The 107,181-nt window shown below is 40.4% G+C and overlaps 1 long non-coding RNA gene across 1 annotated transcript; it reads left to right on the top strand.

Moving 5' to 3' along the window:
• Positions 1 to 4,034: 4,034 nt before the first annotated feature.
• LOC122684500 lies at positions 4,035 to 85,203 on the top strand. Its single transcript, XR_006338064.1, has 3 exons — positions 4,035 to 5,149; positions 5,918 to 5,985; positions 82,253 to 85,203. It is a non-coding gene; the product is annotated as an uncharacterized LOC122684500 (long non-coding RNA).
• Positions 85,204 to 107,181: the final 21,978 nt, after the last annotated feature.

Raw genomic sequence — 107,181 nt, 5'->3', positions numbered from 1 at the left:
ATTACACCATCTAATTGGCTATAACTTGGACCCTGTTCTTCTATTTCACATCTGTAGATACCCACAATTATTAAACAGTGAATATTTTGTGTGCATTTATATAATATGCTGAAAGTATGAACAATAAAGAATGTGGCTAGAATTTATTCATATTTTTGTACTGACAGATGAAACATTTCAGTTTCAGCTGAATGAAAGGGATTTTGACAGATTAAGTCTAGCACTGGAAATTCACAAAAAGAAGTGAGCTATTGAAATATAGCATTAGCATTAATAATGAACTTTGGATTTGAACACACAGTCAAAAAAACCTGAAAACAAGCTTTGGCTTTTCTACATTACTTTTGGGTTTGTTCTCATTTTTAATCATGTAAACTCTTCCATCCTTGAACAAGTATAAGATGAACAGCTAAGGCAGAGGAAAAATGAAAGAGCTTATGATTTCCCTCTTTTGATATAAAAATATTAAAATGTGTCTCAAAATAATCTTACTGGAAAACACTTCCAACCTGGGTTTTCAGAAAGAACTGAATGAGAATCTTCAAGCAAAAGGCTAAAGAACAGTAAAAAACAAGAGGAACTCTACCAAAGCATTTAGACATTTTGAATATGCTCCATGGAACGAATTCTCAGCATACACAATATTGCATTTCCAAATTCAGTCTCAAGAAGGAAGAAGAGGGAAAAAAAGTAACTCAGGCCATGCACAATAGGTGATGTAAATTTTGAATAACTAACATTTCTAGAAAGGCTTGTGCTTTTTTATGTTAACCTTTAGTCTTAGGTTCGGGTTCCTTCTCAAATTACATAAAATGTACTTTAAGAAGCACTCACTACCTGCTACAGATGTCCAGGAAAAACTGAATTATGGAAGTCGGAAACATATGGCAGTTGCCTATTGCAAAAGGAAGGTACATATGAAAGTTATAAATTTCTTTCTTTAAGTCAGCATTGTAAACGCATTTTATAGGGTTCACAGTATGTATTACATCTGTAGATTTTTTTAAAAATATACGTTTTTAGGAGATATTTGTGGTTTGAGATTCTAAGAGAAAGAACTCATCTTGATGTGTTAGAAATAAAGAAAAAACAACAAATAAAAATAAATGTGTGGAGAGGCAAATTTTTATTTTATTTCCCCAACTCGTTACACTGAAAAGGACATCACACCATGTATTGGCAAAGGAATACTCACAACACAGGAGATGCCTGTCAGCAGAGCACGCTGAGCTTACTGAGTTCCCAATCTGAAGAAGCAGAGATGTCAACTTGAGCAAAACCAGTTTGGGGTTGATATAAAAACCACCAGGTTAAGAACTGGATCATGCAAATGTCAAAACCACACAAATTAAATTTGTTTTTGGGAAAAATTTCCAACTACTAGCTGATCTTTTCCCCCATAAAAATATTAAATTTAATTTTATTTCATTTAACACCTTTGAAACCACGTTTTTATTGCAATCACAATTTAATATTACATATTCAGAAGAGATACCAAGGACTATCAACTATAGAAGTATCTTAAACTTTCAAAGTTATTTGAAAATAATCCTGCCAAGTTTCTACCTGAAGCCCTCTTTGGTATCTTGAAATTTAATTTTAATTTGTGGATTTTAAGAGTCACAGCTCTCCTGTTACAGTTTATTTGGAGAAATGTTAGAAGCGAGTTACGTGAACGGTCTTGGTTAAAAAGAAGTTTAAAAAAATATATACTTGTTTAATACCCTATGACAGGGGCAGGTGTCTACATTTAAGGTCGCCGTGGCTTCATGTCAAGAAAACGGTCTTCAGATTTCCCGTGTAGAAGCTTGAGAAATGCGGGAGGCTGATCTCCGCTTTGCTGTGCAGAAATGAAATCTACTTGCTGGAGTTCGGGCTGTGTGAAATAATACAAAAATAACAGCAGATGCTCCCCCACCCTGGCAGAATTTTTATTTGGTTGCGTTTTGAGTTCCTCTAATTGATCAATTGTTGAGTGGTCGCTCGGGTGGGTTTTCCCTTTCAGTTCCTGCCTTACTGAAAGCCAGTCCTGGCCAAGGTTTAGACTACTCGGTCTTCGTGCGGCGGTAAGAAATTGAGCTTTCCTTATTGGGGGCTTCCAGACAGGTGTTGGGGGTAGGGGAGGAATGCCGGAGAAGCCGAAAAGGTTATCAGATTCTTTTCTACCTATTCACAAGAAATTTGGCACAAGGAAAGTGCCAGGAAATTTCTGACCTCTTTCTCCAAGTTTTAGGTGGTTCCCAGAGTTCCTACCCCGTCCTACCCAGATCATTGTCCTTAACATTTACAATTGGAACTCTTCAAGGGGACCCCACCCCAAAAATAGCATATATTATTTAATAACAAAAACAGCAGTAGCAGTAAAAAGAAAGAAAGAAATCAGTCCAGTTTCCAGGGCACCCTAGAATCCCCAAGGCGGATCCGACTGGTAAAACATTTACTAATTCACATTCTCGACGAGGTTCCACGCCTAAAATTAAAATCCAGTCTGGGTTTCTGAAGCTCGTTTTGCTTTGGTCAATATCTGAGTTTTCTTTCATTTTGTTTCCATTCCCTTCTGGGTTTGGTGCTTCCCGCCCCCCCCCGCCCCCCCCCCCCCCCCCCCCGCCATGGCTGAAGACAATTTGATTTACAGTTTGACTGAGAGTTGCATTTCTGTTTAGAAGGTGAAACGTCCAAGTCAGTTAGCCAAATTATTCCCCGACGGCTCCAATATTGCGCCAGAGCCCCAGAGTCAGTTATTTTTATGTCTGACTGTATTTCAAATGTGCAGGGTGATAAATAAAACCCGCCTCAAGCTGCAAACTATCTCAGTGTGATGAGGAATAATTGACAAAAATTAACCCAGCCAAAGCGTTGGGGTTCTCGAGAGCGGCTGGAGCATAAATCTGCATCGCGGCGGCTTCAGGGAGCAGCGCGCTCGAAGCCGCGCACCCGCGGCAGCCACGATGTTCCAGCAGCCGCTGGGCTCGCCTGGTTGGTGTGAGCGAGGCTCGGCTCCGGGGATCTGAGCGGGAATCGGATTCCACTGCGAGTTCAGAGTCATCCGCGGAAGGGGCATGTAGGGTAGAAAGGCATGGCCACGCTTAAGCGACTCCCCCTAATTTATCACTGAGCGTAGTCCAGTGGGTTGTCTGTGAATGGTCAGGAGGACTAGGGAGGCAAACTCAGTGGTGGGGGACGGAGCAAGGAATAACAATTCCTCGACTCTCTCTGAATCCCAGAGGAGTTTCTCTGATTGCTCAAGTCACTTGAAATCGAGATTCTCCTCAGCCATTAAGTAAATCTATTTTACGGAAAATCAAAGGAGCCTGGAAAGCTCTCTGCGTCGGCGTTGGAACTGCTTGGAGCCCGTGGCCCGCCAGTATTTTCACTCCCCAGGACACAAGAGTCCTCGGCCTCTTCTTCGGGGCGAAGTGGCCGGCCACGACACCCAGGAGATGTGGGTCAGGCAGAGGGGAAGGTGTCCCGGTCGGTCGCCGCCAGCCCTCGCCACCTGTTGCAGAGACCAAGTCTGTGATTCCGCGACCCCAGGCGGACACGCGTTCAGCGGCCACAGGGAGTCAAGGCTGCGGAGCCGAGGGTTTCTTTCTGTTGCTAAGAGCAAAGAACAGCCCTCTTGGTGCTAAGTGCACAGTAAGTGCGAAGAATAAATACATCATCTCCCCGGCCGGCTCTCTCGGAAAGGCCTCTCAGCCCCCTGCCGTTCGGAGCTAAGCCGAGGGTTATTGATTAGTGTGGGCGCCCGCGACGCGCTTGCGCCTCCGGTCATAGGCTGAAAGGGCGTGCGGCCCCGGCCGCCGCGCGCCCCTTGCCTAGCGCGGCGCTGGCTCCTCCGAGGGAAACTGATATTAAGGATCCTCAAAACCCTCAGAAACACCCACAACCGCACCACCGCCGATTTTCCGGGCTTCAGCCCAACCAGCGGGAGCTGCTAGAGCGGCGCCGCAGAGCCCAGACCTGACGTGCGCGGCGTGTGCGCATGTGTGCGTGCGTGTGCGTACGTGTGCGTGCGGTGACGGCGCGGGCCGTTAGGCCGGGTGGTCTGGAGTGGGGAGTGGAGGCTGTGTTCGTCCCTTGTAGCTGCCAATGAAGCCTCTCCTTTTAAAAATGGCTTGAAGAGCGAAGTGAGCGGAAACCTAAGCCCTCTCCTCCTCCACGCCCCGCGGAGAGCTCTGGTTCCCGGGTAGCGCGTGGGAGTTGGGCGCCCGCCGCTGAGGTCGGGCGGCCGCGTCCTAGGGAGCCTGGGCCTCTTTGTGGCTCCTGGGCTCCGCGGCGCAGACCTCCTCTTCGCCCTCGGCTTGGCGGTTCCGGGCCCCTGACCTCGCCAGCCGCGCCGCCCACCGCTTCCTTCCCCGAGGGCGTAAACCCTAATTCACTCGGGCCTCGGCCAGCTCCCTGGCCTGCAGCCCGCCCGGCTCCGAAGTTTCGGGGCGGGGGCAGGCAGACTGAGCTCCTCTCCTGAAGTGATTCCGCACGCATTTGTTTCGGGACCCCGGCCTCGTCCCGGCCTTAACCTCCTCAGCTTTACAACGGGGAATAGTTTTTGCCGGCTCGCCCACCATGTGGTGGCTGGATAATATATATTCCGGCTGAGAGAGACTTGTCAACTATCCCGCCGGGTGGCAGTTCACAGCCCTCCCAGATTGGAGGGTGGTGGAGTGAGGGGGTTTCAGGTCCCGGCCTGCGACCTCCCAGTAGGAGGGGCTGGTGGTCGTTTAGGTTCCGCGAAGCCCGCCACGCTTCAGGCCAGGACACGTGATGCCCTTGGGGACCGCACTGTCCCTGAGTCCTGCCTAGAGCAGAGCAGCCTTCCTGGAGCCCTCTACTAGGCTCTTGGTCGACCTCACCATCTCGCCGTGGGCAGCTGCCCCAGCGAGAGACTCAGAAACTCCTGCCTGGAGCAGGAGCTGAGCGTCACCCAAAACCCAGGTTGAAAGGGGACCCTCTAGGTTGTCCTTAGCTGTGGACACGGTGGAGGCGACCCTGGGTCTCATCGGAAAATCAAACCCAGAGAAGAAATTGGTCTCTGATGATCAAACCTCCTGGGAGAGTCACAATTGAAGACATCCCCAAACTTTTTACAAAGCTATAAATCTGGAAGAAAAAGAAGCTACATGGATGGAGGGAGACAGTTAAGAATTACAAGGTAAATAGAAGGAAGAACTTAAAAGCAATATTAATATATTATTTGCATCTGAGTTTAGGTTAACCCCATAGTTTTAATGGTATAAACCATCAGTACCCCAGATACAGATAGTCGAGGAATGAGCTGCTCGTTGTCATTTACGTTTAAAACTGCAGGGCACTCCACTGATGAACTTTCTTGACTTCTCTCATTAGTGAGGTTTTCTTGGGTTTTGTTGTTGTTGTTCTGTTGTTTAAAAAGGCACGTTTCACTAGTTTAAAAGTAAGTTAGATTGTTTCAAACTGTCCCGTCTTGAATCACACAACACACCAATAAATGAATACAAAATAACCTGTATATGGGGTAGTAAGCTAAGATGACTATGGGCTCTCAGTTGCATAGTTATTTCTAACAAGACTTCATTTGAAAAAAGAAAAACATTTTGGGGCAGTTACAGTTACATTAGAACATGTTGTGGAAATAAGCTTGCAGTTAGAGAAAAAATTATTAGAAACAGCTGTGATGTTAATGTTTCAAAACCCAGAGTACTCAATATGCTCAGTATCTACTTTTCATCATCATTTTTTCTGGTGCATCCACATAACGCACTACTCTGTGTGTAATACAAGACACTTGTTTAATAAAGCAAATGATTGTCTGTGTCAGGGAGATTTGGTCCTATTTCCCTCTCCCAGTCCATGTGCAGAGCAGATCAAAGACCTGATTACCTCTGTCTTTCCAAAGCCTCCAGATGGTGTCTTGATTTTCTTTTTTTTTTTTTTGCTTCAGATATTTTAGCAATAGAATTCAAAGGACTAAAGAATCTGTGTGATGCTACAGATGAAAGCTGCACCCAGGTAAATTATTTTTTAAATTAATGTCATGCATACCTTAACCTTATTCCACTAAAGTTTTGAGGTTTTTCATGAGAATATATATTATGAATAAATATATAAGTGGTGAGTAAAGGTTAGAACCAAGTAAAATAGAAATCAAAATCCAGGATCAAGATGAGAAGAAAATACTGATATGCATGTGGCTTACTGCACAGTTACTAAACAGGAACTTTGGGTTTGTCTCTGAGCTTCCTAGAAGCAAGAGTAAAAAGCAAAACAAGATGCTTATAATGCACAAGGAGAAATCTAATCAGTTTTTTATACTAAGCAACTGTTCCCATCACTTTAGTGATGATGATGATAGTAATGATATTAGTAGCAGCGGCTGTTCCATTTGGGAGATCAACTTCCTTTCCCCTTCCTGGCTCCCAAATTCCAACACACTCAGGTACTCTTCTTGGGTTGTTTTTACTTTATTAGGCTTAAGCTGCTTCTCTACACAGAAGTAGTTCAGTGTCTGGAAGAAACTGTGAAATCAGAGGGATCTGAGTACATTACTGGCTTTTGCACTTAGGGGTCTGCTGTAACCCTTGGCAAGGCCTCTCTGAAACCCAGTTTTCTTTATAAAGCGGAGACAAACTATCCCATAGGCCAGAAGGAGAGGGTATTCTGGTTGTTCAGTCATTCAGTCCTGTCTGACTCTGAGACGCCATGGTTTCCCTGTCCTTCACCATCTCCCAGAGCTTGCTCAAACTCACGTCCATCGAGTCAGTGATACCATCCAACCATCTTGTCCTCTATCGTCCCTTCCTCCTCCTACCTTCAATCTTTCTTAGCATCAAGGTCTTTTCTAATGAGTCAGCTCTTTGCATCAGGTTGCTGAAGTATTGGAGCTTTAGCATCAGTCCTTCCAATGAATATTCAGGATTGATTTTCTTTAGGATTGACTGGTTTGATCTCCTTGCTGTCCAAGGGACTCTCAAGAGTCTTTCCCAGCATCACAGTGTGAAAGCACACAGTCTTTGTGTGCACAGTCTTCTTTATGGTCCAGCTCACATCTGTACATGACTACTGGAAAAACCATAGCTTTGACTAGACAGACCTTTGTCAGCAAAGTGAAGTCTCTGCTTTTAAATACACTGTCTAGGTTTATCATAGCTTTCCTTCCAAGGAGTAAGCATCTTTTAATTTCATGGCTGCAGTCACCATCTGCAGTGATTTTGGAGCCCAAAATAAAGTCTGTCTCTGTTTCTATTGTTTCCCCATCTATTTGCCATGAAGGGATGGGACCAGATGCCATCATCTTTTGATTGTTGAGTTTTAAGCCAGCTTTTTCACTGTCCTTTTTCAAAAGGAGGTTTTTTAATTCCTCTTCACTTTCTGCCATAAGGTGCCATCTGCATATCTGAGGTTATTGATATTTCTTCTGGCAATCTTGATTCCAGCTTGTGCTTCATCCAGCCTGGCATTTCTCATGATGTGCTCTGCATATGAGTTACGTAAGCAGGGTGACAGTATACAACCTTGATGTATTCCTTTCCCAGTTTTGAGCCTGACACTAAGAAACTTTTTGTGTGAGGCCGTAACTGCTGTCTTTATTGTCCTTAACAATAACACAACCATTAGTTTCCTTTCTCCTTTCCCACAGCCACAAAGCATTCAATGGCACTTCTCCGTTTGGGCCTCAGAGCAAGTAAGAATGCCAAGCTTTTAAGACTGAAAGACCTGCCAGTACAGGCATATGAGCAAGGTCTCTGAGCTCCTTTACTCTCCCTGCTTACCTGTAATAGTTATTTTTCTGGAGAGAGAAGGAGGTATTGGTAAGATAGACCTTGTCTTAACCCAGTAAGTATAAGAAATGTCAGTCCTTGAGGCTGCAGGTCCCCAGGTGGATGCTGTGCAGTAGCCCCACTCCTAGGTACCAGTGGAAGTGGCAACTGTCTGGGTCACCTTGGTAATGAGGTGAGTCAAGGCATGAATGAATTCCAAGAGAAGGTAGTTAGCTCTATTCAGTATTTTTTTGAAGGGGACAGGAGCTACAGCTTTGCCGTCACTATAGAAAGTCAGTGATCTTAGAAGTATTGAGGATTTGGGGCAGGAACTAAATACAAGATAACCCTCCCCTTTCCCCCTACCTCCCTCACTCTGCCTCTTACTGTGTAGAATTTCTAAACTGAGTACTTGTGAAGAATCCAGTAGTGGTTCTAGGTTTTACAGAGACAGGTTCTCTGTGGCGGGTCTACCACCTAAGGATATCCAGGCATTTGCCCCCCAAGAGGTCCTCTCTTTTTATCCCTCTTCCTTCTTTGTTCTCTTTCACCTGCTCAGTACCCACTAAACTCTCAACATTTCTCCTGCTAAAGTTTGAAGGTTGATAATGGGTCAAATATCAATCTAGCGTATCCAAGTCTTTGTATTTTCCAACATTAGTTGTATCTTAGAAAAGAATGGTGATGTATATGTGCATGTGTGACCTGTTCTACATGATTGTAAGCATCCGAAGGCCATAAACATCTTGGTGTTTATGCATTGATTGACTGCATTTAGAGTGGCAGGTAATTTGTTTCAGGTTGGCGTGGCCCCATGATTAAGATGCCAAGAAGCACACTTGTCCTTGTTGTTTGTGAATTACAGGCCAAGTGATCCAGAATAAATATACAGCTCCTTTCCTTGGAAAATGCACAGAATATGGTAGAAAGGAAGCAAGCTTTATGATGTTTTCTTGTGATGGGACTTTTCCCACCTAATAATGCAGTTATTAGGTACAGAGTATGGCTTGCAGCCTGCAACAGGGTCCACCTGGCCATGTGAAGGAGTTTAGAGAGGCTGGACTATTCATGTGGTATGGTTTTTGTGTCCATGTTTGCCAACTGCCTGAAACTCTCTCAGAGGAAGGGAAAGAAGTGAGAAGACTACTGTACTCTGTTAAAGTATGTGAATCTGAGTTCTTCTACTGGTTTTAATGGATTCCAGAATTAAGGCTGCAGGCAGAACCAGTAGATTATTTTCTAGAAGAATACTGGTAGGAAGAGGTTATAGTAAATTCTCACAGTAAGGCATTTTCTTGCTTCTACTGTCAGTTGGGTCATGAGACCTGTAACCCAGCCCCTGCCTCAGTCCTCTCTGCTCACCTGTCACTGGAGCTCCTCTGAGCAACCCTTCGTGCTGGTGGTCCACCCAGAGCTTCAGCCTGGCCAACTGCTGCAGCACTCCTGCACTTCCTCCCTGGAAAACTGGTGCTTCTGGAGCTTCTGCTGCTAATGCTTGCTGCCATTAAGTTGGTAAACTTACCTGTTGCCCTGGTTACTGATACTATCTCTATGTTTACCCCAACTTCCCATTACTGGGCCTGCATACATGTTAAGGTCTTACGTGTTGGAGGCCCTGTCAAAGTTCTTCCTTCTTGCCTGCAGGGGGTTGGGCTGCGGTAGTCCAGATTACTTGTCTTTTCCTCCTGCTGTACATTCTCCTGCATTTTCTGTGCCTGGCTTCACCCACACACAGCATAAGAATGAGCTAATGCACGGTAGCCATTCCTTCTAAAGGTCCTTTCTTTGACTGGCGGCCCGAAGGTGTGGCATATGACTTCCTGTGCACCTTTCCTTGTTGCTGCAGAAAGTCCTCATGTACCCACATATGAAGGTTGGTTGCTGTTCGCCTTCAGGCCAGTTAGGTTTGGATGCATATTTATCCCCATCCATTTATGGTGCATCTATCATATAAGTCTCAGGCTTATTTGTTTTCATAAATTTCAATATTGTAGAAGTTACGTATTAGTCATGGAAAGTAATGCTAACTGATGTATCAAGCAATTCTTGAGAACTCCCCCGGTGGCGCTAGTGGTTAAGAACCTGCCTGCCAATACAGGAGATGCAAGAGATGTGAGTTCAATCCCTGGGTTGGGAAGATCGCCTGGAGGAGGGCATGGCACCTCAGTTGGCATGGTGTCAATACTCATGGCACCAGTATTCTTTCCTGGAAAATCCCACGGACAGAGGAGTCTGGAGGGCTACAGTCCATGGGGTTGCAAAGAGTTGGACATGATTGAAGTAACTTGCACAACACAGCAGTAGATTTTTCTCTGTCCTAAGTTTTGAAAGGAAACCCCACTCTTTTCTGTACAAGAGATACCAGACTGGTATGCCCCAGACTCAAAAGGACAGAGAAAAGAAGAGTGCACTGTTTAATCAGGTATAAAAACTAAGATGAAGTACTATAGGCCAGTGTTTGGTTTTTGTTCTTACAAAGCTGGTTCAAGGACAAAGGTCTCTTTGAGGTCAGGGAGAATTACATTCCACGGAATTGAAACAAGGTGTCTGGAGGAAGATGAGGATATGAAGAGCCAAAGGATCTCCACTTATTGTGAAAACAGCTGTATCAGTGTTAAAAGCCCTAAATCCATCTATTACAGATCTCCATAGTGTTTTTATTGCCAGAGTAGTTTCCAGTGACTTGGAACTTGGGAAGGTTTAGCCAACAAGTTATAGAGATATTCCAAATCCAGAAATTAATCATGTCTTTTCTGGCCTTTTACTTTTAGCCCTAATACATGCTATCAGCACTCTCCCTTCCTTCTCTGTCTTGGTTAACATTTTATTTGTCCCTTTAATGATTTAACAGATGTCAGACTTTGTTAAGGGTTTGACAAGGGTTGATGTTGCTCAAACGTCCTTGCCCAGGTCTGGTTCATTTATGAGGGGATAACAGACCACTGATGTCATTTTCATGTGCTTTGATGGAAGTTTTAGTGTCCCAACTCCCCTGTGGATGGAGTTTTACACTTCTAAAGTGGTTGCAGCCTTCTTGTTAAGTTCTTTTCCCAACATATTCTTGCATTTTACTTTTTCACCAAACAGTATATTGTAATACCATTTAGAATAGTTGATTCAACACCAATACACTCAAATTTTCCAGATGAGAAATAGAGTTAAGAGAAGAAAGTGCAAAACCTCCTCTTTTTAAGAGAGATGATGGTTGTTGCACATTGATCTGTAGTTCTAGTCTTCAAAGAGACTAGAAAAACCTTTGTGCTGTCTGTTCTTAGAATAGTTGTATTTATTGTTTAAAATAGCCTGACTTATTATTCTCGTTCCTGAACTTTTGTGTGAGAGAAGGTCTTAGAAGTCCTGCCAGAACCGTAGAAGCTGTTTGATTGGTTAATGCTCACTGGCCAGATTCAAAGCACCCAAGGAAGGTTCTGGCCAAAGAAAGAAACTAAATGGGGATCCCTTGAGTGCCAGGAGACACATATGTCATGAACAGTATTGACCATGGAGAAGAACTGGCCTTCACCTTCAAGAGTTTACAGCTAAATGAACTGTATGAAAACATCAAAAATAAGTTAACTATATTAATAGGGCTAGGAAAGCATAGTCAGAGGCAAACTAATGGTAGTACCTAAATACTATAAAGACAGTGAAAATACTTCACTGATATTCTTTTATGCAGAAATATTAAAAAATGCCCGAATAGGAATCAGGGCCAGGTGAAGAAGTAAAGAGTTGAGAGGTTGTTTCTGGTGCAGAAACCACAGTCAATGCGGCTCAGATGGTAAAGCATCTGCCTGCAATGCGGGCGACCCGGGTTTAATCCCTGGGTTGGGACGATCCCCTGGAGAAGGAAATGGCAACCCATTCCAGTATTCTTGTCTGGAAAATCCTATGGACAGAGGAGCCTGGTCAGTTACAGTCCATGGAGTCGCAAAAAGTTGGACACGACTGAGCAACTTCACTTTGTTTCTGGTGCAGATCCTTTAACTTGCTGCCTATATGACTGAGGGAAGTTTTTTAACTTCGATGAGCCTCTGTTTCCGCAACTTAAAAAAAAAAAAAAAACAACTGAGTAATGTGGACCCTGGCAAACGCATTAACTGATTATGTGGATCAGATGAGACAGTATATTTGAAAGCACTTTAAAGTAAAATACTGCATATAGGTAGCTTACCACCCCCCAATCCCCACACAAACTGTTGTGGCTCTTCTTTGAAGCAGAAGGAGAGAATCCACAAGAAACAACTCTTTGGGTTGGAGGTGATGTGGAGGTAATTGTTTTGGTGTGCTTTTGACACCAAAAGTACATGTAAAATCAGTGATGTTAGTAGAGGAAATTTTTTCTCCCAAAGTTCACTTTCAGCTGCTGAAGTCATTTGCTACGTGAATGGAAACATAATTCAAGTGTGGTAGGATGTGGCACTTGGTGATGGCTGCAGATCAATTCTTTGACAATTTGCCAAATTACTAATTGCAGGAAACTGTCAGGTATATATCTTTTACCAGGTAGAGAAGGTCCATAAAGAGCCTTTTCACCAGCAGAAGCAGAGACATGGCCAGGACAGACACCTGAAGAAATATAAAATGATGTAAAGTGTGTTTAAAGGATAACTCCTCCATCCACATCTTAAATGCTAAGTCCCGGAGAATTGCTTCAGTATCTGAAATGTAAATCATGTAGGAAACTGATAACTGAGCTGTCCTATCCAAACATTTGTGAAAACTACTGCTGTGCACAGTCACCAAACTAATCTTTTAAAAAATTCAACAATAACTCAGTGAATTGGTCATTCAACAACTTCATCAGACCAGTAAACGGTGACCACTGATTCAGATGAGTTTGGGTTGAATCTAAAGTGCTTTCCCCATCTCTCTCTCTCTCTTTTGAAGAAGTGTGAGCACTGCTGTAGTGGCTTTTAGGCAATGGAGATTTTCAGAACTGGATGAGAGAAAGACTCATAGTTTAGTTTATTCAGTTTGAAGCAGGATCGAATAGTGTTAAGGGGACGGTAGGAGTAGAGGCCAATGCTGGGGTGAAACAGTCTTTGGAACCCAGGTATATGAGGTCCACCCCATGAAAACTGATGTTCAGACACAGAGAAGCCAATCAGATATCAGAGGCATTCAGTAGGCTTAGAGCTGCATTTAGACAATGACTCTGAAGCCCCTCAGGTGGTGAGATGTGGGTTGGTGACATCAGTGTTAGCACCTGAGAGCAGCAAAGGGCCAAGGCAGCCAATGCTGAGCCAGAAGTCAGGAACCCCAAGTTCTGACCCCAGATATAGACCAGTGTTTTGTACTCTCTGTGAAGTTTTTTTTAAATGTCAACCTATTTTCAATTAACACATGGTCTTGGTGTATATGACATGCACTCGGTCGTGCCACGTGTGACTTAACAAGTGAATTAATTAGAAGGCATCCAAACTGGTTTGCACTCTCTTCAGTGAAACAAGTACACTCCTTGTCATGGGCTTGCCTATCACAGAAATTTCAAAAGTGCTGTAACTTTTTTAAGTGTTTATTTTTCATTTTTTTGTCTTTGTGAACAGATAAGGGTTTATGGACTTACAGTGGGGTGCATGGTTTCAAAGTTGTCTTCTACTTTGATGCTTTATATATGCAGATGTGGGAGGGGAACTCATTCTTTCAAATATAATGATACTTCCTTTATGGGTCATTATTGGCTAATGAGAATGTGAAACTTTATATAGGTGAATGCTTCAGAAGATAGAAAAAAATTTAAAGGAATATCGTCCTACCTTGTAGATGCAGGCACACTGAAAGTAAGAAGTGGTAGAGCTGACAAGGAAACACAGTCCTCGCAAGAGGGAATTGTGGTCTCCTGGACGGTGTCACATATCATCATAGCTCTGTGATGCTTGTTAATCATAAAAAGATTAAATCACATTTTAAGCTCTCTGTTTAAAAGGGAAATAAACTGTGTTTTGTTAAATATTTTAATATAAATATCAGTGTTTTAAAACTGTATCACTAAAAATTGTGTTCAGCAAATAAATAAAACACAGTTTAAAACTGTGGACTCTAACTTCCTTGTCTCATATCCATCTGATAATGCAGCTGGATCTGATGTGGCACGCTGAGTCCACGGGGAGAGGGCTGAGGCTCCATCGTCCTGCTGCTGTGCTTTACAAGGCCTGCACTCCCAAAGTAGCCACACATGTCAAGGTTGGAGGGCCAGCAATTATGTCCACATTCCAGGGCTTTCCCTTTCAGCCTTCCCAGAAGTATGCCATGCCACCTCTGTTACCATCCAGAATTTTAAAAATGACCACACCTTGCTGCAAGGAAGCTGAGAAATGTAGTTTCTATTCCAAGAGCCAAGAGTCCAGCCAAAAATTGTGAGTTCTAATACTACGTAAGAAGGAGAAATGGAGGTCGCAACAAAACCGGCATCCTTTTAATCAGTATTTTAAACTTCTGCTTCCAGATGGCTGCGACTTGAAAACCAAAATATTAAAATTGGGTTAGATCAATTCTACCTCTATTTATTAAACACCTACTAATATGCCAAGCACTGAGCTGGATGCCAGGCATCCACAGATGAACTAATATAATCCTTTATCTCAAGTTGTTTAAAATCCAGTGGGGCATTGTAAGTGCCATCAACAAAATATATTAGGAGTGTTAAAGAGGGAGCTATTAATTTTGTCTGGTTTGGGAACAAGGTTGTTAAGAGAGTCAGGAAATGTTTACAGAAAAGATAACATTGAAGCAGATTCCTGATGTGAGATGCTGCCAGAGGAAGAGGTATTGATAAAGTCACCCCACACAGGGACATAGCTCAGGAGAGCCATAGCAGAGTGACAGTGGATGGCATGTTGGTGAAAGAGCCCAGGGAGGTGGAGGCATGTAGCTGGAGAGGGAAGTTGAAGTCACATTTAGAAGGATTTTAAATGTTTTATTTAAGAGTTTGGTTTTTGTGGGCAATTGTGAGCTATTGAACTGTGCTGTTTGTTATTTGTGTGTTTTCAAGCAGGACAAAGATATAACAAAATCTCAAAATCTCTAGTCTTAGGTAAATAAGTTGGACAGCACTGTAAAAGAAAATGCAATGGGAAAAGGGATACGAAAAAGGTAGCAATCTATTGTGGTATAGTATATACTATGTCTGCTATAGTATGGTCAGAGCAGGACCCAAAACATTGGCCATAGGGAGGGAGATGCTTATGAGACACATTTTCAAAGAAGACTTGGTTGGAGAAGGTTGGTGTATATATGGAGTGAAGGAAAGGGAGTTACAGTTTCAGTGTGACTGACAGTATTTTTTTAACTGCTGTCAGACTCAAAAGGAAAATTTAGGGACAAAGGTGATTTTCATAAATCAGATCATGTTGAGATAAGACCTATAGAACATCAAGGTTTAATGTCCTATGGGCATTTACAGATTTTAATTATCTGCTCCTTAGGGCTGTTGTTTATCTCTTTTCCTTTAGTATCTCCAAACAAATGCTGCTTGACTGTGACTGCTGCACAGTATCAAATAGATATTGAGTTAATGACTAAGTAATTCAACTAATACAAAAATCTAAGGAGGAGATAGGAATTTGGAAGTCAGAAGTATGTGTGTGATACTTGCTGTTGTTTTTCAGCTGCTCAGTCGTGTCCAACTCTTTGCGAACACATGGACTGCAGCACGTCAGGCTTCCCTGTCATTTAACATCTCCCAGAGCTTGCTCAAACTCACGGCCATTGAGTCGGCGATGCCGTCCAACCATCTTATCCTCTCTTATTACCTTCTCCTGCCTTCAGGCTTTCCCAGCATCAAGGTCTTTCCTGATGAGTCAGCTCTTTGCATCAGATGGCCAGAGTATTGGAGCTTCAGCATCAGTCTTTCCAATGAATATTCAGAATTGATTTCCTTTAGGATTGACTGGTTTGATCTCCTTGCTGTCCAAGGGACTCTCAAGAGTCTTCTCCAACACTATAGTTCAGATTCTTTGAAGTACAATACAACTGTAGTACAGTACAATTCTTTGAAGTACAGTACAATTCTTTGAAGGTCAGCCTTCTTTACGGCCCAACTCTCACATCCATACATGATTACTGGAAAAACCATGGCTTTGACTAGACAGAACTTTGTCAGCAAAGTAATATCTTTGCTTTTTAATATGCTGTCTAAGTTTGTCCTAGCTTTTCTCCCAAGGAGCAAGTGTCTTAATTTCATGGCTACAGTCACCATCTGTAGTGATTTTGGAGCCCAAGAAAATAAAGTCTGTCACTATTTCCATTATTTCCCCATCTGTTTGCCATGAAGTGATGGGACCAGAAGCTTGGGTCCTGGGAATTTATTAAATGAATAATTAGAATAAAAAAGAAACATAAAAAGAAAATTTAGGAACCTTAGGTGATCAGATAAAAACATGTTCTAGAAAATAACATAGTTTTAAGATTGAGATAGAGATGAATTCCGTTAAATGCCACCACAGAGGAAAGTTTCATGAGTACTCAGCTCACTGGTATTTGGAATTAAGAATGACAGAGACTGTTTAGAGAGAAATTTCTGTAGAGGGATGAGTCTCAAACTTCAGTGTGCGTCAGAATCAGCAGGGCTTGTCTGGTAGATCTGAGACGTTTGCATTTGTAACAAGTTGCCAGGTAATTCTATACTGTGGCTGGGTGGGCCAAGATCATGCTTGAAGAACTACTGCTGTAGTACTTCAGAGAGAAAACAATCAGGTTATTTTGGGATGAAAGAGACTTTGCTAAAGGAAGAACTGCAGGAAAGATGGGGGGAAAAGCCCATTCTGCTCACTAATTTAAGACTTCATAACCTCCTGGTGGAAAAGCAATAGAATACATCTTCCTTAACTGTTTGAAAATAAAGAACTTTTGTTAAGATATGCAATGTCTTGAAACTTCTGTTTCCTATTCTGTATAAATAAGAGTAATAATAAAACCTACCTCTGTGCATTGTTCTTAGTAATAAATGAAGTATCGGTGATGTTATAGTATTCACCTCTATGTTAAGTGCTCAAATAAATAATGTTGAATCTGAGCATATACACTGTTTATCAAAGGTCAGAAAAGCCTGTACATAAATGTATCTGTTAACAATAAAAGCTGCCTCTACAAACTTTCAGCAACCCTCCAAAATATGTTTTTATAATTGGCACTGGAGTGCCATCTATAAGTTATAAATTGAGCAAATATAAAAGGCTTGATGACTGTTTTCAGGGACAGTGGAATTTAATACCACATATCACAAAATTTTTTGCTTCTTCATCTTTAAATATGTGCTGTTCCAAAATTTCCATCTTCTAAAATATTTTCTTCTGGTCGCTTTTTAAAATAAACATTTAAATTAATCATTCAACATTTCTTTCATTAATGTGATGAGTGAATATAAATCACTAAAACATGTTTGAGGAAAGAGTACAAAAATCCATTCAAATAAAATTTGTGAATGTTTACTAAAGAATTTAATAAGCCAAAACAAACTGTCAATATTCTTTATTAAACAAATATTCCTTTAAGTCACACTATGTTTAAATAATGAATCCATAAGACTAGGTAAACAAACCAAGATTTTGAGAAATAAAATGTAAATATGTCTTACAAATATTCTAATCTAGTAATTATATTTAGTTAGGCAATAGTTATTGAGTGTGGTGTTTTATGACTATATAATAATAATATTTAAGATAGTGTATACATATTAAGAAAAGGAAAATATTTATTATAATATCAACTTCATATAATTGTTCTGAGAATTAAATCATCTACATAGAATCATTAGATTACTTGGAACAGAGTAAACACAACAGTAACAACAATAATATACATAATAGCTATCACTATTTTTGTCTTAAATTATGGTCAAGTTGTTACTACATTAGCCTAGTTTCATCAGTAATCCATCATTATATAGTGTATGTTATTAGCCTCATTTTACAGATGAGGAAACTAAACCTTAGTGAGGTGAAGTAACATCCTAAGTACCATAGCTAGTACATGGTGGAGACAGTGTTAGAACCCAGACTCTTTACCTCTAGAGCTCTCCCTTCCCCTCGCAGAACTGCTCCAATACAGTCCCTCCATATGTTGGTGTACATAGTATTATGAATCTAATAGAAATATTGATGAAGTAGTCATACTGAATGTGTATCCAGCACATTTAATTTGAAGGATTTAACTACAAAGCATACATGAAGTTAAACTGAATGTAGGAAATGTGTCTAAAAGAAGACTGTGATCATGTAGAGAATTACCAAAACATGCCAAATAAGATACTATACACATTAGCAAATCATATATCTGACAGAGGCTTGTATCTAGAATAGATTAAAAAACTCTTACAATTCAGAAGTAAAAAGACAAATAACCCAATTAAAAACTGAGCAAAGAATCTGAATAGACACCTCTCCAAAGAAGAAATATAAATGGCCATTAAGCATAGGAAAAGGTGCTGGATATCATTAACCAGCTGGGAAATGTACATCAAAGACACAATGAAATACCATTTCATACCTACTATCATGACTAGAATGAAGAAGCCAGGTAATAACAAGTGATGGTGAGGATGTGGCAAAATTGGAACACTCATATGCTGCTGCTGGTAGAAATGCAAAATAGTATGCAGCCATTTTGGAAAACAGTCTGGCAGTTCCTTAAAAAAGTAAGCACAGAGTTACCACATGACCCAGAAACTCCACTCCTGGATATATATACCCAAGAGAAATGAAAATACATGCCCACTCAGAACGCTGTTTATGAATGTTTGTACCAGCATTACTGATAATAGCCAAAAGGTGGAAACCACCCAAATATTCATCAACTGATGAATAGTAAATAAGTAGTAAATAAAATGTGGCATATCCATACAATGGAATGTATGTAAAAGGAATGTATGTAAATGTATGTAAAAAGGAATGAAATATCAATACATGCCACAATAAGAATGAGCCTTAAAACCTAATGCCAAATGAAAGAAGCCATACAAAAATCAACTGCCTTTCTGTACAGTAACAACAAACTGAAAAGGAAATAATGAAAACTATCCCAATTGCATAGCATCAAAAACAAGAAAATACTTAGGAATAAATTTTACAAAGGTGGTGAAAGATCTGCATGCTGAAAACTATAAGGCAGTGATGAAAAAAATTGAAGAAGACACAAATGGAAAGATATCCCGTGTTTATGGATTGGAAGAATTAATATTGCTAAAATGATCACACCACCCAAAATCATTTATAGATTCAATGCAATCTCCATCAAAATTCTAATGACATTTTTCACAGAAATATAAAACAAAATCCTAAAATTTGTATGGAATCATAAAAGACAAACAATCTTGAGAAAGAAGAAATGAAATTGGATCCCTATCTTACACTGCTCACAAAAAAAAAAAAAAAAAAAAAGAACTAACATTGAATCAAAGACTTAAAACTACTAGAAGAAAATATTGGAAAAATCCCTTGATATTGGTCTTGGCCATGGTTTTTTGGATATGACACAAAAAGGGTTTTGTTGTTGTTGTTGCAGAAGTAACAAAAGCAAAAATTAATAAGTGGGATGACAACAAACTAAAAAGTTTCCACATAGCAAAAGAAACAACAAATGGAAAGGCAACCTATGTGATGACAGAAAATATTTACAAACCAAATATATGATAAGGGGTTTAATATACAAACTATATATGGAACTTATACAGTTCACCAGAAAATCCAAATAATGGTCAAAGGACCTAAACAGACATTTTCCCAAAGAATACAAATGTCTAATAAGTAACTGAAGAGGTGCTCAACACCACTAATCATCAGGTAAATGTAAATCAAAATCACAATGAGATATCGCCTCACATCTATTAGAATGGCTTTTATCAGGAAGACAAGAGATAAGCATTGGAGGCGATGTGGAAAAAAGGGAACTCTTGTGTACCGTTTTTGGGAGTGTAAATTAATGGAGCTACTGTGGAAAACATTATGGAGGGTCCTCAAAAAAATTAAAAATAGAACTACCATATAATACAACAATATCACCTCTGAGTGTATATCCAGAGGAAATGAAATCAATACCTTAAAGAGATATTTGCACTTCCATGTTCATTGTAGGGTATCCATCATAGCCAAGACATGGAAACAGTGTGTCGGCAGAGGAATGGATAAACAGGATGTGATGTGATGTATGCACACACACACACACTCACACACAGGAATATTATTCAGCCTATAAAAGAAGGAAATTCTGTCATTTGTGACAATGTGCATATATACCTTGATGGCTTATGCTGGGTGAAATAAGTCAGAGAAGGACATATATGGTATGATCTCACTTGTACATGGAATCTAAGTGAGCCAGATTCATAAAAGCAAGGAGTAGATTGGTGGTTGCAAGAGCAATGTTTATTACTGAAATTTCTGGGAACAAACCTTAAATATTTAACAATGGGGCATGTAATTAAATTAGGGTACACAAATATCACTGAATAGTATTCAGCTATTAAATGAAAAGTATAATGAATATTTAGCAACATGAATGGATTATTATAATGGAATATTAAGGAAAACAGATAGGCAGACTTCAGAAACAAAATCCCTACCAGAATACAAATTTAAATCAACTACTTAAAATTATTATATGTACATGAACATTGGTTAGGTGAAGACATAGAAAAATTGAAATTTTGATTTGTTGACAGAAACTGTAGGTAAATATTTTTATTTTCTTTCAATTTTAATATAATGGGCAGGAAATAAGAGCTGTATGGTACCATGAAGAAAAAATGCTATCAGTTTCACTCACCAAAACTGGTTTCTATGGCAATGGATGAAGTAAAATAGGAGTTGAGAAAATATTAGATAAATTATTATGGTTGTCTGATACAGTTTATCAAATGTTTATTTAAATTAAAATTTTTCCAAAAAAATGTTCAAGGCATTTTAGAAAAATTTTACTTTACTGTTGACCTCTTTACCCCATTTGGGAAAGGAATTGCTGTAGGAGTTGCCATTCTGCCTCTGTGTCCCCAGAGGTGGATACATAAGAACTGCATGCTGAAATGAGGCTTTCTCACATAAGATCAGAGGAAGATAGTACATAAAAACCGAGGAAGTGGATAAACTCATGCATGAATGCTGAGCCCATCAGATCAGGACCAAAGGGCTGTAAAATCAAAGGTGCCAACGTTGGATATGGGACCAGAAGTAAGAATAAGTACAAGAAAGCCAGAAACAGACATTCTACTGTTTCATAGTAATCTGAGATGATTTTTAAAATTTCATGCTACTTAATGTGTAGAAAGCTGGAAAGAATATCACCCTCAGACTTACAAAAGAAACAATGACAATAGCAAACAGCCAGATAATCTGAAAAATCATGATTTTTCATGAAACCATCAGAAAGCTGAGATCACAGCTCAACCAACTAATCCAAAATCTAAAGTAACACAGGAACCTCCAAGGAGAGACAAAACAGGAGCAATTAGGGTGTACGTGGGGCTGATGCTACCAGCCATTGCAAAGCTAGTAGGAAAAATTCTACTAAAAACCGTTCACAAATTGCATAAAGCCAAATAGGGACCAGAATGAGAATACAGAATTCTGGAAAGCAGAAGACAAAGGGGAAACAGCACCATTTTCAGGCTCTTCTCCATAGATCTCAGAGAGTAGTCACCAAAAACAGTAGGGGTAGGGTGAGAGTACCATCCTAGGATCTGGGAGAGGGGAAAAGCATCCATGGTAAGAAGGTCATGAAAACCAGCCCAAGTCCTTCTCTCCTATTTTTTCCCATAAGGAATGAAATTCCTAAGCTGCTGGGGAAAGGCCAGTGACCCCTGTGGGCACTTAGGATTTTGGTGAAGATGTGGCAGTTGGTGGAGAAGGACCTGAGAAATATTGTTTACCTCTGAGGGAAGAACAAGAACACTCCTGATCCTAGATCATTAGAGGTCTCCTATAGCTGAGGATAGGGCAGGATCACAAGAGGACCCCACCAGTACAACCTAGGGAAACAATTCCTGCCTAAAACTAAAGCTTAATAAGAGCAGCAGAAAAGCATTCTCCCTCTTCTTCCCAGGACAGAGACTAAGAATCTTTAAGCAATAGCTATTAGCAGTCAACTATTGGGAGATGGCCTGGAATGTGCTGAGAGACCTATCTGATGCACAAGAACAAAGGAAGACCTAAAGGAGAGGGTGCAGGAGATACTGAGGAAAACCCTCTGACATACCAACCACCACAATAAAATCAAAGTAATTCTATGGGAATTTGAAAATATGATGCACTGAAAATAACCTTAGCATCAGCATTCCACAGACCCATTTAAATTTCTGACTAGATTGACTCAAACTCCCTTCCCCCATACTAGAGACCTAGCAGAAGAAATGGTATGAATAATTCCATACATAAAATCTATTTACCTCAGTCTCTACTGTACAAGATACTCGACTTTCAACAAAAAATTATGAGGCTTACAAGGAAGCAAGAAAAGATATAACACAACTTCAAGAGACAAAGCAACTAATAGATTAGACTCACATATAGCACAAGTATTGGAACTTTCAGACAAGAAATTTGAAATATCTATTATTAATATGTCAAAGGATCTCATGGAAAAGGTAGACAATATGCACAATTAGATGAGTAAAACCAGACGAGACATAGAAACTGTAGGAAAGAATCAAATGCAAGGAAAAGTCACTTTAAAGAGATGAAAAATGCCTACCATGCCTATTGAGTCATCAGTAGAATCAGTATATCCAAGGGAGGAATAACGATAAGTTGATAAAAATTACCCAAATTGAAAAAATAGGAGAAAGAAGAGAGGAAGGGGGAGCAGAACAGAAATTCAAGATCTGTGGAACAGTATAAAAAATCTAACGTGTAATTGGGATACAGGAAGAAGAGGAAGACAATGAGGCAGAAGAAATATTTATAGAAATAATGGCCAAGAATTTTCGAAAATCACCATTTTTCAATCAACAGGTCGAAGAAGCTCGCATATATCAGTAGGATAAAAACAAACATACAGTTTCCTTTGTTGTGCAAAAGCTTTTAAGTTTAAGTAGGTCCCATTTGTTTATTTTTGCTTTTATTTCCAGTATTCTGGGGGGTGGGTCATAGAGGATCCTGCTGTGATTTATGTTGGAGAGTGTTTTGCCTATGTTCTCCTCTAGGAGTTTTATAGTTTCTGGTCTTACATTTAGATCTTTAATCCATTTTGAGTTTATTTTTGTGTATGGTGTTAGAAAGTGTTCTAGTTTCATTCTTTTCCAAGTGGTTGACCAGTTTTCCCAGCACCACTTGTTAAAGAGGTTGTCTTTTTTCCATTGTATATCCTTGCCTCCTTTGTCGAAGATAAGGTGTCCATAGGTATGTGGATTTATCTCTGGGTTTTCTGTTTTGTTCCATTGATCTATATTTCTGTCTTTGTGCCAGTGTCATAGTGTCTTGATGACTGTGGCTTTGTAGTAGAGCCTGAAGTCAGGCAGGTTGATTCCTCCAGTTCCATTCTTCTTTCTCAAGATTGCTTTGGCTATTCGAGGTTTTTTGTATTTCCATACAAATTGTGAAATTATTTGTTCTAGTTCTGTGAAAAATACCGTTGGTAGCTTGATAGGGATTGCATTGAATGTATAGATTGCTTTGGGTAGTATAGTCATTTTGACAATATTGATTCTTCCAATCCATGGACATGGTATATTTCTCCATTTGTTTGTGTCCTCTTTGATTTCTTTCATCAGTGTTTTACAGTTTTCAATGTATAGGTATTTTGTTTCTTTAGGTAGATATACTCCCAAGTATTAGCAAGGTGAAAAGACAGCCCTCAGATTGGGAGAAAATAATAGCAAACGAAGCAACAGACAAAGGATTAATCTCAAAAATATACAAGCAGCTCCTGCAGCTCAATTCCAGAAAAATAAATGACCCAATCAAAAAATGGGCCAAAGAACTAAACAGACGTTTCTCCAAAGAAGACATACAGATGGCTAACAAACACATGAAAAGATGCTCAACATCACTCATTATCAGAGAAATGCAAATCAAAACCACAATGAGATACCATTACACGCTAGTCAGGATGGCTGCTATCCAAAAATCTACAAGCAATAAATGCTGGAGAGGGTGTGGAGAAAAGGGAACCCTCTTACACTGTTGGTGGAAATGCAAGCTAGTACAGCCACTATGGAGAACAGTGTGGAGATTTCTTTTAAAACTGGAAATAGAACTGCCATATGACCCAGCAATCCCACTTCTGGGCATATACACCGAGGAAACCAGATCTGAAAGAGACACATGCACCCCATTGTTCATCGCAGCACTGTTTATAATAGCCAGGACATGGAAGCAACCTAGATGCCCATCAGCAGACGAATGGATAAGGAAGCTGTGGTACATATACACCATGGAATATTACTCAGCCATTAAAAAGAGTTCATTTGAATCAGTTCTAATGAGATGGATGAAACTGAAGCCCATTATACAGAGTGAAGTAAGCCAGAAAGATAAAGACCAATATAGTATACTAACACATATATATGGAATTTAGAAAGATGGTAAGGATAACCCTATATGCAAAACAGAAAAAGAGAGACAGATGTACAGAACTGACTTTTGGACTCTGTGGGAGAAGGCGAGGGTGGGATGTCTTGAGAGAACAGCATCAAAACATGTATATTATCTATGGTGAAACAGATCACCAGCCCAGGTTGGATGCATGAGACAAGTGCTCGGGCCTGGTGCACTGGGAAGACCCAGAGGGATCGGGTAGAGAATGAGGTGGGAGGGGGGATCGGGATGGGGAATACATGTAAATCCATGGCTGATTCATGTCAGTGTATGACAAAAATCACTACAATATTGTAAAGTAATTAGCCTCCAACTAATAAAAATAAATGGGACAAACAAACATACAAAACACCCAGATATAAACAGTTTATATTCAAATGACAGGAAACCAAGGACAAAAAGAAAATCTTGTAGGCAGCCAGAGAAATCAAAAACAAATGAGGAACAAATATAAGAATAATAGATTTATGATGAGAAACTATAAAAAACAAGACAAAAGAGCCACATCTTTAAAATTCTTGAATGTTCCACACAGATATGGTCCACTAGAACCCATAGAAGGTCTGGCTTCCCAGATAGCGGAAAGGAGGGGCCTGGTAATATATCAGGAAGTGCTAGGAAGTTAACATATTTTGGGGCAGTATTTGACCAACAGACAGCAAAAAAATAGAAATGAACCAGCAAATAAATTGCTCACTTTTCTCCTGCCAAGCTCCCAACAACAGATTGTTGCAAGTTGTTAGGGTTCCATGTGAACTCTCTGGAGAAATACTATGTGACCAATTTCCAACCTGTGGTTTTTTTTAGAGGTTGTTATGAATTGGATTTGCTTTCCTTTTTCTGTGCCTGTTTCCTTCTTCCCTTTCTCTTGTTTCATTGGGATTATACCTTCCAAAAAGCCAGTAGCGTATTCACTTTGCTTCAGGATCTGTTTCAGTGTAGAGAAAGTGCCTTTCATATTGATGTTTGTAAGAGTTACCTGGGGAATTCAATAAAATGCAGATTCTGATTCAATACTCTTGGGTTGGGCCTCAGATTCTGCATTTTTAACCAGCTCCCAAGTGATGCCAGTGCTGCTGGTCCATGGATCACATTTTGAGTCACAAAGCTGTAGAATATATAGAATAAAGTAACTGGTATGAGAAGGGTTGTGTTAATACCCCCTGGTATGCCATGGCATTGCAATTATTAAAGCTTTTGCTCTTGTTAATTGAGTTGAAGTACAGGTGAATGACATAGTATAAGAACATTGTGTCTTCTGTGCTTGAACATTATGGGGATGATGATAATTATAAGGATTATGTTGTTGGGTGGCTGCTTTTGACATCATCAGAAGCCTTGCAAAAAAAAATTATAGGCTGTAGACAATTGTTAACCTGTGTCATGCTGTAAGAGTCCAAGGACCTTATGGCATCTTAGTAAAACTTTCATCTCCTGTGAGAATGACTAGGCTAAAATTCAAGCCTTTCATCTAAGGGTGGTAAGTCTGCAAAGAAAACTAAACGTGCAGCCTCAGCAGTTCTACATCTAATTCATGAGTCTGCTAGGGAAAGAGTGGGGATCCCGAAAATTAGGAGGAGGATATTTGTGTGCATGAGTTTGAGAACGATTACCCCCAATTTATCTTGAATTCTCTGTCCATGAGAAGCAAGTCCTTGCTTCTTGCAGAGGCCACTTGCAGGAGCTTCCACTTAGCTAGAAAGTACTCAGTCACTTCACTTTAATTAGGTGCCTCAGAACATGATGCTGGTTTTCCTCAGGGTCTGCTCCACCCCTTATTTTATTGTGTCCAGATAATAACTGGGGTCAGATTTTAGCACAGCCTTGAGCAGGGAAGTACAAGGCTGCTTCAGGAAAAGGCATTTACATACAAAATAGTAGTACCAGCATACGCATATACACATATATCAGTAGAAACATAGGAATACATTGGGGTATTGAGGGGGCTGACTAGGGGAAGGTGTAATATATGAGTGGGTAAGAGATAGTCCATCGTCATGGGGATCTCACACATGACTCAGGATTCAGTGTTCTGGAAGTATGTCTGTTTCTGATCTTAATAATTTGCTGAGAAGAGTCCTTGAAGCTTGAATGTAGCCATGGCCTATAGAAGTGGAGGGCTTCCCTGGTGGCTTAGCGGTAAAAAACCCACCTGCCAGTGCAGGAGACATGGGTTGACTTCCTAAGTCAGGAAGATCACCTGGAGAAGGAAATGACAACCCACTCCAGTATTCTTGCCTGGGAAATCCCATGGACAGAGGAGCCTGGAGGGCTACAGTTCCTGACCCAGGGATTGAACCCAGGTCATCTGCATTGGGGTGAATTCTGTACCATCTAAGCCACCAGGGAAGCCCTGATACTGAGAGGAGACCTGAAATACCATGCTGGTCCTCTGGGTAGAGCGGGAGTTTATGGAGATCATATACTCCGTGGACTTTTAGCCCAAGTTTTTCTCACCATGAGTCCAGTAGCTTAATAGATCCACCCTCTGGTTATACTTCAGATATATACATAACAGCTGATAGAATTCTTTCATAGAAGGATCAGTTGAAAGCTCCTGAAATTAACCCCCAACTCTTCCTGGCCAGGAGAAGCATAGTAGAAGTGATATAACATCTGATATAACAAGTGATGTAAGAGGTATTGAAAAAATTAGCACCACTGTCACACAATTAAAAGATGCAAAATGGTCTTCATCAGGTTCCCATTAATTTACCTACTAGACTTCCAGAAAACCCAGATGGATCACAGCTGATGAATAAGGACTGCAGTAAACTTAGTGGCAGTGGTAGGGGGCCATTGGTAGCTTCACCCTCAGCTGCCATGGCATCAATAAGACTCTGATGCCTTGTGTGCAACTATTAATTTAGGGGAATTCTTTCCTTATCTTTGGCCACAAAAAGGATGAAAAGAGTGTTTTCATTCATATGACAGGGATAGCATCATGCCTCCCCTGTCTCCTTTCACAGATATCAGACTGCATGGTACCCTGTCATTGCCTGTTCCTGTTCCTTCCCCTTTGTCAGTCACAGAAATTTTCCCCAATGAGTAATGTATACAAACAAGTCCATTTTGGAGGGAGATATTTCTTGGATAATCCAAACTAACATAAGGTGGAAGTAAGGTTTATCTTATTGCCATCATTCGCAGTTATCCATTTATGGAATTTCAGATGCTTTCTGCTTCCTGCAATGTTAGGCTCTGTCAAATTGTATTCCTCAGTCATTTAATGGTGGGGTACTTCTTCCAGGAGACAAAGTAAGATCCGCTGAACTGGAAGTTGTGATTACCAGTTGGCCATTTTGTATTAAGCATCAACCAACGACCCCACCCTTATGGCAGAAAGTGAAGAGGAACTAAAAAGCCTCTTGATGAAAGTGAAGGAGGAGAGTGAAAAAGTTGGCTTAAAGCTCAACATTCAGAAAACTAAGATCATGGCATCTGGTCCCATCAATTCATGGGAAATAGATGGGGAAACAGTGTCAGACTTTATTTTTTGGGCTCCAAAATCACTGCAGATGGTGACTGCAGCCATGAAATTAAAAGACGCTTACTCCTTGGAAGGAAAGTTATGACCAACCTAGATAGCATATTTAAAAGCAGAGACATTACTTTGCCAACAAAGGTCCGTCTAGTCAAGGCTATGGTTTTTCCAGTAGTCATGTGTGGATGTGAGAGTTGGACAGTGAAGAAAGCTGAGCACCGAAGAATTGATGCTTTTGAACTGTGGTGTTGGAGAAGACTCTTGAGAGTCCCTTGGACTGCAAGAAGATCAAACCAGTCCATTCTAAAGATCAGTCTTGGGTGTTCATTGGAAGGACTGATGTTGAAGCTGAAACTCCAATACTTTGGCCACCTCATGCGAAGAGTTGACTCACTAGAAAAGACCCTGATCCTGGGAGGGATGGGGGGCAGGAAGAGGAGGGGATGATGAGGATGAGATGGTTGGATGGCATCACCGATTTGATGGACATGAGTTTGGGTAGACTCCAGGAGTTGGTGATGGACAGGGAGGCCTGGCATGCTGTGATTCATGGGGTCTCAAAGAGTCGGACACGACTGAGTGACTGAACTGAACTGAACTGAACAAACTAAACCAACAAAGTCTGAGATGATTAACCCTAATTACCGTTATAAGCGTGTATGGAGACTACAAAATTGAGGGTCTAGAAAAATTATATCTGATACCCAAGGAAATCACTGGATTATCTATTGGTATTTCTATGGCCAGGGATAAGTGTGAATGGGCAATTCCATCTATCCTGGCAAGACAACTTAGGGTGTAGACTCCTTGGGAATGATTATCAGCGTAATTCCACTGAGTTAGTACAATGCTTCCCAGGTAGTTCAGGGGTAAAGAATCCAGCTGCCAACGCAGGAGACTCAGAAGATGTGGGTTCAATCCCTGGGTCAGGACGATCCCCTGGAGAAGAAAGTAGCAACTCACTTCAGGATTCTTGCCTCAAAAATCTCATGGGTAGAGGAGTCTGGAGGGCTACAGTCCTTCGGGTGGCAGGGTCGGACATGACTTGGGTGACTGAGCAAGCAAGAATAATGCTGGCCAAGGGAGAGGGAAGTCTGGAATGAGGAAGAGAAGGGAGATGATCAGTATTAACTCTAGCTCCAAGAGCAACTGCTGCAGCATCAATTATTATAGTTTAGGTTGATAATCCTGTTGAAGTCTACCTAGGAGATTATAACTGGGTGTTAGTTTCAAGAATGAGATGTAACAACTTTTCTCTCAGGGAGGAGGTGAGGGCATCCTGTTTGTGTATGAGATTTGGTTATAGTGAAGAATGAGAACAGATGTGAGAGGTGCATGGGGTGAATTATACTAGATCAATTTTGTGTTGGTCCCTATTTCCTCAACATTTTCTATCCCCTGGATCTCAGGTGTCACCTGGCTTCCCAGCCTGAGTAGCCACAGTGATAGCTCCCACAGATTCTGCAGTTCACTTTATATTCTAATACCACTGATGGTCTCAGCTTCCCCTGAAGGGTGAGGACTGTTCTGAGATTGTTCCAAACAGCCTCTTTAGAAAAATCCCACATGACTGACAACCAGCTTTGCTTTCTTCAGAAACTGGCCAATCTGGGTAATGCACAATTTAGTGTGGGCTTCCTCTTTTTCCCTACCTTATTTCCCAGTTCTTCCCTGGCATGGCACTAGGTAATAGAATATTAGCACATAACCTGTCTCAGACTTTGTCTTCCTGGGAACCAAGCAAGGGTAGCCATATGTAATAGGAAGGCTTTTAAGTTGTATCTTAATTGTTTTCCTGTTTTTCTTCCATTTTTTATTTCTCTTCCATTTCCTTGAGCAAATATATCTTAAATCAAGATTCAAGAAACATTTTGTGAAAGAGCTAGATGTTAAATATTTTTGGCTTTGTAGTCCATATGGTCTCTGTTGCAACTGCTCAACTCTGCTCCTGTAGAGAGAAAGCAATCACAGTAAAACATAAGTGAAGGAGCATGGCTGTATTCCAATAAAACTTTATTTACAGAAACAAGCTGTAGGCTGGGTTTTGAACACAGGCTTTAGTTTGCTCACACCTGTATTAAATTAAAAGTACCATGATGTGATAGAAAGAGCTTGAGTTTTGTAGGAAAGTAGATCTGGATTTGATTTCCAGTCCTACTGTTAATTCTTACCGGGCTTCCCTGGAGGCTCAGTGGTAAAGAATCTGCTTGCCAGTCCAGGAGATGCAGGTTCGATCCCAGAGTCAGGAAGATCCCCTGGAGAAGAAAATGGCAACCCACTCCAATATTCTTACCTGGAAAATCCCATGGACAGAGGAGCCTGACGAGTTACAGTGTATGAAGTCACAGAAGAGTCGGACACAAGTTAGTGACTAAAACAAGAACCTACTACTTACTACTCTGTAATTGTGCAAGTTTATTTCTCTGAGCCTCAATTTTCTCATTTGTTCAAGTGGGCTTTGTAACATTTCGCATTTTTGTAGTAATTATATGAGACAATGAGATCATTTTTGCAAACTTTTTGACACAGTGTAAATGCTCCATAAATCAAAGCAGTTGTCTTATTTTTTCTGAACAGCACTTTGCATGTAACCCAGAACATTTTAAGTATTCAATAAATGCTGGTTAAAGAAGTAAAAGATACAAAATCAACAAACTGCATTCTTCTCATGACAGGTTTCTTGTGTAGCTTTTCTAACATCTTTTCTGTCCTTCATATAAATGCACAGATTATCTGTGTGTAAGCTGTGTATGATATTTCTAATAGGAAATCATTAAATTGGAATTTTGGCCATTAATCAGTCTCATGACTTTTAGTTATGTGAGTTTTCTACAAGTCTAATCAGTAGAGAAGGTCACTGATATTGCCGCTTGAAGCTCTACAGATCAAATACATTAGAATATAGGGGATTTCCCTGATGGTTCAGTGGCTAAGACTTTGCCTTCCAGTGTAAGGGTTGCAGGTTTAGGCCCTAGTCAGGGAACTAAGATCCCATATGCCTCACAGCCAGAAAACAATATTATAACAAGTTAAATAAAGACTTTTAAAATGATCCAAAAAAAAAAGAATATAAAGGCTACCTGAAGATATTTCGTCTTCTCTAAGTTTGAGAGAGCCTGGGCTATTTTCGAGGCATGCAGTAAAGAAGTGCAAAATGGAGCTAAAATTGTGTGGTATATTTTAAATGTTTACATGAAGTAAAATAGAGCTTTTAATCCTCAAAATGGAAGGTATTATATTCCCTTTTGATTGTAGACTGTCAGAGGTCTGAACAGAAGGCCCATCACGACTGTGGGACTGGGGCAAATGGACCTTGGGGTTCAACTTCTCTGAGCCTGACCCTGCTCAACTCATAAGACTTCTAACTTGTTGGCACTTCAGAGCATTTTTCAACAACTGTTTTATGCTTCTGAGAAGTAGTTCTACACTTCCATAAAGCACACCTGGAAATATTGGTGCATTTTGGATAATAGCTTTCATATTTCAAAATTAGATCTGATAACTTACTCAGTGTGGAATGAGAAAAACAGATGCTCAGCCAGAAGAAATTCTATAAAATGCAGTTTAGATTGATACACCTAAAGCCGTGCATAGGTAATAAGTAGTATCATCCAACTTGGGGGAATATGTTTTGGAACTAAATGCTATTTTTTATTAAGTTTAGAGAAATGATATGTATATATATATATAGGATGCATTAAAAGTATGTATCAGTGGGAGCTTTTTATTATGGGTTGGTATAAATTATCCTTGGAGTCCTCTAGAACTAAAATGCTTTGCAATAATCTTTATGAGAGTGCCCATGGCCACAAAATTGTGTAATAAAGATCATAGTGGGACCATACGCACAGCATTTTGTTGCAGACATGGGGTTCAGAATGTGTCTCCCATGTGGTTTTATACAGTTGACATCCTTCTGGCTGTCAGAATTCTATTTCTATGAACTGCTATTTATAGAACAACATATTGTGGCAGGCCTCTGCTATGAGCATTCACTTCAGATTCCATAAGAATGATTACAAATGAACAAGAATGTTTCTTATTAATCACTGCCACCTTAGTGGTGAGGAAGCAAAGAAGAACTTAATAATTATTTGTGGAATGTTTTTGAATGGATATGCTATCATATTTTATTCTCACTCTGATCTGGTGATATATATATTATAAACTCAATTGTGTAGATGAGACTCTACAGTCAAGTAGCTAGTAAATAGTCAAGATTTATTTTGGTATCAACTATGCTGAGATGTCTGGAGGGCCAACCATATTCATTGTACTATGATCATTTTATAGAAGGGACTTGAGCATCTGCAGATTTTGGTATCTGTAGGGACTCCCAGAAGGGTGACTAAGTGGGCAGCTTTGATCCAGCTAAACTTAAGTGGTCATGATATTGTTATTCTGTAGCATCTGTTCCATGGAGTAAAATATCAGAGACTGGGGTAGACATTGGTTTATGTCTTTCCTAATTTCTATACCCATGATATTTTCCTGAAAACCCAGGTCAAACCTTCCATGAGTAACTGGGAGGTGTTTAGGTTGTCCTTTAATTATTTTTCAGTCTTTTCCCCTTTTAGCTATCCAAGGGCAAAAATCATGTCTTATAATGAGAAGAAGAATGAGATGATCAAAGGGACTCAAGCTTTGCAGTTAAGCAGATTGTCCCACTTTACGGGCAGTGAAACTGAGGAATAATAAGATGACTTGTCTGCGGTCACACTGCTGTAAAGTGGGAGAGACTAGATGAGAATACAAGTTAATTTAATTCAAAAGCTGTACCCCCACTTCTTTTCCTCCGCCTCTCTCGCCAAACAATGTTGTGAAGAACGGACCCATGATGGGGATGTTATTTGGTCCTAATGTGCAGTTGGATCCTTTCTGCACTGGTCAAGACATACATCTGGATTTACTAATGTCTCACATTTACTAATGTCTCATATTGTTACACTTCAAACCTGGGAAGACTAAATCAGACAGTCGACGCAGGCACAAGAGAGTTACCACCATATTATTTGCTCTGTAGAGATGGTTGAAGGTTCAATCACTTATGTTAATTGTGCTGTAATGCATGGATTTCTGTACGTGGGACCCTTGCATCCTGGTTGTAGCTTTGACTACAGCAGCAGATGGCGAGATCAGGGTTGTGTGGCTTGAAAAGTAGTACAAGATCTGACCTGAGTTACCTTCTGGTCAGGCTGAGCTACGTCTGACCCTACTGCCATGTTTGAGATGTCTTCTCTCTGGCACATGGCAGACTGTGGAACCTGGTAAGTTAAGCGCTCAGTCATGTCCGACTCTTTGTAACCCCATGGACTGCAAGCACACTAGGCTTCCCTGTCCATCACAAAATCCTGGAGCTTGGTCAAACTCTTGTCTGTTGTGTCAGTGATGCCATCCAACCATCTAATCCTCTGTCATCCTCTTCTCCTCCTGCCTTCAGTCATTCCCAGCATCAGGGTCTGTTTCTTCACATCAGGTGGTCAAAGTGTTGGAGCTTCAGCTCCAGTGAATATTTAGAACTGATTTCCTTTATGATTGACTGGTTGGATCTCCAGGCAGTGCAAGAGACTCTCAAGAGTCTTCTCCAACACCACAGTTCAAAAACATCAATTCTTTGGGGCTCAGCTTTCTTTATAGTCCAACTCTCACATCCATACAAGACTACTGGAAAAACCATAGCTTTGAGTAAATGGACCTTTGTCGGCAAAGTAATGTCTCTGCTTTTTAATATGTTGTCTAGGCTGGTCATAGCTTTTCTTCCAAGGAGCAAGCATCTTTTAATTTCACGACTGCAGTCACCAACTGCAGTGATTTTGGAGCCCAAGAAAATAAAGTCTGTAACTGTTCCCATTGTTGCCCCATCTACTTGCCATGAAGTGATGGGACCAGATGCCCTGATCTTAGTTTTTTTGAATGTTGAGTTTCAAGCCAGCTTTTTCACTCTCCTCTTTAACTTTCATCAAGAGACTCTTTAGTTCTTCTTTGCTTTCTGCCATAAAGATTGCGTATCTCAGATCTGCATATCTGAGGTTATTGATGTTTCTCCTGGCAATCTTGATTCCAGCTTGTGCTTCATCCAGCCTGGCATTTCGCATGATGTACTCTGCATATAAGTTAAATAAGAAGGGTGACAGTATACAACCTTGACGTACTCCTTTCCCAATTTGGAACCAGTCTGTTGTTCCATGTCAGATTCTAACGGTTGCTTCCTGACCTGCATACAGATTTCTCAGGAGACAGGTCAGGTGGTCTGGTATTCCCATCTCTCTAAGAATTTTTCACAGTTTGTTGTGATCCACAGTCAAAGGCTTTGGCCTAGTCAGTAAAGAAGAAGTAGATGTTTTTCTGGACTCTTGCTTTTTCTGTGATCCAATGGATGTTAGCACATCTGTTGAATTCTCTCTGGCACATGCAGATGTAATTCTGTGGAACCTGGTAAAGTGATGCTTTAAGCTGAGAGTGAAGAACCACATTATCTAAAGGGACTTTTGGCAGACTCATCACCTCTGTGGCAGGTGACCCAGGTGCGGGGATTCAGCCATACCCATAGTCAGTAATTCTGCTGTTGATATCTCACCTGACCTTCCATGGAGATAATTGTGCCATCAATTTCATCCAGAATAGACTGAAAACTAATGATTAAATCTGGTCACAGAGCACTGACCACAGAGACTGGTTCTTACTGGGTGGTCCGGAGCAGGGTATTGTTCCAGTTCAAAAGGATAAATTGGAAATGTGCCTGCATACACATTCGTGAAATAGTCTAATGTGTTCTGGAAGAAATCACTCAGAGAGAACTGCTTTCTGAGGAACTGGTACACAATCCAAACATCAACACAGAATATTTAAATTTATTAAGTCACTTATTCTTTCATTCAACAAATGTATATGGGCTGCCAACTGTGAGCCAGTCACTAGTCTAAACCACTGAGGCTCGAAGATGAATGAGATGCAATCCCTGCCTTCAGGGATCTCACAGCCCAGTGGGGAGACAGATATATTAATGGACAAGTATAAAGTAAGGTGAGAGATTATTGCAAATAAAAAAACTGCAGGGGATATTACTGGAGCAGTAAGAAAGGACCTCTCAATTAGCCTGGTGTGTGGATAGGGGTTTAAGGGAGACTTCTTGGAAAAGGTAGCTCTTGTGTTGAGTTTTAAAATAGATGCTACAGTATATTTGACAAAATACAGGGTGAATAATAGTCCATGAAGAGGAGCTTGGAGCAGTAAAGTACCATGCAGCCATGTGCCTTTTTGGAGAATGTCATGAAGTATATTGTTGATGGAACACATTTAGTATGATTATAATATATCAGAAGGTCATCTTCTTTGTCCAAAATCAGAGCCATATTGCTCTGTCAAATTGTTCTAATTTGGTATGATCTATAGTTATCAATAACTTGAGTGATAAATCAGAGTTCAAATGATGAAATTTGAGTGTCAGTCATCATTACAACAAAATAACAATATGTGCTCTCTTTCTACATAAAGATGCCTAAGGCTTAGTGGGATACATTTGGTTTCTGCAAGTACCAGACTACCAAACTCAACAGAAATTTAACTGGGAACACCATCCTTGCATCTCTTAGGTTTTAACAGTGGCACTAATCTTCACCATCCCTCCTGAGATGATATTGTTTTTGATTTACTTTCTTGGTTCTTTGAGACCAGAGCCATTTCAAAGGTTTCTATTTGGTCTTCCCCACTAAAATAGGTCTTAGTCCATAAGTTGAGGACCCAATGTGGGTGTTACTTTAACTGTTTAACATGTCAATACCAATTATAAGGTGGGGAACTGAGGAAATAACCCCTGGGAGTGTCTTTGTAGGCCAGACTTTAACCATAACTGGATCTATCACCTGTCGTCTGTAAGCCCTGCTCTGACATGGGGACCGTGATGATGATTTAGGCTCCTGTGCGTGCTGTGCTCAGTTACTCAGTCAGCTCCGACTCTGTGCGACCCCAGGGACTGCAGCCCACCAGGCTCCTCTGTCCATGGGGATTCTCCAGACAGGAATACTGGAGTGGGTTGCCTTGCCCTCCTCCAGGGCCTTTGAACCCCTGGGATCTGTCAGTTCAGACACTGAATAAACTAGCCTTGATCTGTCTGGGGAGTTCCCCTTCCTTAGCGTGTCTAGTCAGCTGAGTATATGACTATACATCCCACTGGGGAAGAACAAGGGAAGTCACTACAGTATGTCCTTATAGCAGAGTTGCTGTGTTCTTTTTAGAGAGCCTTTTAAGTCAGATGACCCTGGATCTGAAAACTGAGCAAGGAATTGGTACCCTTTTTTTTTCTGATTGTAGAAGTAAAGGAGAATGCTTATTGCACAGTGCTCTGTCTGGCCCCTACAGGTACCATGTTATTATGTTAACCATCTCCACAGTTCCCTGTTCTTCAAGACCTCTTGGCTACCCTCTGCTCTTGCATGTAATTATGATAACTGGTGTCTGGTAGGAAAGTACCCCCATCTAGGCTCTAATACTTTGGAGCTGAGTGTTACTGAGCTCAGTTCTGTGACTGCCTCCCCTACAGTCAACCAAGCCTACAGAGAGGGTCCACATGAATATCTACTGATGCTCATGCCCCTCCTACCATTGCCATTTTCATGGCCTTGGTGAATGATGCACTCTGTTCTCTGGGCTTCATTGTAGAACATAATCTGGCCTGTTAATACGTTCATTCCAGCATGCCTACTTCTGTTAGCCTCTTTATTTCTTCCTCTACCATCAGCCAAGGCAACCCATGCACTTCCATTTTTCTCAGCATTGGCCATAAGCTTTTTTTGAAGCATCTAAGAGCCACACTAGCAGTGAGTTTGTTGCATCAATTGAGGTCCTTACCAAGATATTAAATATACTGGCTTGGACAGTAAATGTTTGCTCATTTAATCTTATATTCTGGATTTTTTGATATACATTCTAGATACTCATATCAATCAGAGTCTAGTCAGGAAACAGAACTATATTGTAATATGAATGAGATTTTTAGCATAAATAATGGTTAAACCATACTATAGGGGAGTAACTCTAAGGGTGTAGAAAGAACTCTAAAGTATCCCTTGGGTTGAGGAAGCATATCCATGGAAGGAACAGCTTGGAAGGGAGACTCCCCACTGCAAGGCTTCAGACCTTACTGGGGTAGGTGTGGTTGCAGTTGATGGTTGAGATGTTTGCTGGGTTTTTTGGGTCAGATTTGGTCTGCTGTTGTCAGGCAGCAGAACATAACTCTTTGGAGTATAGGTAAGCTGAAGCTGATAGGTAGGCATGAAAAAGAGCTGGGGTGCCATTTCCAGTGCAAGTTCCAGAGTTCACTAGAATTAACAATAGGAAGACTCCAGAGAGATGGTCATCAGGTCCAGGCAAGGGCTGTGGGGTCACCAATGGAAGCTGTTAGCTCCATGTACACTCTTGTACACCCATTAGAACTCCCATGCAACAGCAGTACCACTCCCTATTTCTTCCTAACAAGACAGAGCTCTCTTCCTCACATGTGAAGACATTCTCCCCCTCCCCCATCTAAGAAGATACACCATTTCAACAGTCTGATGGGGCTCTGTAGAACCAGCATCTTGAGAGACACCCATCCAGATGATGTCATGCCATATTTCAGGGGCTTAAGTTTTTCCCAGTCATGGTCCTTAGCATAACAAACTTGCCTTAAGTGAGCATTTGGCCATCTGTGGAGCGCTGACACATACCTATCAAATCTCTAGGATGTTGCTCTGCTGTATCTGATTACAAGGAACTCTCAGTGAGCTCCCAAAGATATGCTCTAGCTCTCACACTCAGCTTTCTTTTTTTTTTTTAACTTTTTATTTTGTATTGGGGTTTAGCCAATTAACAGTGCTGTGATAGTTTCAGGTGAACAATGAAGGGACTCAGTCATACATATACATGTATCCATTCTCTCTCAAACTGCCCTCCCATCCAAGCTGCCACATAACATTGAGCAGAGTTCCCTGTGCTATACAGTAGGTCCTTGTTGTTTACCAGTTTTAAATATAACAGTGTGTACATGTCCGTCCCACACTCCCTAACTATCCCACCCCACCCCCATGCTTCTCCCTGGCAACCATAAGTTCTTTCTCTAAGTCTGTTTCACATTCAGCTTTTATCTGCCTGTTAATGGTTAAAAGTTTCTCATCTTCTGTGTAGGGCATCAAAACAATGTAGAAATAAGTAGTCATGTCCACTATCCCTGTATTGATGGCTATTTTTACTTCACATCTTTCAAATGGATTCACCTTGATGTATGGCAGAGACTACCACAGCGTGGTAAAGCAGTTCTCCTCCAATTAAAAAAAGTGTCTGGATTGTTTAATCTGCAAAGATATCTCCTTCCACTCAGACATTTTCCCAGGTAACCACCTGTGAAATCTCCAGCAACTGAGATGCCAACTTGTATCAGAAACTATCTGTGCTCCACTTACCATTTAGGAGGGCATCGCTCTTGCCTTTCTGTGATGATGCCCTATTCTTATCTTTCCACTGTTTCTCAGACCATCTCCTGTGCACTTGCATCAGTTCATGCTTACTAACAAGCAGATACCAAGATGGAATTAGACATATAAGAGATTTATTGGGAGAAGGAACTGGAGAAGGTGGGGAGAGGCTTCAAGCCACATGTAGGTCTGACATCTGTGAAACGTGAGAGAGAAAGTGGATGACCAAGAGCAGTCAAGTTTTGGATGGATATGCAATTTCAAAAAAGGTGTATCCAGGCTAATGAGGAGTCCTCAGACAGCACCACATATTGGAGAATCCCCACATCTTGCCAGATTGGGCCTGCCTGAGAGCCTCTGCCATGCTCAGGCATTGCCTGGGAGTGGCCTCAATGTGAAAATGGTCCAGAGAGGCTGCAGGGGAAGGAGAGGCACTAATCAATTATTCTCCTGATAGCAGTAAAGTTGAACAGTCATGTTCATTGCTTCCTTGGGGAGTCTGCACTGCAAAGCAAACTGTAGCGCTCATCAAGGAGGTAGTTGATGGGTCAGGAAACAGAGCTTGAGGAGACAGCAGCTTTTTGAAGTCATGTATGTAGAAGACATAATAGAGAAGGGGCTGAGGCTTGGCAGGGTCGAGGACTGGTGGTATCCTGGCTTACCCCAGCAGAGTTGGGGGCAGGCCATGAGCTGCATCAGGTTTGAGTTGTAGTTCATGAGCCATCAAAGGTGCTGTGAGGGCCTCGTACCATCAAAGTCTCGGTGTCACCAGTGGAGTTGTTACTTTTAAACACTGACAGGGAAACAGAATCAGAAAGGCAGAATGGGAGAAGTAGTTTAAAGTTCACTGGTTGGAATAACATGTACCCGAATCTGCATTGCAGTGTCCTTACCAGTAAAATAATAGTGTTGATCTCAGAGGAATGTGATGATGAGGATCAAGTAAGAAAATCTACATAAAGCTCTTCGCACCAAACAAGACACATCGCACTCATTAGATTTCCACTGCAAAAAATATTCAACAGCTAATCAAAGACCAGAATCACAAAAGTTAAAGAAACAGGGAAGTGATAAGGATAAGCAGAGTGGATAGAATAATTCATTGATCATATTCTGTTGCTAGCAGGTTTTTTCCTGAAGATGGACTGTTCAGTATCTTTTGGTTCAAAAGAGTTCTTCAAACCCAGTAACTTAATTTATAGGGACATAGCAGTGAACAAGCTGATTAAAATCTCTGTGCTAATGAGCTTACATTCCAGTGGGAGCAGGCTGTGTGTTCCCATGTTTCTACTGAAATCCTCTCTGTCTGCATTAAAGGAGCTCTCCCAGAAAACTAAGAGCTCAGCTGGGGAAGGGGGGCTGTAGATGGGTTTCAAGAAGGGTTACTGTCTTTCAGTTGCCAAGTCATGTCCTGACTATTTCAGACCCCATGAACTGAAGCATACCAAGCTTCCCTATCCTCCATTATCCCCCAAAGCTTGCTCAAACTCCTCTCCATTGAGTCAATGATGCCATCCAACCATCTCATCCTCTGTCACCCCCTTCTTCTCCTTTCCTCAGTCTTTTCCAGCATCAGAGTCCTTTCCAATGAGTTGGCTCTTCGAATCGGTGGCTAAAGTATTGGAGCTTCAGTTTTTGCATCAGTCCTTCCAATGAGTATTCAGGTTGATTTCCTTTAGGATTGACTGGTTTGATCTCCTTGCTGTCCAAGGGACTCTGAAGAGTCTTCTCCATCACTCTAATTAGGAAGCATCAATTCTTTGGCACTCAGCCTTCTTTCTGGTCCAACTTTCACATCCCTACATGACTACTGGAAAAACCATAGCATTGGCTCTATGAGTCTTTGTCCCTAATGGCTCAGATGGCAAAAAAAAAAAAAAAATGTCTGCAATGCAGGAAACCCAGGTTTGCTCCCTGAGTCAGAACCCCTGGAGAAGGGAATGGCAGCCCACTCCAGTATTCTTGCTTGGAGAATTCCATGGACAGAGGATCCTGGTGGGTTACAGTCCATGGGGTCAAAAAGAGTCAGACTTCAAGAGTAGGGGAGAAAAGAATTCTCTTTCGACCCCCACTGGTTTCTTTATGAGAATTTTCTTCCTTCTCAGTACATAGTATAGTGGTTAAGTGCAGGAACACGACCCATGCTTACATTCTGCCTTCACTCAACATTGAGTAGTTGAATGTCCTGGGTATGTTACTGTGCTGCCTAAATGTCATTTGCCTCTCCAAATCTGTTCTCCAGTCTTCTCCACCCGGCTCTGTATTTATGAGGCCAGCCTTTAGAGACTGCATCACTAAGTTCCCTTATCCTGTGGTTTCTAGTTGAGGCCGCCAATGTGATATAGTTCAGGAGATCAAAAAGAGGTAAGACAGGTCAGGGTATTGATTATCCCAGCCACCTACCCATCAGGTCACAGCTTGGCAGTGGCTGTGTCCTTCTATCAAAAGCTGTTGGCTGTTCTTCCAGTGTTCCAGTCTGAGATAGTAAGAACTTTCTGATGGGATTAGCCTTTCACCATTGCTTGTTGGTTCCCCCTAATCTTACCAACAACTTTGTAAATAGTCACTTCATTAAACCCTCTTTATTTACCTCTTTTTGAGGTGGTGTCTGTTCCCTGCTAGGGTGGATCTCAACAGGTATAATTGTTTTTCATTTCTAAATCTTTTCCCTCACTTATAAAACAGAGATAATTAGAGCATTTATGTCATAGAGTCTTAGTGATGGTTAAATGAGGTAATGTAGATAAAATTCTTAGCATGGTGCCTACAGCATAGTAAATGTTCAATGAATGTTAGCTGTCACTCTTGGTACTGTTATCATTGACTATAATTTGTATTCGGGTCCTGGACATTGGGACTGAGATAAGAATTCTGAGAACTGGGCTTTCATCCAAAACCTGCACTCAAGTCAGGATACTTGGCAACATGTAAGTGCAACCAAAGATTGGGTCCCTTTAGACCATTGCATGATAAATCCAATTTGCCAGCATACAACTCGCAGCAGGATAGTTCTGATCATCATTATTTCTGAGTGCATTTAAAGGCCAAATATTAGTGCCATTACAATTTACATTTCCCTTGATGCAAATTAAACTAATTTAGAGAAGGAATTCTTAATCAGTAGCATGAGGTAGAGGAAAAAACCTCTAAGCACCTCTAGGCATTACTACAACTTAGAAAAGCAAGGCTTATCTCATCCTAAATGCTTTATAATTCCTGAATATATATTACAATGAAAAGAAAACAATACCTAAAAGAAATGCTGTAATTTATCCATGTTATCTGTGTAATCATTCTAATGGCCTCATTATAGCTTGGATCAGTTAGCGTATTTTGTCATAGAGGAGATAATAGTCCTAACGAGTTTGGGTTGTAGATTTATCTCCATGTAGTCCTTATAGTCTGATATCCCAATTTGTAACTGTATGGTCGTGATCACAAGAAGGATGGAGAGGCAGTGGGGGAGGGTTTGGTACCTATTTAATTTTCACAAGTGGAAGAAAACTCCAAATCTGTGTTTTTCTGGTGAAAAGTGAAAGTGAAAGTGAAGTCGCTCAGTCCTGTCCAGCTCTTTGCGACCCCATGGATTGTAGTCTACCAGGCTCTTTCATACATGGGATTTTCCAGGCAAGAATACTGGAGTGCATTGCCATTTCCTTCTCCAGGAGATCGTCCCAACCCAGGGATTGAACCCGGGTCTTCTGCATTGTAGTCAGACGCTTTACCGTCTGAGCCACCAGGGAAGTTTTTCTGGTATTGAGTAAATGATATTATTTTTCTGTGCAACAGACTAATTTTTGGCATGTGAATAGAATAAATTGCCATGTAAGGAAAGAGCTGATATACAAGTATTAGTAATGCACCATTAGTGTCTGTGTTAGTTTCCTTGAGCTGCCATAAGTAATTACCACAAACTGATTGGCTTGAAATGGAAATTTATTCTCTCACAGTTTTGGAGGCTAGAAATCCAAACCAGCAGGGCTATGCTCTCCCTGAAGGCTCTAGGGGAGGATCTTTCCTTGCCTCTTCCTAGTTTTAGACAGTTGCTGACAATCTTGGGCTTTCCTTGGCTTGTGTGAGCGTTAACTCCAATCTCTCTCTCCATCTTGACGTGGCCATCTCTCTGTTCCTGTGTCCAGATTTCATTCTTTTTGTAAGAATACCAGTCATATTGGATGTAGGGCCCACTCTAACCCAGTATGACCTCACTTCGCATGATTATATCTGCAAAGACCCTATTTCCAAATAAGGTCACATTCACAGGTTTTCAGGGGGATATGAGTTTTGGAGGGACATTATTCAATCTATTGTAACTACTCAAGGATTTAGTTCATCTCTTTGTGGCTCTTTTGTGTTCTTCTGTATTTTTTTTCTTCTTAGATATTTGCTTCACATCTTTTTAGCCATTTTTCTTTCTTTTTAAAAATAGTTGATTAGATCATCAAGGGGAGAAAGATATGAGTTACATCATTTTGGTGATTACAAAGCAGACAGACTGTGGGGTAAGTGGTTTGTCTTACCCCTCTTTACTCCCCTCCGTAGGATATATACTCATATTTTCACTATCCCTTTGCTACATGAAAGATTATGGGTTGATGAGGGAAGATTTTGGTGAATAACAAGACATCAACGGGCTTCTCTATATGCTGTTTTATAGTTCATAGACCCTAATAAGATGTTCTGCCAGGTAACTCCCAGTCTCTGTTGCCCACTCCACAAATTCTTCCTTCCCTGTGTTCTTTTTCCTGAAGCTACCTGCCTCCAACCAGGGACACTCCTGGTAAAAAGATTTCCTTTTGGCCCCTCTTAATATACCACTTAAAAGAATCCCACAGTTCTCTTCCATTTCCCAGCAAATGTGAGTTCACAGTAACTAAACCTGTAGAACTGGTGGATTATTTGAGCAGAAAGGAAGTATAGAAACAGAGACCCTTCTGCCTTCCCAAGTCCTCTCTGCTCAGGCGCCTCCTCACCCTTCCTCAAGTAGGAAGAGTTGCTAAACCGGTTGTTCAGAGTCTTGAAATACTGATGGGCAGTCTGATGATCAGGGTTACTGTGTTCATGCTCATGCACTCATGGGCTTTCTGCTGCAACCCTCCATCATGCTGCTGGTGTGGTGGGAACCCGAATTTGCCTTGTTTATCCCCACAAAGTATGCCTGCACTTGTTGGTCATTGCTTTGGTTTCTGGCCCATGACTGGCCAGAAATGGTAAGAGTCTAATGTAGGTTAGGAGTAGGGGTAAGAGGTGACTCCACTTTGTAGTTCAGAGTATGGGCACACACAGCCCACCCTAGTTTTTTACCTTCATTGTGCACTGGCGGTAATTGGGCAGGACTAAGCCAGTAAAATCAAAGAAACAACCCCAGCACTTCGCACTTTGCTTCCCTTTATGTGTTGGGGGATTAGGGGAAGGGCATAGCAGGATATTTGAGTAGGGGTGGTTGTCAGAGCAGAACATGTATATTTTGGATCCCTTAGCCAAATATGTCAACATCCCAGCGACACTTCTAACAAGTATGTCACAAGCAGTGTCTGCAATAAGAGAACTGGTTTTATTGGCTGGTTTAACTTATTCAGGCCATTGATTAGTTCAAGTAATTGGGAATTGGTCCCACTGTGGCAGCCCATGGTATGTTGTAGATAGCCCATTTCATAGATGAAGCTATGTTACATTGTTGTAAGAAGTATGAAGCATGTTCACACTGTTCATGGGGTTCTCAAGGTAAGAATACTGAAGTGGTTTGCCATTCTCTTCTCCAGTGGACCACATTTTGTCAGAACTCTTCACCATGTCCTGTCTGTCTTGGGTGGCCCTAGGTGGCATGGCTCATAGTTTCATTGAGTTAGACAAGGCTGTGGTCCATCTGATCGGATTGGTTAGTTTTCTGTGATTGTGGTTTTCATTCTGTCTGCCCTCTGATGGAGAAGGATAAGAGGCTTATGGAAGTTTCTTGATGGGAGAGGAGGCCTTACAAAGAGCTGAGAAAAGAAAAGACACAAAAGGCAATGGAGAAATGGAAAGATATACCCACTTGAATGCAGAATTCCAAAGAATAGCAAGGAGAGTTAAGAAAGCCTTCCTCAGTGATCAGTGCAAAGAAATAGAGGAAAACAATAGAATGGGAGAGACTAGAGATCTCTTCAAGAAAATTAGAGATACCAAGGGAACATTTCATGCAAAGATGGGCACAATAAAGGACAGAAATGGTATGAACCTAACCGAAGCACAAGATATTAAGAAGAGGTGGCAAGAATACACAGAAGAACTATACAAAAAAGATCTTCATGCCCAGATAACCATGATGGTGTGATCACTCATCTAGAGCCACACATCCTGGAATGAAAAGACAAGTGGACCTTAGGAAGCATCACTATGAACAAAGCTAGTGGAGGTGATGGAATTCCAGTTGAGCTATTTCAAATCCTGAAAGATGATGCTGTGAAAGTGCTGCACTAAATATGCCAGCAAATTTGGAAAACTCTGCAATGGCCACAGGACTGGAAAAGGTCAGTTTTCATCCTGATCCCAAAGAAAGGCAATGCCAAAGAATGTTCAAACTGCCACACAACTGCACTCATCTCACACACTAGCAAAGTAATGCTCAGAATTCTCCAAGCCAGGCTTCAACAGTATGCAAATCATGAACTTCCAGATGTTCAAGCTGAATTTAGAAAAGGCAGAGGAACCAGAGATCAAATGACCACCATCTGTTGGATCATCAAAAAAGCAAGAGAGTTCCAGAAAAAACATCTGCTTTATGGACTATGCCAAAGCCTTTGACTGTGTGGATCACAACAAACTGTGGAAAATTCTGAAAGAGATGGGAATACCAGACCACCTGACCTGCCTCCTGAGAAATCTGTATGCAGGTCAAGAAGCAAGAGTTAGAACTGGACATGGAACAACAGACTGGTTCCATTCGGTAAAGGAGTACATCAAGGCTGTATATTGTCACCCTGCTTATTTAACTTATATGTAGAGTACATCATGAGAAATACTAGGCTGGATGAAGCACAAGGTGAAATCAAGATTGCCAGGAGAAATGTCAATAACCTCAGATATGCAGATGACACCACCCTTATGGCACAAAGCAAAGAACTAAAGAGCGTCTCAATGAAAGTGAAAGAGGAGAGTGAAAAATTGGCTTAAAACTCAACATTCAGAAAACTAAGATCATGGCTCTGGTCCTATCACTTCATGGCAAATAGATGGGGAAACAATGGAAACAGTGACAGACTTTATTTTCTTGGGCTCCAAAATCAGTGCAGATGGTGACTGCATTCATGAAATTAAAAGACGCTTGCCACTTGGAAAAAAGTTATGACCAGTCTAGACAGCATTTTGAAAATCAGAGACATTACTTTGCCAAACAAGGTCCATCTAGTTAAAGCTATGGTTTTTCCAGTAGTCTTTTATGGTTGTGAGAGTTGGACCATAAGGAAAGCTGAGTGCTGAAGAATTGATGTTTTTGAACTGTGGTGTTGGAGAAGACTCTTGAGAGTCCCTTGGACTGCAAGGAGATTCAACCAGTCCATCCTAAAGTTAAACAATCCTGAATATTCATTGGAAGGACTGATGCTGAAGCTGAAACTCCAATACTTTGGCCACCTGATTCGACGAACTGACTCATTTGAAAAGACCCTGATGCTGGGAATGATTGAAGGTGGGAGGAGAATGGGACGACAGAGGATGAGATGGTTGGGTGGCATCACCGACTTGATGGACATTAGTTTGAGTAAGCTCCGGGAGTTGGTGATGGACAGGGAGTACTGGTTTGTTTGCAGTCCATGAGGTCATAAAGAGTTGGACATGACTGAGCAACTGAACTGAACTGATGAAGCATGTACTTTGAAAGTGGCTTTATACTTATTCATGGCATCATTGTACAACAAAAGAGAATATAATTTCATAGTGGCTCTGACTAATGTGTTACTAGCTGGTCATTAGATCCTAATGTTTACATCTCTATGTAATACTTAAGTTTTACTGGACACAACACTCTTGATACTGGTGTTATTGAAATATTTTTTATTAAGCTATTCAGTGACTAGCTTTGAGGTTGTGGCAATATTCTAGATCCTAAGTTATTAACTGAATATGTATTGGACTCTGGTTCTTTGCCTTATCAAAGAGAAAGGTTATTAAAATTATGAAGGGTTTAGCTTATCAAAGGTCCTTTGCAAGATCATTAGTTAAAACAGAATTTGGAAATGTAGCTTATTTCAAATTAAACCAAAGTATATATTATTTATAAAACCATTAAAACCAGCAGGGCTGTTAACTATATTTAATGGATTGTTAAAACAACAGAATTTTTAAATCCATATATATGAAGTTTTGACAAGATAAAATAATTAATTGATCTGTTTCTAATGAATAAATGTTTAATATTTTTAAGGAATAATAATTTTACATATATCTAATTTTAGTCATTCAGTTACTCATTTAACATTTTTGTAATTCCAAAAGAACCCAAGCTGATATAAATAAAGATTATTAGAAAAATACATAAAGTAAAACTATTAAAAATATTTTGTCACAGGTAGGATACAATTATTATCTGTAAATGAGTATAATCATGGGTGACAGGTATGATATAGTAAAACTTTTAAGCAAGTTGAGAAGAAAGAGAAAAACATGTTTTTGTGCTACCTTCATTCCAGAACCTGAATGGATTCTAATGGAATAAACTCTTCCTTGCTTTTTTCCCACAAGAATATGAATTTTTCACTTGAGTACCATAACAGATCATTCATTGTTCTTGTTCAGTCTAAGTTGTGTCCTATTCTTTGTAATGTATCCTGTTCTTTGTAACTCCAATGGACTGTAGCCCACCATGCTCCTCTGTCCATGAGATTCTCCAGGCAAGAATACTGGAGTAGGTTACTATTTCCTTTCTCCAGGAGATCTTCCTGACCCAGGAATTGAACCTGGGTTTCCTGGATTGTAGGCAGACTTTTTACCATCTGAGCCACCAGGGAAGCCCTGTCAGTAAACTTTCAGGAAATGTCAGAGTTACTCCATTTTCAGGCTGAGGAAGCAACACCTGTAACCAGAGTCCAGGAGCACTCACTGGAGGTAAACTAAAACCCACAAAAATTATGTACTTATCCATGGTGACCCAGAAAATCGTTAGGCTCAAATGCTTGGGCTCCTGAGACAACCTTTCTTTTCTCTCTCGTTTATAATGTTATGTGCTTCCCTGTTACACGTCTTCTGAACGAACCTCTCAGTGTGTGCTTTGGCATAGCTGAATTTTTTGAGGCTTTTACCTGGACCATGAAACACACATTCCACTTTGTGGTGCTACACAGAGTCAGATGTAAAATGTGAATTGAGTCCTTACGACTACATCCTGATTTCAGTCCTTTTGGACAACTTCAACTTAATATCACTGAAAATTCCTTGCACAGATTATGAGGAAGACGTGACCCCCAAAACTCCTCTCAGCTCATTATAACCTTTCATCTCCTCTAGAGCAAGTGAACTGGGTACTATTTTCATTTACGCTGCCTTATCTTTAATCATTTAAAGAAATATTTAACTGTATGAAAATGAAGGTTGCAAGTGAAGGAGAAAATATTCAAGGGGTATTTGCACTACTTTTTTTTTGGCTAACTGGCCCAAGGTGAGTTCACTACAAAGTTACCAACTCATGCTAATGAGATTGTCTGAAATCTGCCAGCCCACTCCGCTCTCGCTTCACGTCCTGTGCTACTGAAGTTTTGCTCATGGCCTCGGCATTGTTCTTCATGGTATCCGTGGCTGGGTCTGTTAAGACCTTTCATACAATAGCCTCAGAACTCTGGTTGCAATTAGAGTTTTGATTAGCTGTCAGTGATGTCATAGCCATGGTTATTTTAAATCCACTGTGCTAAGTGTTTTCCTTTTCTTAATGTACTGTAGAAATTCCATTTCTTGACAGCAATAAGACACTTCAGGCAGTGTGTTTTGGGGCCAGTGTTGCACTTCTCATGGAGTTAAGACACTTGGCCTTCAGCCTCATGACTTATAACACAATCTGAGTTATGCTGTAATCACCCAGATACATACATGGCCTGTTGTGTTTTATTGCTTAAATGGAACCTGTCCCAGTGCCTCATCAACTGACAAGGTGGGAATATAGCCCCGGATGACTGTTCAGATTCCCACTGGGAGCTGCATTTGGTCAGATCTCCTTCAGCCTTTCAGGGATTGCACTGAAACTGTGGAGGCCTTTGGTGTACTTACCACACAACAGAAATCAAACCCTCCAGCATCTCAGGTCTCCCTGCCAGACTGGCCAACTTAGGCTGCCAAATATCTCCCCCTCAACACATTTATTGAACTTTAAAACAGCAGAATAGCATTGAATGAAGTCCAGTAATTTTTATAGGATATATTTTAGTCACTAGACTTTGAAGACTATTCCAACATTAATTATAAAGTTTCTGTGTCTGGATAACATATTGTTAACAGTTATTTTGCAAGTGCTAATGGCAAGATGGAAGATTTCCAATAACTTTATTGAGGAAGTGGCAATTAAAATGTTGAGCACTACAGGGTACATACAAAGTAAAAATAACCTTGCAAACACAGCACTGTACTTCATGATAAACATGGGGGTGTACCCTGTATTTTCAAATAGATATAATGTCTTTGCACTTTCCATCTCTTTTGGTTGAAGGAGGATCAAGAAGTTTCTATTTTGCTGGTTTGTTAATTTTTAAAGGCAGTGTAAAATGCCAGGGCTCTGGGCTGATTTGATATTATTTACCACAACATCATGAAATGATTTTAAGACAAGTTGTTATCCATATTTCTTTCAATAACAAATATCATTAAAATGAGATCATTGGCTTCATGTGACAATTTATGACCCTGGAAATGCATGAGCTGTCTTTTTTAAAGACTTTCAAAGCCCTCATCTAGCATGGTTTTCCCTCCAGAGCTCTCTGGTGTGACCACCCATCTTTCATACTCACCCTACCACAGTCAGCCAGCAGCTTGGGGCTGTTCTCCAGTCAGAACCTGAGAGCAGAGTGGTGGACCACAGGAGGCAGGAGGCAGGATGGAGGACACTCCAGGACACATGGGATCAGAGGCAAGACAGAGGGTTGAAGGGACTTGCCCAGGGTCACAAGGCTGGGGATCTTTAGCCGGTGCATGTGGACTCTGGGTCCAGATATGTGTCATCTTCACCTTATTGTGTCCCATCATTTTAAATTCACAGTGCAAATTATTAATTGCACAATCAAGACCACTGGAATCAAAACAAACTGTCACTTGGTACAATTACATTTCAAAAAGGATTTTAGACCAAGAATACATTTGCTTTCCAACTTTACTTTGTTCACTGCTTTCTTTTTTTTTAGCATATCCTTATTGCTATGTAGCTTTAGGCCTATGTTTCTCTTATTAATTTGGTGAAACAATTTTTTTTACCTGAAGTGTAATCTGTATTTCCCACTTTGGTTTAAAATGGAATGCGTATCATTTATTGGCTAATGATACCAAACTATGCTATAATATCACCGTGTGAAGTTTCCTGCTAAAGTAATTTCCTTAAGGTTGTGCTTTTCTGGGATCAGGGTATACTTCCACTGATCTTCCTTTGTGGATAATATCTTAAAAACACCGTATCTCTGAAGTTTTGTAAAAAGGCAATGGGATCAGGAATTAGCTCTTCTTTTCTCATGCAAGAACAATAATGAACATAAGAAACTGAAGTTACCAGGAGTTTTTTACCCACTGTGCTAAATAAATAAAAGGTATTAAAAAAATTTTTTTAAGGATCTATACTCAGGCAATAATTAATGATATTTCTTCTTTTATAACCTCTGTATTTACAGAGTTAATTCTATATTTTCATATTTCTTTACTCATTTTTATGAATCCTAAATATTAAACCAGATTATTAGATTAATTTAGATTAGCTTTCTTAACTGTTATGTTTAGCAGCATTTCAAGGGCATGTGATTTATTGCTCCTTATGAGAGGATTTATTATTTATTGTTCAGTAAATATTCTTGGTTAATATTTGGTAAATATATTACCTTTATACCTTTGTCTTATAGAGGGAAAACATGTCTATTTTTTCTTTTTATGTTCAATATGTTATGATGTCTTCATCAAGTAGATGTTAAAAAATGTGGAAGCTGAATATATGTATTTAATCCATGGCATTTTTTCTCTAAAAACCATATTCTTAATTCATGAGTCACAGAAGTCATATGTTTAGAAAAAAATCATTGGTTATGTGTAAATAACATTGGAAAAATTTTCTGATTTTCCAAGTGATTTTTAAGACTAATAAACTAACACAGCAGAGCACAGAAATGGGAAAAGCTTCCAGGTAAAAGCTAGCATCAGGGGTTTGGATAGTAAACTTTTAGTGAATTTCAGCATAACAATCTCACTCTTCTGTTTTGCTAATATATCTCTAAGAATATTTACAGAATTGATTTTGAAATACAAATTTTTAAAGCTAGAAATAAAATTCATATGAACAGAATTTGGTTGAAAAGATGATCTTAGAAACTAAAGGTAGTTTTCCTGTTGGTAGCTGGCTGGGCCCCCTGGGAACCAATTAGTGAATTCTTAATCTAAATTAAATGTCAGGTCTCGAAACAGTTAACCTCCAGAAAATGTACAGTTTATCCCCAGAATGGATATAAGTATTGTGTGATTAGATGGGAGTCATTAAAAATAACTTGAAATAATTGTTACCTATGATGTCTCAGTTGGTAAAGAATCTGCCTGAAATGCAAGAGACCCCAGTTTGATTCCTGGATTGAGAAGACTGGCTGGAGAAGGGATAGACTACCCACTCCAGTATTTTGGCCTGGAGAATTCCATGGACTATATAGTCCATGGGATTGCAAAGAGTTGGACATGACTGAGCAACTTTCACACCACACATACCAGAGTCACTGGAAAAAACAGTACTTACCTCTTACTGACATTGTGAGTTTTACGACTAACACTCCAGCAAATTTTCCTCTTGATTTCATTCTATGTCCTCATGACTCTATAGCTGTTCTACCAGATACTGAAAACCAAGGTTTGGACTAGATTCAGTGAGACTCAGTGTAGCCAGTGAAAGACAGAATCTTCTAGAGTTTGATGGTTTGGGCTTTGACAACTGAAAGGTTTGACTTTAACTGCTATCTCTGCCTTCATATCTTAGTGAATTTGAAAAACCCCAACTAAGTCACTTTCAGACAGAATGGCAAAACAATTGTAGGGACTGAAAAGACAGATTTTAATACATTTTTCAGGATGTATTAAAAGTATGAGATATTGAGATATCTTTTTTCATTTTCTTTCTCTTTTGTGTGTGAAAACAGTCTTTATCCCAATAACACATTTGTTTCATTGTCTTGTCAAATTATCTCTGAAGAAAATTTTTGAAAATGCTCTTATTGAAAATATGTCAGCTATGATCAATGAAAGTTTTTCTTCCTCTTCTAAGCCATACAGCCAGATAGCATTTTACAAGACTGTTCTACACTTAAATGTAGCCAGATGGGTGAGTTCTAGCCAATGGAATGAGTAGAAGTGATATATAGCATTTCTGAGTCTGGTATATAAAAACTTCCCCTGATTGACTCTCTATGCTCTTTTCCCTCATGTGAATTGATGCAGAGGTGTGGCAACCTCGGGAACTTTTTGTTAAAGCTGACAGAGCCACAACTGGGATAAGCACAGGACCCTGAATCAGTGCCTGGAGGTGACCCCCAGTAAATCAGTAACACTCATTTTGGCCGCACATGAGTGAGATGTATGTCTTACCCATTATAAGCTTTGGTTTTGTTTTTATAGCAGCGAGCATTACCTTAACCAATAATCTGTGTAATTAGAATGTATTTTATTTCACAATTTGTTAGTTATAAATATTAGAAGTGCTGTTGTCAGCATTTAATGGTGTCATTGCACATGAGTGAAGCAGTTCCTGTTGAATAAATGTTTAGCTTTGTGACCGTATTGTCGATTCCCTTATTTTTACTGTTTTCTTCCTTCCCTGAGTTTACTAATGCATGAACAGGCTAGTCCAATTTCATTTGTCTTTCACTGAGGCCACAGATCCCCTCCATCCCCACCCTGCCTCTGGAATTCTGCCTAAAATGAAACAGCAACAGAAGAGAGGTCAAGAACTTGGAAGGATTCATATGGGAGAAACCAGGTACAGCTTGATTTAATATCAATATTTCATATGTTCAGAGCGTGGAGTCTCAGCTACAAGATAACAGCCCATCATTTTTATGCCTTTCCATCTGTGAAAAGCTGTTCCTCAAAGCACAGCGTATGAACAACATAGCAGCTTTTCATTTTAGGCATCATATTTAGTGGGGGAAAGAGATCTTTTGATGCATAACTAGACTTGCAAGATAATTGAAATCTATGGAGTTTAGGGCCAGACTCATAAAGAATACAGATTTCTTCCTGAAATATATTACTGGGGAAAGGTACAGAGCACAAATCTTTAACATAATGAAAATTTCACCTCCTGCATATACAAAACAAAGGTAACACCATCTGCTATCCACCAGTGAAGAAACAAGTACTTTATACACACTTAAGAGAAAGTAGAATAAGAGGAGCTACAGGGATAGAGTAAAATTTTAAAGAGGGTTTGGCAAGGGGAGGGCTGAATAGGCAAAACATAAAGTATTTTTAGGGCAGTGAAAATATTCTCTCTGATACTACAGTGATGGAGATCAAACCAGTCAATCCTATAGGAAATCAACACTGAATATTCATTAGAAGGACTGATGCTTAAACTGAAGCTCCAATACTTTGGCCACCTGATGTGAAGAACCAACTTTTTGGAAAAGGTGCTGATGCTGGGAAAGATTGAGGGCAGGAGGAGAAGGGGACAACAGAGGATAAGATGGCTGGATGGCATCATTGACTCAAAGGACAGGAGTTTGAGCAAACTCCGGGAGATAGTGAAGGACAGGGAAGCCTGGCGTGCTGCAGTCCATGGGTCGCAAAGAGTTGGACACGACTGAGCGACTGAACAACAACAACAGTAATGGATACATGTCATTATACATTTGTCCAAATCCATATAATGCATGACATCAAGAGTGAACCCTGATGTAAACTATGGACTTTGGGTGATTATGATGTGTCAGTGTAGATTCATCATGTGAACCAGTGTGCCATCCTGGTGGTGAGTTTTATAATGGGGGAGGTTGTGCACATGTAGGGGTAAGGGGGTAGATGGGAAATCACTGTACCTTCCTCTTAATTTTCCTGTAAATGTAAAATTTCTCTTTAAAAACTCCTTAAATTTTTTATAGGAAGTCAAATACATAATGCATTTAAATTTATAGAGTGAAGTTTTGTTTAAAAGGTATGAATAATAATAATAGTAGCAATAATAATATAGATAAACCCCATTTAAAGCATTTTATAGCAAAGCATCATCTTCATGGATTACAGCCTTCTCATGGCAAAGAGGCTTGGGTAATTCAATGAAACTATTAAGCCATGCCATTCAGAGTTATCCAAAATGGACAGGTCATGGTAAAGAGTTCTGACAAAATGTGGTCCACTGGAAGAGGATTCTTGTAATCTTGCCAGGAGAACCCCATGAACAGTATGAAAAGGCAAAAATGTGACACCAGAATATAAACCCCCGAGGTGGAAGGTGTTCAATATGTACCTGGGGACGTGTGGCAATTACTAATAGCTCCAGAAAGAATGAAGAGGCTGAGCCAAAGAGGAAACAGCACTCAGTTGTGGATATGTCTGGTGGTGAAAGTAAAGTCTGATGCTGTAAAGAACAATATTGCATAGGAACCTGGAATGTTAGGCCCATGAATTAAGGTAAATTGGATGTGGTCAAGCAGAGGTGATGACAAGAATAAACATGGACATCTTAGGAATCAGTGAACTAAATGGATGGAAATGGATGAATTTAATTCAGAGGATGATTATATCTATGACTGTGGGCAGGAATCCCTTAGAAGAAATGGAGTAGCCCTCATAGTCAACCAAAATGCAGTACTTGGGTGCGACTTCAAAAACCACAGAATGATCTCAGTTCATTTCCAAGGCAAATCTTTCAACATCACAGTAATCCAAGTCTGTGCCCCAATCATTGTGCCAAAGAAGCTGAAGGTGATCCATTCTATGAAGACCTACAAGACCTTCTAGAACTAACAGCAAAAAAAAGATGTCCTTTTCATCATGGGGGATTGGGATGCAAAAGTAGGAAGTCAAGAGATTCCTAGAAAAACAAGCAAATTTGCCCTTGAAGTAGAAAATGAAGCAGGGCAAAGGCTAACAGAGTTTTGTCAAGAGAATGCACTGGTCATAGCGAACAGCATTTTCAGGCAACCCAGGGGACAGCTCTACATATGGACATCACCAGATGGTCAATACTGAAATCAGACTGATTATGTTCTTCACAGCCAAAGATGAAGAAGCAGTATACGGTCAGCAAAAAACAAGACCTGGAGCTGACTGTGGCTCAGATCATGAGCTCCTTATTACAAAATTCAGACTTAAATTGAAGAAAGTAGGGAAAACCACTAGGCCATTCAGATATGACATAAATCAAATTCCTGATGATTGTACAGTAGAGGTGATGAATAGACTCGAGGGATTAGATCTGGTAGACAAAGTGACTGAAGAAATATGGATGGAGGTTTGTAACATCAGTCCAGTTCAGTCACTCAGTCACGTGCAACTCTTTGCAACCCCATGAACCACAGCACGCCAGGCCTCCCTGTCCATCACCAACTCTTGGAATTTACCCAAACTCATGCCCATTGAGTCGTTCATGGCAAATAGAAGGGGAAAAAAGTAGAAGCTAAATGACAGATTTTCTTTTCTTGGGTTCCAAAATCACTGGGGACAATGACTGCAGTCATGAAATTAAAAGATGCTTGCTCCCTGGAGGGAAGGCTATGACAAACCTTGACAGCATATTGAAAAGCAAAGATATCACTTTGTTGACAAAGGGCATAGTCAAAGCTGTAGTTTTTCCAGTGGTCATGTATGGATGTGAGACTAAACCATAAAGAAGGCTGAGCACCAAAGAATTGATGCTTTTGAACTGTGGTGCTGGAGAAGAGTCTTGGGACTCCCTTGGACTGTAAGGAGATCAAACCAATCTATCCTAAAGGAAATCAACCCTGAATATTCATTGGAAGGACTGATGCTGGAGCTGCAGCTCCAATACTTTGGCCACTTGATGTGACGAGCTAACTCATTGGAAAAGACCCTGATGCTAGGAAAGATTGAAGGCAAATGGAGAAGGGGACAGCAGAAGATGAGATGGTTAGATAACATCACTGACTCAATGGACATGAATTTGAGCAACCCCCAGAAGATAGCTTAGGATAAAAGGAGCCCGGTTGCTGTAGTCCATGGGGTCACAAAGAGTCAGACATGACTTAACAACTGAACAACAGCAACAAGGAAATCAGGAAATAGAAGTGGATCCATAATTGTTATCTTTAGCAGAACTCCTGGCAAAATTAAAGGCAATAGAAAAATAAGGAATGTCCCTCCCTTCCTGTCTTCCTATCACTCCTGTGGCATTATGGAAACCGCCAATGGAAACCCCTTGGACCGGGTTCTCAGGTACCATCCCAGGTCAAGAACTTGTTAGTCAGGTATTTCGCTTTACATTAAAGCACCCAACAGTACCGAGAGCTTTTAAAACACCAGGGAACACTGTGGCAACAAAAAGACGAATTAGTCTAATGATGGTTCTTATTGCTCCAAGCTCAAAGATGAAGATCGTGGCCCTTACTACTGTACTATTGCAATAATATTTTTCCATGGAAGGCCTCTCTTTGTGAAATCAATGTGAATAATTCATCTATTTCATAATTCACATAGGAGCAGATTTTCAGAATGGTAGCACTTTTGTTGAGTTACACCTAAATCATGATAACATAAAAATTCCAATAAGAATATGTGTTTAGGAGCATCATCTTTCTTTTATCACATCTCTTCTGTCACATCTCTTTCTATATGAACTGTAAGCTCATTATTCAGTATATCATTCAATATATTATTCAGATGAGTCATAGAATTTCCTTTCTTAAATTATTATGTGTAAGGAGATAGATTTCTGAAATATTTTAAAGTCATCATTCATTCAACTTTAATCAAAAACTTACTGTGTTCTAGTCTTAGCTATGGTAAAGCCTCAAGGAATACATAAACAACAACAACAAAAAAAACCAAACAAATACGTAAACCAAGTTCAGTTCAGTCGCTCAGTCGTGTCTGACTCTTTGCGACCCCGTGAATCACAGCACGCCAGGCCTCCCTGTCCATCACCAACTCCCGGAGTTTACTCAAATTCATGTCTATCGAGTTGGTGATGCCATCCAGCCATCTCATCCTCTGTCGTCCCCTTCTCCTCCTGGTGGAGAGGAGCTACCCCACGCCTGAGGTCAGGGGCGGTGGCCGAGAGGAGCAACCCCCTGTCCAGGGAGCATTGGCTGCACAGTTGCAGGAGGGCCTAGAGGAGCTACTCCACATTGAAGGTCAGGAGGGGCAGTCATGAGCAGATACCCCTCATCCAAGGTAAGGAGCAGTGGCTGCGCTTTGCTGGAGCAGCCGTGAAGAGATACCCCACTTCCAAAGTAAGAGAAATTCAAGTAAGAGGGTAGGTGTTCTGAGAGGGCATCAGAGGGCAGACACACTGAAACCATAATCACAGAAAACTAGCCAGTCTGATCCCAGGACCACATAAACCAAAGCAGTTAACAGTTATTAGATGTCATGAAGTAGTGTGAAGTATTTCATTTAATTCCCACAAACACCCTACAAAGCAAATACTAATAGGATCTTTGTTTTTCACATGAGCAACCTGAGGTTCAGAGTGGTTGAGTCACCCACCCAAGCTGGTGAAGGGCAGAGCCCATGTTGGTTCTTATCTAGAGTGTGCACTCTTAACCTCCACATGATGTCTTCTATTGTCTCTACTCTAGAATACTATCATAAATTCTATTTGAGGGGACAGACATGCTAGCACATAATTTGGGTTTTTTGCTTTCTTGTTTTGTTATTAGCACTTTTATTCAGTTTATTTAAACTGAAAAACTAACTGGATCACCTATTTCTTCCACACCCTACACTTTGCCTCTTGCAGCCACAAATCTGTTCTCCATCATATCTATGATCTTTTTATTTTGTTTTTAGATTCCACATATAAGAAGGATCATATGATCATATGGTAATTGTCTTTCTCTGTCTACTTTTTTCATTTAGCATGATATCCTCAAGTTTTATCCACCTTGTTGTGGATAGTAAGATTTCATTCTTTTTATGGTTGAATAATATTCCACTGTATAACTAAACTAAAATTTCTTTTTTTGTGCTTCTTTTTTATTGAAGTATAGTCTATATACAATATTATATGTTACGAGTGTACAGTTTAGTGATTCAGAATGTTTAAATATTATGTTCCATTTATACTTATTGTAAAATATTGGCCATATTCCCTATGTTGTACTGTATAACTTTGTAGCTTATTTTACACATAATAGTTTGTACCTGTTAATTCCCTACCCCTATATTATTACCTGTTACCCAGCCCACCATGGGACTATAATTTGTTCTAGTTTGTTCTGTATATTTGTGTCTGTTTCTTGCTATATTCACTAATTTGCTTTATTTTTTAGTTTCCACATATAAGTGGTATATAGTATTTGTCTTTCTCTGTATAAACTACTTCATTTAGCATCATGCCCTTCAAACCCATCAATGTTGTTGCAAATGGCCAAATTTCATTTTTTTTTTTTATGTGTGAGTAGTGTCCATCATGTGTGTATATATGCCTGTGTTTTCTTCTAGGAGCTTCATGGTTCCAGGCCTTACGTTTAAGTTTTAATCCATTTTGAGTCAGTTTTTATGTAGAGTGTAAGACAGTGGTCAAGTTTCATCCTTTCGCGGGTGGCTATACCATCTCCCACTACCATTTACTGAAGAGATCGTCCTTTCTTGCTGCATATTCTTGCATCTTCCTCAGTTTTTTTCATTAATGTCTTACAGTTTTCAATATGCAGGTGTTTTACCTCCTCAGTTAAATTTATTCCTAGATATTTTATTCTGTTTCATGCAATTTTAAACCAGATTATTTTTAAATTTCCCTTTTTGGTAGTTCATTATATGTATATAGAAGCACAAAATATTTTTGTGTATTGATTCTGTATATTGCAAATCTACTGAATTCATTTATTAGTTATGACATATTTTTGGTAGAGTCTTTAGGATTTTCTGTATATAATTTCATATAATCTGCAAATAGTAACAGTTTTACTTCTTCCTTCCAATTTGGATATTTTTAATTTCTTTTTCTTCCCTGTTGCTCTTGCTAAGATTTCCAATAAAACCTTGAATAAAAGTGGTAAGAGTGAACATCTTTGTCTTGTTCCTGATATTACAGGAAAAGCTTTCAGCTTTTCACCTTGAGTATAATGTAAGCTATGTACTTATCATATATGGCCTTTATTATGTTGAAGTATGTTCCCTCTATACCTGTTCTGTTGAGATTTTTTCATAAGTGGCTGTTGAATTTGGTCAAGTGCCTTTTCTGCATCTTTTGATATGATCATATGATTTTTATCTTTCATTCTGTTAATGTGGTGTATCACATTGACTGATTTGTGGATGTTGAACCATCCCTGCATCTTGGAATAAATCCCACTTGATCGTGGTATATGATTCATTTTATGTATTATTGAATTCAGTTTGCTAATACTTTGTTGAGGATTTTTGCATCTATGTTCAAATTATTCTATGTTCATCTAGATTGTTCAAATCAAGCAAGTAATTTGAATGTATTAAGAATGTACAGTGTGGGAGATCTCTGGCAGTCCAGAGGTTAAGACTCCATGCTTTCACTGCAGGGTGCATGGGTTAGATCCCTGGTTGGGAACTCAGATCCTGCATTGGCCCAGTGCAGCCAAAAAACCGAAACCAAGCAAACAACAACAAAGAATGTGCAGTGTGATTCTAGAGCACGGCAGAGGGAGAGAATAACTTGTGCTGCAGAAGTGGGAAAAGGATGTGATTGTATTGGGGTTACTGGATGAAGAATGAGGGACAGACACCGCAAGCAGTGAGGAATTGCTTTCAGACCACAAAAGGCATGGTATGATGCACTAGTGATGGGATTCCAGTGTGGAGGTTATGAAGAAAGGTAGACAGAGGCCAGATGGTTAAGAAGCCTAAGTGTGCAAGATGTTGAAAAGGGCCTTACGTAGAGCTATTAAGTGGCTCCCCCCCCCCCCCCGCCCCAAACAAAGCTGTCTGTAATGCGGAGAACGGGCAGAAACAATGATGGTTGGGCAGAATGATGACCTTTGTACTGTCATTTATTTATTTTTTTGTTTCTGAGTATATTGTTTCAGAAGAAAGAATGAGATTTATGTCTTATGGAAAAATTTATATAATTAAATGGTTATGGCAACTTCCATGTATTAAGGGTCTGCTCTGAGCTGTTTGCTGTTTGAAACTTTGCATGTTATTTTACGTAATCCTCAAAAATACTTTTGCAGTTATGCTGCATTTATGTCTGCTGATATATGTCTAAAAGCATCCTCATTTTATTGATGAGGATTTGGAGGCTCTGAGAGTTTAAAGTGCTTGTCCTAGATAATTCAATTCTAAATAGCCAAAGAATGAGTTCTAATTATGTTTTGAACAAGGAAAGTATAGAGTTAGGTGATATTTGCAACCTTTCAAATGGCTGTATTGAGATGTATAAGTTTAGCATGGCTGTGTTTTAGAAAGTCTAAATAATTTTTCAGTCACACCTAATATTTGGTCAGTGTTGATCAGGATGGATTTTTAGTCTTCTCATTTTTAAACATAAATTTTAAGTTAGAGTATATTCATATTACAGTGAACTCTAAGGGAAATGACAAACAGAACAGCTCTCTTAGATTCACAGCAACCTACATAGCAAATCTAAAGAAACTGTGTAGTCTATCATACAAACATATTTTTGATATTGATTTCTGGAACCATGCACTGTCTGCTTGCCATTCTCTGCAGTGGGAGTTCAGGCAGCATCCAGCCAAACTAAAATAGATTTTGCAGAATCAAATTGAATTTTTTTTTTTTTTTTTTTTGGTATTTGCCCTCAGTGTAGAACCATTTCTCATATACTTGAGACTGACCTAAGTTTGGGAGATTTGCCAATCAATTTTTCAGACTTCCTTCTTTATTTTATAACCCATAGGATACTACTGACCAACACAGGAAAATATCTGTAATAAAGAAAGCCAAAAGCTACTAAGAACTTAATATTAGATGGTCATCTTTTCCTTTTTATAGGCACTCCAGAGTTGAATAGTTGGCTCAATCAAACCAGTTATCTTTAATTAATTACACTCTTCTGGAGGTTGATGCCTCGCTTTGTCCAAATCTTTACAAGGTAAATAGGATAATTTGCCTACAATTCCAGCATTCAGAGTAGAGCTGGGGAAGGGGGCGTTAACAGATACAGCACCACTCTTTTTCACTCCTTAACAGAGGATTGAAGTTCAGCCAGAGGTCTTGTATAATAGGAGTTTTTAAGAGGATATTTAGTGAGGTCCCTATTGGAATGTTATCTATATCACAAACAACTGTACATCATTTGGTAATCATGGGCAAGTTTCAACTCAGGAATGACTTCGTGTTGATTAGCTTTATGTAAAGTGGAGTGGCCCCAATTTTGAGGATGCCAACATACTTCTATCCTATCAGATCCCTCGTGTCAGGCAGTATTAGCTGGTAGAGGAGTGGAAGTAAAGGAAAGGGAGAGGGGTTCTGGAGCCATCCCTGGACACCAAGCGGTTTTGGCCCAGCCTTCCTGGCTAGGAAATAATACGAGAGAGTGGGCTTCATGGTCTCCAAAGGCTATGAAAGCTTATGACACTCTGCTCCTAAGCTCTGTCATTTGCTCTCTTTGTGTGAATTCAGGGGTTCAGCTGTCCAACCTGAACGGCCAGTGAGAGTTCCCAGCAGGGCCATCTGCTGCTGTTGTCATGAAGACAAACAAGGCTGCATGCTATACACTTCCCACATCCGAATGCAGTTGTACTTCTCCTGGCAGCCAATGGAAGCTAAGTCAGCTCACCTGCTTTGCAGAAGTGGCCTGGCACCCAGGCTGGGCCACAGCTCTTCATTTTAATTAGTTTTCATAGAAAATCTGCACAGGCCTGCTAATTCAGTGGCTTTCAAACATTTGGAGACACAACCCACAGAAAAAAAGCAAAAATACAGAAATGCATTGGATACATACCTAAAAACTAACATATAACTTGTACAAAATTTTCATGAAATGACACTTAGCCTTATTCTATGTGATGCCCTCAAAAAATATTTTCATTTTTTATGTCATAACCATGATAGATTGTGGCCTACAGTTTGATAAGCATTGTTCACACTGTTTTAACTAGATTAGGCATTTGTTTTTATTTCACTTTCTCTTCTGAAAGAGAATGTATATCCTCTAAGGCCAAGGACATTGCACAAAAGTGTCCTTGTATTAAATAAGGCAAATTATGGCAACTAGTAACTAGAGGCATTTCCTTATCATCACTATTACTGCAGTACCACAAAAAGGTAGCCTTCATCATTTTAAGGTTGGTTACATGTCATCCATATCTGGAATCATACCTGAAATTTACAGAGTTAAAAGACTTTTACCCAGAAGTCAGGTTTTACTTCTAGGAAACAGTAATGAAGTTTCTCACCACTTCTGATATTTTCTCTTATTCCTGCTCAGTCATGTTTATTGAACTTAAGGTTATAGAAATTTTCCAAGGGCTAGGGATTTATTGGCATATAAATCTTCCATTTAAAAAAACTTAATTTCTATATATAGTTTGTTGACTGAATTGAATCATATCTTTTTCATGCTTTTCACACTAAATATATTTTTAAGGAAACCTGAAACATTCACTTATTTTTAATGATGATTTGATTATTGGTGTGTACTTTTATGATACTGTTATATAAATCCAGTAAGTTTTAAGCACCTCCCAATATTTTTTCATAAATCTTAACTATGAATTTCTCAAGTGTTTTATAGGCAGGTAGCACAGGGCTCCACATGTTCACATTCCTTGCACAATGTCAGACTAGGCATAGGAGAAAAATATCCAGGATTTCAGATTTATAGTAAATTCTGTAAGCAAATAAGCCTATTTTATATTAAGGTGCTTGCTAAGGATTTGAATTAGGTATATTCTAATTTAAGCTTTTCAGTGTTCTGGGAATGTGAGTGGCCATAACATGGTACTAAGAAGAGAAAATACACAGCAGTCCTCCATAGACTGTTCCACAGCAACAGACTGAATTTGTTTTCTTAATTCACCCATCATTCATTCTTTCTTTCATTAGGTTGTCCATAAACATATGTCAAGTGTCAGCCTTGTTGTTTGGCACTTGGCAAAAAGAAAATTGGTCAAAGGCATCTAAAGATCTGCAGGACATGGTCCTGATCCTTAAGGCGCTTGTAAGTCTGCAAAGTCACGAATCACTGTGCTAACAATCGCCGGTTGGTGGTGCCGCCATTGCCGTGCTTTGTGTGCCAGGAACCAGATACCCAGCGTAGTAACGTCAAATGGCTGTGGGAAAGACTGGGAGGACTTTGAAACCTCTTTGGAAAAGCAAAGAACCTTTGAAGAGAAAGTTCCAACAAGCTTCCAAACGGAATGATTACTCTATACAAATTTAGTTTCTCTAGTATAAGTGGTGATACCCAAGATGTATACCCAGCATCCATAGGTAGAATGTGGGATGCGTAGAATAAGAATAGAGAGCTAGGGTGAGCATTATACTAGAAGCCTTCAAATGAGAATGGAAATCCTTGTCTTGAAGTAGTTGTTAAATATCCATGAATTTTTAAATATTTGAATTAGAGTCAGATAGTAAATGCAGTTGATAGTCTTGCCACAATTAATCTTAACTGTAAGTCTGCACAAGAGGAGTAGATGTTAAATCTATATTGACAGATGGGTTTGATCAATGAAAATGCATAGATATTGAAAGAAATTTGGAGAGAGGGACGTTGGGAAACACAAGAGAAAACTGGATTCCAGTTTAACTCACAGATTCTAATGACATCAACTGTGGAGAATCAAATGCTGAGAAACAAGTATTTCTAGAGAAGTGTACTCAGGTTCAACCGTTAAAACAAACTTCATTCTACCAGTTGCTCATAAGGCATAGAAAACAAGAAAACAGATAAAGGCCTTCTGAAATTTCTTGTAAAGTTGCCATCTGGTTTCTCTGGTAATCTCAACAACGATGATAGGAAGAGAGAAAGAAAAGAGCCACACAGATACTACTAGAATGATGCTGACCCAAGTGGAGGACTGGTTCAATGGAAGCTCAAATAGCTGACCCAAGGTAGTATGTTAACTCAAGTCTCCCATGGAGCAATGGAGCTTGGCTATCTGACACATTTATAATATGCAATTCTGTCTCTTTTTTTGCTGAGAGAAACTCATGAAATCCAATGCAAAGCTCAGAAATCGTGACTTACTTTAACTTAAAACTTAATATCAATACCATGGAGAGTTATTAAAGAACAACCATCTTCCAAAGATAACAGATGGATAACTTGAAAACTAATTCAAATACCTAAACAGTATAAAAAGTCAAATTTTGTAGTAATAAAAACAGGATGTTATTCTTTAGCTTAATAGGATAAGGATGGTGATGATAAGAAGGAAGAGGAGGGATGGCCAATTTGAATGGAGAGTCAGGGACATGGTTAGTTGAACTTGCTGATTGTTGATGACCTGTATCTAAATGAAAATGTTTATTCCCTTTATTTTAACAATTCTGCTTCTAAGAATTTATTTAGAACAAGAATATAACCATAGATGTGCTCAAACATTGATGTACATCTATCCATGATGTAGCATGGGTTCTAATGGAAATAATACAAAAATGGAACAGAACAAGTATCACTTATCTAGAGCCTGATTTGGCCTATTCTGGTACTTTTACATGCTAAATACAAGCCCACTCCCTCCACATTAGTCCCAAGGTGCTCCCCATCTTATGTCCCCATCATCCTTTAGCTGAACTATTGCAATAGACCCTAGCTAGTCTTGAGACCTCCACATGTCCTCCTCTGATACATTCTTCAATAGCAGCAACACTGATCTTAAACTATAAATAAAATCATGTCATTCCACTGAGGAAACTCATCTGAGGACTTTCCCTTGTGCTTGAAATAAAATCTAAACTTGTACATCGACTTCAAAGTCCCTGCCTGAAATGGCCCCAAATACTCTTGCTTGTGTTGTATGCGTCCTTTGTTGTTTGGTTTTTGTTTTGTACTGAAGTATAATTTACACAGAGTGAATGACACAGATACAAGTGTATGATGTGATGAGTTTTGACAAATGTATTTATCCATGTAACACACATCCATATCATAATATAAAACATTTCCATTACTCCAGAAAAATACTCCTCTCAGTTAATCCCTGTCCTACTCCCTAATTTAGGGACTATCATTATGCTTTCTATCATGAAAAATGAGTTTTGCTTGTTCTAGGATTTCACATAAACGGAAGCATATGGTCTCACCTCTTTTGTATCTGGCTTCTTTTACACCATACAGTGATTTTTGAGATCATCTATGTTGTTGCCTGTGTCAGAATTCCTCTTTATTGCTCAGTGGTAGTCTGTTGTATACCCCAGGTTTTAATCTCCAGCCTACCTTTACCTACATTTTATGATATTCTTCTCTGTATTGACTAAACTCCAGCCATATTGATATTTGGTTCCTTGGACATGCTTTTGTTTATCTTCAGGATTTTTGCATCTGGTGTTCCCTCTGCATAGAATGCTCTTCCTTCATTCTTTGCATGACTGGTTTCTTATCATTTTAGGTCCCAGCTAAAATAACACCTTCCCCCACCCTGAAATACCTTCTCTGCATAGGTTAGCACTTCCATGTAAGTTCTTTGTTACTCTTTTCTTTCTGGGCTTCCTTTGTGGCTCAGCTGGTAAAGAATCCACCTGCAATACTGGAGACCTGTGTTCGATCCCTGGGTTGGGAAGATCCCCTGGAGAAGGGAAAGGCTGCCCATTCCAGTATTCTGGCCTGGGGAATTTCATGGACTGTATAGTCTGTGGAGTCGCAAAGAGTCGGACACGACTGAGCAACTTTCACTTTCACTTTCTTTCTGTTATAATACTGATCACAATTTGCAGTTCTTTTATTTATTTTCCTGTTAACCTATGACTTCTTTCCAGAATATAAGTTCCCTGAAGGCATATAAAGTGCCTCTTATTGATTGATTTACCCCCCAAACCTAGTGGAGTATCTGGCATATAAAAGATGTTCAATAAATTTGGTTAAGACTTACTTGATTCAAATAAGTAATTAAATTTGAATTGTTATTTCAATAGCCATTAAAATATCCTTGTGTAAAAATATATAATGTCATAAATATTTATATAAGAAGATAGTTCAATGGGTAGGTTACATAGCAGTATACATGATATAAGTTCATCTTTGTGAAAAGTAAAAATTACATATCTCTGAGTACAATTAAAATATTGTTGAGTGGCATAGTCTTCATCTTCTTCCTCATGCTTTTCATATTTTCTAGACTCTGTGCAATGAATGTTAATAATTATAATTGTTTTTTTGTTCAGTTGCTGAGTCATGTCCAACTCTTTGAGTCAGCTCTTCTCATCAGGTGACCAAAGTATTGGAGCTTCAGCTTCAGTATCAGTCCTTCCACTGAATATTCAGGAGTGATTTCCTTTGGGATTGACTGGTTTGATCTGTTTATAGGCTAAGGGACTCTCAAGAGTCTTCTCCAGCACCACAATTTGAAGACTTCAGTTCTTTGGTGCTCAGCCTTCTTTATGGTCCAACTCTCACATCCATGCATGACTACTGGAAAAACCATAGATTTGACTATATGGACCTTTGTCACCAAAGGGATGTCTTTAGTTTTCAATATGCTGTCTAGGTTTGTCATAGCTTTCCAAGGAGCAAGTGTCTTTTAATTTCATGGCTACAGTTACCATCTGCAATGACTTTGGAGCCCAAGAAAATATACTTGAAATTAATAATTTATTTTTAATCAGTGCCTTTATCTGGAGTCTAATGCCATGCTGACATCCATGTCTTCCCCTGGCTGGATTGCATCAGACAGGCCTGGGCTGAGTCTAGATTAGAGGGAGTTCATTCTGGATGTTTTGCAGAGTATCAGGTGAGGTGGCCTTTTAAGAAGCAGAGAAGTCAGGAAGTGGCTCCAAGGAAAAATCTCTTTTATCTAGGGGAAGGGTCACCAAGCTTTTGTGTAAAAAGGCAGATAGTAAACATTTTAGGCTTTGTGGACATTTGGCCATTGATTCAACTACTCAGTTCTGCCTTAGTGTAAATGCAGCAAAATGTAATCAAATGGACCTTACTATGTTCCAATAAAGGTTTATTTACAAAAACATGTGGTAAGCTGGATTTGACCCAAGGGTCTGGTTTGCTGACACCCTGATTAGTATAACATCTCAATTTTTATTTCCTCATTTTTTTCATGACTATTTAGTGAAGTCAGACCATCTGGCTTTACTATTTGCAGGCAGTGTGCTCCTCTGAGCATGCTACTTAGCCTCTGTAAGCTTCTGTTTTCATGCTTGTAAAGCAAGGATAATAGAAGCTTTTTGACAATTAGATAAAATAGTCCATGTAAAGACCCCCAGTCAAGAGCCTGGCATAAGTGCTCATTCTAGTTATTCTCTGTTTGCCTCAATGTCTCTTCTCCACTCTGCTCTGCCTGGTACCTACCTGCAAGATTGGCCCCTCTGGATGGCATCACTCAATCCCTCTTGCTGACTGGTTGCCAGTTAAGTTCACCCAATAGGAACATTGGCCTGAGAGCACAGAACAGGAAGAGAAAGCAGGCTTGAGGTATTCTTCTCTCCCTACTTATTTCAGCACTGCCTCTCTGTCAGCAGCTGCGTATCTCCTGAGCCGTGGCCCTCTACCAGAGAGCTCCTGCCCCATGACTCTGGCTCTTTGTCAGTGAACGCAGACAGCAATATTACTTCCCTTACACTTTCAGACTTGCCACTCTTGCTAGTCTCTGTAAGCCTTCACATCCTTGGCTTATTCCCTGTGTGTGTGTGTGTTAGTCAATCAATCGTGTTCAACTCTTTGCAACACCTCAGTCCATAGGATTCTCAAGGCAAGAATGCTGAAGTGGGTTGCCATTTCCTTCTCCACGGGATCTTCCCAACCCAGGGATCAAACCTGGATCTCCTGCACTGCAGGCAGATTCCTTACCGTCTGAGCCATGGGAGAAGCTAGATATACTTCTTCCAGGTCTGTCCTAAACTTTGTTTTCTGATGTAGATTGCAGTTACTTTCTGTCAATGCTTTTAGTTTGGAAAACTTTGTCTTGAAATCCCAACATCTGGGAACCACTAGACTCTCCTGTTTGTTCCCCATATCTGCTTCTGTGTTTCATGAACGCCCTTGTGTGGAAGCAGCTGGTGTGGGTGGGCTTCAGAAGCCGCATCTGAACCACTGCATTTCCTGAAGGGTCAGCACAGTGAAGGACTGCAAAGGCAGGTGAGACTCCAGTATGACCACAGAGCTGCCCACAAAGTCATTGAACACAAGCACAAAAGGGCCGAGAAGAGCCCTTAGGGCTCTCATGATATCACAGTGGGACATTATTTGGTTGGTGCTACCACCACCCCCATCGCAAAGAACACCACCCTCACCGTAAGAAAGCAAACCTTCTGGAAGCAGCACATCTGAGAAAATACGGCCACAATCCAGGAAGCTGTCTGCAAAAACCACACCCAGCTGAGAGCCCTCGCCCCAGCTGGAAAGTCTGGTTATTGTTTGGATCGACTTTTAAGGTCCCCATGGGACTCCTCTGTGCGCGCTCTCAATCTCTCTCTCTCTCTCTCTCTCTCTCTCATAGTAGCAATAGAACACAGGATCTGAGAAGCAGGGTCTCTCCTGCTCTTATACCCCTCACCTAACATGGGGGCAGTGCATTCTTGACAGGCATGATGGTGTGAATAGGAAAGGTTCAGTTGTCTCAGTTGGTCTGTGCATACTCCAGAAGTTTACCCTAAGAGAGTAAAGGTATTCTAGGTGAAGCTTTTCTTAGAGTCAGGGCTTGAGGGGAATTTGGAAGCTACCTACTCCATCCTGCCAGTGCCAGAAGTACACTAAACTACAAATCAATGGAATGAAAACCAGGCAGAATATTGGTTCTCTACACAGAAACGTGAATCGTCAAACCAGTGTGTGTAGTATATGTATGTGTGTGTGTGTATGTAAGATGTTAGAAAATCTTTCTATTCCTTCGTCATTACCCAAAGGTTGAATATACAGAAGCAAATGCCCATAAGGTATATATGTGAAGACAGTTCTTTGGTTTCTATTTCTGTGCTCGTTTCTAGGGATCTACCTCTCTTTATTCAAATCTAGCCGTGATGCTTTCCTAGCCATTTCAGTGATGCACTTCTCAAGGCTGTTCTTTAGTGTTAACTTTTACTTCATAGCAATAATGTATTACTCAAAGTTGTTTCTTAATGTGTCTTTATTAATGCTCTCATTCATGTGCATGCATGTGTGCTGTCCCTCAGTTATGTCTGACTCTGGAACCCTATAATAGACTGTAGCCCACCATGCTTCTCTGTCCATAGGATTCTCCAGGAAAGAATACTGGAGTGAGCTACCATTTCTTCCTCCAGGGATCTCCCTGACCCAGGTATTGAACATTCATTTGCTGGGTCTCCTGCATTTGCAGGCAGGTTCTTTACCACTAAGCAACCTGGGAAGTGACGTTATTGTTAATAGTAACTACCATTGACCAAGCTTCTGCTATATAGCAGCCACTATTCCAGGGGATTTACATGTATTATCACATTTATTTATTATAGCAACTCTATTATGCAAGAATTATATTCCCATTTTATAGATAAAGAATTGAAAAATTGATAATTTGCAACTACCCAAAAGTCATCAAAAAAGCAAGAGAGTTCCAGAAAAACATCTATTTCTGCTTTATTGACTATGCCAAAGTCTTTGACTATGTGGGTCACAATAAACTGTGAAAAATTCTGAAAGAGATGAGCATACCAGACCACCTGACCTGCCTCTTGAGAAACCTATATGCAGGTCAGGAAGCAACAGTTAGAACTGGACATGGAACAACGGACTGTTTCCAAATAGGAAAAGGAGTACATCAAGGCTGTATATTGTCACCCTGCTTATTTAACTTATATGCAGAGTACATCATGAAAAATGCTGGACTGGATGAAGCTAAAGCTGGAATCAAGATTTTCAGGAGAAATATCAATAACCTCAGATATGCAGATGACACCACACTTATGGCAAAAAGTGAAGAAGAACTAAAGAGCCTCTTGATGAAAGTGAAATAGAGTGAAAAAGTTGGCTTAAAGCTCAACATTCAGAAAACTAAGATCATGGCATCTGGTCCCATCACCTCATGGCAAATAGATGGGGAAACAGTGGAAACAGTGACTGACTTTATTTTGGGGGGCTCCAAAATCACTGCAGATGGTGACTGCAGCCAAGAAATTAAAAGATGCTTGCTTCTTTGAGAAAAGTTATGACCATCCTAGATAGCATATTAAAAAGCAGAGACCCAGCAATCCCACTTCTGGGCATACACACTGAGGAAACCAGATCTGAAAGAGACACGTGCACCCCAATGTTCATCGCAGCACTGTTTATAATAGCCAGGACATGGAAGCAACTGGATGCCCATCAGCAGACGAATGGATAAGGAAGCTGTGGTACATATACACCATGGAATATTACTCAGCCGTTAAAAAGAATTCATTTGAACCAGTTCTAATGAGATGGATGAAATTGGAGCCCATTATACAGAGTGAAGTAAGCCAGAAAGATAAAGAACATTACAGCATACTAACACATATATATGGAATTTAGAAAGATGGTAACGACAACCCTATATGCAAAACAGAAAAAGAGACACAGAAATACAGAACAGACTTTTGAACTCTGTGGGAGAAGGTGAGGGTGGGATGTTTCGAAAGAACAGCGTGTATATTATCTATGGTGAAACAGATCACCAGCCCAGGTGGGATGCATGAGACAAGTGCACTGGGAAGACCCAGAGGAATCGAGTGGAGAGGGAGGTGGGAGGGGGGATCGGGATGGGAATACGTGTAACTCCATGGCTGATTCATATCAATGTATGACAAAACCCACTGAAAAAATAAATAAATAAATAAAGGGAAAAAAAAAAAAGCAGAGACATTACTTTGCCAACAAAGGTCCATCTAGTCAGAGCTATGGTTTTTCTAGTAGTCATGTATGGATGTGAGAGTTAGACTATAAAGAAAGCTGAGTGCCAAAACATTGATGCTTTTGAACTGTGGTGTTGGAGAAGACTCTTGAGAGTCCCTTGGACTGCAAGGAGATCCAACCAGTCCATCCTAAAGGAGATCAGTCCTGGGTATCCATTGAAAGGACTGATGTTGAAGCTGAAACTCCAATACATTGGCTGCCTGATGCGAAGAGCTGACTCATTGGAAAAGATCCTGATGCTGGGAAAAATTGAAGGCAGGAGGAAAAGGGGACGACACAGAATGAGATGGTTGAATGGCATCACCAACTCAATGGTCATGAGTTTTTGTCAACTCTATGAGTTGGTGATGGACAGGGAGGCCTGGTAGCCTGTGGTCCTTGGGGTCGTGAAGAGTCAGACAAGACTGAATGACTGAACTGAACTGAACTGAAAGGTCAGAGTGGGATTTAAACTAAGCAGGTTTTTCTGGCTCCAAGATACACTGTCTTTATACCAAGGCAGATATTCTCCAACATTTGTGGAATGATTGCACCTCTGCTTTCTACACAGCAGCTATGGAAGCATCCTGCCACCTCCCTACCCTACAGACCTATTCAGCATGGGGACCTGGTCACAGGACCAAGCCTGGATGCTTGCTGCTTAGCAAATTAATAAAATTTCCATATCCAAGGCCTTTACATATCTAGTTCTGCCAGTTACTGATAAATGGCTTTTGGCAAAATTTATTCTTAAAGTTGCTTAAAGAAACAAGCTTTCTCATTTTGTGACCGACAAGAAAGCTGGTTGGTGGACTTTCGGTCTGAGAACACCTGTGTCACGTGGAAGGCGTCTGGATTTGTGTGCTTTAATTTTCTGTCAGTTCCCTGCTGGGTGGTCTGCTCCTATGGTAGTAGAGTTGGGCTCCATATCTGTAAAACCAAGGAAAATTTGGATAAGTGGAGGGTTTCACTGAGTCGGGTTGATCTTGGCCTTCTTCCAGGCACAAAATGAGTTTCCAGAAATGGTGCACATCTTTGGTCATAGAGCAGATAATCTGAAAACATGCTTAAGAATTGTTGATCATGCATATGTCATGGTTGAGGCTTCCCTGGTGGCCCAGATGGGTATAGAATCTTCTTGCAATGCAGGAGATCCATGTTTGATCCCTGGATTGGGGGATCCCTGGAGAAGGGAATGGCATCCCAAACCAGTATTCTTGCCTAGAGAATTCCATGGACAGAGGGTATAGTCCACAGAGTCACAAAGAGCCATGCCATGCTTATGTCATGTCATGCTTAAATGGAAGTTATGTTATGCTTAAATGGAAGATTTTAATTTTAGAAATACAACCTAAATGTAGATTTTGTGATGCATCTTGAAATTTGTTTCAATAGATATTTATTGAGCATGAACTATGTGTCGGGACTGTTCCAGCTGCTGGAGGTAAAGCCGTGAACAAAGCTGATAAAAATCCGTGTGCTCATGGAGATTATGTTCTGCTGCAGGAAGACAGACAGTAAACAAATAAGTAAAACAAATGGTGTAAATACTGTGGAGAAAAGAAAAAAAGACAGGGTGGTGAGGAGTGATGGCGTGGGAAGGATATTGGAATTTTTAACAGAGTGATCGGGGAAGGCCTCACGGAGAGAGTGACATTTGAGAAAGACATACAAAAGTGGGAGGAGTGGCCATGTGAATATTGTAAGGAATTGTATTCTAGATTGAGGGACAAACACCAAGGCCCAAAGAGGGTGCTGGGCATGTTGGAGAGTTGTCATGGACACAGAGAGCAGTGAGAGAGTAACAGGTGAGAGAGGCAATGGGTACACATGGCCTTGTGAGCCATCGTGTAAACTCTGGCTTCCACTCCATACTGAATAAGCCACTACAGAGTTTTAAATAGAGAAAGTACCTCCATATCAACAGGATTCTCTGCCTGCTGTGTTGAGAATAGACATTATTGGAAATTGCTGGTAATATTAGTGTATTTGTTTTCTATGCTGTGTAACATATTACCACAAAGTTAGCAACTTAAAATAACACATATTTATAATCTCACAGTGTCTGTGAGTCAGGAGTGTGGGCACAGCTTAACTGAGTCCTCTGCAGGCAGGAGTCATGATACCAGCCAGGCTGAGTTCTCATCTGGAGGCTCAACTGTGGAAACGTCCACTTTTAAGCTCCCTCGGGTTGTTGACTGTTCATTTTTTGCAGCTGCAGGATTCATGTAGTTGTCTTCCTCAAAACCAGCATAATGAGAAAAAAGAGGGAGAGAGGCAAAAGAGAGAGGGACAGATTGAGAGAGAGAGAGACAAAGTGAGAGATCCAGGCTCTGTTAGCAGTACAGAGTCTTATATAACTGGACAGAATCATGGAGTAACATCCTAGTACTTCACCCAAATGCATTGGTTACAAGCAAGTCACAGCCCCAGATCATTCAGGGAAGGAGATTATACAAAGGTGTGGGTACCAGGAGGTAGGGGAGCATGGAAGCCTCCTTCAACTCTGCCAGCTACAGTTATGAAAAACTGATTAGGGGGCTCTAATCCAAGTAGGAAATAAAAGGCTTCAACTAGAATAATTAAAGAATCCATTGTATAATCTTTATTGGATCCTTTGGTGCTGATGATGGCTTGGACTGGACATGATGAATTTGGAAATGATAAGCCAGAGAGCTTCATTACCTTCTTTGAGCATCCTGTGGCCTCACTTAATCTTACCTGCCTTCCCTGGCTCCTCACCATCAGGTCTTAATGCCGTGGCTTGAATGCAATACGTATCAAAGTTCTCCAGGCCATCCTGTATAAGCCAGAGGCTGCACTGCCCGGTCCCCTCTCCCTCCCAGAACCACTCGCAGCAGCCAAGTGTGGGGCCAGGTGCATGCTCCCCTGTGCAGCAGGGGTCAGGGCCCAGTGTGGGGCTCTAGGACTCCCGGCTGAGGCTGACAGTGGCCTTTCTCATCTCATGACAGCCTTCTCTGTGTGGCTTTGCGTCAGAGCTCACGTATCCTCAGGGTTTCCTCTTCCTGGTACCAACGCCCCTATGCCTGGATGCCTGTTCAGAGTCGTTGTCTTAATGTCCTCCTCCTATCACTGGCATCCTCCTTGACTTTTCCTAGCAAGTCCCTTTCTGATTCCTGTGTTTATTCCTAGGCTTTTCTAGGATCATACCACCACCCACCTTAGGATCTGATGTCTTGCCCTAAATTCCATTTGGTGTTCCTGCCTGGACCTCAGAGGATTGACAGCTTCATGTTTTTTTCCCCCAAACTGTGGGATTGTGGTCTCTTGTTATGTCTCAGACCAGATCCTCCAACCCATCTAGGACTTCTTCACAAGTGTGTTAATGCTTAGAGTAAAACTGATTTATTGTTGATATTCAGCAAGATACACACAACCAAAGTTGCCCGTTGAGTCACTGTACACTGAGATGTACAGTGTAGCTCAGAAGCCACCAAATGGTCAAACTAGACTCATCATTCATCTTTTTATGTGAGAAGAACCTTACAGGTGATGTCCAGAGGGCAGAGGAGGATTTCAAAGCTGGATACTTCAGATTTTCTGGACTATGCCAACTTCTTAGTTTCTTCCTCTATACCTTCATGTGTTGGGAAGCTGAGTCCTTGGGTTTCAGGAAGGAGTGTGTGTGTGTGTGTGTGTGTGTGTGTGTGTGTGTGTGTGTGTGTGTCTGTGCTTTGTATGCATGTGTATGGGGCTGGCAGTGTGCTTCATTTAAGACAAAGTAAGGTTTATGAGTAGATTAATGTTTTATTGCTTTATGTCCTATTAAATAATCAGTACTCCATATTTTCTGAGCTATTATACTATCTTATGTTATCTTAAAATTGAAAATCTGGAGAACTTGATCTGTGCCCTATATATAATATCTTTAGGTCACTGGATATCATACAGCTCTATGAACAATTCCCCAAATTTCTGTTTATCTGTTGATTTTATGTTAACCAAGAAGTAAATAAGCAAACTTAGAAAAAATCAGAAATGTATATGGTATCACTTTGGTATATAAGTACTTTTTAGAAGGTTATTTAAGGGCTGCTATCAACTGGGTGGTCTTTTTATTGTATTTTCTTTTCCAAAGTTAATTGGCTATATATTCACTTTTAAAAATCTTGCTGTGTATCTAGCCTTAGCATAGAAAAAGAAAACAAAAACCAATCTGCTCTTTGATTATTAAGATTCCTTAGTAGTCAAACACTGCATATGTGCTAAGTCATTTCAATCATGTCCAACTCTTTGCAACCCCATGGACTGTAACCCAGCAGGCTCCTCTGTCCATTGGATTCTCTAGGCAAGAATACTGGAGTGGGTTGCCATGCCCTCCTCTAGTTTGTCTTCCCAACCCAGGGATCAGACCTGTGTCTCCTATGTCTCCTGCATTGGCAGATGGGTTCTTTACCACTAGTGCCCCCTGGAAAGCCCAGTCAAACTCTACCCATATATAAAACTTAGAGGTTCCCCTGTCACTTTAAAACCATTTCATATGGTTAGATATTTGCTATTAGACAGCTCAAGCTTGATCCTCTGTCTTACTGTCAAACATCTAAATGAAATTTTAGATGATGGTGAGGCATAAGACAAATTCCATGAAATTTGTCACAACTTCAGAGATTAAATGATGTAATATTTTGGGCAGTTCTAACTGCTGATTTTTTTGTTGTTGTTAATAATAAAGATATTTTTTACTATTTCTGTTTTAAAGGACATATGTTGTCAAAATTTATAGTTTTTTCACTTATTGAATTACAGATGACATATGTTTTTGGTTGCAGTGAATGTGGACCTAAATGACAAGCAAGAATAGGCAAGTTATCCTTCTGTGCCGCCAGTTTCCTCCCTCTGAGAATCCTGCAGAATCTAGTGAAAACCTGGTTTCCTGGTGTTAGAGCGTCAGAGATATTAGAGTTAAGGGAAAAAATAAATCCACTGGCTGAAGGAACTTTACTAGAAATCTCAAACCTAGTACCCATGGCTAAACTACTTGTTCTAAACAGGTAGTCCTTTAAATTGTAGCACATTCTAACAGATCTACATTTTTTACTCCCCTTAGCCATAATTTACATTATTGATGTCTTATTTTACATTGTTATATTTATCCTGTTACTATTTATTGTAGTTGTAGTTGATTTTGCAATTTTTTTTGGTCTTTTAATCTTCATTGTAGCTATTTAAGTTGACCCACAGCCTTTACTATATATTTGCCATTCTTAATGGGATTTTTCCTTTCCTATAGATTCTTCTTCTTGTAACCTTTTCTTTTCCACTTAGAGAAGACCTTTTAACTTTACTTATAGGGTAGTTTTATTATTGATTATCTCTTCATTGTTGCTTTTCTGCAAAGTTCTTCATCTCTCTTTCAGTTCTAAATGATAACACTGCTGGGCAGCATATCCTAGGTTGCAGATGTTTTCCTTTTAGCACTTTAAATATATTATGCCACCCCTTTCTGGCCTGAAAAGTTCTTCAGAGAAATCAGCTGATACCTTTATGGGGGTTCCCTTGCATATGACTCTTTGTTTTTCTCTTGCCGCCTTTATAATCCTGTCTTTAAGTTTTGCTGTTTCAATTATGATATGTTTTCATGTGGGTGTGTTTGAGTTCATCTTGTTTGAAACCCTCTGTGCTCCCTGTACCGGATGTCTTTTTCACGTTTGAGAAGTTTTCTGCCACAATATCATCAAATATATTTTTTACACCTTTGTTACTCTCTTGTAGGGCCCCTATGATGTAAATGTTGGTATGCTTGATGTTGCCCTAGAGATTCCTTAAATTGTTCTCATTTTAAAAAATTTGTTTTTCTTTTTTTGTTATGTTTGGGTGATTTCCATTATTCTTTCTTCTAAATCACCTAGTCTGTTGGTAACTCCTTTTAGTGTGTTTTTTATTTCCGTTATTGTATTCCTCAGTTCTGACCAGTTCTTTTCTATATTTTCTAGTTCCTTGTTAAAATTCTCTCTGGGTTCATCTATTCTTTCCTCTAATTCAGTTAGCCTTCTCATTACTAATGCTTTGAACTTTTAATTTGATAAATTATTTCTACTTCACCAGTTTTTTTAGGCATTTTCTCTCTTGTTCTTTTAATTGAAACAAATTCCTCTGTCTTCTCATTTTGCTTAACTTTCTTTGTCTCTATGAAATTAGGTGAAACAGTTATGTATCCCCGTCTTGAAGGGGTGTCCCTTTGTGGGAGCATCCCTATACAGTCTGTGAGTACCCTGTGGCTTTGGTGGGAGAGCTGGATCTGACGTTAAGCAGGAGTCATGTCTTGCCCCAGTGGGTGCTGACAGCTGTCACTTCGGCAGGAGCTGGAACTGCTGGAGATGAAGCGGCTCAAGCCAGAGCCGGTGTGAGATGAGGCTTCTTCTCTGCTCGGTGGCCAGCACCACCCTCTTAGGGGTGGGAGTGAGTCCCAAGCTAGTGGAGCAGAAGCCCTGAGGTTTGAGTTGAGCTGGTTCTGTTCCCTCTAAGTGTGTGCTTTCCTGCCTTCCAGCACCCCAGAGGGGAGCAGTGTTGGAACAAGACGGGTGGGGGCAGGTTCTTGGTGTGGACTTGGGCTTGGACTGTGGTGGTCCCAGCCCCAGTCCGAGCTCTGGGCCTCTTGTGATGCCTCACCAAGTGCCAGTGCTGCCTCTGACCCCTTCAGACTCTGTCCCCGGTCTCAGCAGCCTCCTTCCCTCACAGCCCAGGGCTCCTTTCAGCTGCAGCAGCCCTCGCCCTAACGTGGGGCTGTGTCACAGAGCAGCAGGGCCTGGAATGGGCACTCGTTTCAGGCTGGGGCACACACCAGGGTGGCCACAGGAAATGTGCCTGAGTCCTGTGCAATTTCAGTCTGCTTTCTCTACCTTGTCTTAGGTAAGTGTGTGCGCGTGTTCTTCATGAGCAGAATCTAGGCTACTTACAGCTCTCCTGTTAGTTCTACTGGCTTTCTAACCAGCTGAGGAGACTTACCTCCTGGTGTCAGACTCCAGGGCTGGAGTTCCCAATATGTGCCTCAGACTGCTCACTCCCTAGAGTGGCTCTCCAATCACATGCAATCTCCTTCTTCTGTGTCACTTCCCAGTGGCAAAAGTCCTGACATGATCATGTCCTTTCCCTTCCTACTTAATTATATGCGGATCTTTCTTACAACCAGTTGCACAAGAGTTCTGCCAGTCTCTACTTACTTTTCAATGAGGATTTCCACATGCAGGAATATTTTCTATGTGTTCAAAGGGATTGTCCAGCAATCTTGATCTGAATCCTCTAGTCCTGTATCTTAAGATACAACCGGGTATGTGACCATCACTGTGGGTACTTGTGCGTGAGCCAGCAACTTCAAAGCCTGTGCCTTGAGTGAATGCCTTCACAGAATCCATTCGATTAATATGAATTTTTATGTATTGAATACCAATAGCAAAATGATAATATCTAACTGAAAACATGCAATTGTTCTCATACTCAACCCTTAGTAGAGAAGCAATATGGAATAAGCATGTGCCAATAGGGTGGGCTTGGGGTACATAAAGGTACCAAACTTTCTTTAATATGGGAAATAATACAAGCCAATGAGAAAAAATACTTTTGTGTGGCACTGGGGTCCTGGAGTGTGGTTCTGGAGTGGCCTTATCTATGTGCTTACATTATACATGGATAAATGTTTCACGTCTGCTACTACCTCTCTGGCATATTCAGAAGAGGAACAATACTGTCTGTAAAGTGTTTTACTTCCCTCAGAAAACATCACATAAATATATGGCAATACACTATTGTCATTATATAGAGCAGAGGCCAAAAGCCTCTTGCCAAAGTGATTCTCTAAAATTTTACACCCATTTCATGCATTAAAAAAGAAATGTGTAGCATATGCTTTCACTTACTTTATGATTAGCTCATCAAATTTGTGATCTATGGGGACAGAAAGGCAAAAACCCTGTGTCTCTGAAGACCCTTCCTCTGCCCCATGTCTGTCTCTTCTTCCAGCATTGTTTTTAAAAGCTCTGGTCTCACAGGTCCTCAGCAGTAAAATAAAACTCAAACTCAGTAACTTGCATTTGTGTTGATCTTTTAAGTTCACAAAATGTTTTTATATAATCTCATTTGAGTCTCACAACCACTCTATGGGGCCAGCAGGGCAGGGAATAATATTCCCATTTCACAGCTGTGGGAACTGAGACTGAGTGAAGAAAAACTTCATGGCTTGTTTCAGATTATCCAGTTAATTCCCTAGTTATTACCCAGGTGATTATCCAGCTATTACCTAGTCATTACCCAGGTCGGCTGGCTCAATTCAGTAATGCTTTTTCACTCTGTGCAGGCTGCTTGTGGGAGATAAAACTCTAACATAATGCCAAATGACCTAAATAATTTCCTCTTCCAAAGTGTTCTCAAAGCCTGTTAAAACGATGAAATGTCACTCTGCAATCACCTTACTTTATGTACAAAAGGAATTTTGCAATTGTAATTAAGCCCCCAGCTCAGTGGACCTTAAGATAATGAGATTACCTAGGTGCGGCTGACCTAATCATGTTGTTGTTTAGTCCCTAATTTGTGTCTGACTCTTTTGCTTTTTGCGACTGTGCGGACTGTGGCCTGCAAGGTTCCTCTGTTCATGGGATTTCCCAGGAAAGAATACTGGAGTGAGTTGCCATTTCCTTTCCAGGGGATCTTCCCAACCCAGAGATCAAACCCGCATCTCCTTCTTGGCAGGCAGATTCTTTACCACTGAGCCACCAGGGAAGCCCTGACTTAATCACAGGAGCCATTAAATATGGATCTAAAGATCAGAGGTGGAGGAAGTCAGAGAGATTCAAAGCTTATGAAGGACTCAAAGTGAGGACGATTCTTGATTACTGGCTTTGAAGATTGGGAGGCCTCCATGGCAAGGACTTCCTGTAGCCTCTAGGAGCTGGGAGTAGACCGTGCTGACAGCCAGCAAGAAAATGGGAACTTTGGCCTTAGAACTGCAAGGAACAGAATTGATCCCAGAGCCTAAATGAGCTTGGAAGCAAATTCTTCTCCTAAACCTCTAGATAAGAAATCAGCCTGGCTAACGATGACTTTAGCCTTGAGATACTATGAACAGAGAACCCTGTCACACCATTCTGAAATTTAAAACTATAGAACTGTGACATAATAAATGGGTGTTGGTTACATTTGCCAAATTTGTGATAATTTGCTCTGCAGCAATAGACAACTAATAAACTGTCACTCATAAATATTTACTGAGTGCTCATTACATGCAAGACAGTAGTTTTTTATTTCAGAGACATTTTATTCTGTGTCTGTTCTAAGAGGGTTCGTTTTTTAAAAAAATCTGCAGAGTTTTTGTGGTAACACTAGTATTTCTCCTAATGGAAATATAGGGCTTTCCTGGTGACTCATATGGTAAAGATTCTGCCTCCAATGCAGGAGACTTGGGTTTGATCTCTGGGCCAGGAAGATCCCCTGGAGAAGGAAATGGCAACCCACCCCACTGTTCTTGCTGGAGAATCCCATTAACAGAGCCAGGCAGGCTACAGTCCTTGGGTGCCCAAAGAGTCAGACACAACTGAGTGACTAAACCTTCACTTTCACATGGAAATACAGAAAATTCCAATCTGTATCCTCTTGAAGGTGAGCATGAGTATGTGCCTTATCCTGACCAGTGGAATGGAGGGAATTGACGCCTGGCTCTCCCAGGACCGTGACTCCAGTCCCCCATTCTGTCTCCCTGTGCAGCACACCCTGACGCTCTGGACAAGAAGGGAGTTTTGCCACGGGGGCCTAGGGGTAGGGTCTAGGGAACAGAGCCTTCCATGCATCTGATTTGGGAGTATAGTGTGAGCAAGATATGCATCTATTTTTGCTTTCAGCCTCTGCACAAAATAATCTGGCCTATCCTGACTGAAACATTTGCCTCGAACATACTGGAATAGCTTTGGTACTCAGCTTCATAAACACTTACAGTTGTCCTGCTGCAGTACTGAGGAAAGCCAGGTGATCTGTTCACAGGACCTTTCAGTTCAGTGAGTTCAGTTGCTCAGTCATGTCCAACTCTGCAACCCCATGGACTGCAGCACGCCAGGCCTCCCTGTCTATCACCAACTCCTGGAGCTTGCTCAAACTCATGTCCATCGTGTCAGTGATGCCATCCAACCATCTCATCCTCTGTAATCCCCTTCTCCTGCCTTCAATCTTTCCCAGCATCAGGGTGTTTTCCAATGAGGCAGTTCTTCACATTGGGTGGCCAAATATTAGAGTTCTGGGACCTTTGGCTGAACATTTTTTTCGTAAGATTAAAAATAGAGCTGTAGTTGCCATCATTTCCCCCTCCATGTAATTGAGGAGTAGGGAAAAGGTTGGAGGAAGTAGGGTGAGACTGAGAAGATAAGGAATACAGGAAATAGCATGTGATTTTCTGACTGAGCAATAATTACTGAGTGGCTACACCCAGGCTCTGTGAGGAACCCAGATGTCAGCGGAGACAGGCCCACTTTCCATAAAACGTTGATAACCACTCTCAGTCATTAGCGTACCAATGAGTTGAAGTGAAGAAATAGTGCAGTTGTTTTCTTTTAAACTTTTTCTTGTATTAGAGTATAGCCGATTGACAATGTTGTGATAGTTTCAGTTGGACAGCAAAGGGACTCAGCCATACATATACATACACATGTATCCACTCTCCCCCAGATTTCCCTCCCCTCCAGGCTGCCACAAAACATTGAGCAGTTTCCTGTGCTTATAGTAAGTCCTTGCTGGTCATCCATTGTAAATATAGCGGTGTGTACACGTCATCCCAAAATCCCTATCTACCCTTTCCCCCCATTCTTCCGTCTCCCCAGCAACCATAGTTCCATTCTCTAAATCTGTGAGCCTGAAGAAATCGTGTACTTAAATACTTAAAGGTAATTCTAGTCTCCAGATTTGCTGAAACACACTATCCTAATTTGGGAGAAGGAAATCAAGACTGTAAGAAATTGTATGGGGTTTCCACATTTCCTATTTCCCTGTTTCATTTCTGTAGATGACCTAGAGCATAGATCTAGATGGTGGCTGAGTTAAAAAAAGCAAGATTTATATTCAGAACAAAGTCACTAACAAATGTAACAAGTCTTATTATTTTATTAGCAAAGAACTATCCTGATAATCATTCATTAGCTCTTTTTTTTTAAAGCAACATTTGATAATATATTTCCTGCTCATCAAGATAGTCATTAAGGTTTAGAATTTTAGGTGAAATTAAGCTGAAAAAGTTGGTCTATTTAACCGTATACAACAAACTTATTTTGAAAATAACCTTTTTTTGTGTGTGAGGGGAGAGGGTAAATTCCACATAACTGCTAACAAGTGGAGGTCAAAGTGAGCATCTGTCAAAAACACTATTTCAAGAAGTTTCGATACAAAGCAGGAAAACTCTATGTAATGTTTAAGCTCTTGGTTTCCAGGCATAGCCCGTCATCACTATTTTTCCATTTATTTGCTAATCAGATTAATTAACTCTGTAAGGAGTTTCTTTCATCCATTTGTGAAGTTTTTCAAGTAGATTTTCTCAAACTAAGCTAAAGCTAGATTTCTTTAGAACTTCAGAAGATTTCTGGAAATCAAAACCAAAATGGGATTTTTTTGGGGGCTTAGTTTTCTTTACTAAGTAGGAAAAAAGAAGACAATTTCAAAAATGTGGTTTGATTTTCCTCATTTCTTTGCAAACCTTTTTAAAAATATATTTTATGGTAATTCTAAAGGTATTAAAAGTTGAATATCCTTCAAGTTCACCTTTCTTTCTCTCTCTCTTTCTCCAGTATTATCAAGTCAGCATCTTGGCATCTGGAAGAGAAGGTGTGACTTCCATGGTACCATAAATGGGTATAGATTGTGAATTTTGAAGACACCAACTCTCACTGCAGTGGAAATTTGGAGTTAGGAATGAGCCTTACCACAGGCTTCCTGTGTCCTCTGTCCTGTGTAGTGGGGTGGTACACTGGGGTGATGAAGCAAGGCTGGACAACATAAAACTAGTACCTGGTACTTCCTGAAATCTTCCATTCTTCCCCCAGTGCCACATTTAGCTTGTTCATCAGCACGTTACTATCAAACTGACAGAAGATTTTTCTTTAAATGAGCAAATTTTCTCTTCAGAAAGTACATGCAATGACTAGTTCCAATCTGGCCATGAAACAGGAGTGTCATGGCAGGCATAAAAGGGCCAAGGTTTTAAGTACAATTTTTTTCCTCTCCTCCACACACACAAAAACATACATTTAGTATTTCTTTAAGGACATGCCCGCCCACAAACATCTGAGAAACATCTGTAGACAAAATGCCAAAATGCATAGTAGAATTTTGACTCACACCTCACCACCCACCAAGACCCCTGTCAACTCACAATAAACACCTTTCTAGCATCTGCCCCAGAGAAAGAAACGCCACATTACCCAAAGGTCAGAGCAAACAGATGTCACTTATTGCAGACCCTAATCATATCCATATCCAACCTTAGGAGGCCTGCAGTGAAAGCCAACTTCGGGAGTCAGGGTTCCTCCAGTTACAGACGCCCATCCCTGGGTCTTCCCTCCCTTTCACTGGAGCAAGGGGGCCTTGGAAGTGGTTGTCTCTAGGGGCCGTCCCTGTGCCCTGCTGTCTAAGCCCATGACTGAGTGTGGGTCTAGGGAGGCAGCAGGAAATTCTTCATGGTTGATCAGCATCTGAGCAGTCCTCCTGCTCCTCATTTGGCCAGACCTGAAATATTTTTCAAGAACAGCTCCTGCCTCAAACTTTGATTCCCTGTGGAAGAGTTAGAACCGCTCTCCTCTGTTCTCATAGTCCTTTGTGCACATTTCTGTGCCTCCTCTTGTAGCTCTCTTCATACTGAATAGCATCACCTTACATCTCTGAGTCCTAAGGGACTGAGCTTCAGTTGGAGGAAAGAAGAAGGAGGGAAGGAAGGAAGGGGAGAAGGAAGGAAACAGAGTGGGCATATGGGATTTACACAAAGTTTAATGAGAAGGCAATGTTGGATTGCCATTTAGTGGAGGGGGATTGTTTTATGTTTGTCTTCATAAACTGATAAAGCATAATACTCAATCCAGTCACTTCACATTCAGTATCTATAAAAGAGTTTTAAAAACATAAATGTGTAGATATTTTTTGTTGTTCCTGTGAACCTACCCTTTACCTTTCTGCTATCATCTTCCCCATTTCAGTCCTGAAGGGCAGGTCCAGTTCATTCAAAGAGAAATACAATGGGAATCATAAATTATTTAGAATTTAGAAGCCACAGAGGTTTAAATTTCATGATATAAGTTTATACATTTGAAGTTTATACATTCCTTCTCACAATCACAAGCAAGTTTGGGAAGGGCTGATTGTTGAATGTGATATAAAAGCAAAAATGAGGAATATAGCTCACTTTCCATAACAATTTTCTGTCTCTGCCTGCCTCAAAACCAAACAGACACATGCATTATATATTGAATAGCCTGAAGGCTCAGCTTTGCACAGTTCTTGAAACAATCCTACCGTGTCTGTTCCTATATCAGGACCCATCCTCCCAATGGCTAAGCTCTAGAGGCAGTTATGCTGTCATAAGCCTAGTGATCCTGGAGTGACGCTCTATGCTCCTTGAAATCTTCACTCCATCCTTATGACTAAGCATCTGTTTTCCATGTGCTTGTGTCCCAGTATTTTCCCCCACTCGAGCTAGAACCCTAGTCTGACCCTTAGATCATAGATTGGAACCTTCCAACCAAGTCTTATTAACTTACCTCCGTAGAGACTGAACCCTGCTCTCTGACCAGACTGTACTTCAACAATCACCACCACTTCTACTCAACTATATCTGTGTGCCAGGAGCTCATTTTATATTACTGATCATTCTCACAAAGACCATTCAAGGTAGATAGCATTGTCCCCTTTGGCAGATAAACCACAACTCAAAATTCGAGATACCTCATGCCTTAATCAATCTTCCCAGGTAGCACAGTGGTGAAGAATCCACCGGTCAAGGCAGGAGATACAAGAGATGCAGGTTTGATCCCTGGATTTGTGGCCTACAGGTCACGGGGTTGCAAAGAGTTGGACACAACTGAGCAATTGAACACACGCACACACTCACGTGCAATGCCTTAATCAAAGCTAAACAACTAAAATGTAGAAGCGGCAGATGTCTCTGGTTCCAGAATTTATGACCTTCCAACCCCTCCTCTCTGGAACTTTGACACTATTTATCCACCATCCTTAAAGAACTCCCCTTCCAGGGGTGCAACACAGGAGACTCAGATATCAGTGCCAGGCCAAACCAGACATGGATTTGGACACTCATAGAAGAAGCTGACTTTGCACCAGTGTTCCAGCTCCACCCAAAACAGCCGTATTCTCCTTGCAGATATTGAGTTAGTTTTAAATTATAAAATATTTTAATGACAACCCTATAAAGCTTATAGCATCATCACAAAGGCCTCTTTAAGTGTTTTTTTTTTCCTCATGAGAAAAGACATGAACAAAAATGTAGGCATTTCAGATGTTTTTTCATACAAATGTAACTACACTAAAGCCTCAGCACATTGTCGACTCTTAAAGGAGTCCAATTTCATTCCTGATCACTAGAAGTTACAGAAGCAAACCTTAATGTCCCTAAGAGTTTGAAAATTTTATAGAATTGTGAACGACTCTTGTTTGCTCTGAATGGAATTACTCATTTAGGTACACTGAGTCTTCTTGCTTTTCTTTCCTCCTGCCTTCTGAGTTTTCCAAATAAAACTATCAAATAAAACAAACTACTGAACATCTCTGTGTACATAGTATTGGTCTACAGTATATCTGCTTTTCAAATATCCATTAACAGTTAAATTTTATATCTTTATGATTCTAAACCAAGTTCTTGAGATATTGATAACTTAGAAAAATGAGAGCTCTTTCTAAGTGATAATTTTTATTTAAATTGATGTCTCTTAAAATAGTCTCCTTATTTGTTCAGATCTTTCTGGATTCCTATTTAAAAAGTTATTTAAGTAACTTTTAATAATAAAGGTTTTCCTGTGTATAATAGCTATCTTACCCTTCTGTATGGGCTTCTCCAGGTCTTTTCAGTATGAAGAAAGACCTGTATTATAATATATGTAATACACAGACAAAGCAACTTTTGCTGCTGTAACAAAGCCTCAAATGTATTAACGTATCAGTTCAAATACAATAGAAGTTTATTTCTCATCCACAGAAATTCCAGAATAGATTTGTCTGATTAGCAGAGGACACTTTGGTCAAGCGGCAAAACGGAGACCCAGTCCCTTCCTTCCTGAGCTTCTGTCACATTCACCACACCCAACCAATGGAAGGAGAAATAGCATAAAAGACGGTTTTGCACAAAGGACTTTATGGGCCAGTCTTGCAATGATACATGTCACTTCCATTCACATGTAGTATGTTGAACTTTGGCCACCTGATGTGAAGAGCTGACTCACTGGAAAAGACCCTGATGCTGGGAAAGGTTGAAGGAGGAAGGAGAAGGGGACGACAGAGGATGAGACGGCTGGATGGCGTCACCGACCCAATGGACATGGGTTTGAGCAAGCTCTGGGAGTTGGTGATGGACAGGGAAGCCTGGCTGGGGTCACAAAAAGTCGGACACAACTGAGCGACTGAACTGATGTGGAACTTAGCCACATGACTACATCTAAGTACAAGGTACTACAAGAAGTCCAGAAAGAAGAAATGAGTTTAGTGAGCCCACAATGTGTGCTTAGAGTCAGGTAAATCTGGGTTCAAATTCTAGCTCTATAAAGAATTCTTAAGTGACCCTCCATGCTTCAATTTCCTTACCTTTTAAGGGATTATAAAGCTGATTTCAGCAATTGTTTTTAAGCATAAGTCAAATAATAAATACAATGATTAACATATAGTTTTATTAATAGAATCTGAAAGGTCAAGGTAAATTTTCTTTTATGATTATATAAATTTAAGTCACTTTAGATTTTGCCTAGTTCCCAGAAAGCTTTGTGATATTAAAAATGCCCTCCTTGATATTTCAAATTTTCAGCAATATTTTACAAAGGCACTCATGTTACCTAGCAACCTATATTGAACATTAAGTAAATACCATAAGTTGGTAACATATCATCTAATGATTATTCATGTTTTAAGTTACTCCTACCAAAATTTTACAGATTACATTGAAAAAATTGATTTTTTTCCCATTTAACCATGTTTAGTTTGGTGAATTGATACAATTTGGGGGAAGTAAAAATAATAGCTATAATTGAATTCAACCATAATGATGGTTTCAAATCCTGTGACCACAATAGTGGAATGAACTCTTGAAATTCTCTTCAAAGGTCGAAAGGTTGCCAGTCTTAAGTGTTAAACCTTCGTGCATAATCCAGGTTCATAAAAACATTTTGCCATTTCAAAATCAGAAGTCACCCAATAACCAAAATTTTAGAATAACTGGAAAGAATCATTAGGATTATTTTTTGATATGTTGTACAAGTCATATGCTTTTACCTCCTTTGGTTCCCCCAGATAAATTTTACCCTTTGTATTTCCTTTCTTTTACTTCTTCTTTTTTTTTTTTTTGGTACCAGCAGCAGTGGGATTTCTGCCAGAACTGAACTCAGCCACTTCCCTGGGAATGTTGTCCAGTTGCTAATTTCACTACCGGAACTGTGTTCCCTCGCGTTCTGGCCTATTTCCATGCATGCCTCCACTAGAATAAAGGGTCTGACGGTTCTGTGGATAATGGTAAACATATGTAGCCAATGCTTTGCAATTCTTTTAGAGCCAGAAAGCATTAGTAGGTATTTCAGTTGCTGGCAACAAAAAAGTCAGTACAAGGCACTTCAAACACCAGAACCCAAAGAAAACCACACATCAATGATTTTAATGCACAGCAAAGTTCTTCTTTCATTCTTTCTTTTTTAAATCATTGACTAATTAAAAATGAAAGTCAGACTATTATGACAGCATAATTCCAAACTTTAAAACTACAGGGGAAAAGGTTGGGTTTAGGGGGAAAGAGAACATTACAACTTGTTTATTTTGGATACCATTCCAATTTCAAATTAGGCCTTTTGATTCTTTAAGTGTACAGGGGAACTTTGACTTTTCCTGAGTACACAAGGGAAAAATTACATATTGTGATGTCATTGCCTTGCGGATTTCTCATACCACCAGATACATTAGTCACATTGTCAATGTCAAGGAGATGCAAAAGTAAAAGGAAAAAAATGTTATCTTCATATGAGAATCAGTAATGATTTCTCTTTGGATGCACCTCTTCAAAATTGTTTCCTAAATTCCAGTGGAATCTGAGAGAGCTATTAAAAATATATAACAGTATCTCTAACAGGTCTATTTCATTTCCTTCTCCAGGGGATCTTCTGGACCCAGGATCAAACCTGGGTCTCCTATACTGCAGGCAGATTCTTTACCATCTGAGCCACTAGGGAAGCCTTTATAGTACTCTATTACCAAACTAATAAAAATATTACTATGTAATGGTAAATAAGAATACATTGAAGGGTACTTTGGATAGTGTCTTACTGGCTGTATAACTTTGACCATTTAATGGTTTTATCATTCTATATTTTGTGTTGATGATTGCAGGAAGACATTTTCATCCAAAATACTGGAAAGTGGTAATCCTCCAGCATTCTTGTCTACAGTGTTAAACTGACACAGGTGTCCCCAGCCTCCTGACCGTTTGCTCTTGCCAATCCAGCGTAGTAGCTGCCTCTTCACTTGCCTGGAAAACCATCCAACATCCCTCACTCTCTGCTTTGTTTCCTGACCTCTGGCTGATTAGAATTCCTTCCAGTATAATGGAGGGCCTATCTGTTGAATGTCTTTAAGATAGAGTAGAGTTGGTCAGTGCTAAGTAGGAACTTCTCTACCTAAACCCAGAGCAAATGACCCAAAATTGCTTTCAAAGGGAGGAACCAATTGCAGAGACCCAATGTAGAGAAAATCAGAGATATTGATTAGACGAAGAATTCTACCTGACTGCAGTTGAAACCAATATCAGGATGTTCAGTTGACTCCATCCCCCAGAGACTGTCTCATAGACTGCAAATAGAGAGACAGATGCATGCCTAGTCAAACCTCTGATACAATGGTGTAAGTGAGCCAAAGCAAGAAGGACCATTCAAAGTCCTTTCAAAACAATTATCTACTCCTCAGGTGGCACTAGTGGTAGAAGAACCTGTCGGCCAATGCAGGAGACATAAGAGACTCAGGTTCCATCCCTGGCTGGGGAAGATCCCCTGGAGGAGGGCACAGCAATCCACTCCAGCATTCTTGCCTGGAGAGTCCCCACGGACAGAGGAGCCTGGCAGGCTACAGTCCATAGCATCACAAAGAGTCGGACACAACTGAAGCGACTTAGCACACACATGCACAAGTGGGATGGAGGATAAGCTTCAGAGCAATTGGACCATTTCTCAAGTGCTCAATATTGACCTAGATGCAAGTTTCTCATCTAGGCGCTATTGGCATCCAGGGCCAGATAATTCTTTGTTGTTGGGGGAGAAGAACTGTCCTGTGTATCACAGGGTGTTTGGCAGCATCCCTGACCTTTACCCACTCGATGACAGTGCCCCCACCCTAGTTGTGGCAACCAAAAGTATCTCCAGACTTTGTCATTGGCCCCCGGGAGAGAGGGAGCAAACCTGGCCCTCACTGAGAACTTCTGAGTTAGACAAATCTGTGTCTGGAGTCTTCTTAGATGAGTGGCTAGGCACTGGCCTTTAGCTTAAGCAACAGTGTTCTGAGCCATGGGAATGGTGGTCAGAATGCTTGACTGTTGGGAAAAGAGACAGAGGCTGTGAGCTACATAGGATGGGGCCACTTACAAAACAAGCAAACACACAACCCACAAACTGTTTCACTTACCCTTTGTGACCCCCATGAAAATGAATAGTTGGCCCCAGAGTTTAAACATGTAGGTCATGATAAACCCATGAATTTAATTATTACACACTACATCTCTATAGAGCTACAGGTTTTGTTTTTGTTTTTAGTCGCTCAGTTGTGTCTGACTCTTCGCAAACCCATGGGCTGTAGCCCAGCAGGCTCCTCTGTCCATAGGATTTCCCAGGCAAGGATAATGCAGTGGGTTGCTATTCCTTTCTCCAGGAGATCTTCCCGACCCAGGGATCGAACCTGAGCCTCCTGTGTCTCCTGCATTGGTGAGTGAGTTCTTTACTTCTGAGCCACCAGGGAAGCCCCAGTTTGCATCAAATCCAGGGTTTCTATTGCTCTGCATTCTTACAAAAACAAAGGTTAAATAGGGACAGGTGGCATATACTTATACCATAAAAACATCTAGTCAAATCCCATAAACAAAGAAAGATGATCTTCTTCTCTATAATATAGTCTTCTCTGGTGGCTCAGATGGTGGTAAATAACCTGCCTGCAACGCAGGAGACCTGGGTTCAATCCCTGGGTTGGGAAGATCCTCTGGAGAAGAGAATGGCACCCCACTCCAGTATTCTTGCCTGGAGAATTCCATGGATAGAGGAGCCTGGTGAGCAACAGTCCATGGCATCGCAGAGTTCAACACGACTGAACAGCTAACACTTTTCACTTTTTTCCCCCATGATACAGGGAGAAATTCCAGTACATGTTGGCTAAGATGACTCCTGGGTTGTGGGCTACATGGAGTTCATATTGGATATTTATCAGTGGGGCTACAGCAGCCAGTTTGTACCAGGAATAAATAAAATAATCTTAAATTCTCTCTCCTATACCATCCAGAATTTGGATCTAGTTCGAAGGAAAGGAATGATTTTCTCCACTGTGACAATGCTTTAACCAACTTCTTGAACTCATTTAGCTGCCACTGCCACTGATCCTATTGTTTTGTTTTTTACATCATCAGAGTTTGATCAAAGGGTTCAGAAAAATTGGAAATATAAAGAGCAGAGCATGCTGTGTGTCAGCTGCTAGTAGAGAACAGATTAAACAAACGCCAGGGTTTATCACAGTCCTGGGACTACCCAAGCCAGCAGTTTCAAACACAGCAGACCCCTAAATAATTTCAAATCCTTTTTCTATTATCCTTTACAAAAATAAAGCTGGATACACACTGGATTCATAAGCATTCTCTGACACACAGAATGATCAAGGGAAGAACCTAGAACAAGCAAGATCAATTGTTATTTCTCAAAATTAAATGTTCAGTAAATATAAACAACAAATAAGAAATGAACTTCCTCATGAGTTCTGAAATGATTCTGCTTGTGTCATACTCTTCCATGATAATCAAGCAGTGGTATGCCATCTCATTTGTAGAGGTTTTTGAAACAATTTTTATACTACTCATGCATGTCCTTTTTTTTTTCTTTTGAAAACACAATACAAATAAGAAACTAGAAACCATCAATAACCTTCACCTATAATACATTCAGTTCAGTTCAGTCGCTTAATAGTGTCCGACTCTTTGTGACCCCATGGAATGCAGCATGCCAGGTTTTCCTGTCCATCACCAACTCCCAGAGCTTACTCAAGCTGGTGTCCATTGAGTTAGTGATGCCATCCAGCCATCTCATCCTCTGTCGTCCCCTTCTCCTCCTGCCTTCAATCATCCCCAGCATCAGGGTCTTTTCAAATGAGTCAGTTAGTCGAATCAGGTGACCAAAGTATTGGAGTTTCCGTTTCAGCATCAGTCCTTTAAATGAACACTCGCGACTGATTTCCTTTAGGATGGACTGGTTGGATCTTTTTTCAGTCCAAGGGACTCTCAAGAGTTCTCCAACACAGTTCAAAAGCATCAATTCTTCAGCACTCAGCTTTCTTTATAGTCCACCTCTCACATTCATACATGACTACTGGAAAATCCATAGCCTTGACTAGACGGACCTTTGTTGACAAAGTAATATCTCTTCTTTTAAATATGCTGTCTAGGTTGGTCATAATGTTTCTTCCAAGGAGCAAGTGTCTTAATTTCATGGCTGCAGCCACCATCTGCAGTGATTTTGGAGCCCAAGAAAATAAACTCTGTCACTGTTTCCATTGTTTCCCCATCTATTTACCATGAAGTGATGGGACCAGATGCCATGATCTTAGTTTTCTGAATGTTGAGTTTTAAGCCAACTTTTTCACTCTCCTCTTTCACTTTCATCAAAAGGCTCTTTAGTTCTTCTTTGCTTTCTGCCATAAGGGTGGTGTCATCTGCATATCTGAGGTCATTGATATTTCTCCTATGGCAAGCTTAATTCCAGCTTGTGCTTCATCCAGCCTGGTATTTCTCATGATGTACTCATGATACATCTCATGATGTATAAGTTAAATAAGCAGGGTGACAATATACAGCCTTGATGTACTCCTTTCCCGAAATGGAACCAGTCTGTTGTTCCAGATTGTTTCTAACTCTTGTCCATTTCTATCTCTTGCTTCTTGGTCTATATACAGATTTCTCAGGAGGCAGGTCAGGTGGTCTGGTATTCCCATCTCTTTCAGAATTTTCCACAGTTTGTTGTGATCTACACATGAGTCAAAGACTTTGGCATAGTCCATAGAGCAGAAGTAGATGTTTTTCTGGAACTGTTGCTTTTTCAATGATCCAACAGATGTTGACAATTTGATCTCTGGTTCCTCTGCCTTTTCTAAATCCAGCCTGAACATCTGAAAGTTCATGGTTCACATACTGTGGTAGCCTTGCTTGGAGAATTTTGAGCATTACTTTGCTAGCGTGTGAGATGAGTGCAATTGTGCAGTAGTTTGAGCATTCTTTGGCAATGCCTTTCATTGGAATTGGAATGAAAACTGACCTTTTCCAGTCCTGTGGCCACTGCTGAGTTTTCCAAATTTGCTGACATTTTGAATGCAGCACTTTCACAGCATCATCTTTTAGGATTTGAAATAGCTCAACTGGAATTCTATCACCTCCACTAGCTTTGTTTGTAGTGATGCTTCCTAAAGGCCACTTGACTTCACACCCAGGATGTCTGGCTCTAGGTGAGTGATCACACCATTGTGATTATCTGGGTTGTGAAGATATTTTTTTGTATAGTTCTTCCATGTATTCTTGCCACCTCTTCTTAATATCTTTTGCTTCTGTTAGGTCCATACTCTCTGTCCTTCATTGTGCCCATCTTTGCATGATATGTTCCCTTGGTATCTCTAACTTTCTTGAAAAGACCTCTAGTCTTTCCCATTCTATTGTTTTCCTCTATATCTTTGCATTGATCACTGAGGAAAGCTTTTTTTATCTCTCCCTGCTATTCTTTGGAAAGTGAAAGTGAGTGAAGTCACTCAATCGTGTCCAACTCTTTGCGACCCCATGGACTGTAGCCTATCAGGCTTTGCCGTCACTGGGATTTTTTGGAACTCTGCATTCAAATGGATATATCATTCCTTTTCTCCTTGCCTTACATACTGCTAACTTAAAGACATTTTATTCTAGTATTTTTACTGTGTATTATAAAATAAAGCTAATTTTAAAATCATGTACTATCTGACACAGGGCTTCCCAGGTTGCAATAATGGTAAAGAATTTGCCTGCAAATGCAGGGGACATAGGAGACACAGGTTCGACCCCTGGGTCAACCTGGAGAAAGAAATGGCAACCCGCTCCAGTATTCTTGCCTGGAGAATCCAATGGACAGAGGAGCCTGGTGGGCTACAGTCCATAGGGTCGCACAGAGTCAGAAATGACTGAAGCAACTGAATATGCATACACACTCTGACACATACAAAAATCCACAAGGCGTAGTCATAAAATGACATCCCTGACTGACTACTCAACCTGGGAGCTAGAGCATTATCAACTTGCACCCTTCCCTTGGGTTCCTCCCCTGCCATCTTCATGCTTTGCTCTCTAGTCCCAGACTAGGTAGGGGTAACTTCTATCTAAAGGGGGCACTTTATCTCCTTTGGAACATTCCACAGTGTCTAAACACATATTTGGAGGTCACAACTGGGTTAGAGGTTGCAGCTAACGTCTAATGGATAGAGACCAGTTCAGTTCAGTTCAGCTCAGTTGCTCAGTCGTGTCCGACACTTTGCAAATCAGGGATGTTGCTAAATATCCAATAATGGATAGGACAGTCTCTCACCACCAAGAGTTACTTGCTGACAATAGTGTCAAGACTGAGAAACTCTGTTCCATTCTGTGTGTTTGACTTACCATGACTATGCTTATAACAATAGCAGTTTTTTCATACATATGATCTTCTAAATACTATGTAATTTACTTTTGTTGGTTTTAGAATTCTAGAAAAATAGTATCATGTAGTATTCTGTGACTTCCTTTTTTTCTCAATAGTTTGTTTTTAGGAGTCATTTATAATTATGTCCATTTATTTTCACTGGTGTATATTATTTCATTGTGTGAATGAGCCTCAATGTAATTTTTGTTCATTGTCAAGTAATATTTTGTTGTTTTTTTAACTGTTTTTTTGGATAATATTTTTTTCTTTTGCGAATAACGCTTCCAAGAACATTTTGTACAAATCTACTGGCACACACATGCAAGAATTTCTGTGAAATGTATGTGTAAGATTAAAATTGCTAGGTTGAGGGGGATGCAAGCCTTAAGTTTATAGAAATATGCAAATTTCAGTGTGACTGTACCAATTTATATTCTTATCAGCAAGATGTAAGATTTTTCCTTGATCCACATTTTCTCCAGTTTCAGTATGTTTACTAATTTTTGCCAATCTAGAGGTTATAAAACATAAATCACTGTGGTCTTACTTTGCACCTGCTGGGTTACTAGCAAGATTGAGCATTTTTTATATGCTCATTCACTGTTTGTATTTCTTCTTCTCTGAGGATCTTGCTTTTCTCTGAAGTTTATTAGTGTTCTCAATCTTATTCGTTGGATGAAAAAGCCTTCCTCATTGGTTTGTGACATTTCCTTTATTACATAATAAGTTCTTCTTACTAGAGTCTCCTTTAAAGTTATCCATTTTGTTTCATTGATCTGTAAATTCTCTGCTGATATCATATGGTTTTAATCACCAGAGTTCTATATTACATTTTATTGTATGGTAGTGTGAGTCTGATTTCAATATTTCCTTTGTTCAAGATTTTATAAGCCATTCTCATATCTACATTTTATGAGCTAATTCAATGTTAGAATCATTTTAATGAGCTAAGATTTAAAAATAAATTTTGATTAGTAAATGAGTAATTTATATTTAATGTTTAGTCTCATTCAGAAATAAGAAATGTCTTTCTCTTCTTTTATATCTTTTGAATTACTGTTATGGTTTACTTCAGAAAAGCTACTTTTGTGTTTTACTTCAAAAAAAGTCGTACAGCATTTTGTTAGTTTTTTTCTAGACATTTTATGTTTTAAGTTACTCCTGTGAATGGAATTTCCTAACCATTTATTGCTCATATAAAGAAAAGTTATTTTGGATATTTATCTTGAATTTCACCACTCTGCTGACTTCTCTTCCTTATTTTAAGAATTTTTAGTCGTGTCTCTTTAGTTCTGAATGAATTTCACATCCACATAATAATTTTTCTCTTATCTTCAGGCATGCGCTTTGTTTCTCAGTATTGTCTCACGTTTTAACCAAAACCTTTAAACCAGTTTACCAGTAGTAATAGTGAGCAAGTTTCTCCAGTAGTCATGTATGGATGTGAGAGTTGGACTATAAAGAAAGCTGAGCACCGAAGAATTGATGCTTTTGAACTGTGGTGTTGGAGAAGACTCTTGAGAGTCCCTTGGACTGCAAGGAGATCCAACCAGTCCATCCTAAAGGAGATCAGTCCTGGGTGTTCATTGGAAGGACTGATGCTGAGGCTGAAACTCCAGTACTTTGGCCACCTGATGCAAAGAGCTGACTCATTTGAAAAGACCCTGATGCTGGGAGGGATTGGGGGCAGGAGGAGAAGGGGACAACAGAGGATGAGATGGTTGGATGGCATCACCTACTCGATGGACAAGAGTTTGAGTAAACTCCATGAGTTGGTGATAGACAGGGAGGCCTGGTGTGCTGCGATTCACGGGGTCACAAAGAGTCGGACACAACTGAGCGACTGAACTGAACTGAAGAATGAGCAAGATCTTGTTTGGAGGTTCTCAGAACATGATTTTGGGGGCACATTACTACTTCACCATGAAGTATGGCTGTTGGTTTAATACACTTAATTTTTCTCATGTTGATATTTCTAGCCCATTCCTAGTTGTCTTAAGTAGGAATGTGTGCAAAACATACTTTTTCAATATAAATGATACTGATGCATTTCAGAAAGTTAAATGTCTCAACAATGCTATAATGAGTCAAGTAAGATAGAATATTTAAGATACTATGTGGCAAAAGCAGATGTGTGTTATTCCCAACCATTATAAAGATACTTTGATCCATCTGGAAACTACTTTTGCATGCCCCACTTTTCTAGCTTAGTTTTCACTATGTCCTCATGACTTTCCAGTATTGACCTTGGCCAGCCAACTACCATTCCCTCTTCTTCCAGTTCTACCTCTCACTTCCTTGACTGTATTTGCTGTTGTCCAGGACTAATTCCACATACTCATGGCTTCAAAAATCCTCATCCAGAAATAGCAGCATGCAGTAGACCAAAACAACTCAAAGAGAAATGAAAAGCTGAGGAAGATTATTTCTATAACATTGTTTCAATTTGAAGTGCTCATTCTATCTGGTTCAATTAATCTACTGTTTACCTCCATTTTAGAAAATAAGATAAAATATAAAGTCAGGTTTTCTAATTATGCCATTTCATATCATCATCATTATTATTTAATGTAATAAATTAGTAAAATTTATGACATGTAAAGTTATTATATATAATACTGTGCTTGTACATCTTAGTTACCACTTAGATGTGCAACAACCTTATATCTATCAGAAACTGAATTACAAAAAAAATTGTTCATATTATATTAGATACACTAAGTTGCTCATACCTAACTCGTGATAATTCCTCTTCATTTAAGGATTTGTTATTAATATTTTCAGACAAGAAATAATTTTCTTTGCAACATTCTTTCTACATAAAGTCTCATTTCCTGTGTCTAATGGGTTTCTAAGTTTCTTAAATGAGGGAAGAAATTTTCAACCTAGAAATTTACTGTATCAAATGTTAGCTTTATTCAACTTTCTTTCAAGTTCTTAAAACTCAGCCTATGCTTGTTTATCCATTTAAAATTTCTATCAGCCTCAGACCATGAGCTAGATGTTCAAAAATGACATTTTCATTTTGCATTTTAGCAAGTGACATTTAGGAAAAAGTTTCCCCTTATTTACAATCTGCTTTCCCCGAAAACAAAACTTCTTAGCATCTATGCTCATTTCTTTTTTTTTTTTTTTCTCTCTCTCTCTCTCTCACACAGACCTGCAGGTGCACCTGTGACATATTCCCAGGTTTTACTGATCAGTTTGATTCCAAGCTGCTTAGAGGGCCATTAAGAGGATGACATGTAAGTAGTGTAAGGGAAGCTTTGGGATAAGACACCTGATTGCAAATCCTGGCTTCTACACCTCCAGTGTTTCTTTCACTCTGTTTCAATTTTTGTGAAATATTTAAAAATAGGACCTTGATTTTGTTAAATATTTCTAAGAATTGTCCCTTCAAATTTTTTTTGTGAGGATTAAGTAAGTTGAAATATGTAAAATACTCACAACATCGATCAGTGTGACAAATGCTTAATAAGTACAGTTTACTTTTGTTATTCATATTAAACAAATTGGTTTTGAAGAAAAGGAAAGCAAGGATAATTTCATCCTTCAAATATCTTTAAGACAAGTGCATGAGACTGAAAAATTATCTAGCATATATCCTAACTGTGCCAGAAATAAAGTGCTAACAGAAACAATCTTTTGAAACCATGATTGAGAAATGGTTTCATATGCCTATGCCCAGTAAAACTAGCAACAGGTATGGAAAGAGATATGATATATTGGATAGATACCTAGGGGTGAAGTTGGTAGGTGACAGGAAAAATGTAAATTTTACCTTCCAATTATTCTTCAAAGTGGTCATACTATATACCTTATACCTCCACCAGCTGCAGATGAAACCTCTGGTTATTCAGTATCCTCCCCAACATTCCATTTGCCAGTCTTGTATGTCTTAACCATTCTCACGAGTATGTAATGGCATTTATTAAAGGAATTGAAATTGTAATTAAAGTCTTTAAAGCTCTGAATTCAGTTTCACTGGTAAACTGCCAAACGTAGAAGGAACTCTTAAACATTTAGAGGGTGGGAGAGCACTTCCTGGGGTGAGGTGAGATCTAAGAACGTGTTTCTCAGGGACTTCATCCATCCCACTCTCCCTCACTCTCAGGCCAGAGGTTCCTGGCGCCACCAAAGCCTGAGACTTGGACTTTGGTCCGTTGGCTGGGAAGCTGGGAGGGGTGTTAATTAGTTATAATGAGGTTCCCCGCTGGGAGCTTGTGACTCAGTTTTGGATGGGCTTAGTCCCTACTCAACCTTCAGCTTTCCAGCTTCCTAAATCTTGTGGCTGCCATCTCATCTCCTGTTTTCTCATCTGTCTGACTCTGTCTTTAAAAGAAATCCCTTTACTGTTGTTTTTGTTTGGGATGAGGGAGAGAATGAAGTTAGATGGTGGTCTCACAATGTTTTCTGCGGCCTGTCTCAAATCCGGGTCCAGCTCTCTGGAGAGAGGTGGTGAAGCGGGGCGCTGTGACTCCCGTGGCCCTAGAGAGTGAATGGGTTGTTTTCCTCACTGACCACTTAGTGGGGATTTGGGGTGAGTGACTTTTCTTGTCTACTGCCTGTTCAGTTCAGTTCAGTCACTCAGTTGTGTCTGACTCTTTGTGACCCCATGGACTGCAGCTCGCCAGGCTTCGTGATCTGCCACCAACTTCCGGAGCTTACTCAAGCTCATGTCCATTGAGCCAATGATGCCATCCAACCATCTCACCCTCTGTTGCCCCCTTCTCCTCCCACCTTCACTCTTTACCAGCATCAGGGTCTTTTCAAATGAATCAGTTCTTCGCATCAGGTAGCCAAAGTATTGGAGTTTCAGCTTCAGCATCAGTCCTTCCAATGGACACCCAGGACTGATCTCCTTTAGGATGGACTGGTTGGATCTCCTTGCTGTCCAAGGGACTCTCAAGAGTCTTCTCCAACACCACAGTTCAAAAGCATCAATTCTTTGGCGCTCAGCTTTCTTTATAGTCCAACTCTCACATCCATACATGACTACTGGAAAAACCATAGCTTTGACTAGATGGACTTTTGTTGGCAAAGTAATGTCTCTGCTTGTTAATATGATATCTAGGTTGGTCATAACTTTTCTTCCAAGGAGCAAGTGTCTTTTAATTTCACAGCCGCAGTCACCAACTGCAGTGATTTTGGAGCCCCAAAAAATAGTCTGTCACTGTTTCCATTGTTTCCCCATCTATTTACCATGAAGTGATGGGACCAGATGCCATGATCTTTGTTTTCTGAATGTTGAGCTTTAAGCCAACTTTTTCACTCTCCTCTTTCACTTTCATCAAGAAGCTCTTTAGTTCTTCACTTTCTGCCCTAAGGGTGGTATCATCTGCATATCTGAGGTTATTGATATTTCTCCCAGCAATCTTGATTCTAGCTTGTGCTTCTTCCAGCCCAGAGTTTCTTTTGATGTACTCTGCACATAAGTTAAATAAGCAGGGTGACAATATACAGCCTTGATGTACTCCTTTCCCGATTTGGAACCAGTCTGTTGTTCCATGCCCAGTTAGAAATGTTGCTTCTCGACCTGCCTACAGATTTCTCAGGAGGCAGGTCAGATGGTCTGGTATCCCCATCTCTTTAAGAATTTTCCACAGTTTGTGTGTTAAAAGGATTAAGTAACACATGTTTTTCACACCCAGAACCATGTCTACCTGAAACACAGTGAGGTTTTCATAGCTATCAGCCATCACCATTTACTACTACTCACAGGAGGGCAAGAGAAGTTGTTTCCTTTGAAGGGTAAGTGTGGGTAATGGTGAATGTCACCCAAGGTAGTTTTAAAAAAACTGCACGTTTATTATGAAAATATATATTACAACTTTTGCTTATTAATTCTATTTGTGGTTTCTTTGGGTCCAAGTTTATCTTTGTGCCATGTACAAGATTTAGCAAACAATATCACAAAACTTGCTTATTAATTTTGTTTGTGCTTATTTCATCCAGGTTTAAGTTGGTCTTTATAGAATTTCTAAATAAATATTTAGCAAACTATTAATATTTAACAGTCTAAAAAAGAATCCCAAGGGGCATGTTTAGCTTGGGAACTAAATCCTATGATTGGCTGTACATTTTAGTACAGCGGTCATAAGGAAACAGATAAATGAAATTTTGATCCATTAAAATAGACAATAGTAAATAATCATTAGTCAACAGACAGAAATTCTTTAATACTTTTTTCAGTCATAGAAAACTGCTTTCTTTTATTTGTAATTAGTGAGATGGTGATTATATCCCTACAGTATAAAAGGTGGTATATAGTCACGTGCATACATAATTTGATATTGAATTTGGATAACTCCTAGATATCCTAAAATAGGAGAAAGTATTAACACATTTGCTAATTAAACTTCTATTTATCTAGTGTTTTGAATTAAACAGCTGCCTATTTTAGGTAGCTATGGCAAATGGGCAATCCCAAAGAATGCTCAAACTACAGCACAATTGCACTCATCTCACACGCTAGTAAAGTAATGCTCAAAATTCTCCAAGCCAGGCTTCAGCAATACATGAACTGTGAACTTCCAGATGTTCAAGCTGGTTTTAGAAAAGGCAGAGGAACCAGAGATCAAATTGCAAACATCCGCTGGATCATCGAAAAATTGAGAGTTCCAGAAAAACATCTATTTCTGCTTTATTGACTATGCCAAAGTCTTTGACTGTGTGGATCACAATAAACTGTGGGAAATTCTGAAAGAGATGGGAATACCAGACCACCTGACCTGCCTCTTGAGAAACCTGTATGCAGGTCAAGAAGCAACAGTTAGAGCTGGACATGGAACACAGACTGGTTCCAAATAGGAAAAGGAGTAGGTCAAGGCTGTATATTGTCACCCTGCTTATTTAACTTGTATGCAGAGTACATCATGAGAAACGCTGGGCTGAAAGAAGCACAAGCTGGAATCAAGATTGCCAGGAGAAATATCAATAACCTCTGATATGCAGATGACACCACCCTAATAGCAGAAAGTGAAGAGGAACTAAAAAGCCTCTTGTTGAAAGTGAAGGAGGAGAGTGAAAAATTTGGCTTAAAGCTCAACATTCAGAAAACTAAGATCATGGCATCTGGTCCCATCACTTCATGGGAAATAAATGGGGAAACATTAGAAACAGTGTCAGACTTTATTTTTGTGGGCTCCAAAAATCACAGCAGATGGTGATTGCAGCCATGAAATTAAAAGACGCTTACTCATTGGAAGGAAAGTTATGACCAACCTAGATAGCATATTTAAAAGCAGAGACATTACTTTGCCAACAAAGGTCAGTCTGGTCAAGGCTGTGATTTTTCCAGTGGTCATGTATGGATGTGAGAGTTGCACTGTGAAGAAAGCTGAGCACTGAAGAATTGATGCTTTTGAACTGTGGTGTTGGAGAAGACTCTTGAGAGTCCCTTGGACTGCAAGGAGATCCAACCAGTCCATCCTAAAGGAGATCAGTCCTGGGTGTTCATTGGAAGGACTGATGCTAAAGCTGAAACTCTAATACTTTGACCACCTCATGTGAAGAGTTGACTCACTGGAAAAGACCCTGATGCTGGGAGGGATTGGGGGCAGGAGGAGAAGGGGACAACAGAGGATGAGATGGCTGGATGGCATCACCGACTCGATGGACATGAGTTTGAGTAAACTCCGGGAGTTGGTGGTGGACAGGGAGGCCTGGTGTGCTGCAATTCATGGGGTCGCAAAGAGTCGGACGTGACTGAGCGACTGAACTGAACTGATGGCAAATGTCACATCTTACTGAGTGTGTCATTGTGTCTGTGTTGAGGGGGTACTGCAAGGAAGATGTAACGTGGCATGGACTAGGGTGAGTTGTAAGTGGAGAGGGATGTGGGTGGTTGGAGAGGAACTGGGAAGTATTACCCTTGAGGTCAGGTAGAGGAAGAAGGCTCCAAGACTGAGACTCAGGAGTCAGCAGGTCAGTAGCCAGATCTGAGCAAGAAATACATTAATATGAGAACCATTAAGCTTAAAGGATTGGCAAAGAGAGGAAGCTGGGGACCATGTAGGCGAACTCAGGACAAAACTGTGTTCCGCTCTGTTCAGGTGTGTTCTGAATTTCAATGACCTGGTGCTACAATTGTGCTTCTGCCCTTCTGAAAAGGGTGGTATGGCACCTAGCAGCAAGAACCTGTTGCCAACCATTTGTCATATGTAGTTCTGTGTTCTTCTGAATGATGATCATTCAGGTGTGGCCACAAAAGGAGACACAGGAGCAGATCAGGAAAGCAAAGTGTGCTATACTCACAGGTCCAAGAGACAGGAGACATGCCAGACATCACCAGGTTTGGAAGCACTAGTATAGTCAGGAGCGGGACGGAACAGAGAAGAGTGGGGAGCCATGGCCTTTACTGGGGTTTCTGTGAGAAGAGCAAGGCCGGGCAGGGTAATCAGTTTAGGGCTGGCTAGTTGGAATAATGTTGGCAGGCTCTAAGTTATGGGCGTGGTCCCTGGTTGCCTGGCAGTTAGTTCTGGGTGATTAAGGCAGAGAAATACTGCTTCCAGGGGGTGCACAGGCCACATAAAGGACTGTGCGTGGCTCTGGATTGGTTAGTTTGTATGGGAAATGCTTGCTCCCAGCCGGGCTCTTATCTAAGAACTGGGGTGAGCCTTAGGAGTGGAGTCTCTCTCCAGCCAAGTTTCTCAGATGTCAAAACATCATAACATATAAAAAATAAAAATATAAATAATACATATGTCAACTTTCTAATTAATGCAGCGTTATTCCCTTGCAAGAGAATTACATGAATAAATGTAGTAAGTGTTGTCCTCAACTATGAAAATTAATTTCTGTTCTATCAAGTGTTAGGGCATCTATATAGTTATAAAAGGCACAGCTGGTTACAAACTTGCTTACGCATCACCTCATTTTATCCCTGTTTACTCATGTGCAAAATGAACTGATGACCATAAAATGTTACAAGGTTACTTTCTTAGGAGGTGTGTCATTACCATTTTTGTAAGCTTCAAGTTGATATTTCCTGCCTCTCACCTCTCTAGAGATTATAGGATACTTTATATGTTCCATCCTTTCCTAATTTTTTTTTAAATTCAAAATACTCTAGTCTTGTAAAATGTATTTTTTTCCTAAGGAAAAATAAATTGACTGGGAAACAAATTAGTTCTGTAATAAATAAGTTCTCTTTTTAGAAAGATTTGTACCCCAGAGACTTCCCTGGTGGTCCAGTAGATGGGAATCTGCCTCACAATGCAGGGGATGCAGTTTTGATCCCTGGTTGGGGAACTAAGGTCCCAAATGCCACAGGGCAGTTAACCCCATGAGCCACAACTAGAGAGTTCACTTGCCCCAGCAAAAGATCCCGCATGATGGCAACGAAGCTCCCATGTGCCTCAGCTAAGACCCAAGGCAGCCGAATAAATCAATAAATAAATACTTTAAAAAAAAGATTTGTACCTCAAAGCTACTGTTGCATTCTATTTAGGCAACTTGGATTTGATTTTCAGTAAACTTTTGTCAAAAGTAAAAAAGCACATGAACACAGTCTCTAGGCAACAGTCTGCACCTGGAGCCCAAGGTGCAGATGGGGTGGATTCCTGGGATCCCCTTGGACAGTCTGTGACTGGGTTCCATGGACAAGAGTCCACCACTGGCCAAGTGCAGGCAACACATCTTTAATGTGATTAGAGCAGAGGTGACAAATTCAGTTTGAATCTCATTGATTTGTTTTTGTTTTTTGGTTATATATCTTTTAGCAAATTATGTAAAATCCCTCTGGTATCCATGAAATGTCTTTTATTTTCCATATCCTGTGACCATTCACCAACTCTTGTCTCCAAAATTCAATGTTTCAAATGTTGAAAAGATTAACATTCAAGTGATGAAACCCATGCATGTCTCAGTACTCCCTGACCTGCCTTTGGTATGGTCAAATGCAGGGACCCCAGTTGTTACAGTATGCTTTCCCCCAGCTTCTGGCTCTGCCAACCTCTGCCCAACTGACTTATGGGGAGAGGAAATCACAGTTAGGACTCTTGAACATAATTGCATTTATTTTTAAAATATTTATTTATTTATTTTTGGCTGCATTGGGTCTTAGTTGTGGCAAGTGGGATCCTCACTGCAGGGCATGGGCTTAGTTACGCCTTGAAATCTTAGTTTCCCATGCAGGATCCAACCTGTGTCCCTTGTATTAGAAGGCAGAGTCTTAACCACTGGACCACCAGGGAAGTCCCCCATAATTGCATTTACTAATAGAAATTAAAAGTAATTACCATTTCTTGGGGCTTCTCAGGTGGTGCTAGTTGTAAAGAACCCACCTGCCAATGCAGAAGACATAAGAGATTCAGGTTCAATTCCTGGAGGAGGGCCTGGCAACCCGCTCCAGTGTTCTTGTCTAAAGAATCCCATGGACAGAGGAGACTGGCAGGCTACAGTCCAAAGGGTTGCAAAGAGTCAGACGTGACTGAAGCGACTTTGCATGCACACACACCATTTCTTTCTGTTTTCCACACACCATTTCTTGAGGGCTCGTGATGTGTCTGGAGTTGTAGCTTCATTATCTCTCCTTCTCCCAATACCTATTAGGTAGGTAAAGACAGTAACAAGAATGTTAATAACATGTATCACCTTTCTAGCAAGCACTGTACTACAACTTCTAAACACATAATCCCAATATATCCTCAGCAAGGAGCACGTGAATTATAGTCTCTGTTTTAACTAATGTTGAAACTGAAGTTCAGAGAGGTTGAGTGATTTACCCGTGGTCACAGTGTGTGGTCCAGCAGAGCCAGGACTCAGATCTAGAGTGGGTTGACTCAAGGCCCCAGTTGTTCCCAAAATACCCTTCTGGGTCATCTGGATCTGCCCTCCCATGAATAAGTAGAACAACTGACCAGAGTTTCCAGCTAGAGCCTAAATATCCACACACAAATACACACACACAATATGCCTGTGTGCTCTTAAATTGCTTCTAAAATAGAGGTTGCCCCTGTAGATGCCAGTGCTTCCGCACTTTTGAATATGGGCAACATCCCTGCCAGCTCCAGATGGAGTCAATGCCATCCTCTTCTCCACCAGCACTTCTACTGTTTCCCTTGGAAGGAAATTCAGCGGGTTGGCCAATAGATCCTGCGTTGTGCCTGGAGCCGTGTGAAAGGTTTTGCATGTTAAAAGCAAAACTGGCAAACCCAGGCTTTTTGACAGCTTTGTGAAGTGTGAAAAAAAAAATCATATTTCTCTGGCACAGTTTTATGAGTTTTTGTCTTGAGCAAGAGAGGACCTTTGCCTGTGAAAATGGAAAAAGTGTCATGTAAATGACCTCAGCACTGGCAACCTGATTTGAGATCCAGTGAATTCTGAAACTGAAAAATTTCACCCAAATCCTCAAATGTTCAGTGCAATTGCAGAAGAGCTTTCCTGTGCATCCAAGGAACCCCCCACCTCTTTGCTCTATCGCCTGCAGCCGGCAGGGCTCAGAAAGCCCAGGTCTGGAAATCTACATCAAATGCTGCTGAAAAGAGTGACTGACCATGACTAATTACAACACGGGACAGGATATTTGTAAGGATTCTTCCAGAAGGCACATTTGTACAAAAAGATTCCTTGGTTGGACTAAGAACACAAATATAAGAGGCTAGTGAAGGCTCATGAGAGAGAAAGCCTCTCTACAAATATGTATAGTGGAGCTAATGGAGGATGAGAAGACAGAAAACCTAATCCTTGAGGTATCCATTTTCTTCCCATCATTTCAAACAGGCAGTTCACCACACAGCTAACCTAGCTTCAGCCTCAGGGCCCCCCATCCTGCACATTCTCAGGAAAGTCCTGCCACGTGATCAGATGATCATGTGTCTTTGAGTTTGTCAGCCTTTTGCCATTTTAAAATTTGTTACATGTCCTCATGTGGTCTTTCTTCTGTGTGTGCACAAGTCTGTGTCTTAATCTCCTCTTACAAGCACTCTAGCCCCATCAGATGAGAGACCACCAAATGACCTCGTTTTACCATAATGATCTCTGAAAGGCATTGTCTCTAAATACAGTCACATTCTGAAGTCCTCAGGGCTGGGACTACCACACATGAAATTGGGGGGGATACAGTTCAGTCTGTAACACTCCATCCTCTTGATCACCGCAGATCATGTAGTTCTCACATGCAGATACATTCACCCCATGGCAACAGCCCCAAAATCTTAACCCATCCAAATATCAACTCTTAAGACCCCAAACTCATATGTCTAATCACTATCAGTTCAGTTTTGCCCTCTGGGAGACTAAAATTCTGGGCAAAAGGTTTTGTTATTCCCAGTTCCCAGGCACCAAAATCTTGGAGCTGCCCTTAGCTGCCAGCATAACCTAGGAAGAGGTAGGCTCAGACGCTGGGCAATTAAAAGAACAGCTCATTCTTGAATAGTTCAGCTCAACATTTGAAGTTGACACAATTATATTTTCCTCTAAGAATTTAATTGGCCCGGTTTATGACTGTATGCCAGCCCCAGAGGGCTGATTTCACAAGCTAGGTCATTACTTGGCCCCTCCCCCACACCAGCAGGAATCTTAGACATGCCAGTTCATTTTCCACCAGAGGGTCTCCACATGCTGGAGGACCCCGAGGGTCCTTCATGTTTATCCAGCTTAGTCCCTACCTCCAACATCGCTACTTTTAATGTCCAACACCCCAAACCCACAAACTACCCCCAAAGATGAAGGAAACCAAGAGAGACTTATTGGTGAGGCAATTAAAATGGCAAATCTCACTTTGAGTTGGCTAGAGGAGTCACCGAATAGGGTGGCAGTGGGGGGTGGGGATCCTGGTGTTTCCATATTTCTGTATTTTTATCTCCTGTTCTTACCACTTGACCTGAGGGACTGTGTGTGTGTGTGTCTGGGGTGTGTGGCAGCAAGCAGATTATGGCAAGAGAATGAAAAGCTGTGATGGTAGAATAGAGAAACTGACGGTAGAAAAGTAAGACAGCTGTAGGATTCACAGGTGACGGGGAAGTCTATCTTGCCAGTTGTCTGGCACATCACATGCCTATTCCTACAAACACATATTTACTTACACACACACACACTCACACACACACACTCTCTCTCTCTCTCTCTCTCTCACACACACACACACACAGACATTTGCTGCTGCAAGGCAAAACAAATGCAAACAAACAAAAGCCAAAATCCTTCACTTTAAATGTCACAGGCCCCCGCTGACTCATGAATCCTAAGTAATAAAATTGAAACCCATGGTGGTTGTTGGGCTGTTTTTCTTTATTTCCATAGTGGGCACTAGGGCCTTAGAAGTATCTCTGTTCATTCAGCAAGCATGCACCGAGTGATCGTCACGTGTCAAGAACTCTCCTAAATGCCAGGGATTCAAAGATAAGTAACAACGTAAGGCAGACACAGTGATGTGATGTGAAAAAACAGATCCTTTCATAGATGTTTCAGTACATTCAGGGGAGTTTAGGGCACAGGGAGGAACAGAGTGCAGCCTGGCTGGCAGGGGGCGGGAAAATCAGGAAAATGGGGTGGTTTAGAGCTGGGTCCTGGAGTGGGGTTCTGGAGAGAGCAGCCACGTGGTGGTCCTACATGCAGGGAGACTGTGTTCAAGGATGACAAGTCAT

This window comes from Cervus elaphus, chromosome 26, assembly GCF_910594005.1.
Source record: "Cervus elaphus chromosome 26, mCerEla1.1, whole genome shotgun sequence".
NCBI classification, from domain to species: domain Eukaryota; kingdom Metazoa; phylum Chordata; class Mammalia; order Artiodactyla; family Cervidae; genus Cervus; species Cervus elaphus.
The sequence above is the reverse complement of the archived record's forward strand: the minus strand, read 5'-3'. Positions and strand labels throughout refer to the sequence as shown.